The sequence below is a fragment of the Urocitellus parryii genome, chromosome 16 (genome assembly GCF_045843805.1).
Source record: "Urocitellus parryii isolate mUroPar1 chromosome 16, mUroPar1.hap1, whole genome shotgun sequence".
Taxonomy (NCBI): Eukaryota; Metazoa; Chordata; class Mammalia; order Rodentia; family Sciuridae; genus Urocitellus; species Urocitellus parryii.
Genome location: NC_135546.1, coordinates 6022990 through 6167168, shown reverse-complemented (window position 1 = coordinate 6167168; position 144179 = coordinate 6022990). Strand labels below are relative to the sequence as shown.

At 39.8% G+C, this 144179-nt stretch overlaps 1 protein-coding gene and 1 pseudogene across 3 annotated transcripts; one reads left to right on the top strand and one right to left on the bottom strand.

The window, feature by feature from the left end:
- The first annotated feature begins 35734 nt into the window (after window positions 1–35734).
- LOC113196918 (U2 spliceosomal RNA) lies at window positions 35735–35870 on the top strand (annotated as a pseudogene).
- Window positions 35871–61399: 25529 nt separating this feature from the next.
- Chl1 (cell adhesion molecule L1 like) lies at window positions 61400–136855 on the bottom strand. Of its 3 annotated transcripts, XM_026409022.2 has the most exons (26): window positions 136765–136855; window positions 131339–131444; window positions 129932–130119; window positions 117123–117245; window positions 115999–116169; window positions 114939–114986; window positions 113418–113538; window positions 108955–109139; window positions 101369–101500; window positions 97073–97213; window positions 96627–96738; window positions 95092–95258; window positions 91598–91763; window positions 86332–86456; window positions 82346–82447; window positions 82001–82198; window positions 80222–80292; window positions 73958–74180; window positions 72626–72741; window positions 72280–72484; window positions 71804–71926; window positions 69774–69953; window positions 65951–66112; window positions 65167–65298; window positions 63455–63527; window positions 61400–61616 (listed from the first exon to the last, which is right to left on the bottom strand). In XM_026409022.2, exons 1-26 carry the CDS (start codon window positions 136853–136855, stop codon window positions 61400–61402), a joined length of 3678 nt encoding a protein of 1225 aa, XP_026264807.2. The 3 variants fall into 3 exon arrangements, with proteins under 3 accessions (XP_026264807.2, XP_026264809.2, XP_026264808.2); XM_026409024.2 differs by lacking the exon at window positions 65951–66112; XM_026409023.2 differs by lacking the exon at window positions 114939–114986.
- Between the last annotated feature and the right edge of the window lie 7324 nt (window positions 136856–144179).

Sequence of the window (144179 nt, the reverse complement as noted above, 5' to 3'; positions counted from 1 at the left end):
TATTCTGGTTTGGCTGATGGGGGATGGCGGTTGGAGGAACAATGTCATGAGTGACAGCCGGTGTCCCCTCCCCCACCACCACCTCCTGCGATGCACAGAATTTGTTTGCCCACATCAAACTCGATTCCTCTCTCCCTGGTTCTTTCAAACCCTTTGATATTATCCAAAAGAGGCCCCAAACTCTAAGATCTAACAAAAAGTAAACTCTATCCCCATATTTAAGAAGCACGTCTCTGACAAACAATGACCCTGATATAAAACTCTTCTGTAATGAGGCTGGCGTGCAGCTCCACTCGAGATGTGAGCCTCCTCGAGCGTGTGTCAGGGCTTCCAGACCTTCCTTGTTTGATTGTACTCAGGTTTCTAAGAGGTGGGACCCGGGGACCTGGACCTGGGATTTCTATTTTGGATTGTTTGGAAGAATCTTATTAAATATTTCCTCCAAAGTAGTAATCCAGGCTTTTCAAAGTCAGCATGACACTGTTATGAATTATTCATGCAAAGACTTTGCAAGATGGGCAAGTTTCCTGCCAGGAGACGCACAGCAAGGGGTATAATAAAACTGAAATTGGTATGTGTACAGGGAGCAGCGGATGGAGAAGATTTCAAAGGAGGATCTCTTCATTGGGTGGGAGAATCCTCTGGACCTTGAAACCCCGGTGCTTTCGAAGTAGAGAGCTCCGTAAATGCTCTCATCCTCTCCTGCCATTCCTCCCCCAGCTCTGGAAGTCCAAGATGCTACCACACAGTCCTCTCCTAAGCTGGTTTTAATTAGAATAAGAAAAGGCATGATGCAAAAGGACCCCTCAGTCCTGAAAGGACTCTGTTGGCATTTCATGGTACGTCTGCCTACTTCTTCCCTGCAGATGAGAGAGGTCTGAATGGCACAGTTAATGTGGCGGCAGGCAAGTGTCTATCTTAAGCAAACAAGCGGATGGGCACGTGGCCACATGCCTTTTCTTCCAACGCCCAGACGTGAAACTGAACTTCAGTGCTGACATGCAGCAGCGGTACAGTGACAATTGCCAGTCCGAGGATTAAAGCCTTTTTGAGTCTCCTCTACCATTTGCAGGATTTAATACTTTGATGCCGCGCTCCGGATCTGTAAATGAATCAAGCTTATGTCACTGAAGGAGTGCGTCCCACAGAGCAGCAGTAAGTAAGCTCACAACGGAGATAAAAGGAGCCTTCCCCGAGTAAGCAGTTATAAGAATAAATACAAACCACAGATATTACTTATCTGGTCGGGCCCTACAATTTCTGGGCGAACAAATCATTCGGCGCTGAAGAGTCCTGATAATGACATTTGTGAATAACGGGGACCCTTCAGCCGTGCGGGGAGGCCATCGGGAATGCAGGGCCGCCCCACGCCTCTGAAAAATATTCTTTTTATTTTGATTTATGTCGTCGGGGATGTCAAATGCACACCGTTCACAATTAGGCTGGAGAGCTTAAACAGCCCGTTTATTCTAATTTGGTCTCAATTAGGGATTTGGTGGGGCTACCGAGTCTTCCCTTTCAAGAAAGCACAAAGGGAGAGTCTGCAGGTTGATTATCCCAATTCTGACAATCTTAAGAAACAGCAGCTGGAAAGTAATGAAGAATACATGTGAGCGCCAGGTCCCAGCACTTTCCCGAATGCTCTTAAAGACTGTGTACATAATCTTTAGAGGAACACTGAAATGTTCTCTCCAAATGAGCCACAGAATATGTAAATACCTCTCTGGACCCTATAAAGGCTCACATCCAAGTCCTGTAACGTTGGCAGGTTGAAGACTACCTACGAAGGGACAATGGAAGTGTAATGTCCTGGGAGATGGTTTTACTTTCCTGATGCAGAACAGGAAGTACTTCCTTGTGCCCAGGGAGCTGCTGATGGGACTTGTGTTGATGGTGTTGATACCACTCAGCTTCCCTCTGGAGGCTGTTTCTGGGTTCTGTGCCACTAGGAGCAAGTGGGACCCATTCATGGCTTCCAATGAAGAAGAATACTTCCAGTCCAGAGACCTACTGATGGGGATATTTGGAAAACAGGCAGCACCTACTTCCATGCTGATAATATGAGCGTTAACCTCAGATGCCTCCCTGGTAGTACAGTGACTGTGGTTATAAGGAATGGAGGAGCAGAATCCCCTTTATTTCAGACCTGATGTTCTGCCGCCCAGTGCTCTGTTGAGTAGCCATGGTCAAGAGTAGTTAGTTATAAAATGTGATGAGCAATAAAAATTGAATAATAGGGGCTTAGCCACCTCCTCATTTAAAAAGCACAAACTTTTAAAATAGAATGTAAAGCATCTCTCTGGAATCACAACAGTAAGAGGTTACATAGGAAAAATAAACAAATAAAAAGCATAGCTTAAGTTTACTTAGAAATGTAAGAGTGTCCAAGAGCAAGCTCCACATATCTTCAAATGAGTAGTAAATGTCATATATTTTAAAATATATCAGGTTAGAAAAGCCTTCTGATAGTCATTGGCAGAATATTAAGTAATATGAGAAATAACGAAAAACCACAATTAGACATCTACACGATGTGCTACAAACTACGTTTTTTCCTTATGCTATCAAAACCCTTTTTTTAAAAATTTCTGTGAATTTGGCACAGTCATTTATTAGACATTTGGTTCATAACATCTCAGGTGATTAATATCATAAATGTATAGTTCTCTATGATGGTCAACTCTCATATTAGATAAATTAAATATATAGGCTTGATACTCTGATATACACAGGATAGAAACGCTCATACTTGATCCAGAAGTATGGGTATTAAAGAGCATTAGAACAAAACAGAGTCCGCATATTTTTTTGCATTTTAATGATTTTTTTTTTTTTGCTTGGGATCTGACCATGAAAATATAACAAATTAGCTTGGAAATGAATATAAGGCTGTTCTCTCTAGCTTGTTAATGTCTAACATAATATTTTTTCATTGCACATGAAAACAGAACTTCCAATGAATATATCCTTTGTGTTTTTAATTTGTTTTAGACAGTATGATCTATGTCTAATAAAAGTTGGTAAAAAAAAGACTCCAGAAAAAAATATTTGTGCATTACATACTCTGAGATTTAATGCGTTATATTTTGCTTTGATAGCGTTCTCTCACAGGGATAAGAACAAATTTCTATAATTTTACATACACTGAACAGCTACGGGTTGAAATAAGCATATGTATTAAACCCACCCACATGCTATCTGTCATTATAACATTTAGCCAATATACTAAATTGCTGAACATATCCATTTGAAACATATTCAAACTCTTTACAACAAAACAGAATCAATAAACACCTAGAAGGATTTTGTCTTCTGCTTATTTCTGACAGTAATAAATAAGTAACAATATTAAAGAGTTGTTTTCACGCCTAATCCCCATAGTTTGCTCTTATTATTAATGGCACACTCGGTTCTCATATTGCCTAGGAGACTTTCATTGGCAACTTGGGGTTTTACATTCATTTTTTTCTAGGCAACCAGAATTCCATTTGTAAATAGAGCCACAAAGTGATAAATATCTGTGGGATGAGTCCTTCTCAAATCGTCTGTTTCAAAGGAGATAGCAGTCAGGTGATTAGGAACATGAAGCCCTCTATTGAAATGTTTACCTCTCCTGTACATATTTTTCTTTCATTCACTCAAAGTAAGCCATGTCATTTCCTTTATTAGCCAGGTCATTTCAATTATTAAAGCCAAGAATTTGAGGGTAACTCTAAAAGTGTTATAAGTTCAAATGAAAGTTTTTTTTATAATACAGTTTCAAACAAAATTTAGTTAAGAAGGGGGGATATACTCTAAGAGTAAAATAGCAATACATCATAAAAACAGCAAAGTTAAATATATATCATAGAGCCAATCCACACTCTTTACTTTCTTTAATTAAATCCTCACAATACTTTGATGAGATAGGCACCATCATTGCTAATTTACAAAGGACAAAACTGAGTCCAGAAATGTAGTTGAATTATACTAGACTTTATAGAAAGGTGTTCCTGACACTTTGAGAGTGTGTTAGTCACCTCTCTGTTACTATGATGAAATGCCTGAGAAAATCAACTTAAAAGGAAGAAAGATTTCTTCTTTGGCTCATGATTTCAGAGGTTTCACTCCATGGTCACCTGACTCTGTTGCTTCTGGGCCTTTGGTAGGATAAAACACCATAGTGGGAGTGAATGGCAGAGCAAAATTGCTCACCTCCTAGTGGTCAGAAAGCAAAGGGAGAGATGAGAGGAGGTAAGGTCCCAACAATCCTTTCAAGGGCACATCCCCAGGGACCTAACTTCTTTCCACTAGGTCCATTCTCCTAGGTTCTACCACTGCCCGACAGTGCCACGGGCTGAGGACCAATCCTTTAGCCTGTGTGCCTGTGGGGGAATCCATAGCAAAGGGTGAAATCTGGGAGTGACAGCCACAGCTGCCCCTGAGGAACCTTCCTTCAACCAGCACAAAGAGCACAGAGTTCTTGATGGGTTCTAAATCTGACTTTTGCTGGAACAATTTTAATTCTGTTCCTCCAAACAATGTCTATTTGGTTATCTGTGTGTTACTCCTTTCTGTATAATGCCTGTATTGTACTGTATTCGACTCGTGGGTTTTGATTAAGAGCTACATTAGAATTACCGGTACTTTCTGAGACAGTGGTCTTTGTCCTCTGGCCTTCAGTAGGATGATTTTGGAGTTGGATACCCTTGAGGGTCTAGTAATTTGCACAACGGGCTTGGAGATAGGCATTAGCATTTCAAGTATGTGTCTATCACTTCCTCCAAAGCATGATTTCAGGAAATGCCATCCAACTTTACTGCAGGATCACAGAGCATTGCCTAGGATATAAAAATAAGTTCCCAGGCAAAACAGGTATAATGGACTTTAACAGATCTGATTATTCTTTCTAGGTTCTGATTTATTTCATATATATATATATATATATATATATATATATATACACACACACACACACATATATATATACACATAAATATATGTAATATGAATATGTATACAAATATATATGAATGAAAATATAGACACATATATGTTGAATATATATTGAATTCAGATATATAAGAATGAAATCATATATCTGAATTCAACATATATATAAGTTTTATATATATATATATATATATATTATATGCTTGGTACTCTAATATAGACAGGATAGAAAATTTACAGACATGACAATTTCATAAGGAGAAATGTAAAGAATTGAGTCATAAATTTGAACTGAGTTTTTTGATGAATACACAATCATTTGAACTTTGCACTTGTGATTTCTATTACCATGAACAACTCTCTGAGGAATTACAGCCTCTTAATTCAGATTTCTGTAAGGTTAACAGCACAGGTGAATATATATATATATATATATATATATATATATATTGCTTAAATGTATGGTGACAGATTAAAGGTGTTGGAGAAAATATTTGTTTTTGCATCTAGGTAAAAATAAAAGTGGCCATTAGATGGATTTTATTCATTCTTAGATTTATTATTTGATTATTCACATAATGTAGCTGGATACCAGCTGAGATCAGAAAACTAGCATAACCCAGGCAAAATGCACTTGAGAAAAATTATGTATGTACACATATAAAAACACTTACTGTAAGAAGTAGCAATAGGTTAAAAAAAAAACAGCCTGATGCTCATAGGAATCACCCCACCACCACCACCACCACCACCCCACTTCATGGCTCTTGCTGCATCCACAATTATATGGCTCTCATTTCTGCCTCCTGCTAAACACAGGAAGATGTGTGCAGTTGCTCAGGATGTGGACTCTAAAGTCAGCTGCCCAAATCTCCATCTCGGCTGCATCCCTTGCTCAGTATCTTATCCTGGGAAGATAAATTTAATCATCGATGCCTCAGCTTCCTTATCCATTATTCCGGGTAATAACAGTCACCTACTACATATTGATGCTGAGATTATTAGTTGTGTAGACAACACTCATGTTCATTCTCTGGAGCTTTCCACAGAAGGTCCTTTCTGGAATATGAGATACTATGTAAAACGGACAGTACGTGAGGCTGTCATAGATAGTGGGCTAAGCCTAGTTAAGTAGGCACCTGGGCTGCAAAATTACTCAGGAGCTAATCTGGGACCATGATAAAGCTAATAAGCCCCTGGCCCTCGGAGTTTGTGTGTGCTTATAAAATATATATGTATATATTACATGATATAAAATACAAAGATAATAAATATGCATTATATATATATATAATCAAACAGTGCCTAAAACCTCAGTAGTCAAGATAAATATCTTTATCTAATGCTTAAAAATTGTATGAGTAAGCTCTGACCTATCTGCAGGCTATCTGCCTATTTTTATAAACTTGTATTGGAACAGAGGGACAGGATTACTGTGATGTGAGGGGTCCAGGACTGTACATATGAAACCCTGTCTACATTTAAAGTTCCTATTTATTATATTTATCATGGACTTTTCCCATTATATTGAATTTTTAGTTAATATTCCATAGAATCCTTTGTCTTGGTTACTGAATTCTTTGGAGACTGATGAAGTCTGGGGTCTGAGGTGAGGGTCTTACTTGCCTGGCCCCGGCTCAGTCCCTGAAATGTCCGTTATGGCTCAGAAAAGCTGCAGCACGTCGCTGAACAGATTGATGACCGAATTTCTTTCTTCCACCAGCATGCAGGACTCGGCTTTGCAGAAGACCCTCTGAATGCCCAAGCACTCCTCCCTCTGCCTGTTGACCCCAGGGCTCCTAGTTCCGCAAAGAAGGCAAAGAGAGGGTCACAAGATAACATGTGGCTGGTGTCGAACTGTAAACCCCCTGAGGTATGGACTTAAGTGGATCCATCATGAGTCTGGCAGCCACAGTTGGAGCGGCTCACATTTGGACGGCCCGCGTGTGGTGCAGATGGTCTCCTCAATCAGAACTCCTGTCCAACCTCCTTCTAAGCAGAGTTCAAGGCCGGGTGCTCATTTACCACGTAAGTGGAAAGGGCAAGGGCAATTCTAGCTGAATTAGGAGGAGAGGGCTCTACTGCCAACCTGCCTGGTCCTCGAGGACCTCAAAACACCAAGGCTAACAAATCCAGTGGAATCTGTGGAAACATCCAGGCAGAGTGGAGCAGAGGAGGGAATTTCAGGCACCTCTCTCCCCATCTCAGCTTCCAATAAGACATCTCTCTTTCTTCATCCGACCCACGTAGAAGCCACGTTCCTTTCTTGTAGGGTTTACCAGGGTTGGCTTTATCGGATGAGTTTGTCAGAAGAACCGAGTCTGATTGCTGACTACGCTTTTGGTAACTAAGAACCTTCCAGCAAGTTTTCAGCCTCGATTTCTCAAATATGAGAATATGATATAAGGGCACCCGGGTATTCAATGGTGCCCTACGGAATAATATAATTTCTAGTTTCAGAATTTAAAAAAGAAAGCAGATATCAAAGTGTGATACCATTCTTAAGCTATTCATGGTTGATAGACAATTCAAACGTCAACTTTTTGAAGGTTCCCGTAAGTCAGATGGCACATTTCTTAATACCAGTTATAATACGAGTTCTCATTGCTAACGGGTTTTTTGGAAACTTTTTTTTTTACTTGTTCTCTGCAGTTATATGTGACAGTGGAATGTAATTTTGACCTATCATCCATGCACGGAGTGTGACTTTCCATTTTTGAGGTTGTACAAGATCTGGAGTGACGTTTGTCATGTATGCATACAAGGGCTGGGGTTGTGGCTCAGTGCTAGAGCCTAGCATGAGTGAGGAACGGGGCTCGATCCTCAGCACAATCTAAAAATAAATAAGTGAAATAAAGGTTCTGTGTCCATCTAAACCTAAAAAAAGAAATATTAAAAAGAAGAAGAATACAGGAAATTAACGATAGCTAAGCTTTACTGGTATTTGAGAGGCTGGTACCACTCTGACGGTTACACAGCTGTGAACATGTGGAAAAGCCAGAATCAAGTCTTTGTTCCTACAAAAATCACAGGATGTTGTATGGTTTTTGTTTTAGTGACCCATAAGCCTCTTCCCTAAGCCAGTAGAGTGAAAACCTTACTTACATTTCCTTCCCACTGTTTCTCCCTCTGTTTCTAGAACAATCCCTGTCCCATGAAGACACTGAGATTCATTTTATTTTCCTGAGCCTCTTCACCATTGATTAGGTGACAGAAATAGCACCTGTCTTTGTCTCAAACCCATCATGCCTCCTACCTACCCAGGTCAGTCTTGAAATTGTGGAATTAACTTGTTCATCCTAAATTAAGCCAGGGTGTTCTTTAGAAAAATTAAAGTTTTTAAAAAGGAAAAAAAAAATTGGCCAATCCTGGCTACCAAGGAGGGCTGTCGTTAGACAGAAGAAGCAAGAATCCAAGATGTGAGGGTCCGTGTTCCGGGATGAAAGCACTACAGAAACCAAAGCAGGAGAGAGAAGAATTGGGGCATTAAAAAATAATACCACATCATGCTGGCCTCCGGCTAAAACAGGGAAAAAGAAAGAGGATGGGTTTAGAAAAAAAATCCCCTCTGAGAAGGTTTTTCCCAACGTTGCCTTACAGTTAGAACTACAGCAGCCATCCGTTAAAGCAATAGTTTCCAAATTAGATCATAAGCCTAAATTGTTAAGATTTTCTGATGGTCGACATATATAGTCCCACCCACCTGCTGATTCCTTGAATAAGGACAGGGATCATTGTTCTAAAGCTATATCTAAGAAGATCACGGTCATGTGTGTATGTGTACAGGTGTGACATGGGCCATGTTCAGGGACCAACAGCAAAACAAAATGATGATTAATACTGTTGGATAGATATGCAGACATGGTAGAGTGTGAACATGTCCACACTAGGATTCAAGTGTGGATCACTCAAGGCCACCCAAGAAGACAGAAATTACTTCTCTGGCTGGTCAGAGATTTCCAGGCTGCCATGCAGTTAGCCAAAGATATGTCAGGGCTGTACCTTTAGAGTAGACATCATGCAAAAATACAGCTAGCCAGGGGTAGCAGAAACTTGTGTCCCCTTAGGTAGCAAAGGAAGAGGGTGAGCAGACATCTCTTTTCTCCATGTCCCCTGCCCTACAGTATAAGAAGTCAATGAGCAAGCAAGCAGACACTTGCATAGCACAATATTTTGAAGCATTCTTTCCATGGAAGGGAATCTGTGCATATGGGTGTGTAATTGTCAATGTGCACCCACACATATACACAAATATATAGTGGGTGTAATCTGAATACACTCTGGAGGCAACTCTGCTTTTCGCTGCCCTGAGCATCACTGGGGAAAAGGATCTGTACGCCTGCAGTGCTTGAGAATCAGTCACCGGTGTAGACTGTTGGTCCAGACCTCCGAATCGTGTCTTGATTGGAAGGCTGCTACTTGGTGTTTTCTCTTGATGGGCTTTGTGTTTCAAAGCAACTTAAAGCATCTCCCTGCAAAATCTGAGTCTTCTTGCAATAAGACCTCTCGATTTATACTAAAGCAAAACTTTCAGAGTTCTTTCAGCCAAGGAGGCTCTATGGAGATGCCCTGTGAGCCACTCTGTCCCGGGGAAAAGCCAGGACACAAAGGAGAAGCTGCATTTCCAGTGCAGTTTTTTTGAGAGAGAACTCAGGAAACCAGCGAAGAGGTGACAAGAGCCCTAAATAGGGTGGAGATTGCGAAAGGCAACCAGGAGACAAGAACAAAGCCAAGGGTCATGTCAACCCCAGCAACCTGGCCAGGAAGAAATGCACATTGCCTCAAAAAGGTGGGAGGGAAAGTGCCAGGAGTCTCACTCACGGCCACAGACTGGCGGTCCCAATTGCAGGACAATTCCACACAGTCATTTTTTGGGGGGGTGGTGGGGTACCAGGGATTGAAGTCAGGGGCACTCCACCACTGAGCCCCATTCCCAGCCCTATTTTGTATTTTATTCAGAGACAGGGTCTCACTGAGTTGCTTACTGCCTTGCATTTGCTGAGGCTGGCTTTGAACTCATGATCCTCCCGTCTCAGCCTCCCTAGCTGCTGGGATTACATACGTGTACTACCAAACCCAGCCTTCTACATAATCTTCACAAGCTTTTAAATCCAGCTTGGGGACCTGACTGAGCTAAGATGGAGTGGACTGCTGCAAAGAAGGAACTCATATAGGACTCCCCCCACCTCCAGAATCCAAGTTGCAAGAGCAGCCACAGCTAGGAGCCATCTTGCCTTAGGGCCTGGCAGCCAGCCTCTTTATATTGCCTGGAGCCTTGGACTGATGCACTCCTCACAGAATAGAAAACCGCCCCTCAGTGTCTTCTAGCCTCAGGACCAGCAGCTGCCATAGCCACAGGCCTAAGTCCCAACTACGCTTGCCCAGCAGAGACTAGGGAAGGCCTCCTTCCCAGCTAACAGCATCGGGACAGTGTCCCAGATTCAACCCTGCCTACTTACTGGAAGTTGGAAAACTCACATCTTTAAGCTCCAGAAATGTGGCAGTCAGCAGCCTCAATTCCTGGCACTGCTTGCGCTCACCAGGTGGGAAGTACGAAAAGAATCCTTCCCAGCCTGCAGTACTGGGACTGTGGATGCTGGTGCCGAAAAACAGAAACCAGTTCTGTTCTACAAATGCCAGAACCATCTTCCCATGAGACCTAGGGAAGGTCCCTTTTGTGTCTCACAACTTGGAGTCCAACATTAATTGTGCCACAGATCCGGTATTACCTGGGCTCATCCTATAGGACCAGGGGAAAGTCCCAACACCCACTGAGTCTCCAGGACTATGGATATGTTTTCCATAGACCCAGGCATCTCCCACATTCATCCTGAGAGGGCTGAGGAAGGTCTCTTTGGTATTCTGTGGCTCAGGGATCATGAGTACTTGTACCACACACTTTGGTGTCACAGGTGCTGGCCCTGAGGAACATGGGGACAGTCTACTCAGCACTCTGCATCACTAAGATGGTAGCAGCTGCCAACATAAGCCTCCGTTCCATGAATTATCAACTCTTTGGATCCTCAGGACAGACATCTTTGGAAGCCTATATCTACCACAAAGCCATATAAACACCTTGATGAACTACTGCAGTATAGAAATCAAGTAACACATAGACACTGCTGATATAAATCAAAGCCAAAAAATTCGGAGAGACTACATTTGACTTCATCTGTAACCAAAATCAAAGCATGTACCCAACTGATACCTAGACCCCATCTAAACAACAACAACAACCAAAAATTCCTATAAAAACTACTACGTAAACACGGATGAGGCAACTGGTATACCAGGTGTACAGACATTAACACAGAGGCACAAGAAACATGGATAAAACAGCAGGCATTGAAAATGTACTTCATGTACTTATTGCTGAAAACTTTCCAAATCGTCAGAGCTATAGACATCTAGATACAAGAAGCTCAAAGGACTACAGCTAGATTTAACCAAGAAGTCCTTTAGCAATGCATATTATCCCAAAACATCAAAGGCAAACAACAAACTCCAAAAAGAGCAATGTCAAAAGTTTTCATGTCACAGTAAAAAGGAATTCCTAAAATATTTACAGCAGATTTCTCAGCAGAAATCTCACAGGCCAGAAGAGAATAAAATAATTTATTCAAAATACTAAAAAAAAATACCAAGCAAAAATACTATATCCAGCAAAACTATTGTTAAGAAGGGGGAAATAAAAGTTTTCTGAGAGAAGAAGAAAAGAGAATACATTTCCAGCAAACAGTACTACATTAGAAACAAAAAAATAATTAACCATCATGAAAGCACATCAATATATAAGCTCACCAGAAGAACAGAGAAATAAAAGATGAAGAGATTAGAAGCTATCATTACAGAAACTGCTCTTCTCTCTTTCTCTCTCTCTCTCTCTCTCACACACACACACACACACACACCAAAAATAAAACAAAACAATACACAAAAGAGTTGGAAAGGAATGAAAACTATAAAAAAAACTAGCAGAAATCAAAAAGCAAAAGGACAGGAGGAAATTCATACCTATCAATAACCTTGAAATGTAAATGGTTTAAACACACCAATCAAAAGACATAGACTATCTGAATAGATTAAAAAATAAAATCTAAATATATCTTGCCTGTAACAAACTGACTTCTATTACTTAATAAATAATGGAATTTAAAAATTTGTTAGCTATGCATGTTGCATGGGAGTGTTGCAGTGGTTATTACTTCTGATTATCTTCTCTGGACTTTACCAGTACATTGGTATACTTTATAATATTTTATTAATATCTCTTAGTTAATAATTGTTAATGTGATTTCCATAATCATGGATTAACAATTGTTAATAATTTTTAATTTGCTTTCCATTACAAGGATTAACAAGTATTTAGCATGGGCATAAATGTGGATGTCAACATGGTGAAATACTGGTAGACTGAAAGCAAAGTGTTGGCAAAGGCTATATCACACAAATGGAAAGGTAATAGTGCACAGAAGTAGCTATATTTACATCAGATAAAGCAGAGCTTACGTCAATAACTGTACAAGGAGGCAAGAAAGTCATGACATATGGATAAAAGAATCAACTCAACATGAAAATTTAACAATTTTCAATATATGTGCACTCAATGTGGGACCACTCAAATATATAAAGCAAATATTATTAGTTTTAAAATCCTGCACAACAATGGTTGAAGACTTCAAATCTTCACTTTCCTTAATGGAAAAAATCATCCAGACAGAATATGAAAAAAGAAACATGACATGAACCGCACTACAGAACAAATGGACCTAACAGACATATGTTTATAGAACACATCATTGCCACAGTCTGGCTGGGCACAATTCACGAGCCACTTATCAAGCAGAAACTAACTTTATTTTTAGAACACGCCACACTACAGGAGCTTTTCAGGAATTCCCTCAGAGCCCAACTGCCACCACTGGCTTCCCACAAGCCTCTCAACCCCCCACTCCTCCTTCTCTTGAGGCTGATTGGCTGAGTTGTGTGGGCGGAGCCAAAAGAGTCCCCCAATCAGCAGCTCTGTGGTCTGAAAGGGCGGGGAAACAGCCCAATGAGCATCACTGCAGAGGAGCCAATCAGCTGGCAGCTGGAAGTTTGCTGGGGCCATGGTGAGCCAATCAGCTGGAAGTTTGCTGGGGCCCCTTTGGCTGTGGCTCTCAACACATCATCAAACAGCAAAAGGATACCTGTTCTTATCAGCAAATGAAACATTTTCCAAGTTAGATCATGTGTTAGGCCACAAATCTAATCTCAATAAGTATTTAAAAAAATTAAAATGGTATCATGGATCTTCTGAGACAACAATGGAATAAAAACTAAAAATTAAAAACCAAAAGATGGAAGAAAACTAAACAAATACAGGGATATTAAATGGCATGCTCCTATGGGACAGATGGGTCATTTAAGACAATAAAAGGGAAATTTAAAACTTAGAAACAAATGAGAAAAAACTACATAACATATTGAAATCTTTGAGACTGGATAACAGCAGTTTTGAGAGGAAAGTTTGTTATAATTGTACACATCAAAAATTGTTCAAGGGCTAGTGATATAGCTCAGTTGGTAGAGTGCTTGTCTCAGGTGCACAAAGTCATGGGCTCAATCCTCAGCACCAAAGCAAAACAAACAAACAACAACAACAAAAAAAACACTTTTTTCAATTAAATAATCGAAAAATGCTCCACAAGGATTTGTAAAAGCAAAACCATAACAAACCCAAAATTAGTAGAAGAAATTAATTAATATTGCAGAATAAATAAACTCAGGATGAAAAATTACAAAAGATCAGTGAAATAAAGAGATAGTATTTTCAAAGGATAAGCAAAATTGATAACTCTTTAGCCAGACTAACAAAAAGAAACAGAGAAGACCTAAATGAATAAAATCAGAGATAAGAAAAGGAAACATTGCAGTTCACACCAAAGAAACATGAAGATCACAAGAACCACTATGAACAATTATTCATTAATAACTGGAAAATCAAGAACAAATGGATAAATTCCTAAACACATATAACCTACAAAAACTGAACCAAGAAGAAACATAAAATTTAAGCAAACCAATAATTAGCAATGAGGCTAAAGACAGTAATTAAGTCTCTCATCTAAAAACATCAAGGACCTAATGGCTTTATTGCTGTATCTTAGAAAACATTTAATAAAAAACAGCCCAGATATTCTTCTTAAATGATTTCAAAAATTGAAATGGAGAATTTCTGTCAAACTCTTTATATAAGGCCAACAGTAATACTAAAGCCAAATAAAGATACAACATATAAAAAAGAAAATTATAGACCTATCTCCCTGATGAACATAGTTGCAAAGCTTTTCAATAAAATGCTACCAGACTAAATTCAATATCACATCCCAGAGATTAAACACTATGATCCAATGAGATTCACCCCAAGAATGCAAGGATATTTCTACATATGCAAATCAATAAATGTGATATATTTCAACAACAAAATGTAAGACAAAAAATGTATGATCATCTCTGTATATGCAAAAAAATTTGATAATACTTAACATCCCTTCATGATAAAAACTATCAACACAGGAAACACATAAAAATATTGAAGACTATCTATAAAAATCCAAAGTCAATATCATACTGAATGAAAAGAAGCTCAAAAAGTTTTCTCTAAGGTCAGTAGTGAGACAAGGTCAGAAGTGAGACTTTAACCACTCTTATTTAATACAGTACTATCAGGCTTAGCAAAAATAATTAGGCCAGAGAAAGAAAGTTTATCCAAATTAGAAAGTAGTCAAATTATCCCTGTTTCCAAATAATACAATTTCATAGAGAAGCCTGAGTACTGCATGAAAGTGCTGTTAGAACTGATTCATAAACTCAGTAAAATTGTAGGAAAAAGGAAGCAATCACATGTTAGTACAGTAATAATGAAATTGCTGGAAAATGAAACTAAGAAAGCAACTCTTATTCAGAATAACTGCTAAATTAATAAATAAACAAATGATAATTTAATAATAAATCTAGCTTAGGAAGTGAAAAATCTCTACAGAGTGAATGTTATAAAATGATGATAGAAGAAATTAGAGAACACACACACACAAAGGGAAAGGTATACCATGTTCATGGATCAATAAAAAATTAATATTTCTAAACAAATTCTGGTGACCAAAGTGATCTATAGAGTCAATATAATTCCTATCAAAATACCAATGACTTTGTTCACAGAATAGAAAAATAGGTCCTAAGACCACAAAAGATCCAAATAGCCAAAGTAGTCCCAAGGGGTGATACGTGGTGAAACTAGAAGCATCACAACACCTGATTGCAAAATATAGCTATGAAGCTATATTAACCCAAATTGTATAATACTAGCACAAAAAAATGACACATACACCAATGCAAAACAACAGAGGACCCAGAAATCAATCTATGTTTATATACCCAACTTAGTTTTGACAAAGTTCCCAAAACATGCAGTGGAGAAAAAACCAGTTTCATCCATCGACCAACTATCAAGAGACAATTAGGAGCTGGGTTGTGGCTCAGTGGTAGAGCACCTTCCATCCTCAGCACCACATAAATACATATGTTTATAAACAAATAAATAAATAAATAAATAAATAAATGTATTTTATGTATGTGTGTGTGTATATATATATATATATATATGTGTGTGTGCATATATATATATATTATATATTATAGATATTTTGTTATTGTTTTAAAGACAACTAGAGGATTGGAGAAAATATTTGCAAAGTGTTTTTCATCTGGCCAGGGATAATTATCCAAAATATACAATGAACGTGAAAAGCTGAATACTAAAAACCAAATAATGCAACTTAAAAATGGACTGAAGTCCTACATAGACACTTTCCATAAGAATATATACTGATGCCCAACAAGGACATAAAATGTTGCATCTCATTAGTCACTGGGCAATGCAAATCAAAATTATGAGGTATCACCTTGGCCCAGCTAAAAATGGCTCTCATCAAAATTCCAAATATAGCTGGGCGCAGGGGTGCATGCCTGTAATCCCAGAACCTGGGGAGGCTGAGGCAGGAGGTCACCAGTTTAAAGACAGCCTCAGCAACTTAGCGAAGCAGTAAGCAACTCAGAGAGACCCACATCCCTAAATAAAATATCTATTTAAAAAAGGCTGGGGATGTGGGTCAGTGGTTAACATTTGGGTTCAATCCCTGGTGCCAAAATAAATAAAATAAAATTTTAAAACATCCAAAAAGAACACATGGTGGTAAGTATACAGAGAAAGGGGAACTCTTATGCATTATTGTTAGAAATGCAAGTTAGTAAAGACATTCAGAAAAATGCTAAGGAGATTTCTAAAAAAAAAAAAACTAAAAATAGAAATACTACATAAGACCCAGCAATTCCATTTCAGGGCACATTATACCAAAAGGATACTTATACTTCATATTTATTTTAACACTGTTCACAAAAGCTAAGACATGAAATTAATCTACATGCCCATTTCTGGATACATGTAGAAAGAATATGTGGTGATTATATACACCTTGGAATATAATTTGGCCATTAAAAAAAGAATGAAATCTTACAACTTGCAGCACTGTGGATAGAACTAGAAGTTAAGCAAACTAAGAAAGGCTCAGGAAGACAAATATCACACGATCCCACCCATTTGAAGAAACTAAAAAAGCTGATCTTGCAGAAGAATGAATTGTGTTAGTGGTCACTAGAGACCAGGAGCACAATGCAGGTGGGGAATGGGAATAAAGACCATAAGAAGCCTGAAAATACAACTTGAAAGGAGGAGTTAATTCTGTTTTTTCTCTAGCACGGCAAGGTCAATGTTGGTTAAGTATTCAATAAATATTTCAAAATGACTGGAAGGGTATGAAATTCCCAGTGCATAGAAATTATTAATGTTTGAAGTGGTGGACGTATTTATTACCTGTTTTGATTATAACATATTGTAGACATCTATTGAATTACCATATAGATGTACAAACATTATAGAAGTACATTTTTAGAAACACAAAACCTCTAAGTGAAGACTTTTTGCTTTTTTTTTTCATACAAAAATCTTCCAAAATAATTCTCTTAGGAATTGAAATTAAGAACAAAGTCTGGTTCAAGGTAAAGAAGCATTAGTGAATTCTTACTATGACCTTGGGGAGAAGGAATTGGCATATACAGTTCATAAGAGAGAGTCCAAACCAACATGTAATAGATGGACTTATAAACTGCTGAACACGTTTTCAAAGGAGAAAATTGCAAGTATTGTCAGTGAAATGTGTTTTGGGGGCCCTTGGCGACCTTTCCATAAAAATACCGTTAAGGAATTATGTTACTTGCAAATTATTCAAGAGAGGGAGTAGTATTCCTTGTAGCAATAACATTTTAAGTATCTCTTGTAAATAAAATAAGAGTGCAAATTTTAATGAGAAAAGGTTAATACAAAGGATGTTGCAAAGGGAGAAAAAAAAGCAATTTTTTTCAATTATTTTTCCAAGAAGAAAAGAGGTACAAACAATGTTGGAACTGAAGACTCTGTCAGAGTGAAGACATATGAAGACTTGACCTTCTCTGTGGCACTTGCTTCATAATATCTTCACTCTGACCTAAATTGTCTTGACCCACCGTATTAGCCTTTCTTGATTTCCTTAATGTCCACACTTGGAGTCCATTTTGCTGATTTCAGCTTCCAAATGAAGTTCTTCCTACCTTCATCTTATTTTTGTTTTTGTAACTTATACAGCTACCATAATTTTATGTTCTTTTCGAGTAGCTTCTTTTATCCATTTTTTTAAAAAAAAAATTGTATTTTTCTTTTCTTCCTTACAGTTCATTGTTTCAAAAAGAAAAGATCAAAGTACTCATCTCATCATTTTGGTTTCAAGGAACTTGCTCACAGAACCTAAGGGAAAATGAGAGGTTTTGGACACATATTGACCATATTCTGAACGATATACAAAAATACAGGTTACTGCCTATTCAAAGACATTATGGGTGGACGTGGACAAAAATATAATATTCCCTTGCCCAGTACATGAGGAAACTTCCAAATCTCTCCTGTTCTCTTCAGAACTCCCTTATGATACAAATAGTTGCTTGTTTCATGTCCATAAACCATTCTTTGATGCCCTCTCACATTCTCTCAAAGATGTTTAGTTGCCATTCATGTTTAAGGAGCATGCATGAGTTTTAACCGAGATTCATGCTGCTGCGTTCAGCAGGTTACAAGAAACTAGGAGAGCTATGTTTCCTTGCAGTAGAAGCCAAGGAGAAAAGAATGTGTTGGGTTTTAAATAAAACTTTACTTTTATAAAGAAGGAAGGAGGATGGGGAGGAGGTGAAGAGGAGGAGAAGATTGGGAGGGAAGAATGGATATCTCAGGGAAGAGAATAAATTCATCCATGCACAGGTAGGTGGGAAGAGTCTCCAAGGTGTGTGGGTGTGAGACGGTCTCATCTTCTAGAACAGAGTGCTGGTTCCCCACTCCCCTTCCCTCTGGGGGGCACTAGGGTGGAGGCAGCTATTAAAGAGAAATTGCCTTTGAAGAAGATGGAAGAAACCTTAGAAATCATCAAGCTCCATCTCATTCACATGTTAAGGCTGCAAACTGAAGACCAGGGAACAGAATGTGGCAGGTTCTCTCCCAAGAGGTGGTGAAGAGCAAATCTCTGATGACAGGAAAAATAATGGAAAAACACATTTTTTTTGATACAGATATCAAAAAAACTTTAAATTACCAGTACTGACAAATGTCAAAATTGGAGTTTCTCCTAGTGGATTACAGATCACCATGATCACATTTGGACTTGCTTTACATGTGTGAACCTTGGTGTGTCAATTAGATTCGAATGAACAAATTTGAAGACAAGTTTGGACAAAGGGTTCCATGGTCAGAAGCAGACATCGGACACAGTGGTGGGCAAATGTACCTCAGGCTGCATCCTTGGTCCATATTCAATTGTTAATTCAGAAGAGCATCACCACGTAGGCTGCCACCTAGGTCACCACAATGACACTGGATATGGAGCAGAAGTGACTGCCATAATTTTTTTTCTCTGATTGCATAAAGTAGCAGATACTTTCAGATTTCCTTTGATTAAGGAAATCTGAAGTCTACAGGACATATTTCTGGATCAGCAAAGCATGTCCAGTGGCCCCAGCAGAATACCCTTGGGACTGAATGGTGAACGCTGAGAAAATCAGGTAAAATCAAGTTGGAAACAAAAATGTTTATTTCAGAGCAAATTTTCACAGTGTATAATGTGAGGTTCCAGCTGAGCAGAATCTCTTGCAGTACCTGCTGCACAACCATCCAGTTTACAGAAGTCCCTAAGGGACACAGGTGACCAGATCCACAGGCAGCCAGTGAACGCGTCAGGCTCATTTTGAGACATTAATTTGATGACACAGTTGACATTAAATTGGCATGACAGGGATCTAGGCATGGGAAAGTCTATGAATGAACAAAGAAAGCTGTTTTCCTGTTGAGAGCCACAGCCAAGTTGGGATGGCGCCTGACATTTTTGCCAGAAGGAGTGGTTGGGAGGTGACGCCAGCGAGCCATTGGGATGATGGTGATTAAGTTAAGCTGTGTATAATTATTGGGATGGTGACTAATTGCTGTAACTGGATGATGCTGGATTGCTGCAAGCTGTGTATTCAGTTGTGTATGTGGACCTCTGCTGTCCGGCAGTGGGGCGGCTCCTGCTGCCTCGGGTGCCCGCTACTTTTGAGTTCTCGCGGAGTTACCCGTTGAGTGCCCATTGGTTCTAGCGGAGTTTCCGTGGGGTTCTGGAGAGTTCCCGTTGGGTTCGGGCAATAAAGCAGTTCCTGTTTGAACCTACAAGTGGCTAGTGACCTCCCGGTTATTTTGTGCCCAGCCAGACTGCGGCATTTTCCCCTCAAAGAGTTGCCCAGTGCACAGTTATCTATGACTGTATCTGCCCCAGAACTGAGTTATTGCCCCTTGTTAGCTCACATATCCACAATTTGTGCTGTACTTGATGGGAATGGATCATTACTGCTCGATTTGGGTGAGTTATTCACCTGCATTTACCGGGAAGGTTGGCTGGGCCTGAAACATTTCAAGGTGGGCCCCTCACACCTGGGTGCCACCGTAGATGTGGTTGGCATGGTTGGTGCTGGCTTGCTCACCATCTGTTCCCCCCCATGTTCGAGCACGCATGCACACAGACATTATAATATTCACTAAGTGTTTACATAGCAGCTGGATCTCAAGAGAATAAAAACCAAAGCTTCCTTGAAAAGCTAACTTGTCCTGGAAACCTGACAGCACAATCACAGCCACATTCTACTGGCCAAAGAAAAATCCCAAGGACCGCAGAGAACTAAGGGGAGGGAAAACAGACCCCATCACTTGTTGGAAGGAAGATCTGGACTTTCAAGGATGGGAAGAAATGCAGGCAGCTCTCTCTCTGCAAACAATCTGCCATCCTTGATGGAACTGTGCATCTAAAAATGCCTAGTACAAAATCCAAAACAAATAATAAGGAATCAGAAACAGCTAGTATTCACTGAAGCATCTATTTTGACCCAGACAAAAGATCTGTATCAATATGAATCTTGGTAGATTTGAGGAAGTTTTTTTTTTAATAAATGTCCAAGGATACAAATACAGTCTTTGGAGAGGAAGCTGTGTTGATTATGGGGAATGAAGAGACGAAAGATTAAGTAGGTAAGACAGAAGAGAAGTGGGCAGCATAAAAATAAAATGGCAAATTCCAGGAATTAAGGAGGAGGATGGAATGAGAAGATTGTGTGTGTTTAAGAGACATAGAGCAAAATGTGTCATGGAGTTAGTCCTGGGAGATGGAGCTGGAAAGGCAATCTGGAAGGAGGTGGTAAAACATATTAACTGTTGAGGATGTCACAGCTGCAGGGACAATGTGTTCTGTGATTTGGGCCAGACAGAAATATTCTTCAGATGTTTCTCATTTTCTGGAGGGTTAATATCAAGCTAGTATTTTTGTCATTGAATCATCAACATCTAGCTTTAATATAATTTATTAAATTAAGAAAAGAAGCATAATCTAAACTTAAATCCATGTTCTTAAGGGTATAACATCTCTAACAATTGGAGAAATGCGAATCAAAACTACTCTAATATTTCATCTCACTCCAGTCAGAATGTCAGTCATCAAGAATACAGTCAACAATAAATGTTGGCGAGGATGTGGGGGGAAAGGCACACTCACACATTGCTGGTGGGACTACAGATTGGTGCAACCATTATGGAAAGTGGTATGGAGATAACTCAGAAAACTTGGAATGGAACCTCCATTTAACCCAGCTATCCCACTCCTGGGTTTATACCCAAAGGACTTAAAATCAGTATCTTTTCCATTAGCAATGTTCTCCCACTGAGTCTATCTCCACTTCCAAGGGAGATTACCTGAGAAGTCTACAGCTGATTTGATCATTCCCAAAGAGGAAGTTGCAGGGGTTCTAGATGGCTGAGTTCACATTTGACAGGGCACAGGCCCCACTGACATTGCTGTCAGACAGTCACCCTTTAAATCCATGATAGAGGAACATCCCTGGGACACTCTGGGTGCCTGAGTGGATGGATGGGCGCCATCTTGGAAATCACTCATCCCTGTGCTGTGCATCTCTGGCAGGCCTCCACACAGTGTCCTCCCCATGTGAGAGTGTTGTCAGTCATCAGAATTACCTGTGTGTCAGTGGATTTTCAACATCACTCTTTTCTATCTTACAACAAGACACTCTCTAGGTTGCAATGAAATAAAGCAAGGACAATATACATGCTTGCTTGGACCCAGTGCAAGAGGCATCCTGATTTGGCAGGCACTGTCTATGATCACACTGAAAACAGAGATTTCATTGAAGACTAGGAAACAGTGCATCCTAGCAGATAGAGCCTTGCTTTATAGAGATTTCACACACACACACACACACACACACACACACACACACACACACACTTTCTCTACCATGATGTCTAACGCCAATGAGCAATTTGGAAAATGATACTTCAGTTCCTATTTTCTGATCTTCTTAAGACTTATTCCCAAAGATCAAACACAGAAAGTGAGGTTCTCTTGTAGTAGTAATTTTATTTTGTGGCTCAGAAGCCTCCAGAGGTAAAATCAATTCATTTTTAAAGGGACCAGCTATGTTTTTATAATGTAAATACATAACAATACTTGGGGAAATTGGAGACTATTATCTTGGTGTGAAACTAAGTGCTATTTTTCTTGCTTAGAATATATATATATATATATATATATATATATATATATATATATATATATATATATATATATATCTGTATAGGATTGGAGAAGAGAAGGGAACAGAAGATTTGAAAGGTGACGTTTATTAGTGGTTAGACTTCATCTCTTACCATGAATATTCATGTGTTCATTTCAAAAGTTTGTATTGAATTTCTAAGAAGCTTAAATTTAACCACTATATCGAAAATGATGCCGTTAGCTGCAGATACGAAAAAAAAAAAAAAACCACCAAACTCAAATGTCTCTCGTGTAGTCAGAAGTTCATTATCTCACATAACAGAAAGTCTTGAGTAAAGGATTAATTAATTCTGTGGCTTAATAACAACAGTTCTCCATGTCAACTTTTCTGTGATTCACTCATCTGTCTCCTCATACCCTCAAGATAGCTGCCACAGCTCCAAGTGTGACATTATCACACAACAATATCACAAGACAAGATATGGCATGGTCACCACCTTGTGACCTTTTGTACAAATGAGTACCACTTTCACAAAAGTACCTCCAAGAAGACTTTCCAGGTGATTCATTTGACAGCATTAAACCTGCTGCCTAGTCATTAGCAAAATAAATGACATCACTGTGGATTGGCTTACACAAATTAACAATTACCAAGATGGCCCTAGGGAGTGTGCCCCTAAGCTATAAGTATCTTGAAGACCATTACTATAACAATAAAAAGGAAGGACTAGCCATTATGCAGATAAATAGAGTGATCAATACAAATATTTTTCTTTCTGCATATAGGAGTTTAATTTTTGTGCATTAAAAAAAATCCACTGTTAGTGGCTTAAAAATAACATCATTTATTTTCTCCTAATCCTGTTGATGGAGCCATTTAGGAGATTAAGTAGATTTTCTGCTGGACTTGACTATTTTCACACAAGCATCTGCTGAAATTCCACCAGGCAAGCTGGGAGCTGTCTGGTCTAGGGGAGGTCCTGTTCTTGAACTCTTTGCCACACACAGTTTTGTTTTGTTCCATATGCTCTTTTCCCTCTAGCAGGTGAGCCTGAAGTGGTATATATGGTGGTCAACAGTTTCTAGTGCCATAAGAAGGCCACCCCGTAGTGTACAAATGCTTTCTATGACTATTTGCCTCATATTTATTAATATCTCATTGGCCAAAGAAAGTCACAGACAGATCGCTGATTCAAAGGTTTACAAACAGACTCTTACTTCTTAATAAAAAAAATCTGCACATCACAAGGGCAAAAGAGCATACGCCGTTTTTATAACCTGCTACTCAAATACTTTTATGCATTGTGATGCTGAGTTGCTTTCTAAATATCTTGCAGTGCATGCGCAATGGCAAAATCAGAAGGAAAATAATAGTTACATGATGGTTTTCCTGTGCCATCCATTTTCCCCAATGCCTCACACATTAATTATGAAGCTCTCACAAAACTTGAAGTCTATCATGGAAAGCCTCATGATACAGCAGAAAGAAAATGGGTTTCACAAAGTCACAATGATCTATGCTTGATTCTGGAACTTACTGCTTCTGAGCTATATGTATGTGAAAGTTCAAAGTGACTTAGCTCGGCTATGGACTATTATTCCAATCTTTTAAATGGGGATATGTCAGTTTGAATTCTCTAAGAATCAGATACCAAGATGGGGTTTAATATGCAAGGGATTTATAGGGTGGAAATTCGGGAGAGATAGAGGGAGATAGAGTGAAAGCAGGCAAAACATGAAACTGCAATTGAAGTCTGGCATTTGTAAAAGGTAGAAGGGAAGGAGGTGAAGAGTATGGAGTGAGTCAGCTACAACACGATACTGAAATAGTCTTATGGTGGAAGGGGCAATCTCTGAGCTGCACTAGTCCACTGGAAGAACCCTAGAGAAGTCAAGAATGAACCAGTGTTACTGTGTCTCCCAGGCTTCATCTTTGACTGGGAGCAAGCAACCTACAGAAACAGAGTCTAGTGTTTACATAGGGATGAATTCAAAGGGGTGGCAGCTAAAAGCAGCCAATCACCATGCTCCCATGGCTAGTTCTCTTGAAGGTCCTCTGAGCAGTACATACACACAACTGCCCCTAAGTATAAAATGCCACCTTTCAGCTTATCTTATTAAACAAGGTGCCATGCCATGAGTATGCCATATTGCCTAGCACATATGAGAAATTATGTGGTGCTTTCATTTCAACTGTTAGAAGTATACATGGCTCCAAGATTTAGCCTATCCACCCAAAGATCAAGCCCAATGCTCAATATAAAGTCGATGTTTAATAAAGCCTACTAAATATCTGTCATTGATTATGAAGGCCAACTTGTGTCTGTGAACTGTCTGCACTCTCCTCTGTGACCTGCACCCTTTAAACCATGTTAGTACGTGTGAAGTCGTCCTATCCATGTGACGAACATAGCCAATGCAGGACGTTGACTTGCAGTGGGCGGGTAGCTCAAAATGAGCTCATGGAATCTGTACTCTGGGACCCGAAAGATGAAAAGAACCCGGGCAATGGGTCTCCGGGTAAGTGGGCCAGTACCATGATGATTCAGGATGCTATCGAAGTGACCTTTCCAACACATGTCCCAGAAAACCAAAAAGGTCTGTGTGCCACTGGGAAGAACACTACGGTATTGTCAAGTAAGAGGGTAGATGGGAATGACCAAATGAGTGGCCTTGCAACTTTCATATCGTTCATTTCAGGACATTTGTGAATTCCTGGTGCGTTCTCATCTTTCATTTATGCGGCCTGCAAAACTACATGTTCCCCTTTTGTCTTAAATTGGTTCAGATGGGCTTTGTTATAAAAAGGCCCCAAATGATACACCATGGTGTGATCGGGATGCAATTAAGCAAGAAAACGCTTCCGTTCTTTCATATGTCATTGGAAAGTTACACCAAAAACAACTAAGCTGTAACAAAGCTAGAAAGAGGTCATCTCTGTAGCAGCATCACTTTGGAACAAAGAGAAAATTCCTAAAGACGAGTCCTTGGTGGCCTCAAATTTAGAACCAGGATATTAAACATACAAATTGAAAGCACAGTGAGAAAACATATTTAAACTATAAGAAGAAAACAAATAGCTGGAGAAAGCTTACCAGCATGTAATTATGAAAACTAACGTAGGGGTTTTAAACATTGAGGATTACTAAATAGAGAGAAACCATTTCCAGGGTTATTTGTTGGAGCTTAGAATCCTTCGATATTAAGAGACACACACACAGGGTGCTGGTAAAAATTATTTAATTGAAAGTATTTAAATAGGTAGTGGCTGATGGTTCTCCTGCAGTTCCACTAAATGGATCCCATTCTGTAGAAGAGACTGAACCAGGTTACAATTAAACCCATAAATTCTGATTCCAAAAATAACTTCGCAAAGAGCAGAGTGCATGGGGTGTGGAGATTTCAACCAACGTATGGAAAGATGTTCCACCTTATTAGAAAAAGAAAAATGCCTACCGATGCATTAAATAAGAAACATGAGGAAATTAAACAACCTTCTGATATTGAGTGTCGGCAAGAATAAGGAAACTGGGGGGTCTGTCATGCCCCACAGGTGGAAATACAAAGGAAATTGACAATGCATGTACACTCCAATTCAATGATTCGCATGGTGGGTTTATGAACTGGAATTATTTTCGTATGGGTGTACAATATGGCAAGTATGATTGCATTCATTGAAAATATATATATATATATATATATATATATATAATTTTTAGGTGCAGTTGGACACAATGCCTTTATTTTTATTTATTTATTTTTACGTGCTGCTGAGGATCGAACCCAGGGCCTTACACACGCTAGGCGAGCGCTCTACCATGGAGCTACAACCTCAGCCCCAGAAATATAGTCATAAAACTGAATCCCAGAGGTCAATTTAAAAGATGTACTATATGGACATAAAAAGAGCTAGATGGAAAAATAATTTGCTAAATCTTGAGAATTGTAGGATTCACACAGTATGAAAGCCTCTGTTACATTCGGTCCTGCGAGAAGGCATCACCAAGAGTGCATAAAATAGTCAAGGGTTTTTTTTTTTTTTTTTTTTTTTTAAATGTCTATAGGATAGGATGGGGTCTGGGAAAATCACAAGACTTTCCAGGTGTTCTGATGCTGGGTGGAGAGGAGTGTGAGAGGAGGTGACCTTGGTCTTTAAGGAAGAGTCAACAAAGCCCTTGGAAGACCCTGGGGCAGGGTTGGCAGGTGACTCCCAGGAACAGTCTGCCTTAGAATCGTCCTGGCGCAGCTTCACCAGCAGGAAGCACCTGCAGAAGCGGAGGTGAGGCCTTAGCACAGACTCCACAGTGGGCTTCCAAGACCCGCAGGTGGGAGGCCACGGTACTTGTGCTCCTTGCAGAAGGAGGTGGGTGGAGCACATCCCCCTGGCTGCGGCACCATCCCTTCTTATGTGTAATAGTTTTAGTGAGATATGTCTCTCCCAGAAAGAGTCCCAGCAGAGCATTAATAGTAACTCCTTCTAGCAATGGAGGAAAGTATGATTGGTAATGAGACCCGAAAGAGAATCCAAATATCTTTAGGATTTTGTTACTTTCATTTAAAAACAGGACAAAGAAATAAAATACAGTTGCCATAAGTCAGTTTGGGTATATATAATGGTATTTTATTATTTTCAGCACTTAACCACTGGGTCACATCCCCAGTCCTTTTTTTTCTTTTTTTTTTTCTTTTTTTTTTATTTGGAGACAGGATCTCACTAAGTTGCTCAAGGTCTCACTAAGTTACAGAGGCTGGCTATGAACTCGAGATCCTCCTGCCTCAGCCTCCTGAGTTGTTGGAATTACAAGTCTGTGCCACCTCATCCAGATGTTTGATTATTTTGTATTGGCTGAAAATTCTTTTATGATCATAAAGATTTTAATAGATTTCAATCAATATTTGTCAAAGGAGAATGAATACCTATTACAGAATTGGGCCAACTCCACAAACATCTACCATTTTATGATATCTCATTGTGTAGTCTAGTATGGGGATATTTAATGAGAACATGGAGTATGAAATATTGGCATTGTAAATACATAGGTTATTTTCCTGACATAATATAAAATAAATATACAAACCAGACAAGTTATGTCTCAAAAGACTTAGTGCCAGGCCATGATCTGCAGTATAATATATATATATATATAATCATTCTTTAGGAGAAGGTGGAAATCCCTCTCAAACTTGTTGAATATCCCCAGGCTCATTCACTTCTCCATCTTATTACAAGTCCCATCACTAAAATTTATGCCTGTTTTAGTTAACATCTATACATCATTTAAAAAAAAATTTTACTGGTTCTTTTCAGTTATACATAACAATAGGATTCATTCCAACATAATTATAATTCCATGGAATATACTTTGTTCTAATTCGGTTCCCCGTATTTCCTTCCCCTTTTCCTCTCCTATTCCCTCCCCCTGTTCCTTTATGTCATCTGTAATGATCTTTTTGTTATTTACTTATAAGGTTTTTTTTTCATTGGTTTCTTGTGGAAGGACATGATGGTGAGATTCACTGTGATCTATTCATGGAGGTACCTTAGGAAAGTTAGGTCTGAACCATTCCCCTGTCTTTGCCTATCCCATCCCTTCTCCCTTTTTTATTGGAAGTTAGATGACTAAAAGAGAGTCTTTCAAAAGCTTATCAATATTAATTTTTGAGATTAAGTTGAAAGAAAGCTGACTCTACAAACTCTAGCACAGGGCTCTTTGCTTGTTTGCTATTGCTAGTGCTGGGAGCTGAACCCAGGGCCTCATCCGGGCTAGGCAAGCCCTGCACCATCCATCTAAGAGCCTGAAGCTCTAAAGAAAGCTGTAGGAAGGAAGTTTGAATGGAGTCCTGGAGGTCATAAATAAGAGACTAAATTAGTACAACCAGTTTCTCCCATTTGGCAATAGCTTTAGAAGTTTCTGTGCAATTCTTATAAATTTTTATATGAATATAAATCCGTGCCATATATTGATGACTACAGTTATTAAAATTACTCAATTAAAAAGTAGCTGAAGGGCTGGCGCTGTAGCTCAGTGGCAGAGCACTTGCCTGGTACATGGGAGGCACTAAGTTCCATCCTTAGCACCACATAAAATAAAGACAGGCTGTCCTGTCTTTATTTAAAAAAAACCCTTTTTTTTAAATGTTAGGGGAAAAAAAGTAGCTGAAATTATTTGTTCATCTACAGGTACCAAAAATATTCCTACTCAGACAAACATTTTTAATAAGCGCATGAAAAGTCACATACCAGTAATCTAATTCTCATAATACCTACCTTTGTGCTCTTGGGCAGACTAACTATGAAACATCTTTTTCAACCTGTGAAATGAGTATTCCAACAGCATATTTCAAGTTCAGAATAAGTCTGTGAAATGATTACTAAAATCTATCCATAAAGACTTTGAGCTCTTTAAGTATTCTCTTTTTAAAATATGAAGCAGGTGACATAAGCATTTTCTTAGTTCTTCATTTGCTGGGGAGCTAGTGATCAAGGGAAAACTTCCACTGTCAGGGTAGCATGCATTAAAAAATGGCATACAGGAGAGGGATACCTAAGCTTGGCCAATATAAGCTGTTGTCTTCTCCCATAAAGAGTTTTTAGTCGCAATAGACAATGGAGACAAAATAATCCAAACCTGTGTTGGTATCTCTTGAGGAAAGTGGCCTTTCTACCAGCTATTTCTCTGGGAACTGTGGATTCATAAATCCAAATCACAATTCCAATTTCAGTTTGTTCATCAATCTCATAGAACACCATGTTCAATGTTTCCCCCAGGAAAACATTTTATTTCATTCCATCTTAATGCACAGTACAGTTCTGCTTTCAAGCAGAAATTATCATTGCTGGCTCTTTTGATGAAGAACATTTATTCTTTGGAGGTTCCACGAGACAGAAGATGCTAGATTTAAGTGGTTTATTCTCCTGTGCGACATTAATTGGCTGAACATCACGGAATAAAATCCATCAAATCAAATAGCCAGACAACAGAGGGACAAGACAGTTTAAAAAAATGTTTTCGATCTGTAATCATCTATTAAGGATTTTTTTCACAGGGTGCAAGGCTGCACACTAGAACAAGATTCCAATATATGATAGGTATAAACACTCATATTTCATCTTCATGTTCATTAGAAACATTCTCCCTCACCTCTTGGCAAATGACTAGTGTTAACAACACATGCAGAAATGTCATGATTGACATGAGCAGGGTTTTTCTAATTCCAATCTGTCACCTTACATATATTCCTCTCCCCAACCCCCAAAGAATCTGAGGGTCGTGACTTATCATATCTAAAATCAAGACAGATGCAATAGTTAATATTTATTTAAATTGGTGGTGGTGGGGGGGGCATGACCGCTTTATGTTGTGAAATATATTCCACTACTACTGGGTATTTGAAATATTGTTTGTAAAATCAGACATTTTAAATGTCCTCCCAAATCCTAAAATACCAAAGGAGAAGTAAAATTGTTCAAGAAAATATTTTTATTATGTTCAGATTGATCTTCTTTCTATTTTTGCAACATCACAAATATCAATGTGTTATCTCTACCTCATAACTCTCAGGCCATTGCACCTGTGTGGATTGGGAGATTCTGAGATAAAGTAGGATGGGCAGTGGTCTACCAAAATGAATGATATTGTTTTCTCTTGGTGCTGGGGATGGAGCATGGACGATATGCAATATGGGGTGATAGAATCCATGCGCTATGACGTCTTCCAACTCCTGAACACACTGAGGAAACTAACCAGGTAAATGCATAAATTACTTGTAGACATGATTTGAAGAACGTTCTATGTCCAGCTTTGCAGTGATCAACTGGCTGATCTGCCTGCCTATTTGCATTATTTTGCATATTTCTATTTCCTTATGAGCTCATTTCATAGATGTCGGTAAGAATATGCATCTTTACATAGATTTTTACATCAGTTCACACAAGAATTAGTGCATACCCTGCTGTCCATGCAGTGACCCCTGATTTTCCTCACACAATGAAGAGGCTCAAACTAACCTCAGCGTAAAGGGGGAAAATGTACCTAGAGATAAGTGGAATGTTCCTGTGTGCATAGAGGTATTTGACTTCTATACTCTCTTTGAAGAGGAAATCTCTGGTTTACATGAAAGTGTTCCGGTAGTTCACCATTACAATGTCTTCTATGCCAGTCAGATAAATTAGCTGTTATGGTCTGGATGTGAGGTGTCCCCCAAAAGCTCATGTGTGAGACAATGCAAGAAGGCTTCGAGGATTGGGTTATGAGGATCTTAGCCCAATCAGTGAATTAATCTCCTCATGGGATTCACTGAGTGGTCATGGATGGCAGGTGAGGTGTGGCTGGAGGAGGAGGAAATTGGGGGTGTGACTTTGGGGTATGTACTTGTATCTGGCCAGTGGAGAGTCTCTCTCTGCTTCCTGATCCTCATGTGAGCTGCTTCCCTCTGCCACACTCTTCAGCCAGGATGTTCTGCCTCCCCTCGGGCCCTAAGGAATGAGTCAGCGGCCTGTGGACTGAGACCTCTGAAACTGGGAGCCCCTAAATAAACATTTCCTTCTCTAAAATTGTCCTGGTCAGGTCTTTGAGTCACAGCAGCAAAATAAATAAATAAATAAATAGAACTCAATAAAATATTAGCCCTGTAATTGACAAGCCCTGTGTTCAAGATTGGGGTTAATGACTGTCCATCTTCTCTGGTCAACATGATAACCACAAGCTACATGTGGCTCCTCAATTTTAAATTCATTGGTTCAACATAATAAAATGAAACATGTAGTTTCTTGATTGGGCTAGCTACATCTCAAGTGCTCCAAAGTCACATGAATAGCTAATGACCACATATGGTCCGGTATACCCACAGAAGACATAAAGCAGTGATAGGGTTAGAGAGGGTGATAGAGTGAGAGAAAAACAACCCAAGAGCAAAAACAAAACAAAAAACAAAAAAAAAATAAACAAAAACCAGCCTGTAGCAAACATTCTGTCACTATAGAATGTTCCTGTATAGAACATTACAGAACAACCTTGACGTAGGAAAATCACACCCTGCGGTTTTTGATCAATCAGGCCATATCTTCGGCATCTTCCCTGGTGCTCAGTGATCTGATCTTTGACAAGAGTTCATTTTGTGTTTTGATCTCAACGATAGAAGTCACTTCATTAATTTCTGCAAGCCAATGAGACAAGGGGATTATGAGCAAAGGAATACCCTAGAAATATGGGGAATGTTGGTACCAACAAATGCAAATCCAGACCTGGAGCCGAGTGGAGAAATGAAGAGTCAGGTATTAGGTGGACCCCCAACTCCTGAAAGGAACGGTGCAGCTGTGTCACCCTCTGGGTCACCCCCTGACCTTCCGTGACTCCCCCAGCACTCTGTACTCCTGCTCCAAAACTGAGATATGCTCTCAGTAAGAGATGGATGTATTTGCTGTCAAATTCATTTATACCAGTTGAATGCCATGGTTTAAGTTTTATTTATTTATTTTAGAAATTGAAGTAAGAGGAACACTATATGAAACAAGTCTTGGAGGAGCAATTGGCTCAAAAACTATCCTAGATATAGGCATGTGAACAATTTAAGTAACTGGGAAAACAATCCGCAAAGTATAAAAGACCTCCCTTATATAGGGAAACGGCGGAAGTTGGAAATCTTAAATGATGCACCATGCATCTTTTGGGGGTTTGTGTGTGGGAAACCAACTCACATTTATTGTGATTTGAACATGGTATCGTTGTTTTAACATCTGCCTACCCCAGACCTGTGAGTATTTTTTTGATGAATAAATGACATTGGGGGATTTCTGTTAGTGGACCTATAGCCCCCCAAAGGAAAAAGTGTTGGCTTCTCATCAAATGATTGAGAAATAAAAGAACATTTGTCAAGGGAATTGAGAGGAAGGGAGGCAGGGAGGGTATGGGAAGTTACTGGGGGAATAGACTGAGAAAATCATGTTACGTGCATGAGAATATGGCACGATGAACCCCACTATTATATCTAATTACAATGCACCAATAAAAATAAATAAAAAGGAATATTTGCATTCTTATATTTAAAATGTCTGTGCATGTATTAATTGTGTGACACCACAGTTGACATGATATTTGCACATGAATGGTAAAATATCAGTGCCAACTTTTCAGACTTGGTTTCTAATGAACACTTTTCTTCACCAACTAAACTGCGAAGCCACTTATCATAATTAAATAATAAAGAATATATTGACTACGTTGTTGCCATAGACTCACTTAAAGATATTGTGTAGACTCTTTCCTTTCATGTCTCTGAACCTCCGTTTCCTCATTTGCAAAATACATACAATAGTTGCAGCAACCTCATGAATTTGTGCTGACAGTTAAATGAGATGGCACTATAAAACCAGTTATCACTCCACCTGGGATCTAAGAGCTCGGTGCCTTCTGTAAGATCGATTTGTAAAGCATTTTTCATAATTTCATCAACAAGCTTTTAAATTTATAGTCCCCTTCGTCACCACTGGGAACAGAAACAATCAGACCAGAAATTGGATGAAGAAAAAAAAAAATGTCAATGTCACTGGGCCCGTGGCCAGCCATCTGGTTGCAGAGCCTAGCCAGACCTTTCTCTGTGAGAACTGGCCCAACTCCCTGTCTCAGGTGTTTGACTGCCATCGACATAGAGTTCCATGCTCCTGGTCCACATCCACAGGGAAGCCTCAGCAGAGCACATCCACAAAGTGGTCATTGTCGAGCCGTGGGTCACATGTGGGCACCATTGCACTACTGCTGACCAGAGGGTCCAAGAGATGAGAGCGCAGAGAGACGGGGCTTCACGTGCCAAGCCTTTTAAGTCCATTTACAGTATCATAGAATGCAAAATGCACATCTCTGTATCGTATTTCCTCCTCTTCCATGTGGAATCTTTAACTCCGAAGCCAAATCCAAAATAGCGGCTCCATAAAGTTTTGTTGCACGGTACCTTCAATGGACTGTTATGTGTCCCCTCTAGATGGAAGAGTCCATGAAACCGTTGGGCAATTAAATGAATTCTATCCACAGGATCGCCTCTGGCAGCAGGAGCCACTCAAAATTATTTGTCCCCAAACAATGTAACGGGCAATGCTACAGCGTAAATAATAGGAAAAGACACCAGTGATAGCAAATGCATATCAAATACTAACTATGTGTCAGGAATCTTGCCTACATTCTCCAATTTGGTCCTCATAGTAACGTTGGGAGTTAAATATTATTTCCAGTTTTTTCAGGTGTTCATGACCAAATGAGAGGAAACTAGCCTAAGGATCTAGAACTTCTACTCAATCACATATCTGTCTGATTTCAAAGAAAAATTTTTTAAAATTTTTTCTTTTGGTACTGGGGATGAAACTCAGGAGCACTCAACCCCTGAGCCACATCCCCAGCCCTATTCTGTATTTTATTTAGAGACAGAGTCTCATTGAGCTGCTGAGTGCCTCGCTTTTGCCAAGGCTGGCTTTGAACTCGTGATCCTCCTGCCTCAGCCTCCCAAGCCACTGGGATTGCAGATGTGCACCACTGGCCCAGCTCAAAGAACGGGCTCTCTAACGTTTAAATTGAATTCCTGCTTTGAGATAATAAACATGGAGCAGGGTGTGCTGGCTGAAACGTAAAAGAACCTAGCTCCCTTCCAGCTGTTCTAAAACATGAACATACTTGGATAATCCTCTCATAAGAAATAGTGTCCCTGGGCCCTATCTATTATGGTTTGGATGTGAGGTGTCCCCCAAAAGCTCATGGGTGAGACAGTGCAAGAAGGTTTGGAGGAGAAATGATTGGGTCATAGCCTTAACCCAATCAGTGAATTAATCCCTGATGGAATTAACTGGGTGGGGACTGGAGGCAGGTGGGGTGTGGCTGGAGGAAGTGGTTCATTGGGGGCATGGTTTTGGACATATCTCTTGTATTTGCAGAGTGGAGTCTCTCTCTGTTTTCTGATCACCAAGTGAGCTGCTTCTCTCCACCACACTCTTCCTCCTTGATGCTCCACCTCACCTGGAGCCCTGGGAAATGGAGCTTGCTGTCTATGGACTGAGACTTCTGACATCCTGAGCTGCTGAATGAACCTTTCCTTCTCTACAGTTGTTCTGGTCAGGTCCTTCCGTCACAGGAGAGAAAAAGCTGACCCAGACACTCTCCTTCAACCTGGACACAATTCATGGGTTCTTAAACCTAAAGAGCAGTACAAGAGTGAGCTGTTGGTCTTCCCATATAAGGTCACTCAAGCCAACGCAGCTTCCACCTTGTTCCTGAACACCTTCTCTGAGGAGCAGGTCAGAAGCCACACTCCTGGAAGCCATCGCTTTGGAAAGGACCAGACTTATCTGCTACATGCCAATCTCACTCCATCAAGACTGACCTGTCCACCTGATGAACACCTTATTGTGTGTGTGTGTGTGTGTGTGTGACCACTACAACAGTGCACCAGGGCATACAGATGATGGATGGCCACCACTCCCAATCTCGTACCCCATTCTGCCAAGGTCAGACATCTCCTGGGTTCCTTCCATCCAGGGACTGAGCACTAATGGGCATCCATCTCTGTAGGACAGATGATTCTTCCTACAGGTCAGAGTGAGTCTGAGCAAACCTTCCTTAGCACAACACGACCGCCTATCTGTCTTCCCACCCCATTCTTGTTGCTTCCCCGTCTTTACCGCCATTGTCCTGATGTCCCAAGAAACGCGTAGTCTACAAAAGGTCAACCTGAACTAAGGTCATCAACTGATTAAGGTTTGGCCAAGACTGTACTGGATTTGGCCCTGAAATTCTAAGGTCTCAGGAACCCGCTCACTCCAGGGCAAGCTGTGGCAGTTGGCCATCCTACCTGTGACTCAATTTTGTGCACCAAAGGAACAGGTCTGAGACTTTCCTGTGGTTCTCTAGGGTGATCCAGGTGATGTTCCTCTTCTGCGAGGCTCAACATGGTAACCAGGAGCCACAGTAAGTAAGGTTACAAATTCTAGGTCATCCCCAGAAAATTAAAATCTGAAGACAATCTGCCCTTAGCATGGCTCCTTCTCTCTGTGAGTTCCCCCAATAAAAGTCTGAAGGTCTTAGACACATTCAGCTTTCCTTTTGAAGCTTAGAGAGGAATGGTATGGTACACCTCCGTCAGCACCTCACCTGGGGCTGACATTGCCCATACACCGTTACTACTCTGAACAGAAGTGCTGAGGTCTAAAAATTTGTGAATCTTTGTAGACTGTGCAACTGTGGGTTTGTGTTAGAGTCTGTAAACAAGTCAGGATGGCGCCTGGCAAAATGCCAGAGGGAGTGGTTTGTGAAGTAACCCAGCGAGCCATTAAGTGTGGAGATTCCTTATTGGTTGACTGCTGTATCTAGTTTATGTTAATTAGGATAAGCTGTGTGGAATGTATAAATACCCCTCCTGTCCTACAATAAACGGCTCCCACTCTTGCTGTATCAATGTACACAAGTTGCTCGTCACCCCCTGGTTAGTTTGCTGCAGCCGGACTGCGGCAATCAGGAAGGAATTTTCAGACCAGGATAAAGAGTATGGATATTAATATGGTACCGAGGCTTTGGAAGACTGAGCAGGCAAGTGATATTGTGCAGTTAGTGATTTAAATCCCTTCTCGGCCTTCTGGCTGAGATCCAGTGTAGTATCTGTTCTTATCGGTTTAAAAGGCTTACTCTGAGCCATTGTGCAAGATCACCCAAGAGGGTTGAGACGGTATAATCAGTGGATAAGAGAGAAACCATCACAGTGGTGTCCTGGGAGGAGGGAAGATGATTATTTTCACCATGGTGAATACTCCTGAGAGGTCCAACCAGGGACGGAGAACTGGTCACTGGATTTGGAGACAGGAATGGCATTAGTGTCCCTAGGAGCAATTTTAGAGCAGAATTGGGTATTGGAGGAAGACAGGAATGGGAATTATGATGAGGAGGATGAGAATGTACCCGAGGATGGCCGTCTTCAGGAGTTTTGTTGAATGAATGTAAGTGACCTTGGAGGTAAAGGACGGGGCCATGGTTTCGAGTAGTGGTATTGGTTCGACTTGATAAGGTTATGCTGAGATTAGAGACTCTGAGGTTCAGTAGTTTAGCACAACAGACATTTCTCTTCCATACTGTGCATCTCAAAAAGGATTGCCAGGGTTTGCTTCTCATTCTCACTCACAGAACAGGGCTGATCAAGGCTCCCTCTCCATAACTGTGACGGGGATGACCTAGCACAAGGCAGAAAAAGGTGACTTACAAAATTGCCAGATGACTAAAGTGGGTCCCACGTGTCCATGTCTGACATGTCCATGTCTGAAGTCAAAAAGCTCCGAGAGTGTGCTCCCACTTGAAGCACTCGGCCACAGAAGGAAGGTGTCAAACCATCGCTGAGAGCTTTTATCATGAATTATACATTTCAGAAACTCCATCACTCCTACCAACAGAGAGAAAGAGGATGATGGACAACATGGAACTGTGAACAGAGGATGGGCCTCCAAACGTCAAATCCAGATAATATCCTTAATTCCATCTGAGCATCTATTTTAAATCTATGGCAACTCTCCTATAAGGAGGAATGCAGAATGTTTGGACAGATTGGTGCACTTGCTAGAAATATTTAAATAAGACACAGCATTTCGCCATGCTGGCCTTTGGGATGATTGAAGTTTATCTATATATAGTGATGAACACAGACGTCTCAAAGACATTGTTCTACAGGGGGAAAAAAACCATCAGAAGAACATTTATTTAAAAATGCTGAGATTATGGAGGCTATTTGTGTAAACAGCCCCCAGCACATATACCCATACGGGCCCATCTACCCTCTTCCACTGAGCACAGAAGTGAATATAAAACAGCATTAAAAAAAAATTCTGGTGCTTACTCATTAAAATGATGACACGTATTGTGATTTTAGAGACAAGAATAGAACTGGGATTGGAGAGACATGAGAGAAACTCTGTCCTTAGTGTTATCTTTTGTAATAAGACAATATTCATGGGTTATTTGCATAATTTTTAAGAGGCTAATTAACTTTGTTTTATATAGTACTTCCTAAATGCAAATGTGTCCTTAATACACATAAACAGACAGACAGCCAGGTATGGTGGCACCCGCCTGTCATCCCAGCAGCTTGGGAGGCTGAGGCAGGAGGATTGTGAGTTCAAAGCCAGCCTCGGCAACTTAGAAAGGTCCTAAGCAACTTAGCAGGACCCTGTTTCCAAATAAAAATATAAAAAGGTGCTGGGGATGTGGCTCAGTGGTTGAGTGTTCCTGGGTTCAATCCCCTGTACCAGAAAAAAAAAAATCACACACACACACACACACACACACACACACACACACACACTTATTAAACTGCTATGGAATGAATTGAGAAAATGGTTTACTTGTCCAGGCTGTTACTGGGTCATCGACGGGAGAAGAAGGTGAATATTTATATATCACAGGTAATATCTGCAAGGTGTTATCTTGCCTCTGCCCTTCAAGAAAGCTGGAAAACCAGAAGTCGCTCATTTTCCTTCTTTGTAAATAAACCTCCCATCAGAGTTTTCTTAACCATTGTACGAAACTGTTTCCCAAGACCTAAGTAGACAATGATCAAAAAAATAATAATAATACTTAGGAAAATCTCCCTTACAGAGTGGAACAATCTACCATGCAAAAGAGAGAGGCGAGCATGTAAAAAGCTTGCAGCAGCCACTCCAAAAGGCCGCTCCCTGAATTGAAAATGAAAGTTAAAATACAAAGAATTATAAATATGGGGGAATTAAGCAGGGAGTGACTTTGTTCCTACAAAGGAAACTCAAAAAAAGGTTCATACAAAGGAAATTCCAGAGAGGGAGTGGGGTGGGGAGAGATAGAGATGGAGGAGGAATTCCCTCAGAAGAAAACTCAGAATCTGACAGGTAACGCAGGTCAGGTACCATATGGGGACCCAGTGATTTCAGCTTCCAGGGGCTTTATTTTCCTTCTCCAACCAGAGACACAAAAGCAGGCTTGAGATAGAGACTCGTCAGAGTGAAGGATCAGGGAGCTCCCAAGAAACGACTCACATTCCTCATGCTTTAGTATCTGACAAGCAAGACACTGTGATTCTGTCCCCAGCTGAGCTACAAGGAGGAATAAAATCTACTGTCCCCATCAAATGTCCCCACTGAGGACCTGGATGGCCGTTAAGGAACACAAGGGACCTTTCGAACATCAGAGATGTCTGCAGAAGAAGTCCCAGGGCTTTAAAGACCACCTCTAGTCTTCTGACTCCCATCACAAATAAGACTGAGTACTAAAAAATGACACGGAATCACACCTTTCCTACTACAAGAAAGAAAATTTAACACGTTCACTGGATAAGGTGGACTAAAAACTACCATGCAACATATGCTCTCGCTCTTTCTCTCTCTCTCTCTCTCTCTCTCTCTCTCTCTCTCTCTCTCTCTCTCTCTCATACACACACACACACTTGATCCTTTCTTATCATCTCCGAGTGTTTGCCTGCCTCCGAGTAGCAAACTAATCATGCATGTTTAATATAGAACACCCTCAGTATTTATAGACAAACATAGCTGTTTCGTTGTTTTTGTTTTTAATAAGCCTCTTGCATATTTACAATTTGCCCTGCAATCAATGGCTTTAATTACCACCAGCGTGTTGATGATGGTTTAACACTGTGAGCGTTTTCCTTTCACTGTAGACTAATTTTTATTTCCCCTCGGGAGTCATTGAGTATCTCAGAACTACAAGACGCTGACGCTGTATTCTGGAGGTTGATAATCATGGAGGTCAAGAAAACTTTTTTCCTTGAACAGCCTTAAGAGTAACCATCAGGGGCTTTGTAGGTCAGGTCCTTTGTCACGGCTACTCAGCTCGCAGTTGTAATGTGAAAACACTGAAACACATGTAAACAGGGACAGCTGTGTCCCAGTAAACCTTCCAGGAAACAGGAGGAGTCAGATTGGGCTGAGGGTTTGTAGGTGACAGACTCCTGATCAGGATCTAAGGCTCTGACAACACTAAAGTCCTTAAATATGCCTATGTGCCTCTCCTCTGGTCATAGCAGGTTAAACAGAATAATAAATTCACGGTAATATATGGGGCTGGGGCTATGGCTCAGTGGTAGAGCACTTGCCTGGCTCAGGTGAGGCACTGGGTTCGATCCTCATCACCACAAAAAAGAAAATAAGTAAAGTTATAAAAAAAAATTAATTCATAGTAACATATGATGAAAATAGCAGCATATGTCATATGTGCATGTGTTTTATAAATTACATGAATTTGCCATGTTTTAGCAAATTATTGATGACTGAAGGGAAATAAAAATTAATAGTTACTTTTTTTGAAGGGAAAATTAGGTACAATACACACAGAAATCATAGTGGAATTCCAGAATCGGACTGCAGTGCTATAACCATCACACATTTTAGTACTACTTCCCCTTCTCAATCTCTCTTTCCTACTGGAACCAGCTTCCACAGCTGTCTTGACATGGGCTACCCATGCAACACTGTCATAGAGATTAGATGGCCATTATCACCTCCATCTTCCATGGGAAAATATAATGTCCATAAAAGTAAAGTATATTGCCCAAGATTCACATACTGATGGAGGGGCCATGCTGAGACTGGAACCCCAAATCCAGTTGAACACTATTCATTGCTGTTTCTATCACCACTAAAACCTGTGGCCCTAGGTTATTCGCAGAAGTTCCACATAAGGCACCCAGATTGGGGGAATGGAGGGAGGTGAAACTGCAGACATTCAGGCAATGATGTCTAGGTACTTGGACAATGTTGAATGACGTGGCGATTCGGATCGGTGCCCTCAGTCATTAGCAGAAGCATTTCAGTCTTTGTTAACTGATAGGTGGAGGTTGATCTCTATAGTCAAATATTCCCATATTTCGGCATTAACACCTACTTAACACCTAAGCCAAGAATGCTCAGGATGGGTCACGATTCCTTAATGACAATTTTGACTATGTGGTGTATGTGCCTGGAATCTCCCTGTTCACATCCTTAGCAGACATCACTCATTGATCATGGTGCCCTCAACCTCAATGGTACATTTTCATCCTCAAGAGGACACTCCCAAGAGATCCCATCGGTTAATCTACAATTCCACAATAATTGAGATCTCTTTGCCATCTTAGTCCTAGATGACCCTATTATTATCTCTACTTCAGACGTCCATAATAGGGTCTAAGCTTTTCAATAAGCCCCAACTTTGGTCCAAGACTTGGTTGACGACTAGTATCTCAGGTCGTAAGTTAGGGCATTAAAGGATGCACAAATGTAATTGCATGTAGCCGTAGCTCCCTGGGTCTCAGAACATGGAAGGCATTTAGGAAGATATCAATCTAGAGCATCACATGGTGGCAGAGGAATGGGAAGAAAGAATAATATAAAGAAAACAGAGGGAAGAAGTAAATGCTACCATTATTCATGTTCCTACCTAGACCATGGTAGGAACAGAGGGAGATTTTTTTGGCATTCCTAATCAAGCTGCATGGACTCCCTGTGGGAATAAAGGGTATTCTTTGCATTGCTCTATCAGGTGTCTTGCTATCTGAATAACCACTGGTGGTCAATAAGTGTTGTGTAAATTTCTCTACACCTGACTCTCAAGCTTGTTCATGTATGTGTGACTTTTGTGTCTTACGAGACACCTTTCCTATAGCACAATTACAGAATTCATACTTACATTCTGTTGAGATGCAATTTACCTGCAATTGATACATAAATGTGATTTAGCCACTTTCGATCATAGAAACCATAAAAATTCCTACTTTGTGCAACATCCTTCCTTGGCCAAAAATTACATTCAAATATCACCTTGACTGCACAGATAGCTGAGATATATAAATTATGTCAAATGCCGTTATCCTCCTTAGTGGATAAATACAGAGCCTAGTGTATCAGGATATGTCTTGATTTATGTGAGTTCTGAATTCTGTAAGGCTCTAAAGAATGTACCTGTGGCATTAAGCAAAGTACCCTGAAAATCAGAATGGGTTGAATAGTTCCAACAGGTGGATCATGAAGACAACGAAATAGCTCAAGAGAGGTATTAACTATATAAAAACTTCTGATCTCAAAGGGTCTCAGATAACGATGCACACAAGCATCCAAGAGCGAGCTCAGCACACTGTCTGTAACCACCTGGAAAAACTAGAATATCACAGAAGGAAAAATGTAATACTCCACTGCTCACTGGACCAATAATCAAAGTTTCTGCCAGTTGTTCTAGAATTCTGTATTCACTAAAACACACTTGACCAGCAATTACTGGTTGTGAAGACTTAACAATTATGGAAAAAAAAATAATAATAATCTGTATTTTCCATTCCAGAGAAATCCATCAAATAATGTTACTGGTTGTTATCTTGATCATGAGAATAAATAACTGCAGCCTTGTCAGACTGTCAGGAATGTGACAATAGAGATCTGTGGGTGCAGAAAATATGTTACCATGAACACCAGCTCATCGTCTGAGCCAGGATGTTAAAGTTGGCTCCAGGGTACATTCGTGTTTATAGTAGCAGAATAAATCTCAGTTTTATCAACCCTTCACACTCAACCTAGCTGTTAGGAAGGGTTTTTTTGTTGTTGTTGTTGTTTGTTTGTTGAGTTGTTTCTTGTTGGTGTTATTTTTCTATCTTTTTTTTTTTAAGTTAATTCTCTTCTCTATCCTCGTGAGTTGGGATTCGCTCAGCCAACTATTTCTCTATCTCTTTCATTCAGCAGATATTTTCTCTTAAAGCAAATTGTATATGACAAATGATTGTCTAAATTCTTTTCTTCCTTCTCCTTCTTTCTTTTTTTTTGTTATATTTTTTAAATTATTTTGTTTTGTGAGCTGCCTTCCCAACTGTAATCTTGTAACTTAGGTTCTGGCGTGGAGACATAAGTCTAAATAATGCTTCTTAAATCACAAGGAGGAATAGAACACTGTACACTAGAAAGCCAAAAGCTATTATTTTGAAGGGTACTGCAATTTGATACTCCATAAATTTTGATCAAATGAGAATAAAAGCATTTTTTCCCTCCTAGGAAGATACACAAAGAAGAATTATTAGTAAAAATCACATGTAAATGAAATATACTAGACAGCATTTTGGACTTTTTTTTGAGTGTGGGTAAGCTAACTTGGAGACAAAATATCGTTTCAGAATATGTCCTCTTTAATACATTTATTCAAAAAAAGTCTCTAATTGTAATGATGAATTTTTAGACTGAAGCTGCTATAATTTAAAGTTGTTGATTATTCTAAGAAAAATACTGTACAACTCATGTGTTTGACCCTTTAGTATCCTAAAGAATGTACCTGTGGTATTAAGCCAAGTACCCTGAACTTGGACTTGTCGAATTCCAGAAGTGTGAGAAACAAATGTGTGCTGTTTAAGCCACAAAGTCTGAGGTATTCTGTGATAGAAGCCTTAACCACAGAGAAATTGGCACCGGCCCTCAATAATCATATTTTATAGTAGAGGAGTTCCAAGGGACACAGACCTCCTTCTTTGTGGATTATGGGGAATACTAAGGTGTAGCAGTTCAGGGCTGGATTTCAGACGCTGGCAACTCTGGGTCACAGGACTGACTGTGAGAACGTGGGCCTCTTTCAAGCATCATTTTCCGTAACTGAAAATCGTTCTGGTCATAGTAACTGCAACTGAGTGAGGCTGTGATGATTAAAGAAGATAAAATCTGTGAAGCTCTGAACTGAGCTTGGTATAAAGAAATCAGGGAACGGGATCTACTCTTAGTAAAGCATCGATCGATCACTGTTCAGAGGAGATGGGGGAAGGAGTTAACGTGGGTGAGGCCTTTGGTCCTGCTGAACTGTAGCATCAAATAAAATTAATGGCTTGATGGTTTCTGAAAATCAGCTGTAGGTCTTTTTCAAAAATAAAGTCATGTTTTATTTCCTAATGTGGATGGGCAGTTACCAATATAGATTTTCAAAGTGACCGTGCTGAGTTTTACCTGGACCCTAAAAAAGAGCCATTGAGAATCCCTCCCATTGTTTTATGTTCCAGAAAAAAATGGGCCGGCTCATGGCAAAGAAACCAACACTTCACCCCACAGAGAGGAGAGCAAACCCACAGCACCCCTTGTTTATCTATATCAGGGCCAGATGCAGATTCCCCAAGTCCTGTTCTTTGCCTCAGAAGGGACAAGCTATTTTGTCCCCATTGATGGCTGTGACAAAGCTTTAGTGGACCAGACCTTGGTGAATCTTCTCTCCTTACCCTGAGGCCCTGGGCTTGGATGCAGAATCCTCTGGAGGCTGCACCCAGCCCCTCCTTGACTGCCTTCTAGGGAAGAGATCAGCATCAGGGGAAAGACACTCTCTGACCTGCCTGCCGTCTGCAGCGACCACCTCATTCTCCACACTTCCCCACTCCTGGGCCACCTGGCTTCCTCCTTTGGACAGACAAAAACTCTCCCCTAACCCTTGGGACACTTTCTGTGTGAGTCAGCTTCCTGTCCTCACACCAAACACCTGAGACAAGCCACTTCATAAGAAAAAAAGGTTTATTTGGACTCACTGTTTGAGAGCTTTCTGTCCAGAGGAGCCCTGTTGCTTCAAGTCTGTGTGTGGGGAACACTTCATGGTCCAAGCCCAGGTGGCACAAAGCCACCGACCTCAGCCCAGAAAAGCTGAAATGTGAGAAAGAGGAAGGGGTGGGGCCCCAGACCCAAAGGCCTCTTACCAGGACCTACTTCTGGAGGTTCTCCAGCTCCAAACTGGAGACTAAACCTCCACCCATGGGCCTCGGGGGTCATGCAAGGACTCCACTGTAGCCCTGGCCAATCCTGTGGTCAAGTGGTCACTTCCCCCAACAGAACAACCTCTGTTCTCCACTCTTAGGATATCCTTTTTAAACAGCCTCTTCTTACCTATGTGCACATTCATTTTTTTTTTTTTGAATTCAACAGAGAAAAACCAAATAAAGTGAACACTTACCCAAAGGCTCTGGAAATCGGAGATCAATTGGTTCCTCCAACCGTTACCTCCTCTCTCCCAGTGACCACCACTCTGTTGTTGTTTTTTTTCTACAATAATTGAAAATTGATGGGTAAAATAAAATAATTCATCATCAAACCAGAACCATCTCACCTATTTTTTTTTTTTTTAGGAAGCTCTTCTCAAGGGTCTCTTCTGGCTAATCCAATTCTTAGTAATTCTCGCTAATTCTAATAGCATTTCCTGTCATTCAGTATCTTTGGCACAGCTGAAAAACTGAGCTATTTTACCAAATTAGTTTCTCGGTGATTGAATGTGAAACATGAGGAAAGTTAAATCATTTTTACTCTGGAGAGCAAAGGATATAACTACACATAATCTCATAATATTCTGATCAAAAAGTTTTCCATATTAAAATGATTGTGGTTCTTGCTAAAGCCATAATGTCCTATTGGATATTCAGTAAGTTGGGCTTGGGTTTGTGCTATTCTGCAGAGAACTGTCATTTACAATCACGTAGGACTGGACTCCAATTCTGGTTTGCTATTTTGTTGTTGTTGTTGTTGTTTGGTACCGGGGATTGAACTCAGGGACACTCCACCACTGAGCCACATCCCCAGACTTATTTTCTATTTTATTTAGAGACAGGATCTCACTGAGTTGCTTAGTGCCTGGCCATTGCTGAGATTAGTTTCGAACTCAGGATCTTCCTGTCTCAGCCGCTGGGTTTGCTATTTTATAACAGCTGAGTGACATAGAATCTCAATCATCTCACCTGAAGATCCAAATAATATCACCTTATCTCACACAGCTGTAGGAACAATTGAATTTAATTGTGGGCAAAGTTCTTAGCAAAGTGGCTAGAAAACGTTAAATGTACAGATGCCATTATTAATAATGTAATGCTATTCCTCTGTTCTGTGATCAATGATAAGAGCTCTCTCCCAGTCCCTGGACAAAAACTTGGGTGATTCAATGACTTTACTGAGCACTTTTTTAAGAATTTCAGAGTCCAGTGTCACTGGCTGGCTCTGTTACTCTGGCCACTGGTGAGGCAGAGCATTATGGCGGAAGAGTATGGGGAAGCTTGCTTCATGGTGGTTGGCTGCAGAGCAGAGAGAGAGAGAGTGAGAGAGAGAGGAGAGAGAGAGAGAGGAGAGAAACGCTGAAAAAGCTGAGATAAGATATGTTCCCCAAAGGCATGTCCCCAAGGACCCTCTCTCTTCAACTTGGTCCCACCTCCTACCATTTCCACCATCTCCCAATAGTCCATTCAGCTACGAATCCTTCAATGGGTTAATCCACCCATGACATCAGATCCCTCATGGTACAATCACTTCTCAAAAGTCCCATTGCTGCACTGGGGACCAAGCCATCAACCTATGAGCCTTTGAGGGACATCCCAGATCCTAAAGGAGTAAACTTTATGAAACTGGGTGCCGAGGTCTACAGAACCTTCTAGATCATCACAGAGTGGATGGAAGCTACTGCTCTACTCAATCTGTTTTTTAAATGTGTATACTGGAGGAGAAAGAGAGTCTTAATTACAGAGTCTTTCATCTAAAGAAGAAGAAAAGTCCAAACGGTTTTCTGGTGAGAAGAAGAAAAGTGTCCACGTCAGAAGTTCCATCAGCAGGGACGCTGCATAATGAGGCCACGCATCCAGCCTCACCACTTGAGGCGTGTACCCGGGGGCCGATGGCAAGACGTTGGCTTCTCTTTGAAAATTTGTAAGTGATAAATGCTTATTTTTGGCACCCAAAAATCACAGTCTTTTTTTTTTTTCTTCCCGGCAACAACTTCTCTGCTGAAATAACTCATCCTAATGATATGCACAGACTGTATACTACAGGCAACTTCCTTAAGCCATCTGCAAACGGAGCAGACGCAGCGGGAGGGCACGGTGGCTGCAAGATGCAGCCTCTTTTCATAAAAACCAGAGAAGAGCAGCTGTTCACGAGGGCAGTGCTCCTACCCTTTCTAATTTATTTTTTATTTTACATGCCAAAGACTTACAGGAGTCGTATTAATTTCACTTTGCAGGAACTGGAGATAAGCTCTGTTGCTAGGAGGAAATCACTCAGGCTACTTTGGAAAATGGTGTAATTCAGCTCTCTCAAAAGTCCCCTTGACTGGATCCCAACACAGACTTTACTCCCAGACCCTCCTTCCACGTGGCAGGGTACAACAAAATTTGTCACCCATCTAGGGCTTGTGTTGATAGCTCAGAGACTGAACCACCTTATGTCATGAGTCTTATAACTTTGTTCGGAAGTCTTTTGGCCACTCCTTATCTTCCTGGATGACATCACAATTTTGGCAAACATGGCCATCAGCAATGCTTCAAAGCTTCAAATCCATTCCTTTTTTTTTTTTTTTTTTTTTTTTGTACCAGGGATTGAGCTCAAGGGCATTCAACCACTGAGCCACATCCCCAGCTCTGTTTTGTATTTTATTTAGAGACAGGGTCTCCCTGAGGTGCTTAGTGCCTTGTGTTTGCTGAGGCTGGCTTTGAACTCAGGATCCTCCTGCCTCAGCCTCCGGAGCCACTCGGACAAATCCATTCAGAATCCTAGATGAAAACACTTCCAGGGATGTCTTTGCTGCACAAATTCTTCAACCCTGAGTCTAAGGGATTCCAAAAGGTGCCGCAAGAGAAGTTCTATTTAAGGAAGAACTAATGTGAAACCAAGATGGCAAGACATTGATAATCTCGGGTAAATAGTGAAGGTTCTGCTTTGAGCTTTCTGAAGTTTTTAAATGACATCTCTATTTTTGCATTTGTACAGATAATTACTGTTGCATTTAAAAATTGCCTTCCCTTGCAAAAACACAATTAAAAGTTATGACAAACTAGTGAAGGAGGTGAGGTAAAATATTTGGAGCCCAGCCATGGTTCTGGCCCAGCTAAAATAGCAGAACCCGGTATCCCTTGATGCTGTGATAGTTTGAAGACCAACACACCCTCCATGATGCCACAGGGAACTCCCACAAAGCTTATGCCTTTCATCATTTAGTTTTGAACCTGATCAAAAGGGGTGATTTGGAAGGGATTAGGAGAATGGATAAGGAGATGCCATGACTTCTGGGTAACTCTGTCAACCACTTGCCTCTTCAATGTGCGATGAGCCTGACGTTGCATCCTTTCTTTAGAGTATGGTGGACGGGCTCTGAGAGATTAGAAACTTGGTGCTATGCATTCAACGTGTCCCCTTCCAAAATTCATGTTGAATGCCAGCCCCACTCTGGTGGTATTAAGAAGTAAAGGGTTTAGGAGGCCATGAGCCACCCCAGGCTCCACACTCATGACGGATGGATGCCTGAGAGAGGTCGAGTTCACCCCTTCTATCTCTTCTGTCAGGAGAAGACACAGCTTCCTCCCCTCTGGAGGATGCAGTCTCAAGGTGCCATCTTGGAACCAGAGACCAGGCCCTCACCAGCCAATGCTGGCTTCTGGATCTTGGACTTCCCAGCTTGTAGAACTGTGAGAAGTAAATATCTGGGATTTGTTTGTTTGTTTTTGTTGTTGTTGCTCTTTTTTAGATACACATGACAGTAGAGTATATTTTGACATATTATATGTACATGGAGTATAACTTATTCCAATTAGGATCCCACTCTAGTGCTTATACATGATGTGGAGTTTCACTGGTCATGTATTCATATATCAGCGTAGGAAAGAGATGTCCAGTTCATTCTACTCTCTTTCCTACGCCCATCCTCCCTCCCTTCCCTTGGTTCCTCTTTGTATAATACAACAGATTTCTATTCTACCCACCTCTCCTTCTTGTGTGTTAGCATCCACGTATTAGAGAGAACATTTGGCCTTGGGTGTTTGGGGATTGGCTTATTTCACATAGCATGATAGTCCCTAGTTCCATCCATTTCTGGCAAATGCCATAATTTCAGTCTTTTTTGTAGCTGAGTAATATTCTGTTGTGTACCTATACCATGTTTTCTTTATCCGTTCACCTGTTGAGGGGCACCTAGGTTGGTGTCATAGCTTGGCTACTGTGAATTGAGCTGCTGTAAACACTGATGTGGCTGCATCACTACAGTAGGCTGTTTATAAATCCTTTAGGTATAAACCAAGGAGTGGGATACCTGGGTCAAATGGTGGTTCCATTCCAAGTTTTCTAAAGAATCTTCATACTTCTTTCCAGAGTGGCTGTACCAATTTGGAGTCCGACCAGCAATGTATGAGTGTACCTTTTTCCCCACGTCCTTGCCAACGTTTATTGTTCCTTGTATGTATTCTTTTTTTTAAAAATTTTTTTTAATTTTTATTTATTTATTTTTTATTGGTTGTTCACAACATTACAAAGCTCTTGACATATCAAAATTGGGAGTTCATAACCCACTTCAATCTAATGTATGTATTCTTAATAGCTGCCATTCTGACTGGAGTGAGATGGAATCTCCCTGTACTTTTAATTTGCATTTCTCTAATTCCTAGAGATGTTGAATATTTTTTTCATATACTTGTTGACCATTCATATTTCTTCTTCGGTGAATCTCAGCTTTTTAAATGCATGACTTAGTTTAAACATTTTGGTTTTTACCAGCACAAATAGACCGAGACACTCATTTCAGGTCAGTTAGCTCTTTACCCAGTCAGTGGTGAGGATAGGAGTTCAGTGCAGGAATTTCTGCCTCTTAAAACCTGGGATGCATAACCACAGACCTAGGGAAACCGCAGCACCCTGTCCGCAGGCTGCCTCTGCCAATTCCCATGTGCATGGCAGACCTCACTAGTGGATGCTGGCTCTCTCTGTTGGCCCTGCTTCAATGCACCTTCTTTGTCAAGTAGATTCTCTAGTCACTACCAAGTGATTGCGCTGGGCTCTGGAATTAGTTGCTATTCTTTCATCAGCAGGCCTGACTTTAAAATTCATCCTCTAAGTCACTAAGATACGCTCGGAAGAAAAAAAAAATTGCTAACACATTCTATCATTGATGATGATAACCCTGTCACTATTAATACCGCAGAGTGATGTTTATGTATGTATTTTAGTTTAGACAAGTAGGAAATGAAATGAATGGTTTTTAATTTGGCACCGCAGTGCAGGCAGCATGGGGAGGAGGAAGATCAAGGAGTTTGTTTGATATGGAATATACATTTTTAATGATTTAGGCGAGTGGAGTCATTGTGACTAGTTCCAAAGTATAAATAACATTTTAGATACCATGTGTCCAACCATCTGCAGAGTTCCAGCACAATGTGTGTTCCAATGAACTTAACTATACAATAGGGAGTTGTGCAAGCAATTAGTGGCTTTGTGTGTGTCCTCTGGTTCCACGGGGAGGCTGGCAGAGAAAGCCAGAATTTGTAAGGAGAAAAGAATAAAGACACATATACACTTTTAGTGGGTGAGACCACAAATACTACAACCATCAGCCCAGACTCCTGAAGTAAATACAAAGACCCTGAAATCAACCCTTCACGAAGGGTTTAGATCTCTTTTAATGCCTTCATTTCTTAAAAATCCCTGTTCAGACTCTGAAGATAGAGAATGACGTATTCAAGGGAAGTCCAAGAGTTCGGGCCACAGTTCCAAGTACATAGAATTCTCTTCCACTTTCAATGATAATGACTTGCAGACATTTTTCTGAGAAATGCTACGGCTATTTACTTATGACATGCTGACTTGAATGGGAGCATTTAGGAAGTACCAATGAATATTAAAGAACTTTCCCTTCTAGAAACAGAGCAGAAAGTTGGAAGCCCTCTGGGGGTGGGGGGGGGTGGCTAAAGCTCAACAGCTCCTGCACCAACTCTCTTAAGTGTGGCACAGAGAACAGTTCAGAGGTAAGGATATTGCACAACACTTCGTCATATAAATTATAAGGCATTTTATGACTTATTCTTGATGCTTTTATTTTAATTGGCCATAACAGTTTTGCTTGCTTTTGCACACGATCATCGTCATGGTTCATTTTATTTGTCAACTGGACTGGTTCACAGAGTGCCCAAATATTGGTTCGACATTATTTCTGGTGTGCTGGAAGGGTGTTTCTGGATGAGATTGACATTGGAATTGGCCCTGAGTAGAGCAGATGGCCCTGCATAGTGCGGGTGGCCTCACCCAAGCTGTTGTGGGCCTGCATAGAATAAATGCATGGAATACATGGCTAAGGAAGGAGGCCCTCTCCCAGTCTGTCCGCCCTCGAGGGGAGGTGACATCAATCTTTTCTTGCGATCAGACTCACACTTTGGCTCTCCTGGTTCTGAAGGCTTTCGACACAAACTGGAAGTCAACCTGTGGTTGTCCCAAATCACCAGTTCACCAGCTGCAGATTTTGGACTTCTAATCCCTCGTAATAGCAAGAGCCAACTCTTTACTGTAAACCTCTGCATAGATACAAAGATGTGCGTGTGTGTGCGTGTGTGTGTGTGTGTGTGTGTGTGTGTGTAGTCCTATTTTTTTTTTCCATTTCTCTGAAGAACTCAGACTCATGCATATCCTGTGTGTGAGCCTGTTTGCTTTACAATCTCCCACCGTGTTTTGGGAGGAGCCTATTTTATTCCTTGTTATTTTAATTAAATTTTTCTCACACATTCCTTCCCTCCAACCTGAAAGTTAGATATTGCTACAGAAGACAAAGCTGACATCCCGAGGGTTTGCTAGGACAGACAGGTGGTAAGAGCGGGGAGTCAGACTTTGAAATGGGACATATCAGTGGTGACACAACCACCTAAGAACTTGGTAGGACTTTTCTTTCAGCACTATGGATGATGAGACCTTAGGTGTGTCTCTTTCTCTGACTCATTCTATCAATAATGATGTTTAAGTGGATATCTTTTTTTTTTTAATCAAGGAATTGTGTTCCTGAACAACGATAAACACAATACAGAAACCATGAAAACACATTATGGAGATTATATATTTAAGAAATACTAGAGCCAGGCATGGTGGTGCATGCCTGTAATCCTAGTGGCTTGGGAGGCTGAGGCAGGAGAATAACAAGTTCAAAGCCAGCCTCAGCAAAAACGAGGCACTAAGCAACTCCGTGAGACCCTGTCTCTAAATAAAATATAGAATAGGGCTGGGTACATGGCTCAGTGGTTGAGTGCCCCTGACTTCAATACCTAACACCAAAAAAGAGAGAAAAAAAAATTACTAGAGAGGTACAGATATACATAGATAGAGGTGAATAGAGAACTGGATTTGAAATTAGAATTTGTAGAGCTGATGCTTGCTTATTTGGCATATGCTATAATGAGTACAGCATCTTTGGTAAACTTCTCTGAAGCTTCAGATTCTTTTTGCATTCAATGTTGAATTTACTGGACAAGGAGTTCCTCAGCATGCTGAGTGAGCTGGGTTTCCAAGACTTCCAAAACTCTCCTGTATTAAACATAGAATTGTTCAAAGGAGGCACTTTGAGAATCTGATAAACGCCCTTGTGGATGTTGTCTGGAAAATACACTTGTCCCTAAATGCAGAGTTCAGACATCATGTCACATGTTGACCCCTGAACGAGACCAGCCCTAGGGGTCTTTCTGTTCCGACATTCTATGACTCTGAAATGTGATCTTTATAACAAATGTCACCTAAAAATGTCTAGGTATGATGTTTTCATCTTATCAATTATTCTAAACATTTCATTAAATTATAGGAAAAAGGGAAAATACAGCATTTTTAAAGATGTTCCTAGCATACGATTTGGAGTTCTCATGTATTGTGCCCTATATTGCCTGATGGCCCTTATTAATTATCTGACCAATTTGTATCACCAGCAGGCGTTATAAACAATTGGGTAAGCAACTCCCTTGCCAACCCGAGGCATTAGCATCTTTTTTACTTTCAGTTTTGCCAATTCTGTAGGGACTGACCGTCTCTTTCTGTTTTGTTGTTTTGTTTTTTAAATATCGAGCTTTCCTGTTATATCATTGCTACTGCATTTTTACGCTTCAGATTTGAACTAGCCACAGCTGCCGGGTAGACTGTGAATATTTCTAGCATCACGCTAAAACCTGGGAATGAAGAAGGACACCTTCAGATAAGCACCCTCTTCAGACAGAAGTAGTAAGGTAGGTTCTTTCTGTCCATACAACAAGGTTCCCTGGTGCAGAGCTGCCTGGTGACCTGGGTGTTCCTCTTACCACGTGCTCTATGTGTCTCTATAACCTGAAAAGTGCCTTGAGATTTGTGAATCTGAGGAAAGCAGAGGACCCTGGGAAGGAAGATAATTTATACAGGGTTTACAGTCGTTTTTCTGTGGGCATGAACATTAAAAGCTGCAGGGCAGATAAAGAGATACTCAAGAGAAGTGGGCTGGGAATCATCTGGATGTCAAAAAAAATTTTAAGAAAGCTCTGTGTGGTTTATTCCTGGGCAGAGGGAATATCTTCTGCCCAGATCTGGAGACATCCGTGAGCAAATGTAAGATTGCCCTGCCTCAGAACCAAAAGAGGTGCTGAAGCAATTTTAAACCACTTTATAGCTTCTCAGAGCCCCTCAAGATGAGCTGTGGATCATGGGTTCAATTTAAAAAAGGAAAACATCACACAGAGTTGAGCAAATTGCCCTCAACTAGCATTTCTTGGAGTCAAAAATAAAGATTTTTTTTTCTGACAAACATTAAAATCCCCTTCAAAATTTATATCACTAGGTTGTGGATTTTTAGTTCATAAATCATGAGAAAGAAAAAAAAAGCATGCTGTAACTTTTACAGTCTGAAAATCAATGTGCTACTTTGTTAAAAAGCAATATTTAGAGACCTGAGGGAGGATCTTTATATTTGGGACTCACTTTCATTCTTTCTGAAATTTCCTCAGGTGTTAAATGGTTTTCAAAATGAAGCTCTGCAGGGAATCAGTGATTCCCAGGTGCCATTTCCAGCAAATCTGTGGGTCCAGGTTCCAATCTACAGAACGAGGTACTCTGAGGGTGGGTCCCATCAATCTATTTTAAAAAGCCCTCCAGGTGATGAATCTCAATTTCCTTAAAACTAGATAATAATGTAAATAATTCAGAGATCACTTCCATTTCCTTTGACCAACATTTTTAAAAGTGCAACTAAGAAACTATTTTTCTCCAGTCCTATGTAAGTATAAAAAGGTAATTCTAACACACTCCCTGTTAAGATTTGGAAAACACCAATCTCTTCTCAAGTAGAAAAGACCCATATAATTTGCATCGTTTGCATTAAAGAAAGTGAGTAATAATCATGAGAAGACTGTAGAAATGAAAGAGGAATGATCAATGAACCCTACTACATACAGACTTTTAAGAAGGGGCAAAAGAAAACACACTCAGAGTCTAGGACACCTTTATATGGCAGAGTTTATAATACTTTCAAACACTGCCATCTCGTGGTTGAATATTGTAACTGCATCTTTCATTAAAACTTAAAATTTTTCATTGAGACTTTGATACCTCCACTACTTAAATTCAGCAGAGACGTGTGAAACAAAGCTGATTCTGATATTTTGTCTCTCTTTTTCTTGATAATATAAACATATCCCCCATGGAATTACAACCATACATTATAAACCTTTTAGTCCATAATGGTCATTCAAATGTATAATGGGCTGTTATTTCCCCCAAACTTTATATACCAGTTTCTATCCTTGTAATTAGTGAGTTACATGGCACATAATTGTCTTAAAAACCATGAGCAACTTAAATAAGAGAGTCCATGGTATTGGTTTTTTATTAAATCTTTTTGCATTATAATCAGGTCTCCTGTGTGTAATTCTGTGATTTTGCATTATCTAAGCATTTTTTGGTTAAAGCCACTCTAATCCTAAATACATGAAAAAATTTAAAACCCAAGTCAGTAGTTTTTTGTAAGCAGATCAATTATATGTTTTTCTTACTACAAAATTATTGTATTTACTTACCCATTTATGATTTACTTCATTAAGTTTTTTAACATATTTGGCACCTACTGTATACTGGGTCTGGTTATTGGAATGGGAACAGTGATGAAGACTACATTGTTGTTCCTGTGGAACAGATTAGGGTGGGAACAGAGAAGAAAAATACGTAAGAACAAAAATTCATATGATAATGATGGCTACGAAGAAATAAAATGAGATCTTATAATTGGCCCTGGCTATTTTCCAACTGATAATCAAGAAAGTCTTTTCTGGTGACCTGAAGTGAAAACAGAGATACACATGAAAATAAGCCAGGTTGTACAGGATTTGGAAGAACATTCCAGACAATAAGAACAGCATTTGCCGATATGGAGATTCCTAGGACAGCTTGAAATGGAACCACCATTTGACCCAGCTATCCCACTCCTCAGTCAATGCCCAAAGGACTTAAAGTCAGCACACTACATCCATATTTATAGCAGCTCAATTCATAATAGGTAAACTGTGGAACCAACCTAGACGCCCTTCAATGGATGAATAGATAAAGAAACCGTGGTATATAAAAACAATAGAATATTACTCTCATTAAAAGAGAAAATTATGGCATTTGCGGATAAATAGATGGAGTTGGAGAGCATCATGCTAAGTGAAGTAAGCCAAATAAAACCAAAGGCCAAATGTTTTCTCTGATAAGTAAATGCTGATCCACCATGGAGCAGGAGCATGGGAAAAAAATGGAGAAACTTTGGACTGGACATAGAAGGGTACATGGAGAGGAGGGAGTATGGGGGGTAGGAGAGATGGTGGAATAAGACAGGCATCACTACCCTAGGTACCTGCATGATTGCACAAACGGTGTGACTCTACATCGTGTACAACGAGAAAAATGAAAAGTCATGCTCCATTTGTGTACAATGAATCAAAATGCATTCTACTCTCGTGTATAACTAATTAGAACAATTTTTTTTTAAAAAGCATAACCTTTGCAAAGTGAGTCCGAGGCAAGGAGGTTTTGGGGTTCTAGAAGCGGAGACCAGAGTAGCTCAAGCTTTGCTCTGGGGGAAAGCCATTGGTATGTAGGGACTAGCTCCTATGTGGTCATGTGGTTAGAAATTTGGGATGCTGGCTAAATTTATGAAGAAACCATTAATGCAATCTGGTTACATTTTATAGCATTTGTGGGATTATTCTATAGATTGAATATTCAAGTTAGAATGAGGCATGAAGACCTCATTCTTACAAGAGAAAAATGATTTGGGATTTTGTAGGGTGGTAGTAATAGCAATAGAGGAAAATAGTGAATTTAAAATATATTTTGGAGTTGGCACTGGATATGGGACGGTGAGGGAAAGAGTAGATTCAAGACGGATTCAAGCACTCTTGGCTTGAGTTCCTGGGCAAATGATGGGATCATTTATTAGGACACCCAACACCAGAGGAAGGAAGAGTGCAAATAGACAGAGCCTTTATGCATTTTTTCTGCAAACAACATGATTTCATTTTTTCTTTATGGCTGAATAAAACTTCATTGTGTGTATATATTGCATTTTCTGTACCTACCCATTCATCCATTGACAGACACCTAGTCTGGTTCCATCGTTTGGTTATTGTGAATTGTGCTGATATTAAAAACAGGTGTGCATATACTGCTATATTATGACTTTAATTCTTCAGGATAGATCCCAAGGAGTGGTGTAGTTGGGTCCTATCATGGCTCATGGCCGGCCTTCTGAGGAGCCTCCACACTGATTTCCATAGCAGTGGTACCCATTCACAGTCCCACTGACAGTGTCAAAGGGTTCCTTTCTCTCCACATCCTCTCCAGCATTTATTGTCCTTTTATTCTTGATGGCTGCCGTTTCTAACTGGACTGAGATGGAATCTCAGTGTGCTTTTGATCTGCCCTTCCCTGACTGTGAGAGAGGTTGAACATTTTTTCATATATTTCTTGGACATTTGTGTTTCTGCTTTTGAGGAGTTTCCGTTTAACTCACGCCTGTGCATTTGGCTTATGCATTGGACCACAATATTGTCATTTATGGAAGTGCACATTTTTGGGGAAAAAAAACAGGTTTAGAAAAGGAATAGTATGCACTCACTTTTAAAACACTGAGTTTGATGTATCTTTTAGACGTCAGAGAAAGTCAAGCAGAAATTCATGTAAAACACCTCGGCTCTCAGAAGGGTACTGTGCTGAAAATATCTTCAAGTCATCTGTCTGCACCTGTCAATCAAAATCTTAGTTGGACAAGATATGTTAAGGCGTCAACACAGTGGGACAGACACCTAAGATTGAGTCCGCAGATAGCTGCAGGATGCCCAAAGTGTGGATAACATATTCTATTGGCAATTTGTAATGCACCAGATGTATTAATTTGTTTTTAACCAGAATTTCCAAAGTACTTTGATGGAACATAAAGTGATGCAAGAAACCTTCTTTGGAAAATGATTACATTAGCAATTACTATGACAAATTCTAGATTTTCCTTTCTGTTATAAATAGACCAGCCAATAAACATTTTTCCTGACCTGCTCGCAGAATTTATATATTTGAGTTTTTGCACAATATATATAAAATTCAGGGAATATCTGACCATTTCCTTCTTTTACAATTTGCTTATGTATATATAGGATCAGATTGCTCACACAGTGGCTGCTATATTGATGATACAAACGCCATTGTATTAGCACAGATTAGTAACTTACTAAACTGCACATCCTTGGAAAGTGGCTTCACTCAATCTGTGTATTGTATTTTATGGACTATCAAGTGAAAATAGAAAAAGAAGAGACCGGGTTCTTTGAATATTTCGGTTCCTGGTAAGAACACAGAATAATCATCCTAAAAACATTCAGGACACTCATTGTGGAAAATAGTTCTGGAACCATCTCCCCTCGCCCCCGCCCCAGTTTCTCATAGAAGTGAAGGGAATATGATGTTTGTGATTCATTTAAAACAATTTTTTTCTGAATTGCTACTTGGTAGACTTCACATATGCAACTGTTTTATGTATATCATTTCCCCTATTTTATATCTTGACCACATATCTCAAAACCAGAAGTTTGTAAACATAATCAATGAATCAACATGAAACAAAACACACTATTCTTTAGCATTTTTTAAGAGGATATGAAGGAGTGAAGGAATTAAAAAAGTATGCATTATATAATGGTTATTGACCTGATTTTGGAGTCAACAGCCTTGGGTTTAATTTCTAGTTCTTGCTCACAGTAGTAACACCAAGTTATTCAGCCTCCTTGTGCCCTAGTTCTAAAGCCAAAGGTTAGTCTAAGGCTAAATGTGAGAATGTATGTAAGATTCTTAGTACAAATGAAAGGATTTCAAGGTTTTTTCAATTGATTGTCTACCAAGCCAGACTGGGTATCCCAACTTTAAAACACTGTGAAAAATATCTGGTAGCCATATTTGAAAGTATAATATACTGAAAATCCTCTTGAAAAAAGTTAACAGATGAATATACGTTGATCTTAAAGTTATATGTGTTTAAGTATAAATTTTATTGACATTACATTTTATAGATCTTGTACATTTTATAGATCTTCATGATGTCAAGTACTCTATTTGCAAAAAAAATGAATTCTAATTCAAATCAAAGGACTTTACTTATACCTCACTTATAGTTCATTGATTTATACTTCATTCATTAATAGACTCTGCAGCAAATGGAGTTAGGGCTGATATGTAAATTCTGATTCTTCTTAAAAAAAATGGATAGAAAACAATCCAGACATCTGTAGAGTACATGAAGTTGAACTTTTATTTTGAAAGCTGAATTTCATGTGTAGTGAAAATAGTTTTGAACCATACATAGTCAGAAGCATAATACAAACACCACCTACGATACAAACACATTTCAATAAAGTTCTACCGTGAGTATTAACCTAAGTAAAAAATAAAAATGGAAATTGGGGAGGAACCTGCTCTACGTATTCTCATCTCTTCTGATGATACAATCAAACAATGTAAGATACAAAACAACGTAAGCTTTGGCTCAGCCCTCCTTATTACGCTATAGGAACACTGGGATATGTACTACCACAGATTACAAACCCAATCCCATTATAACCAATTTAAAACTGTTACAAGAATTATATCTTAAAGGCATGTAAACATCTTTAGGGTTTCAATTGGCAATTACGTTTCAGATGCTTAGAAAAACACACCAACATTCTTATTATTGTCTTCTCTTTAGCTCATCTCTTCCATGAATATAAAATAGGAAAAATATTATTTGAGACTTCCAGCATAATTTCATTGTGCTCTACACGCTTATAAACACGGGTACATCTAAAATATCAGATGCCTTTATACCAACAGAATAAATTCACCAAATTCACATTTTCTTATAAATATGCATGCAAAATTAGTGGAAAAAAAACACTTTCATATAGCAAAGACCCTGCTTAATTTTCTTCTGATTAATAATTTTCAATGGCATGTGCAAATCGTACCGCTCAGCGAGCAGTAGATTTATTTTTTTATTGTTTTTCTGTAGAGTTGTTCTTCTATAAAAATATATTTATGTGCTCGCAGGATAAAAGTTGAGTTGGTGTGTGTGTGTGTAGGAGGGTGACTTTTAGATACATAATTCGATTACAGGTTTGTTTATGAAGTTAAAAGGCATCTTAGCTTTTTTATCATTTGCAAATTTATATTCATAAAAAAAGAACACCCTGTGACAAAGATCATTAGCACTTCATAAGTTGAGAGTTTGAAGCGAAGGAGTGTGAAGCCACTTGCCTAAGGTTGATGTGTAAAATCAGAGCTGGAACCCGGAAGAGGAGTAGGATCTACTCGGCCCTTGGACAGCTCGCTAGGAGGCTGTCCCCATCCATGATCCTTAAGATCATATGCACTCGACCACATTAAGGTCACATTGACGGTACACCAGAGACAGTAAAGCCAATTAAGGACAGAATTCTAGGTACTGGCTGCTCTTATTCAGTGGGCATTTTGCAAGTAATTATTGCCTATTAATAACCAACACTGCACATCACAGACTCTGTTACTCGTTTTCTGAAGGAAAAGGAGAAAATCCAGTTTAACCTACTTGATTTTGTTTTTCATTTAAAACTTATTCTGATTCTTACAACACATGAATAATTTCATAACTGAAACCAGGGAAAGTCATGGAATTCCATGCTGAATGTTTCTAGGAAAAGCCAAGTTGTATTGAGAAGAGGCATCAGGTAGGGCACAAGACAGACACGATCCAATCTCATTTTTCATGTCTGTCAGTTTTAACCCTCTGAAAATATGATTAGGCACCTTGTTTCTCAGCTGAAGGATGAGAAAGTCTCAGAGTCAATATTTCCATATTTGCATTGACTTCTGACTTAAGATTCTAATATTTCTAAAGGATCGAATTCTCACCTTTGAGACATGATTTCCAATCTGCAAGACCTTCTTAAAACCACTTTTTCAGGGATGACCGAGAAGAGGAATAGAATAATGGCAGAATCGAACTTGAGAGTCCCAGCCTTCACCTGGTCAGGAGCTGAGCATCACACATGCCTCTCAGAAAAATCTAGACATGAGGATATCTCTGATTTCTGTGCCTTAGAAATCAGCTCGTGCTAGAGGCTCAAGCTGCAGTGTTGGATGTGAGGACCCTTGCAATCACATGGGTGGGGGGCCGGGATATTCCCCTCGTGAATGTTTATTTCCAGGGGTATGGTCAATTCCAAGCCCATGAATATGGTTTTGAGTAAGACTTGCATCTTGGGCTTGCAGGACACATGAGGTTAAAAGGACAACTATTCCATGCACATGACCTCATCAGCCATTATTAATGTCTCAGGGTTGGGTCCCCAAGATACATCATGGATCACATAAATCATAGGTTCGGAATTAACAGTACACATTAAATAATCACAGTTCAAAAAAAAAATAAAGCAACATCTGTGAGTCAATTTCTTTTAAATACTTCATCGTTTCAGGGTGAGGTTAAACAGGTTTCTATTAAACGAGAAGTTGAACGCTCAATTTTACAGATAGGTATGAACAGTCCTTCATACCACTTTCTACAACATTTCCATATATTATTTTGAAAAGGACCTACTAGGAGCCCACAAGCCAGGAACTCAATTCCCTGAATTTGCACTGACTTTGACAAGAAGAAATTATAGGGGAAGAAAAAGAAAATCTCACTGTAAGTGCATTTAAAATGTGATCTACACAAATCTATGCATAGGAATGTGCACTGTCAATAGTTTTTCTTTGTTGGGGACTGGGACTGGGACTCAACAACAAAAACTTATTCTGAAAAACAGGAAAACGTTTCCCTCGATATTTATATGAGCTTTGATTTTGAGGCGGTTGGAAAAGCACGCTACGAGAACAAAATCCAAAGGCTTCATACAAAGTCTTCAGTTCAGGAAGATCAGGTCACTGGCTGCAGTTTGGAAGAAGGAAGACGGCAATCTAACTCTATACTCTACCTGTACAGACATGCCTGCCCGGGGTTCTTTTTTCCCACTCCAAAATAAAACACATCTATGGTTTTAAATTGTGGAAATACTAACGTAATCTGTACAATGCGTTCATGAAACATATGCCAATGTACCACCACATAAACAAACAAAAAAGGGTCACAGTGACCAACTGGAAGATGATGACATAGAAATGCCTATTAGAATCCAGAACCAGGTACTACACAGGACACCTGTTCTTTGTACAAGGACCTTCTGACCACTGCACCTTTGAAGCTAAAGTTAGTGCCACAAGAAAAAAAGAAAAAGCTAAAAATGAACAAGCAATGAAGATGCTTCTGAATGTTATAACCGATAAAATTTTTTTCTTAAAAAAATTGACATTGAAATTAAAACGTTATAACTCTGTTTTAAACATGACCATCTCTGGGGCAAAGAGTTAGGAGCTCAATAAATACTAGTTGCTTTTTTTCACCTAAGACTTTTTTTTTTCCTACTAACATTTAAATAATAAATTCAGACTGTATATATTCAAGGAAGTGTTTTAATAAGATATTCATATTTCTTTTTTTTTTTTACATTTTAAATAACCAGTTTGCTTAGGATCTTTTGAACCTGCAAGGAAGCAAAGTCATCCAGACAGTTCTCAGAGACTGAATACCAATGTGTACACAGAGATTAAACCCAAAGGTGGCAAATCAATGCACACAGTGAACAGGAAAAAAATATCAGGCGATGTGGAGTGCTCAAGGGGTGCTTTGGATTCAGAGGAGGTGGATCTAAACCCAGGAACTGTTGTTGTGTTCTGCATTGTGAGCACCTGCAAAGTAAAGCAAAAAAAAATAAGACGTGGCCTGAGGTGTCTGGTGTTCCATCTTTGAAGGCAGTGCTGTTATGATTCTCCACCCATCTGCAGCACATGGCACTCGGGATGCCAATCTGCAGGCGTGTTTCTATTCCTACATGAACGTTCTTGCTCCCTTGGACAGATGCACATGGAAGGTTGGGGTGACACGGGACCTCGTTTGCATGGGCGCTGTTTATGCTCGAAGTGGAAACGTGGCGGTGGAGCTTCCATTGCTCTCCACAGATCCCTTCTCCTTGGACCCCGTGTAAGCACCAATAAACGATCCATCTTCGTTGAAGAGACCGTGGTCTCCCTCTCCGTACTCCACTAAGCTGTCAGCACTTTCCGTGGCTTGCATATCCCGATGGAGGGACCGAAGGCTTCCTTTGAGGGGTTTCTCATCACTGTCACTGAGAAGTAAAAAAAGAAGAGTTCAACAGAATCCAGGACTCATCATAGGCATGGAAAGCAATTCCTTCTCCCTGGTGCCAACAGGCTTTAGGATTCTTCAGGGATTCTTATTAGCATGGGAGACAGGTAGGTACGTGAAGCTCAGAGGACATTTTCACAAATCAGTACTTAAAGAGTCACAAGTGAGCTGCACCTTTCTCAGTCATGGAGAAATGATTTTCTATCACTCTCAACATTTCTGTTTCTCTTAAATTCAGGAGCTTGGGGGGGTGGGTGGGTAGGGGGGCATGTAGAGATTCAACCTGTTGATTGGCAAAAAGGCACTATGGTCTCAAAGTCTGTGAAATAACCAACGGATAAAAGTTAACAAATTCAGATATGTTAAACTGAAAATAAGAAGAAAAGGTTGGTATTTTTAAAACATAAATGCTGTACGTCTATTAATAGGGTGGGTTTTGCTTTTCAAGAGAAGCAAATTGAATTTAGCAAACTATAGAGTGATACAATTTTCTAAATTTCTGATCAGGATTTTTTAAAAAGTACCAATTAGTTTTATAAAGACACACATCAAATAAAATTAATTTATAAAACCTGAAAAAGCATTGATTCAGAAAAAAAATCTAATTTAAACCTGTAGATTTATGATGTGTGTATACGCCAGTGCTATTCATCAAATATCTAACCTCAGCCTTCTGGGAACATGGTATGGTCGTACTTCCTGTCCACACAGAGTTCTTCATCTCCACATATAACTTGCTTTGGCCAAAGAAAACTAAGCAAAGTTGGCCTGTGTCACTTTCAAGAGGGAAATGTGGAGCCAGGTCTCCATTTCCCGGGTTCTGTTTACACTGCTGTGTGGACCCTGGATCCTCATCCAGCCCTGATGCTCCTAAGTGACCAGGAGTAAGCCGGGCTTACTTTAGGTTGCAGATGAGGGATCCCCGGAAACACTCTTGTGGCAATGCAGGAATATTCAGAGGTGACATGATTAGATTACGAGAGCTATAATCTCATCAGTGGATTAATCCATTCGATGGCTTAATAATTTAATGTACTAGCGGGTGGTAACTGTAGACAGTTGGGGAGTAGCTGGAGGAAGTAGGTCACTGGGGTGTGCTCTGTTTCCCCTCTCCCCGGCCAGTACTAGGCATTGGACCCAGGATTGCTTTACCACTGAATCACACCCCCACCATTTTTGGGTTTTTTATTTGGATACAAGATCTTACCAGTTTGGCTTTGAACTTGCAATCCTTCTTAGTCGCCCAGTTGATGGGATTACAGGCATGCATCACCACACCTGGCTGAAAAGGAATCTCAACACATCCTGGAGAGCCCCCTACTTTATACTTCATTTCTTGCTCTTTCTCCCATGTATGGCACCCTTATATATCATTGTATGTTTGGCTGTGCTCTGCCCAGCAGCTACAGCAACACAATCTTCTCATCCTTTATGGCCTACCTTATCTCTTTTGGATATTTCTTTCTGCAGAATCCACCCAGGCAGAAATCCCTTCCCTTTTGTGTAACTACTTAATTTCAGTTATTTGCATCTATAAGCATCTTCCCCTCACAGACTTGTGTCACCTAGAGGGCTGGGTTTGTAACCTATTTACCTTTGTAGGTACATGGAAGGTATACGCATGTGTCTGTGGATACAAGAGTGAATGTGACCGAGGTTCACTGTGGCCACGCTAAAGAGTGATTTTAAGATATTTGATCCACTCCAAGCAGACATTCCAGCTAAGTAACAACAGTGTCCTTGTATCACAAGCCCTTTTTTGCACCTTTAGTATACCTGATGAATATGTGCATTTTGAAAAGGAAGGTTACCATTTACCTGTATTCACCAAAAGTTTCATCTTTCACGGACTGGACTTCTGGATCCGGATGTAAGTCCTCTTTTTCTTTCACTGAAAAAAAAAAAAAAAAAGTAAGGATGTGGATAATGCAAAAATTTGCTCACGACACTTTGGCAGTGCAGTTGAAAGGCAGTGAATCAAAAACAACAGCATAATTTCAGATTTTCCTGAAACCAGTGATAAGAAAGAAAAGGAATTATCTGGGTTATATGTAGTTTTCATTATGCCGTCAGTATGCTGCCAGTCTTCATGAGACTACTTGATATTATATTGTCCTCACATCTTGAAAGAGTCACTTTATACTGGCCCCTTGATGAAGACCAAATTAGTTAATATTCATTTTACTATCCAAACATTTTCAAGATGCCCTATCAGATCTGTCATGAAACTAACATGTATAAAAGAAATCAATCATTTAATTACTCTGTATCACTGTCTTACTAAAATTGCCTCAATGACAAATTATCAAGGGCTACTGCAACATTTTGAAATTTAGATTTATTTCCAACAGTGGGATACAAGTCATGGTTTCCCTTTTCTTGGAAATAGGAAATAAACCGTCCTCCTTTTTGGCACTTAGTACCAGTACTGTCCAGACGATTCTCTTAGTTTTCATTCAATTTGAAAAGATGGATTGTCTTTTTTTTTTTTTAAGGGCATGATTTGAGGAAGTTCTTTAAAAATAGATGAGTCCGCACTTCACTAATAGTTTTTTGTTGAGGCTACCCAAAGAGGAATGCTAAATCTCTTTAAAAGTTTCCAATGAGAGATGTAGAATATTCATGAGCCATCACGAATATAATTCATAATTGAAAGAAAAACCTGAGATGCATAACTTCACAAATTATCCATGGAATTTTAAAAAAAATGGAGAAAATTGTGCCCTAGATGGTTCTATGTATATGATGGATTCCCAATAAACATTTGCTGGAGGAACCACTTGCTAATAACAAATAGTTGTGGGATCTAAACCTTCCCTCCTATAAAAAGCAGGATGAATTCTAAGTAAAATTATTTATGATAATACATATATCAGAAAAAAGACAAAATAAGTTTGAAAGGTGAATGCAATTAAAATAAAAGCAAACATTATAGAAAAAAAAGAATGCTTTTTATTTATATGGAATATACCATTAATTCAAGAGGTGGGGTACCCAACAGATGTCATGGTAAATAGCACCACAGTGTTATGCATGCATGGCCAAGGCAATGCAATAGTTAACTCGGGCAAGATGGAGTAGAGGAGCCAGTGCTCCGGAAGGCACTAGAACAAAAATGTCAGATTCATGTATGTATAATGAACCCCACTTTTATGTAATATTATGATGCACTAATAAAAATTAAATTAAAAAACAAAAAGCACCTGTGTCATTTATGAATACATTTCCTTAATATCTCAGATATTCTATGGATAGAAAATAAAAGCGTGGAACTATTATGTGCCTTGTTGGAGCCTGTTTTAAATACTAGAAACTAGAAAACAAGCAACTACTTAGAGATAATAGGATAGACCGCACATATTATCTTTAGTTGGTTCATTCAGCAATATTCTCCCTCTAGTATATTTACGGAATTTGCTTAAGTTTCACTTTGATGTGCAATATAAAATAATAAATTAATAATAATTCTGAAGAATGCATCCCAGAAAACACCGTTTGTTAAAAATCACTCAGGGAAGAAACAGTCTTACCTGAATACTTCCCACCTTTATTCCTCTTCACAAAGCAAACAGTTAACAGAATCAGTGTGAGAAGAGCGATTGCACACATCAATCCGATAAACCAGCCTTGGGTGGAGATGTCATCATACAACCCGGCATATTCTGTCGTACGAAAAGAAGTCACAACACTGAACGCTAGGAACAGTCATGTACACATCACATCACTTTGGGGGAAAGTCAGAAATTATTTTTTAAACAACCAAAATGAGATCGATATTATCTTTCCTTGGAATGATCCCAGAAGAAAAGTGATCTGAGGTCTTTCCTTGGTGGGGTGGTGGGAGGCACTAAGGAATCATTCCATATTTATTAAGAAAGGGCCTTTGATAATAAGTTGCTTTGATTAGGAGGAAAACCAGAGAGGACAGTAGAGGCAGGTGACCTTCAGTAGGCAAGAAGCAGAGGGGCAAAGAAAGCAGGAGCTGACTTGGTTATGAGCACAACGCCATGGAGCCTCTGGGAGTTGGGGCTGGGTTCTTGTTTTCCTTTTAGTTTTCGTTATTAACATGCGTTAATGAGCAGGAGGCATTTTTAAGCAACAACTCTGGTAGAAAACGTAGGGATCAACTGAACGAGTGCGGGGTGTTTTTCGTTTGGAAGATTTTAAGATGCGGTGGCAATAAAAATGGACATGATGCCCTTCGCAACGAAGGCACTCTCTGGTTTTGTCTTTCATGGGAAATGTAAAATGAATTCACAGGAAGGACACAGAGGGACGGCCTAAGACTACCCCAAACAGAAGCTCGTTTCTCACCTCTCCCTCTTGTCTCAATTACATCTTGAAAAATACTATCGTTATCACCCCAATTCTTAGTCATGAGGTGAACTATATGTTCCGCTCCCGGCTCAAATACCTCTACGGGGTGAATCTTTTGAGTAAGATTTACTCCTTCTGCCATCTTCCTGACACCTTCACCTGAGAAAGGTACACAGTGAAATCATATAAATTATGTCACCACTGAAAGGCAGGATATGACAGGTAAAAAAAAAAAAAAAAATTCTGTTATTTGAGATTGAAAAAAAAAATCAAGCCATTTTAGCATTTCGTTTTCTTAAATAGGTCTTGGATAATGGAATGAATGAGAATATCAACATTTCAAGACTTGTGTTTTTTTTTTTAATATGCTGAAATGAATAAATGAAATGAGTTTGATTCATGGGCTCTTGAGATGATAGGTTGTGGATGGAATGGTCTATAAATCTGCCCGGTCATGTGAGTGGTTCAAAACCAAACACAGACTTCAAAGAAGTTATATTCTGTGATGTGCAATTTTGGATTTCCATAGACCTAGTGGGGAAATGACAAAGGCCTGTTTGACTTATAATTGACAGCATATGGCATTATGATTTTACTTAAATATATTTAAAATAACTAAATATTAAATCACTACATTATGTACGTACATATAGATATATGCACATGCATATACACCTATAGATACATACATATTGTTTTTGACTGGATCTTGTCTATAAATACTGATGGAATAGCATCATAATATGGTTATATATTAAATATTTGAAATTAGTGGAAATTTAAGCTACATAAAGTGCAGGTTTATAGGAACATTTAAATGGAATGGTTTCACTGACATTTTTGAAAGTGGTATGAGAAATTAATAATTTTCCAAAAAGAATTATCGAGATGTCAATACATTGATGGTAGAACCTCAGAGTAACAGATGAAAATGAGTCAAGTTTTATTAAATTTCATAAATTTCATTTCAAGTTTCATTAAATTTCATTTAAAGTTTCATTAAATACATAAAATTTCTGATCTTGCAACCAAATATGCAAACTATTTTTGCATTTAATATATAGTTTTGCTAGGAATCAACTCAATTTTATAAATGCAAACCTGAAAACGATATAACAATTTATACATGAAATAAAGTGTTTCTTATTTAGAATATAAGGACTTATGAAAACTCTGTCTCAAATGGGTATATTTTACCTTCCATATTTGGTTAAAACTTCACTATAGAATACAAATTGCTTATATAGTTAATGAACAACTGAAAGCCTTTATTTAAAGTGGCACCCTGGACAACATAAGGTCAGTTATATAGCTGAGCAAAGCCTGTAGGATTAATCAACGTTGAAATAGAATGCAATCAATTTTGAGCCTGGGAAAAAAAAAGAAATATTAGTATAATGTTAAGTAGTTCAAACTTTTGAAAAATTAGAGAAAAGCATATGATTTATTGAAACAACTAATAATATTTCTAATTAACTTCATTTTTTCCCCCTCTCTCAGATTATGGAATGGGAGTCACCCGAAAATTGGAACGAATACCAGAGGACTTTTTTTTTAAATGCATGTCTATTGCATAACACAGTATAAATAAGCACCAAACCATCTTAAAATGGGCTATGCAGGCAGAGCAAGAAGAAGACAGACATGCAGTAGTAGATTCCAATTTGCACAAAAGGTATCATTTTTGCAGTATCTAATGATGCCAAGATGCATCTCCTCGGCAGAAATATACTTTTTTTTTTTTCAAAGATCATGTTGAAACCCAGTGTGTGTGGGGCGGGGAAGGATAAGACATATGGCAAGACATGTCTACAGAAGAGAAATCAGTGTCAACTGAGGAAGGGAACAGTAGCTGGTAATTGAAAATGAAGATTCCTGAAAAAGAGCACAAACATCCTAGTAAGGAACATTTTTATATTATCGACACAAAAGACAGTGAAGAAATCTGCTTTAAGATACTAGAGAACATTAGTGATATCTTTAGTTCGCAGAGAGATGATGTAGCACTGGTTAAAATCACACATGTGGCATTTCCACCCTCCACACCCCAATTTGTCAAGCATGAATGCAACCCAGCCCCAAATCTTCAACCTACATGCTAGAATGTGCAACACTGGTGAGGCAGTTGTGTGATTTTTTTTTTCCTTTTATGCTGCAAATTGGCAAGAATCAGACTAGCATTTCCCATGAATCTCATGTTCCTGTTTCTATCCAACAACCATTTCTGTGCCTTCAAACCTGTTGTTAAAAATAACGTAATTTATTTGGATATATTTAGATGATGTATTTAGGTGACGAATTCTCATCTCTGAATGGAACCCTGGATGCCAGTTTGAATCCCTAACAAATAAGATCCTTTAGTCACTAGAAAGTGTCCAGCCACCCTCTTGAAGCTAGTTTAAATTTTATGAGAAGATAAATCAGTTTATTGCACTCAGTGTTCAATTCTCCCTTGGAAATAGTTTTTGGATGCCTTTGTGGGTTATCTGAATGTATCTTCTTCCTATTTAAGGGAGTTTTAAGTGTTTAAGGATTTGGAAGAACATAAAAATTTTGTTAACAAGATAAAGTAGAAGCCGGGTGTGGTGGTGCACACCTTTAATCCCAGCAGCACGGGAGGCTGAGACAGGAGGATGGTGAGTTCAAAGCCAGCTTCAGCAACAGTGAGGTGCTAAGCAACTCAGTGAGACCCTGTCTCTGAATTAAATACAAAATAGAGCTGGGTATATGGCTCAGTGGTTGAGTGCCCCTGAGTTCAATCCCCATTACCAAAAAGAAAACAAAGAAGATCAAGTAGAAACAAGAAGAGGTAGAGACACACTGATTTATGGTGACTCACAAACTCATGTCTATTTAAAATCTCTCTTTAATAAATGATAGATAATTTAATGTTCTTCTTTACTGTTTTCTCCTCTTGGTATTTCTTCCCCCTGAATCTGTTGTTTTTCTAAATTACAATTTGGAAAAGCATTTACAACAGAACGATATTTGCCATTTGCTACGTGGTAAAAAATGCATCTATTTCCCTTCCCCAACACCCACTGCTTCTTTTTCCACCAAATCCCCCCCTTCCTGACCAGCCTGAACCCTTCAGAAGTCCTTCTTAACTTCTTAGTGAATTACACCAGTTCCTCTGATGCTTTTCCCTTCACTCTGCCAGCTTATTTCTCTGCTGGTGCCTCTGGATATTAAAAAAAAAAAAATTTAGGAAGAACACTGCTAACATCATAACTGGAGAAATAATTCAGGAAGGAAAATGTGGTTATAAGATAGGAATGAAAAGAAAAGTCTACTTGAATTAGGAGAATTGAACTGCAAGTGAAATCATAATTGGTGAGCCACTTTCCATTCAGGTAGTTGGTATCAACCACCAGATAGTACAACAAAAGAGACATCTAAATCTAGGCATGATATGAATCCAGGTCTGGAAATAAGATACATTATCGCTGTGTGGCAAAAATGCCTATTGAGGCAAAAGGCAAATATTATTCTTTATGGATTCATGACTCAAAGAAAAAATATCCCTCCACCAACTTTGTGAATGACATTATGACCTCGTGTCTCCTACTTTAATTAAGAAGAATTATGGTTCCTGGCCTTAGTGTAGCCTTGGCTGGGGTCTGATTGCTGCTGTTCATAACTCATCCGTGTGAACTTTGCCAACAGTGTTAGTAAATTCCGTATCTATGCTCACGGCAAACAGAAGGTCAGATGGATTTGGACTGCCATCTTTCCTCATCTCCCGTGAGTGCATGGTGCATTTCTTCCTTAGGACCACGGGTGTGTCGAGACACAAGGTGCAGAAGGCTGGGGTACTTACTCCCTTCTCCCAAGGTGGCGCTCTCCTCCGTGATGGGCTTCCCACAGCCTTTGGAGGTGCAAGCTCTCAAGTAGAACTTGTACTTGGTGGTTGCATTGAGGTTTGAGAGACGCCAGCTGGGTTTGGTTGGAGTTGAAATGTTGACAGCGTTTAATTCTCCAATCTCATAGGTGTCATTGACTAGAGGAATAAACGGACATAATGATGCCTCAGATTTCACATGACTCAAGTGACACCACCCCTTAGTTTTGCTTATACATAGGCCTGTGTTGCACAAGGAATTATTTTAATTATTCATAACTATCGACTCATCCAATCTTAGGGTATAGACGGGATTACTGATGACTCAGGCATCGGGGGATGACTGAGATTGATCAAGAATAAACACTTTGCCCAGATCTAGAGTCCGTAATTGGCAAACTGAGATTTGCATAAACCATCATCGTTTGACCCCCAGAGATTGCATTCCTAATCGCTATGCCATATTGGAGCCAGCCACCTTCATCGTACTCATTAAAAATGATGGACTTTCCCCCATTATTTTCATTGTATCCTTGACTTAAGTACTTTTAATCTTCTCCTGGAGGGACAATTTAGACAATGATGATATGGTCCCTAGTTTAATGTGTGTCAGTAAATAAGTACGTATGTTCCTTGAATTACAATGAAGTGACATATACCCCCAGGTAAGTGTTGTCGGTAAGCCTCAATTCCTGCTTCCGTGGAATACTGACAGTACTGATCTTAGTTGTTTTTTTTTTTTTTTCTTAATAAAATAATGCAGAGAGTGTATTTGGTAATGATCTTGCTACACAGCAAGCATTCAAAAATGCTAAAAAATGCTACTTCCATTTGAATCTGGCTTACAAGTAGCTAAATACATGCACCCAACTCTGCAGAAGTCATCGCTGCAAAAGCTGCAAGATCTTTAAGTGATGCATGAGTAGCACATCGGGCTGGCTTTCCTAAACCTGTTAGACTGGATTTCTTCTCGGTTTTTTTTTTTTTAACCATACAGGATTTCACACCCTCAAATTCTAAAATCCTCATTGTTAGGCTACTGCGTAAGTTTTCTGTGGTCTGAGCCCCAGATTTTCCATTTAACTTGATGCTTAGATGAGAAGATTGTTATAGCAAGGATGTCCTACCATTTCAAAATGATCTAATTTTGCTTAAACATTTTCAATCTCATGGCACAGGAGCATATGGGCAGATTATTTTCTGAGTTATGATCAAAGACAACACTTTGGTCCTCTCCGTGTTACCTGAACCAGAGTGATGGAGATACAGGCTTCTGCACACACAAGTATGTTTAGAGTTGAGACCAGAACCATGTATTCCAGGCAGATGAGACAGTGCAGTATGAGAGTCACGGTGCTTTTAATCTTCTTCTTTTTTAATTTTTTAAAAATTTTTTTAGTTGTCAAGATGGACCTTTATTTTATTTATTTATATGCAGTGCTGAGAATCGAACCCGGTGCCTCATGCATGCTAGGCAAGTGCTCTGCCACTGAACTACAACCACAGCCCCTCAAATCTTCTTTATGTTGCATACTAACTCTGTTCCTGATCAAGTTTCTTAATTCCCAAGGCCTCTTCTTTACAAGTTGTAATGAATAGTAAACATATGTTTTCTGGCACCCACTGACACATTATTATTCTTCTGGAACTGAGGTCTACAAACTTTTTATACCGAGAGATAGACCATAAATATTTTAGACTCTGGAGGACCAGGAATCCTCTGTGGCAACAACTCCCGTTGGCCAATCTAGTGAGAACACAGCTCCAGGCAATATATAAATAAGAGGACATGGTCATGGTTGTGTTCCAATAAAACTTTAATTATAAAAACAGGTCGGGGCTGAAATGTTCCTGCAAGTGACTTTACAGACCTGGGTGCTATAAAGGAAGTATTGCAGCCTCCAAAACATAGACTTAGGTAATCGTTAGATCTTTAATACAGCATGCCAACTCCTCCTGTTAAAAAGTGACCTACAAGCAAGTGAACCCTGAAGCAAATTGCTACTTACTTATCTGGTATTGTAACAGATAGCCAGTTAAGTTTCCATTTAGTTTCTTAGGTAGTCCCCAGGATAAAGTGGCAGTGTCTTTATCAACTTTGATGACTTTGAGAAAAGCTGGTTGTTCGGGCACTAGAAAACACAAGATCATAAACAAGTGGTAAGTTCCTAATAAGCCCTATTAGATTACAAAGTATTAGAGAAATTGAGGAGTTAACTCAAACAAGTGTGTATTAACTATTAATAGGGGAGGCCATGTTTAATAAGGCCACTGGGCAATTCCCATTGTTAAAGCTATTATTCTCCTTGGTTCTTTTCTTTTTAATTTTCTTTTAATTTTTTTAGTTGTAGGTGGACACAATACCTTTATTTTATTTATTTATATTTATGTGGTGCTGAGGATCAAACCCCATGCCTTACGCATGCCAGGCAAGTGCTCTACCACTGAGCCACAACCCCAACCCCTACCTTGGTTATTTTCTTACCTCCTTCTGGCGTTTGAAATATATAAGGCTCACTCTCGGGCCCAGCACCTTTGGAATTATAGGCTAAGACGGTCAAGTGAAATTCACTGAAGGGATCTAGGGAAGGGACCATTCCATAGTTTCTTTGTCCTGAAAATCTTAGAATGTTTACTTCCTTGGGATGCACTCTTCCATCCAACAGACTCTTTGTTTTCCACCAATTTATCTGCAATGAAAACATGAGCCTTTTCACCTATCCATCACACATCAACCACAATGGTAGATTCTCTCTTGGCTTCCTCCAAAATTAGCTCACATGGCTCAGGAGAGACCCAAACAGAACAATAAGAAATGGGGTGATAAAGACCTGGTATCCTTTCAGATGTCCGTGCACCCTGTCCTTGGGGATTGTTGACCAGCCAACTTTCACCAACGTGCTGTTTATAACGTCCACCCCATGGATCACTGGCGCGGTGTCAGGATCTGTTAAGCACAGAAGGTTGATGAGCTTCTTTAACCACCTCTAAACCCAAAGATGACAATCCTTCCCTAGAGGTGATTCTCATACTGCTTGATCTAGGGACAAGACTTTTGTGAAATTAAATCTGAATGGAAACCAGATTTCCTCGTTACAGAGGAGTTCCTCAGCCCAAATGGGTTCCTAGAAGAGAATGTCCCATACAAAACTAAGAAATGAGGCTCTCTGGAGGTTTATCACGGGGGCAAATGTAAAGGGAATTTAAAACAACATACCGTGAAGCATCCTGTGGCCATCTTGTCTTTTAAAGCAAATGAACTACACCAGCAATACAAAATACGACTTTGGGAATTCGTTTAATCAAATATTAAAAGCAAAAGCACTCATGGAACACATGCTATATGTCAGGCACGTTTCATAGGGTTATTCTAAAGATTAAATTAGCCAACCCATGTAATCCTTAGAGTAACCTTATGAGATTGCTCTCATTATCCTCTTCTACAGGAAAGATTAATAACAAGGAATAAACCCAAGACATGCATCCGGGGCTAACAGGTCCTAAGTGCTGTGTTCTACTCTATTTGAGTAGAAAAATCCAAACATCAAGTGATGCTGAAAGGAATAATCAAAATAACTCCCCATTTGGAATGATGTGGAACACAGAGACTTCTCTTTTTCTAGTCATGCTTGCAGCAGTTCAAATGCTATTAGCAATTAGAAATATGATCATATCACCAGCGCTTCCTAACTGCTGAGTGTGAGCATGAGTGTGTGTGTGTGTACAATTCTATATACAGATCTGGGTCTGTGCCTTATTTGTAATAAGAAGTCTCCGGACAGGCAGGTGAGGTTCATGGCTCTGCAGCAGATCTGTTGGGAAGTCCTTCAAAACGAAGGGCAAAGCTAACTGCAGACTTTTAAAAGTTCAGGACAGTTTTATTGCTCAACTGAGCTCAGTGATAATTTCAGGTCTTCGATTTTCAAAATAAAGAGAGGACGTTTTTCTAGAAAAACAAAGAGGAAACATCCCAAGTACTTCTTCAGCACCCTGTATTGATCAACCATCCTGCACGCAACCTGAAAGTTATTTCTTTTACCTTTTCCAGCTCGTATATTCTCTTTGCATGCAGTAGGTGCTCAAAAATGCTTGTGCACATAAATGCACTATGCTCAGGAAAAACTGTTCCTGAGTGCTAAGGGGTTTTCGGGTACAACACTTACAGTCTTCTCCAGAATACAGGGTCACTGACTGCGGCTCAGGTGCAGCACCAAGCTGATTGACGGCTTGAACTTGGACGTCATAAGGTGCATAGACGGTAGCTGTCATCACCCGCAACGTGTGGTTTGTGACCGTTTCCTCTTCCCACTCCTCTGAGGTTCCCTTGGGCTTCCAGGACACTCTGTACTCCAAGCCTGGCCCATTCTGCTCCATGGACTTCAAAGGCTAAAATAGAAGCCAAAACACATTCAATGAATAGGTCAAGAAAAGGTACCCATACAGGATGGAGTTCTACATGGCCCTGAAGAAGAATGGCATTCTGTCACTCAAAGGTGAAGAGGTGGAACTGGAGAACATCATGTTGAATGAAATGAGTCCCAAGCAGAGAGTCAAGGGTTAGAAGCTAGAGAGAAAAATGGAAAAGGGGAATTTCATGGCAGTAGTGTACCCCTGCCTGTAAATCCCAGCGGCTTGGGAGGCTGAGGCAGGAGGATCCCAAGTTCAAAGCCAGCCTCAGCTAAAGCAAGATACTAAGCCATTCAGTGAGACACTGTCTCTAAATAAAACATAAAATAAGGCTGGGAAGGGGGTTCAGTGGTTGAGTGTTTCTGAGTTGAATTCCCGGTAACAAGAAAAAAAAAAAAAATAGATGAGAGACCAGTAGGAATAGGGTAAAGAAAGAGGGTCAAGGCAGGGAGGAGGGCAAGGAGAAATATTGGGGAATAAAACTGACCAAAGTATGTTAGGTGCACGTACCAATATGCCACAGTGAACTCTCTATTACACATGATTGTCTTGTACCAATAAAAAGAAAAACCACATTGGATGTCATCATAGACATGTTGATCCAGAGACAGTGATGAGCCATCCATCCTAAGTGGTATAAGAAATGCTACAAGAGAGGATCACTTTTTTTTTTTTTTTTTTTTGGAGATCTTAAATACTCTTCTTTGGGTCAGAACAGTTGTAAAATATTGCTGTTATTTGCTTGCAAATCAGTTCTGTGCCTTCCTAAGTAATGGGAAGCCCACAGTTGAGATGCCTGAATTATGTTCCTTTGGTTAAATCTTAAGTTTTCATCTAGAAAACAGTTTACAAATACATTCCACAGAAAGTTTTAGCTGGTACAGGAACTTTCCATTATATATATTATATTATCGCTCCAATGTAATTTGCAGAAATGAAAAAGAGGTAGCCACGGATTCTTGAGTCATGAGTGGAATGTCCATAGCTTTCCAAGGGGAGCTCTCCTCCACAGGATTCCACTAATCTCATGCTCCATCTTTCTTCCATGACAGAAGAGAGACAATCTAACATTCATTCTAGAAAATAATCATATTTATACCCCAGAGCCCCGTAGCAGTAGTTCCTCTTTATACATTAATCATTCCACAGCTTCTTAACTATTCTGTTTTGGATTCTTTAAGAGCATGTGCCTCTCTCATCCACTTTATTTTACTGTATACAAGTGTTTGGTGGAGAAACTTCTAACACAAGAAATTGATTATTCCCACCCTAGCTTTTAATTAAGCAATACTTTAATTTAAAAACACATTAATGTGATGTAAGCCACTTATTTAATTTCACAGAATGGGAATTTTATTTAAGCGATTCAGTTGTACGAAATGCATTTAAAATACAATTTTAATCCTAGATATAAAGTTCACTTACATTAACAGTAATTTCATTTTATATGTGGGTGATTCAATAATACCATATATAATGTTCTCGCAGAATTTGTAATGGTTTTTTTTATTCCATCTAATTTACTAAAATACTTATTAGAAGCATTAGTTAGAATTAAGTTGAAAGTATCATGCTATTTCAGCAAATAATTTTAAGTTGTATGCCTATTCCAAGGTGAATACTTAAATTTTCTGTGAGCAAAAAAAAAAAAAAGAAATCAAAGCAAAACAAAAAAAACTTTCTGAGCAATTCCACAATCATTGTTAAGACTTGCATTTACTGAAAAGCTTTACTCCAAGACATTTTTAATACAAGCCGGATATAAATTCACCAGGGACTTTAGCGCCGTAGAAATGAATCAGCTATTAGCTCCACAGAGGAATCCAGAATTATAATTTCCTTCAGCCCCTCCTGACAATAAATGTGCACAGATAACATTATTCAATTTATATGCGCTTTGCTTCAAGGACAAGAAGTAAATTTAATAAATTTATCTAACAAATTTTAAAATAAACTGGATAAGTGTTCAGAAGAATCTTTTAGCTATGCTGACAGGTTCTTGGCTGACCAGACTTTCTGAAGAAGCAGCAGGGTGCTTCTTATTTGGCTTTAAAATAAGAATATTCTCAAATAAGCTCCCCAAAAGAGAACAGCAGAAGAACTGGAATAGAGATACAAGGCTTGCTGTTACGGGTTAGATGTGGTGTCCCCCCCGAAAGCTCACATGGGAGACAATGCAAGGTTTGGAGGAGAAATGATTGGGTGATAGCCTTAGCCTCATCAGTGAGTTAATCCCTGATGTAATTAACTGAAGTGATGGCTGCAGGAGGTGGGCATTGGGGTGTGGTTTGGGGGTATATATTTATGTCTGGTGAGTAGAGTCTCTCTCTGCTTCCTGATCACCGCCATGTCAGCTGCTTTCCTCTGCCACACTCTTCCTCCATGATGTTCCTGTCTCACCTCAAGCCCTGATGAATGGACCTGGCCTTCTATGGACCAAGACCCCTGAAACCTTGAGCCCTCAAATAAACTTTTCCTCCTCTAAAAAAAATTGTTCTGGTCAGATTGTTTAGTCACATCAGTGAAAAAGCTGAGAAAAACACTTCACTTCTCTGTACTGTGTTGCCCATGAGGAAGAAGTCTCCAGAAGTCAATGATAATTAGCAAGAGTCTTCATGGACAATTGGATAAAAAAAGGGAGTCTACACTGCTAACATGTTTTCAAAGAAACCATGAACCAATCAAGGTTTTAATGCTCTACCTAGAAACTAGACTGATGGCCACACTGCCTTAATTCTATTTAAAAAAAAAAAGTTTGAACATTTTCATTTATTTTTAATTGACAAAAAATTTATTTATTTTATACAAGATGTCGTTTTAAGAAAGGCACACATTGTAGAAAAGGTAAATTGGGCTAGTTAGTGTATCTCACAAATATACCTCAAATTATTATATAAAACATATCTCAATAATATCAGATTTTTGCAGTGGGAACACTTTTTACAATCTATTCTCATAGCAATTTTCAAGAATACATTTTTCTAACTGGAGTCACCAGATCATCTGACTGGAGTCTACTAATTGCATGTTAAAGCAGGTGGATCATTTTATTACACTTTCAGCAGAAATAGTTAACCTCAGGTCCTTCAGGAGCTACACAAGCTGACTATGCTCACAAAACCAGTAGATGAAGAAGCTATACTTTCCATTATTGGTAGAAAGTTTGGTAATTGGTTGGTTGGTTGGTTGGTTTGGGGGGTATTTTGAAATGAGATATTTGTTATTTATTGAAAGAAGTTGAAAAATTCATACGAATAAAATAATGCTCATGAATAGTTGGGAACTGCCAAGTAAAAATTATTCTGATCTATGTAACTAACTAAGCTATAGAGAAAAATGCCATTATATGTTAACACTTAAACAATACAGGTGAGTCATGGTCTACTTAATACATGAAAAGTAGACTTGGGAAGGTAATGCCAACTAAGAAAACTAATTCTAGCATTAAATTAAAATTTAATATTTACTCAAATTGAATTCTATTTAATCCCAAAACAAACTGAGATTAAGGGCACCTTTTTCACTGCTCATCTGTTAATCCTCTTATGAAAGATGAACTTTCCAAAAAAATTGTGTCTCCTTGATCATTTGCAGCTAGGAATAATTTTGTGAGTCAGTTGCTAGGGGTGGGGTCAGGTAACTCCATACAGTATCTGCCTGTCCACCCAGGCATCTACCTTCTTTCTAACAACTTCACAGATGATTCATGCAAAACAAAACAAAACAAAAAACCAAATCTCAATGAATGAATGTTCTTCCACATGGCTGGCTGTGTCAGTAGTGATCAGAACTGTGATACTTCACAATAACATGAAACACAGTTACACACACATAAGTGTAACTGTCAGTCTAGTTCCAAATCCCTGTGTCTACTTTCTAGCTCCAGTCACTTAATTCACATGGGATTTGCTCTTCAAAGACAAACTATAAAACTTTCTTGGGATAGTCTCATCCCACTCAGAGAACATGAATTAGGTCTTGTGCAACTTTTAGGAGCAAAGAGTCACTTATAAAGAAGAGGAGCTGTAAGGTAGCTGGAGACTCCTTCCCTGCTCTTGTTACTGAGTCAGTGGGCGGCACCCAGGTGGGGGCACTAAACTCTGAAAGCCTCAGCTTCTCTGTACAAAAGATGCACCTGACTCCACCGTGCTCCATGGCGCTCCCAGTGGAGGGACTCAGAAGTTCACTTTGGTAGAACATGGCTTTCTCTGGGGGACTGACCCGCAAATTACACAGTAGTATTGTCATCTCACCAGTTCCACATCTATACCTTCTGGAAATTTCTGTGGAACTTGGAAATTTCCATGGAACTTGGGAGGAGAAAACCAAAATACTCTAAAAGAATAAAGATTAGGGCTGGGATTGTAGCTCAGTAGTAGAGCTGTTGCCTCACATGCATGAAGCATTGGTTTCAATCCTCAGCACCACATAAAAATAAATAAATAAAAATAAGAATATAGTGTCCTTGTACAGCTAAAAATATATTTTAAAAATAGAATAAATGGTTAACAATTTCAGACTCAGAAATTATCAAGATAATGTAGCAACAACTATTTATGACTGCAATTAAAAAAAAAATTAGCTACAGATGGACACATGCCTTTATTTTGTTTATTTATTTTCATGTGATGCTGAGGATCAAACCCAGTGCCTCACACATGCTAGGCAAGTGCTCTACCACTGAGCCACAAACCCAGCCCCTATGACTGCAAATTTAAAGACAAAATAATATTATAGAATATATCTAGTTTCTTAGAAGTACCATTTTTTAAAAAGAAATTTCCATGTCTTAAATTTGCGAAATTTAACATCACAAAAATAGAAGTAAAATGTTAGTGTTTATATAAAAATATTGCTGAAATAATTGGTAAGGTCCGATCATGGGTGTACATAATGAATACAAAGACTATGAAGGAAAAAAAATAAAATGAACTTCATACATTTTAAAGTTCTATCACAGATCGTACCTACAATAAAGTGGAAAAATAAATCAGTATATTCCAGCCTATGTTCTAAAATGTCCTATATTTATGCAAAATTCAATGAAATCAATATTGGAGGCCTATGATTAATCAGGTGGTTGAATGGTAATCTTTTTTTCATGCAGGACAATTTATTTCCTCATGAAATATATCTAAGTTCTAGATGAAAACTGACATGCTTCACTGCTACAGAAGAAACTTGGAAAAATGATACTAGAATAACTGAAGTTATCCCAGAAGATAGAATTTTTTTCCCAAATGTAAAGTTTATTTAATAGCAATTATTAGGGATACGTGAAGAGAGGAGGTAGAACTGAATGTCTAAACATATCCATGTTTGAATCCTAGCCTTTTTTTTTTTTTTTTTTTTTTAGTACTGGGGATTGAACCAAGGGGTGCTATACCACTGAGCCACATCCCCAATTCTTTTTATATTGTATTTAGAGACAGGATCTCACTGAGCTGCTTAAGGCCTCACTAAGTTGTTGAGGTTGGCTTTGAACTAGCGATTCCTCAGTTTTCCAAGTCACTTGCATTACACCACAGGCTCTAGCACACCAAGCTTAATCCTGGCTTTGTTCACTTCTGCCTGAGCAGGAAGGGGGAGACCCTCACCATCTCACATCATCTCAGACCCCAGTTTCTCCAGCTAGAACACAGTGTTACTGATGCTCTAGGAATTAGAAATGAATGTGCAAAATGGCCACAGGGGTTGGTGATTGTTACTTTCGGGAGGTGGGGTGGAGGGGGGCTGTTCACCCATTGGCATTGCCCTTACTAAGCCACATAGTGAAAGGCTTTCTGTGTCTTTTGAATGTGAGAGCACCTAAACATGGATGGTCAAAAGATGGGGAATCTGAAACTTTCAGTAAGACACCAACCGCATCCGCCTGTAGAGTCCTGCTTGAATGATTCGCCAAGGCTCACCTCTGTGTCACAACTTCATGGAATCACAGTGGTCTTCACATTGCAAACATACATTGCTCTGTCCTTAACCAAAGGCACCAAGAAACCCACAAGACACCGTGGAATACGCACCTCCCATTTGATGATCATCTCCTTGGGCTGAGACGCTTCCACCCTTATGTTTTCTGGGTTCTTGTCTGGAGCTGAAAAATGACAAGCAACAGAACTATTGTTTCTCCTTACTTTGTAACCAGTAGATAAATCACCATATTATTCCCCTCCAGAACTACCCAATGGGTAGTACTGGGTTTGGGACACATCTTAGGTTTAGACCTCCTTGTTTAAATTCTAAACCTGTCTTTTGAAAACGTCTTTTTCATTCGAAACCTGCTGTGTTTTTCTGTTAGAATTGTTGGTCGATACAAATGTTGTGAATGTTTGCTTCTGAGAGAAGAAAATTAAAGCTCACGAATTAACACCATCAGCCAAGTTTTAAGGACACGATGTAGCAAACAGCATGTCATGTCACCATGAAATATATTCAGATGGATCCTCTGTATTAGAAAAAGCTAAGCAGGAGGTGAGTGCTGAGTTCAAGGCACACTGAAATCATACAAGTATCAAATTCAGTTATCTCAACTTGCTTTTTCTCAGTCCAAAAAAGGAATTATATCCTTGCACATTTATTTCACTCAGGAAAAAAATAACTATCATGCTGGACAGAGGGGTGCACACCTGAGGTCCTAATGACTCGAGAAGGTAAGGCAGGAGGATTACAAGTTTGAGGCCCACCTCCACAATTTAGGGAGACCCTGTCCTAAAATAAGAAGTAAAAAGAGGTGCGTATGTGGTTCAGTGTTAAAGTGCCCCTCCTGGGTTCAAAGCCTAGGAGATGTGTGTGTGTGTGTGTGTGTGTGTGTGTATGTGTTTTACATATATGTAATATATATTATATACATGTAAAAAAGTAATATGTATACACACCAAAAAAAATCTCCTGGGCATTGAACCAAGAAGTGTCACTTTACCACTGAACCACACACACAGCCCTTCTCTCCAACTCCCTCTCTGTCTCTCTCTCTCTGTCTCTCTCTCTGTCTGTCTCTCTGTCTCTCTCTCTCTCTCTCTCTCTCTATATATATATATATATATATATATTTTTTTTTTAATTTATTTATACACACATACATACACACATACACATATATGTACACACATATACATGTATATTGTGTGTGTATGTATATATATACATCCACCTGTAGAATCCTGCTTGAATGATTTATAAAGGCTCACCTCTGTGTCACAACTTCATTGAATCACAGTGATATATATATCATATATGTTATGACCACACTGATTTTCAATTCCAATTCACCAACACAAATTATTTGAGATCTATATTCGTGAGACTTAAAAAATAAAGAGTATTCTGCCAACTTACACAAGAAGATACAAGAAATACTTGTAGGCATAAGATGAATAAAATTTAACCGAGTGTCATAGTCAAAAGCTGACATCAGGATACTGGATCCCTGGCATCTCCACCCGTGGGTCTTCAGTGGAGAGCTCCTCTCTGGTCCGGTTTAAACATGATGTTTAAGCGACAAGGAAACTCATCGCTGCGCTGTGTTCTCCCAGACCACCCTCCTGTCTATCCAACAACTAGGTAAATATTTCTGAGACCAGGGTACTTTGAACACCTTATGCTTCCTTACTTTACAGAGCTATTCAAGGTATCTGGACAAATCTGAAATCCTATACAACTTTTTAAAAATTTTTAATTGAATTAATTTTAATTAAATTAATTAATTAATTAAATTTTTAATTAAATTTTAATATTTTTTTTGATGTTCAAAGAAGGATCCAAAAGAACATTCTGGTAGACACCTGAGGAGACACCCTGCTCACCTGCCGGAGGTGTGTCATGATGCTCCGAAGGCGGGCTAGGCTGACTTCTCCCGACCTCGTTCACGGCGACCACCCTGAACTGGTACCTCACATACGGGGCCAAGGGCAACAGGGCTGTTGTCTCCTTTCCTGGGACCCTGGTCAGCTCCTCCCACCTGCCAGGTTCCTCCCGGTTTCCTTCAAATTCGATGATATACTCTGTCCGGAGGAACCAGGGGAGCACATTAGAACAGGTTGGTTAGGCTGAAGGTCTGCCAAGATTGACACCAAACAGGAAGTGTTCAAAGGGGCCCTTCCAAGGTGACTCTGTGGGCTACAGAAAATGATCATTCCAAGTCTTCCTACCGCTGATATTGCTGTTGTGGTCCTCGCCAGCTTCCCAGGTCAGCCGGACACTCCTGTTCTCTCTTTCAGACAAGTGAAGGTTTTCTGGGGGATCCGGAGCATCTAAGGAATCACGTAAGGCAAAGGTCAGGAAAATGGAGGTCCATGCCCTCTGCTTCCCTGATTCCCTGACTCCCTGGCTCAGACCCAGTGCCCGCCTGCTGTCCTCTCTGGGCCCAGGTCTTTCCACCCTGCTCCACTCAACTCTCCCCAGCCTGGAGCTTCTGCTTCAAACAGAGGGATCTCCCAGCAGTTTTGCAGTTGGACATATCACTTCACTTCTGTCCACCTGTGGTGCACAAAGGGCCATCCTTGACTGATGGTGGGCCTCAGAATTCTTTTAGAAAAAGTTTTTTGTTTGTTTGTTTGTTTGTTTGGTACCAGGGATTGAACACAGGGGCACTTGACCACTGAGCCACATCCCCAGCGCTTTTTTTTTTTTTTTTTTGTATTTTATTGAGAGACAGGGTCTCGCTGAGTTGCTGAGGCTGGGTTTGAACTCACTCACGATCCTCCTGTCTCAGCCTCCGGAGCCTCTGGGATTACAGGCGTGCTCACTTAGGAGTAGTTTTGAATGAAGGATTCTTTTGTGTCCTATCTCTGTGTTACCAAAGGAGCTGGCTCTGGAAACCTCATTTGTGAATACATTCCCTGGGGAATGATTATGTTCAATCAAGTTTGGGGAATATAATGGGTCCCAAATGGGTCCATCTACTTTCCTCTAGCTCATGCTTTTAGAGGCCTCATGGGTCACCTGTGTGTGACTAAAAAAAAAAAAAAAAAAACCTTCCAGATTAGGGACCCTGTTATGTTCATTTCTGCATTGCCCACGATGCCTTCTACATAATTGTGACTAAATGCTAAGTGAAAAACATATTGGCACTTCAATCATGCGTATAAACATCATGTGAAAGCAAGAAAAATTAGGTCCTCTGGTTATAGAAAAAGAAGATTGGGAAACATGAGCTTGACCTTTCTTTTCTGCAATTATTTTGGATTTCCATTGTAATTGATGACAACGTATATTCTTGGTGTACAATAGCCACTTTTATCGCCTTGCCTTACAAGACGGAGATCTGGCACTGGTGTGAAGGCACGTGGAAGGCTGATTAGGGGGTGATGAATGTCTAGGTTTAAAGGACACAGAAATTTCTAGGATATTCAAAATGAAATCAATATTTAAAAAAAAAATCTTATCTCGAATAGTCCTTGCTTTGGTAATGTGCTCTTAATTTTCTCAAGTCCTCTAGAATATTGTCTTTGCCCAGAGGAGACAATGAGGGTATTATCCAACATCGCTTTCCAAGAGGGCTCTTTTCTCTCTGAGTGGAAAGTAGCAGCTAAGTGCTGCTGAATTGTTGAAAATGGACGTTGACCCAAAAGCCTTGTTTCTAGTTAAGAATGCAACGTTCTGATTTTTCAAGGGTCATCCCTGACTGTGTCCAAATATTAGGGCCTAAAACAAGAGGGTATCTTTCCACGACCAGGTTTCTGAATCTCTGAGCACAGAGAACTCTGGTTTTTTACTTAGCATTTAGTAAGAGTCCACTAAATCCTTAAGTTTCTGGGGACAACGAATGCAGAGTGTGGTATCTGAGATTAAAATCTCACCTGAGAATCATAAGGAGCTAGATTTGATGAGCTTGCAACTGAGACTTTAGAAAATGATACTCCAAAAGCATCTTTAGGCTAAGGCTTTGGGAAATGACTTCCGACTAAATGGGTTAACCTGTGCTTTTAAAAATTATTTTTGCTAGGCATGGTGCCACACACCTGTAATCCCAGCAGCTAGGGAGGCTCTGACAAGAGGTTTCCAAGTTCAAAGCCAGCCTCAGCAACTTAGTGAGACCCTAAACAACTTAGTGAGACCAGGTCTCAAAATTAAAAAAAAAAAAAAATTAAAAGTGGATCAGTGATTAAGCAACCCTGGATTCAATCCCCGGTACAAAATAAAATAAAATAAAATCATTTTCTAGGATATAAGTCTTAGAAACTACATGTGGGTTAATCAACATTTATCGCCATGAGTTATTGAAATGTGCTTTTTTAAACTTGAGATTGGAGTGCAAAAAAGTGGAATTCAAACTCAAGGGAGTGGTTTTTAAAATGTATCCTATCTCATAGAATATTCTTCAAAAATTATTTTTAAGTTTATTCTAAAAAGCTTAGAGCATTACTTTATACATAAATTGTACCAAAACCACTACTGATCTGAAATTACCAAAATGCAATGGTTCCAGAGAGTGGTAGACTCATCAGACTCATCGTATAGACACAACTTTAAATTTTGCAAGGAAATTGAGATACTAAAGGCCACGTCATAGCCTATGCCGGTATCATGGCTTTTATTCAGAACATTCAGAGGCAAAGTTCATGGATCCTGATACATACTCCTATCCTCATGGTGCATGCGATAAACTCCAATTTACTTGATACTCATGCATTTTATCTGGTGAATCATTACTATATGGATAGGAGAGTCACTAGAAGATTACATCTTTCTGCATACAGAACCCTGCAGAAACTCACATACCTACCCCACCAAACATCTTGCCCAAAGCTACAGTCCCACTGTGCCAAGCCCATACCCTTACAATGGGGATGAACTTTGTATCTTCTTCCCACTCCCCCATAGAACCTAATTTGGTGGCTGTTGGCTTCACTTCATGAATCCCAACCTGTAAACCCAGTTTTTACTTGCTGACCTCGGAGGAGACTGTTTCCTTCCCAATCTACAGCACCCTTAGTAACCTACCTGTGACTCCAATGACCAGGATGCTAAGGACACAAAGTCCTGTTCATAACCATGATCAATCTAGACACATGATGAAGGAGTTTCAGCAAAATCAAATGCTTTTAAGAAACATCAACCAGCTAACATCAAGACTAAGCAATTGGGCACAGTGGCTCATGCCTGTAACCTCAGAGCCTTGAGAGGCTGAGGCAGGAGGATCACAGTTCAAAGCCAGCCTCAGCAACTTAGAGAAGTCCAAAGCAAATGAGTGAGACCCTGTCTCAAAATTTAAAAAAAAAAAATAAGAAGGGCTGGGGAGGTGGCTCAGTGGTTAAGCACCCCTGGGTTCAATCCTTGGTATAAGAATATGTAAATAGATAGAAAGAAAAAAAATTTAAAAAGACTAAGTGGTGCCCAGTGAAACTGAATAAATGGAAATTGCATCATTGTCTGTGTGTCTGCCACACACACACACACACACACACACACACACGCTGCTACTCCCAGGGCTCCCTGTGGGCTTGTGCCCAAAGATAGCTAAATGGCAAATGACTTGCTGATATTGTCCCTACAGGGCAGGTTTCCAGGAGCTGCTTCGGGGGAGCAGATCCACAGAGGAAATTGGAAAACATCCTGTCAACGGGCCCAGGGCCATAAATGCTGGTGATTTCAGGGGCGATCGCGTTGATTACACTCAGTGAAGTGTGCACAGTGTTCCCTAGTTAGGATTATCACTTTAAAATTCAAAGGCATGCAGAACACTTGATATCCCTCCCCACCCTCCCTAGACCTTGGGGGGCTCCATGGTGTGTGGTTCTGGTGCACAGCATGGCCACCGTGCATCCAGCACTGGACCCCAATCCAGACCATTCCAGTCGCTAATCCAGCTCCATTCCCCAGCCTCATTTCTATGCACCCCAGGAAAGGGTAGGGAGCTCTGGTGGGAGCTACTAGGGGCATGAGCACACCTTGCTTTCTCTTTCTGTTGATAGCATCGCTAACCTCACACTGACACAGGCAAACCTACCCAGGAAGGGAAAAGAAATTTAGTATAAATTGACATCTTCTATAGGAGGAGAACGCATTCCAAGAGGTTCGTTTTGAAACAAAAAGCCCCAGCTACTTATAGATGCGCAGGGGCTCAGAGAATCATCCCTAGGCTTTGTCACCTTGGAACAACGGAGCACAATCATCAAAGTCATGGCAAACTTACCGAGGACAGTGACTTGCGTCATCTCGGTCACGCTATCCAGAGCAGTTTGAGCCCAACAGGAGTAAATGCCTTGGTCCTCCAAAGTGACATTAGAAATGGTCAGATTGGCTCCGTCAATAATTATCCTACCAGGGAGGAGAAGAGAGTATCCGATGAGCATGAAAATAACAGAAACGATAGAAACAGAAGCCGTTGAAGGGCACATACTACCCATGGATGATGATTCTAAAGATGGAGGAAAAACAGTTCCACAAACTGCAAACATTAGGATTCTGAGAAGGGCCACAGATGAAATACTAGAGGTCAAGTATTATTGCAGCATACAGAGATGTCCACATGGCCATCAAAGGGATCACGTTTCTTTTTACGTCTGTATGTGTATGTGTATGTGAGCGTCTTATTTTACTTTTTTATTTTTTATTTTTTAAAATTGGTGCATTATTATTATTTATAACTGTGGGACTTGGGGGGGGGTCACATATTTGCACATGCGCACAATTGAACAGTATATTTTGGCTGATTTCTTTTCTCAGTACCACTGCTCTTCTTCCCCCTCCTTCTGGGCAGCCCCCCTTGGTCTCCTCTACTGATGTCCCTTATGTCCCTTTGATTTCCATGAGATTCCCACCCACTTTTTTTTTGGGGGGGGAAACATTTTTCTCTCTAGTTTCCACATGAGAGAAAACACATAACCCTTGGCATTCTGAGTGGCTTATTTCGATTCACATAAGTAAAAATTTAGGATTACCCTACCATCTGGGACGAAGGGGTCAGGACAGGACCAAGATGTATTGGATGATTCTCGCTACATGAGCTGGGAACCCTACACAGCATCAACCTCTGGATGTGGCTTCCAGAGGCAGATTCCTGAATCCCACCTGGTTAGGAACCAGGACATCTGACACAGAGTCTAAAAATAAACCTCTGGTTTTGACAAGCTTCCATTTCCTCTCCCGCTCTGTCTCCAGGTGGAATCCTACTGAAATCTGATAACGATTAAACGATGGAACTTGTGTGGACAGTAGGTGGCAGTCTAGGACTTCTTTCTAAAACTCATTTCAACCAGCGTTTTCTTCTTCCATCTTTTGCCAAATTTGTAGCAGAGTTTTTACTACTTATAATTTTTTAGCTTGTCTTTATAATTTACAAAGAGAATTAATTCTTTATAATACCTTTTACCCTATACCTATATATTTTCAGCATAATTTTTATATATTTTTTTTTAAATGCCATTAAATTCAGAATATACTCGTGGCAGTGGGTATTTAGTTGAAATAATGTTGTGTCATTCTTAGGCAAAGGGTGACTCTTCCTGAAAATTCTAATGTAACACTCATAAACTGTTGGACGTTTGAATTGTAGGAAACTATTTCAAAGTGTAGTCAAAAGTTCTGCCTTTTTTTAAACTTTATTTATTGATTTTTATTTTTTAGTTGTCAATGGACCTTTATTTTATTTATTCATATGCAGCGCTGAGAATTGAACCCAGTTCTCACACATGCTAGGCAAGTGCTCTACCACTGAGCCACAGTCCCAGCCCCAAAAGTTCTGCCTTTTGATTATAGACAATAAGCCTCACAACTACACCAATAATTTCACAATTTGCCCATCAATACTTCCTGATCTGGTTGATTAAAAGTCAGCTAGAGATATAGCTCAGAGGTAGAGCTCTTGGCTGCAGTGCATGAAGCCCTGGGGTCAATACCCGCACTGCAAACAGTAACAACAAAATTCTGACTACAATTCTAGACAAAATAAAACTTTGACATAAATTAATTTTTTCATTCATGTCAGTTATATATCTATATCAGTGTCATAATACTGTGTGTACCTACAATGCCAGACAAGGTCACCCACTTAGATGAGGAAAGCACTCTGATATTAAACTTCTTCAAATGAGGCTTTAATACACTTATGAAGCTATTTATCCACAAGGGCCAGTGGGAGCTGAATTTTTTTTTTTTTGGCCAGTATTGTGCCCCAGCATAGATTTACTTCACATCAGAAAGGGTCATTTTTTTTTTTTTTTTTTTGGTAATTCGTTGCTAGGTTATGCAGTTTTTTTCATATCATGAGTATTCTGTAGTCTCCTCAACTTAATCAAGATACAGTGATCTTAAAACTAGGTGGTGGGTGTGAACCTAAGAAGATTGTTGTAAATTTCATGCCCTAGCCTCAGTCTACATTTCAAATCAGAATATTTGAAGGTGGGACAAGGGTCATTTGATCACGAAGTGCGAGTAATTCTGACCTGACGTACATCAAAATCTGAGAAGAACGTGCTTTAGCAAGGATATGCTATATTTTGCTGCAGTGACAAACAGTTCCAAATTCTCAGTGCCTGAGACTACAACATATTTTCTTTGCAGTTTTTGTTCCTATCATAGGTCAGCTGAATTTTGCTGCTCAAAGAACTTCTGTCTCTGTGCTTCTGGATTCCTTCCTCTGTTTGTCTTACCTGCCTGACTTACCTGCCTGACCCACACCTGGGTAGCCTGCTCACTGGAAAACCTCCCACCCCTTCATGTGCATTGCCCAGTTGTATCATCCCCAGTCCACGTCAGCCTTCCCTCTGTGCACTTGCCACATTTCACTGAGGACAGAATGACAAAGTGATGACTTGGAGAGATGCAGTGGAGGCCCATCAATTCTTACTTATATATTTTTAAACAAAAAAGTGAGCCCAGTTCAGCTGATCTGAAAAATGGGGATACCCATATTTTCTTTCTTTTTAGAAGTACAAATCGTATGAACTGATTTCGTGCACACAGCCTGAAAGAAAAAGTGCTCAAAGGGAATAACTAAGAACACTTTAAACTTAGCTTATCTTTGTGGTTATCATCCTGCATGGTGAGGCACCCCTGTAATCCCAGCGGCTCAGGAGGCTGAGACAGGAGGATCGTGAGTTCAAAGCCAGCCATGGCAAAATTGAGGTGCTAAGCAATTCAGTGAGACCCTGTCTCTAAATAAAATACAGAATAGGGCTGGGGATGTGGCTCAGTGGTTGAGTGCCCCTGAGTTCGATCCCTGGTACCATAAAACTCCAACTCCTCCCTGGGCAGCACTTACCCCCTCTGCCCGGCACACACCTGAGGTCCCTCTTGAGCTCAGGCTACTGTCCCCACTGCCTGTTAAGAGAACGCTGGGCTATCTGCAACACTTGCTCAGTCCACTGGATAGCCAGTGGTCCCTCTGAGTGACAATCTCAGCATCTTGAAGAAACAGTACAACCCAGTCACCCTGAAAGCCTGGCTTAGAGATGCAGGGGTCACACCGTCAGTGGGTGCGTGTCACATCCCTGATGAAGCGTGGTCTCCAATTCTCTTCCTGGCAGCAGCCCAGAGATCCCATGGAAGAACCAAGGTAACTGGGTAATTTTGACAAGAGAGAGAATTCGGGCTGATTTCCAAAGTTGACAGGTTGACTGAGACCTAATGTGAGGGTCAAGCTGTCTGTGGCAGCAGGTGGCTCTGTAGAGTTTGTCAGTTCTTGCTTCAGTGGCTATGAATTGCAATGTTTACACTATCTTCCTACAAGTCTGCACATATAGGACGGAGACGGGGAAGCAGATGAGGTGCTAGGGCGGAGGCCAGCGCCTTCACAGAAAGGTGACGCCTGAACACACGTGCATGCACACAAATGCACACATATCACACATGCACTCACATGTACATGCTTGTGTGCATACACACACACACCACACACACACACACACCACACACACACACACACACACACACACACACACACCAATACTGATAGAGGCCAAGCAAGTTACAGAAACAAACAAAAAAGGAGCCTGGGGAAAAGAACAGTACCAATAATAACTATCAAAGGGGTCCACAGTGCTATTTTCTAAGTGCTTGGTAAGTTCACTCACAATCACCCTACGATGAAGGTTGACCCCTAGTGTTTTCCATCAAGCCACGTTCTAGAATGTGGAGTGCAGGCAACACAGATGGAAAGCCATCGGTGACACAGCACCAGCTGGGATTCAAAGCCAAGTCACCCACTGGAGTCCATGCTTTTTATTGTGATTCTGCTATGGTCTCAGGGGACCATAGCAGAATCCCATTGAAAGACCTTTCAGAGTCTTAAATAACAAAATCTGACTTAGGATAGATTTGGCTCCAAGATGGTAGCTTTTTAACCCTTGCTTAAGTGACAGTGCAAAAGGACTCAAAGTCACCTTCCACATGTTCTCAAGGGACAGGGCAGGCATCCTGATGCTTTCGATTCTGATGGATTCTTTTCCTCTTCAGTGTTATTAACATTCTCTGGTGCTACCTGGCATCTCTGTATACTCCCTTGCCTTCTACAGTTCCCCTGTGCAGAATACTCTAAAATACAACACCAGGACTCCACTCCCATAGGATTCTTCATTCATTGATTCAAACAATTGTGGATTGAAAACATTTTTACGAAAAGTTCATCTGTACTGAATATATAAGGTTCTTGTTTGTTATTCCCCCGAACAGCACTGTATAATGGCTATTTACTTGATGTTTACATTGTATCAAATGTTACAAATAATCTAAAGATGATTTACAGTGTAAGTTGTGAAGTTCAAAGTTTAAGGACCCTGGCTTGAAAGGGAGGTTAGAGGCAATACTGCACCATTTTATATAGAAGGCATGAGCATAAACAGATTTTGGTATCTGGAGGGGGTCTTAGAACCAATCTCCCCCATGGATACCATGGAAGGACTATAGTTGCTAAGTACTTTCTAGCAACAAGAATTCCAGTACTGAAATTTTGTCAGCAAAATGTTCTCCTAGGAGTCTGGGAGGCCGAAGGAAAATGGGCACCATCTTTCTCTGAAGCAAGGTGAGCAGACAGTGGCTCTGGCAAACATGGTAGTGGGCAGCGGCTGGACTCTGCAGGGGCCCCCAAGGGGGTGAGGTGGCTATGGAGACAGCAGCAGTTTGCAGGTATCTACATCACAATTGCAGTGCCCACTCGGCCCAGCTCCTGCCTCGTCCCCAGTGGTCTCAAAAGCACCTACTTCAGGGCAACCCATCGGGGGGGGGCTACCTGGAGTGAATTCTGGTTCAGGCACTACAAGGATGGTACATGTCATGTGACAAGTCATTCCTAAAAACAAGAATGTAAACATGATGGAAAAGACAAACGAGGGTCGTCTGACCTTTGAACTAAAGACTTGAACCCTGAACTGTGTTAATTCATTGTGAATTAAACTCTTTTTCTCCTAATACAAAGAATTCAGCCCACACGTAGACAATGGCCCTATGGAGACTTGACCCACCTGCCATCTTCTGTGCCGTTAAATTCGAAGGCTTCCCCATCTTTGCTCCAGGACAGCCTCAAGCTGTGCTTCAAGTGTGAGTCACATATGCTCTCGCAGTGTAACTCGAGCACTTGCGATCTGGGCACACGGGGATTCTTAGGAGAAACTCGGAGTTTTGTAGCATCTGTTTTCACCAAACAAAGACACGAGTTAGATCCGGAAAGCTCAGCTTACCTTGGGATCCATAACCTGCATTTTAATCAGCCCCAAATTGTCAACATCACTGTCAAACCCTCATGCGATGCTTGTGTCATATCATCTGACATCATACACGTCATTAGTGTTTTCTTTCTGTGCAGGCCTGGGCCTCTGAAAAAAAATGTCAATAGCTTGACAGTTTTCCTTACCATTTCTTGGGCAAAGGGGGTAAGAAAAGTGTAAGCCAACAAAGGCTTCTAGAAGTTGCAAATAACACAATTTTTTTTCTAGGGCCTTTGGATGCATCATGCAGTAAGGGAAAGTTATTTGATATTCTATTGGCATGCTTATTATTCATTCAGAAACCTGAGGCTAAGTTCAAAAGACCATGCACACGTGACTACCAACATGGACTCGGGGAATTGGAAAGTGAGCCCTACAAAGGTCAAGTCTGAGGCTGTTTTATTACACAGTGGACCAAGGGAGGTCACCAGGGAGTCTATGCAAATTAGGTATTTGATACATACTGGAATGTCTTGTTGAATGCATAACAGTGAATAGTAGTTTAAAACAAAAATAAATTAATAGTATCAACAATAGAAAGCTTAAACATTGATATTATGGCTGTCTTGAAAAATAGCTGCTTCTTCAGTATGGAGATTCTTTGGAAATCTAGGAATGGAACCACCATTTGACCCAGCTATCCCTCTCCTTGGTCTATATACAAAGGACTTAAAATCAGCACACTACAGGGACACAGCCACATCAATGTTTATAGCAGGACAATTCACAATAGCTAAACTGTGGAACCAACCAAGATGCCCTTCAGTGGATGAATGGATAAAAAAAATAATGTGGCATGTATACACAATGAAATTTTACTCATCAATAAAAGAGAATAAAATCGTGGCATTTGCAGGTAAATGAATGGCATTGGAGAAGATAATGCTAAGTGAAGTTAGCTAATCCCCAAAAAACAAATGCCGAATGTTTTCTCTGATATAAGGAGGCTGATTCATAGTGGGGTAGGGAGGGGGAGCATGGGAGGAATTGATGAACTCTAGATAGGGCAGAGGGGTGGGAGGGGAAGGGAGGGGGCAGGAGGTTAGCAAGGATGGTGGAATGTGATGGACATTATTATCCAAAGTATGAAGACATGAATTGGTGTCAACCTACTTTATATACAACCAAAGATATAAACAATTGTTCTCTATATGTATAATAAGAATAGTAATGCATTCTACTATCATTTATTTTTTAAAAAATCAAGAAAAAATAAATATTAAAAAATAGTTGCTTCTCTATGATTGCTTTAAAACACAGTCTTGGGGCTGGGGATATAGCTCCGTTGGTAGAGTGCTTGCCTCACATGCACAAGGCCCTGGGTTCAATCCCCAGCACCACAAAAAATAAAGAAAAAAAACAAAACAAAACAGTCTTTACTCTTTAATGAAAAATTGAAAGAGATACACTTTTAATATGGCACTTGATACCTGGGAACCCTATTGGAGACAAAAAACAAATCTCATGAACTGACCTCCAACTCTACAACTGTGTCTAACACTCGCTATCTACAAGTTTCTCAAGGAAATGATTTTTTCAAAAAGGTAAAAGTGTTAATAAAATTGATTATTCCATGTCCCGAGCACAAAACTTGAAGTGACAATTAAGATGATTAAATATCAAGTATGATTAAATATCTTATCCTAATTCTAAATTCAAAGTAAAAAAAAAATCATTTCATAAAAATAGACACCATCGAATGAGTGATCATTGTATTTCCGGGACTCGGTACATTCACTGCGGCATTTTATAATTACAATAACTATAAATATTAATATTTCCACCTTGCACAAACAATTTCAGGGTGAAATTGAGTGTGAGACCAACGCTTCCTAATTGCTAAGAGAATTGAAGAAGACTTTGAACCCAGCCCAGCAGAGACCAAAACGTACCCCTTCAGCTCCTCCTCTAGTTAGCATCTTGCTGAACATTCTTTTAAATATACAGAACCATACCCCTGGCCCTGCATTCCTGTGATTTTTACAAAGTCCTTACACATAAAACAGACACAGCACACTGAAAGTTCCTGAGCTTGTCTGGTTACTGGAAGTGCCGAGGCCCACACATTGGGCAGCAATAATGTTCCTCTGGATTCTAGATCTCCTCTCCTTGCCTCTGAACCCTGGCTGATGGCTGACCCTTGACAGAGATTTGCTTTCTGAGGAAGAGAATCAATCATCTTCATTAACTCCTTAAGAGCATCTTAACATTGTACATACTTGGACGCAGGGAGACATCAGAGATGAGCGCACAGTGGGGGAGAATGTTTGCATCATCTAAAAATATAGCCCACGGGCTTGGCAAGTTGGCTAGCTTAGGGCAACGGAAAGAGATGCATACTGGAAAATCAAAAGAAGGAATAAGAAAGAAGATAAAGGAGAGAGGGAAGGAGGCCAAGTCGGAGCAGAGGGAGAAGCTAATGCGGTGACATATGATTGGACAAATGATTCCTCTCCTCCAGGCAGAAGGAGGTGAGAGGCCATGACATCAGTGTGACACAAGAGCAGATCCCGCTCTCTGTCCCTGTAGGTCCTTTCTAATCTCTGTGTTTTCTCTGAGTAATATTGAAGTCAAAACCCCAGGGATGCCCAAGAGACTATTCACAAGTTCTCAGGACTTCCATCATGAAGACAGACAGAAGAAAATACTATTTGTGGTTCAAAAAGAAAAAAAAAATCCACATTCTGACATTCTTCAATTTTTATGAAAGCACAGCTTTTATGAGTTAGTGAAATGTTTATCTGAAAGAACTGATTATCAGTAATACCACCTTGAGTTGACTACTAAAATAAAATATCATTACAGAAATAAATAAAAAGTAACATGACATTTCAAAACTTTTAAATATCCAACACCAAGGATACCTAGCTCCCTCTTAAAATTGTATAAATCCATGTATGTGTTATATTCTGTCATGCTTGTAAAAGTCTTTTCTTTGGGAGGCAGAGTAACAGGGATTGGACTCAGGGGCACTCTGCCACTGAACCACATCCCCAGCTTTATTTTACACCTTATTTAGAGACAGGGTCTTATTGAGTTGCTTAGAGCCTCAATTTTGCTGGGGCTGGCTTTGAAGTGGGAATCCTTCTGCCTCAGCCTTCTGAGCTGCTGATGAAATTGCAAACCACCACTTTTGAAAAAAGGGTCTAAAGGACTTTAACAGGTGTGCAAACTTAAATCACGTGGTTTCACTTGAAGACACAATGAAACCCTGTGAGAATTCATGCAAAGGAAAAATGAAATCAAAATACTTCGAATATCCAAGTTGGCTGTGACTGCGGTTTTTCCTAAAGAGTTTTCTACCCAACAAGAGTAGGACCCGGCATCTTCTTCGGTGGTTCTGTTGATCTGCAACGTGCCGTTTCTGTGGACATGGTACCGCCTGCCCTGGAGAGGCTGCGCTTCATCTGCCATCTCCCTGTGGAGATACAAAGTTTACATCAACCTGGGGTGTGACGGAATTGTATACTCTCCTGAGTTTCATCCCTGATATTATTTGGGCTCATCTCTGCTTCAAGAGCTCAGCAGACCTTTGGAATATCCTACTGGGGTTGACATTTTTTTTTTCCTTGGAATTGGCCACAGATACCTATCTTATCTGCCCAGATAGACTGTGGCTAAAGGAAATCCGATCTCTGTCCTACGCCTCTGCCTTTCTCAAAGCTATCAGTACTGCTTTCCCTCTGTCCTCAGAGCTTAATAAATATTTTCTGGCTAATTGATGGAGAACCCTTTAGTTCACGATTGCTCCAGGGTACTGAATGGGAAAGCCAGTCATTGGAAGAGATAATGAATCTTCTAAGCTTCCTGCTGTCCTGGGAGAACATGGGTCATTCCAGAATACGATAAGCCAGGGAATCCTACCTGTTTGGTGGACATAGATCACATCCACCCTACCCACCCCAGAGTCATTTTCTCCCACCTTCATCCACTTTCCAAATATTTCCTGCAGCTTGATTCACCCTGTTCATTTCACAATAAGCAACTGCTCTACTAAAAATTGCAGAAGTCAAGTCGGGGTTGCAGCTCACAGAGGATTTGGATGAGGCTGGGGTAAGTGAGGGGTTTGCTCTGGTTGGCAAATTTAAGAGGGTGCCAAACATTTCAATGAGCGAGATACATAATATTTTAACGAAGCGTTCATTAAATGAACAGTTGCAAAAACCCCACGGTGAACAAAAAAATAAGAATTTTAAGTACAGGCAAAATGTGCCCCACCTTTGTAGGACCCTACCCCACCTCTGAAGGGCAACGGAAACATTTATTAACCGAAGTTCAATGAAGCTCTTTCACTAAAGAAGCCAAAATGGTAGATCTATAGGACAATGAGTTTGAACTTAGAACGCCAATGAAAGTACTGGAAATAAAAAAATCACAAGGATGGTTGGTAAAGTTATAAACATGCATGTTTGGAATGAGATGCAGATTTAGATCATTATTTAGAGAATTCTGGAATAACAGCACAGGGGTAATAGATGGCTTTAGATGTCCCCCATCATGGAAAAGCAAATCTATCTTTAAAATTGTCTTTAGGAATCACTTCGATTCTTTGGTTTTTCTTTATGAACAAAAATGGCCTTTGGCATGTCCCCCCTCGTGAGACCGTGCTAGCAATCCGGGCAATGTCTTCCTGGAGCGGCAGATAATTAAGTTGCTTTCCTTATTTCTCAGAGGCATCGGCTCCATGTTAACAACACGGACGCCATGCAGTCCACCAAATGATGGATGAAGAAACAGGCACAAACGACCCACAGTCATTCTCTGAGGAAATGGCGGGCTGGCTTACCAGGTCACGATTGCCTCCGGTGAAGCGAAGAACTCGCAGTGTAAGAAAGCACTGTAGCCAACCACCGTCGCGTAGTTTTCTTCATCTTTGGTTTGGATCAATGGAACAACATCTATTTGCAAGTGACACAAATACCGTTTTAGAGCTTCCCGAGAGAAGTACATGCGGATGACATTTTCCTACATCTCAGCCGAATTCGTAAGAGTGGAAGAGATTTGACGATTACAGGACATGTTCTTGAATGACAAATGTAGCCACATTCAACACGTTTTGCAAGTAGAGTTTCAGTGTGGCATCAAATGCCCACAGCGAAGAAGGAGAATGAGGCTCTGATCTCTTCCCCCATGTTTTCTGTGTGCAGAATTCAGCCGGGACTTGTAGCCAAGACCCTCGACCATTTTTCTTCTGCAGACAGCAGATCCCCGCCTGCTCTCAGGTGCACTCACCTAGAACATCGATGTTGGCATTGGCCAGGATGGTGCCATGGACGTTGGAGGCTTCGCACTGGTACACGGCAGTGTGGTTGGGCTGCAGGTTGGTGAAACTGATTTCCCTGGGAAAGACCACATCACCAGCGAATGGATGGTCTGAAAGGAATTAAAGAATGTCAGCACGATAAAGGATAGGGCATAAAACATTTATACGCCGTTTATTAGAGGTGTCACACAGTATTTATATTTTAAGGCCATTTTAGGGTGAATTACAGTTCATGAAGAAAGCCAATTCTTTAAAGCCTTCTCCGCGTGCATCACGGATGTTTCTTTTCCGGACCTTTCGCATTTTCTTCATCCAAGTTAAGGTTTATTATCAATATCTGCTGGTCTGTGGCTCCTTGCCCCTGCATAGCCCAATTCATAATACGATTCTAGATTCTCTGTTTGGTGCTCAGGTTCTGACACAGACAGATCCTTGCTTACTCTTCTGAACCTAGGTCAGGATTCCACCCAGCACAAATCATCCTCATCTTTCCAATCTACCGACACTGGTTGCTGTTTTTCCTTCCTTGATACCTTTATTTCTGTTCCACTGCTCCGTCCTTCTGGAATTTTCCGACGTACACTGCTCATTCCTCATGTCTTTACTATTTAACTACTTCAATTACAATAGCTCACATATTTCATTTTCCCAGGATGAAACCCCTTCATGAGACCAGGGCTAGATCTTCAACATTTGGGCAGTAACACCTATCCCACTTCCGATCTTGGAACTATCTTTTGGAAATGAACATGACTGATATTTTTCATGCATTTATTAAGGAACTAAGAGCTCTGCTGGATGGTCCCCATGCACAACCTCATTGACTCTGCTTAGAATTCCCTGAAACAACTTGTACAAGGTCATTAACATTTTTTATTTTTTCATTTTTTGGGGGGTGGGGACAGGGACCGGGGATTGAACTCAGGGGCACTTGACCACTGAGCCACATCCCCAGCCCTATTTTGTATTTTATCTAGAGACAGGGTCTCACACTGAGTTGCTTAGGATCTCACTAAATTGCTGAGGCTGGCTTTGAACTTGCAATCCTCCTGCCTCAGCCTCCAGAGTCGCTGGGATTACAGGTGTGTGCCATGGCACCTGGCCTAGGAGTCCATTTCAGAAGTTAGATTCAGAACACATGAATGATACTTTCCACAGCATTTGGTAACATTTCTGCCTCCAAATCCCAAGTCCTTGCTAAGGAGAGGAATGTTGGGCAGGTGTGTGTGTGTGTGTGTGTGTGTGTGTGTGTGTGTGCACGTGCGAAAAAATCTACTTTAAAAGTCACTACAAGATTACAATCTATCCCGTTTCTTCTCTCTTATTGGTTCCATGATGCTAAATAATGACGTAGTAAGTTTTAGGTTATAGGAAACACTGAATAGTACATATTCAAATGGAAATCTTTCCTTATCCTTTCCTCCCTGGGAGTCCTAAGTGAATACATTTTCCACTTGACCATGAGCTGTGGGACCAGTGTCTGGTCTGTGTGTTTGAGCTGTCGGAGCCCCTGCTCCTGAAGATATGCTCTACCCAGAGAACAGAAAAAAACTGAAAAGATTACGTTGGGTAACCATTTTATTCACCAAAGATTACTATGAAGTTGGTAGAAAAAGAGTCCCTGAGTGATGGCGGGGATCCTTTCCCAGGATCTGTGGCTACATTACCTAACCTGGAATAACAACATTGTCGACGTGATTAAAGTGAAAGATTTTGAGTCACAGAATTTATCCTGAATCATCCAGATAGGCCCCTGCAGCTGCACAGTTTCTTAAAATCAGAAACGCTTTCCGGGCTTTGGCCAGAGGCACTTGAGATGATAGAAAAGTGGCCAGTCAGATGCAAGACTGCTGGTGTTGAGGCTGGAGGAAAACATCTTGGGGCTGCCCACAGGAGCTGGAGAAGGCCGCAAAAGGGATTCCCTGCCAGACCCTGCTGACAGTGAGACTCATGCAACAGTGGACATGATCTGTAGGGGCAACCTGTCGCTTGAGAAGGGGCAAGATGAACAGCTCTTCCAAGTTCTGAACTGTCAAAGGGCTTTGCCAGGGACCGTTTCTGATCTGACCCTTCACCCCTCCACCCCAACTCGGAGTTCTAAGTTTGCGGGGTTGATCCTGTTGCCCGTTGAGTCCTTACCCCATGGGCCCCCTGGGCAGCTGGGAATCAACACAGTATTGCAAAAGGAAGAAACGAGGCGATGGCCTCCTGTTTAAGTTGAACCACAATGAAACTAAATGTTGCTCCAGTGTGCCTTCCGGGAAAGGACATTGCACAACAATGTCACATGCTGGCCGAGGTGGGGAGTCAAAACAAGCAAACACATGAGTCCTATCCTAATTCAGGGTGTCTCTTGTCAATTCTGTCTCTGGTCACTTCTGTGGGAAAGAATGCAGTGCACAGGGAGAAAGGTCATCCATTAACTTGTCCCTGGGCCCCAGCTCTGGCCCTGAATTGATGGGCCTGTGTTTTTAAGTCAGTGACCTGACTTCTGTGAGCCTTGGTCACTATGTCTGCAAACTGGTGGGTCATGAAAATCTATCTTTCAAAGCTGTTCTAGGCCCAGCATGTGAAAAGATAAGGTCTGTATTCAATAATAGAATCCACTTGGGCTTAATTTTGAAATGAAAGGGAGAAAGAAGAGGAATTCCTAAAAGTGTGAGTGGAGAGAGGATTTGGATCCTGTTGTCGGGTTACTGGCCTCACACCCCCCAACTATGGACGGTTGGGACCTGTTTGCTGGGGAACAAGGAGAACTGTGGTCCAGGAGCCGTGGAAAAAAGCCTGGGCCTGGGTTCTGCAGGGGAGGCTTGCGTTCCAAGCCTGCCAGGACTTCGCTGTGCTACTCTGTTTATTCTCAGTCGTGATCTATCCATCATGAATGAACCAGTTGGCTCTACCTTGAGAATAAATCCAGAACCTAACCATGATGTCCAGTCTGGCCCGAGTCCCCAGCATCTTTCACACGGTCCCCTTCTGGAGTTACATAATCAGAGTCCCCATTCAGAGACTGGAAATCTCCTTCGATAAAATGAAAATAATAGCATGCTACTCTTCTGCTCAGAATCCTGCATGAGCTACACATCCATGGCCAAGGAAATCCCAGGTCCCTACTTGGGCTTTCGCTGAACCTCTGCACTGGCCCTCCGCTGCTGGCTGACCTCATGGCCCAGGACTGCCCATTGGTCAGTCACAGGGGGCTCCTTTCTTTCCTTCACAGGCCAAACACCCCTCTTCGAATTCACGGACCTCGCCAGCCTGAAAGCACGTTCACAGGTTTTACAGGGCTGAGTTCCTTATCGCCTTCAGGGTACTGCTCAAAGGCCTAGGAACACAGGAATCTTATGATCTGACCTGATGCAGCAACCGTCCCTGGGACCTGAGGTCCTATGTGCTCCACTGATATCCAGCCATTTGCTACCTTAGTGCAGCATACCCATGTGCTTCTCCGGCTGCTGACCACTGCTCCCCACCAGAACATCAGAACCAGGAGAGAAGCATTGGGTTTTATTCAGTGGTAGATCCCGAGCAATAAGCCATAAGATCCCGTGCACGGGAGGGACTCCGTAAATATTACCGAAGACAAGAATCTGTTAAATATGAAAAGTAGTACGACCTCTCTAGGGTTCTTCTGATAACCTGTGAGTGCCTTTTGCAAAGAGAGCAGCATTCAAAAGTAAAATTTTATGATTTTATGTTTTAATCTGCATTTCTTATTTGGCAGTCTTTATCCATTAAAAACTGTTCTTATTTCCTTTTGAAATGACAAGTTCAAACCTTGTTTCACTTCTTCTTCTGTTCTCTAAAGAGATAAGGGGGGGCGGGGAATCTCACATTTGAAGATATTAAGGATGGAGGGCTAAAGTTTCCTGAGTGTCCTATGAAATGATAATAATCAGGCACACTTGGGGCTGTTGGTTAGGTGGCTGCTTCTGTGCAGAGCGCCCTGTGACTTGTTTTATTTCATCCTCACAGTAGCCCCATGACTCACTGCTATTTTTTCTCTCCTTTTTCCTGGTGGGAAAAAAAAAAAAAAAAAAAGAACAGTTTCTAAGAGGCTTCCTCATATGCCCAGTTGCATAACTAGTCACAGAGCTGGTGTGCCAACACAGGCCATCAGGCATCAGGTCTCAGAAATCAGACTGCTCCAATCAGGCCATTCCTGATTTCCTGGTCCATCTGTCCTGCTCCTCAGCCACTTCCCAAGTCCCTTTGACACAGAGCCAGGGTTTCTGCAATGGGGCCCCACGGGCTGTTCAACTCACTGTCCACCGGGGAGCCGTTGACTCTCCACTTGATGGTGGGCTGCGGCTCCCCCGCAGCCTCACACAGCAAGATGCCGCTGTCCCCCGTGCTGTACACGCGACTCTCGGGCTTCTTGGTCCAGTGTGGAGGTTCTGGAAACAAAGAGAAGAGGTTTCCAGAGATCTGTAGCCAAAAGGTCCCCAAATTCTTGGGCCTGTAGTACCTGGAAGCACCAGCAGAGGGCAGACACCACCAAGTCGATCACAGTTCTTTTTTTTTTTTTTTTTTTTTTTTGGCACATTTTGTTCTGTGAAGCCAGTCGGGCGTTGTTATTTGTGCAATCTGTTGTGTGCGTGTGTTTGTGTGTATGTGTGTACTTAATCTGGATGCTAAGCATGTATAATAAATCAACATGCTAAAAATAGTTAAATGCAACCACTTCATTTAGCTACACAAGCATCTATCTCACTAGCAGAAAATAAAGGAAGAATAAACGTGGGACATTCCTTAAGCGCTGACTCCAGCTTATTCGCAAGCTGCAGCAGAGCCACTGAAAAAGGCTGATATTTTAGGAATATGCTTTTTGAATATTTCAAAATCCTAGTATTTGAATTTTCAACATTCAAATTATTAATTAATGATTTCATAGCATGTATGTATCTCTGCCTATTCCTATTTATCTAATTGATCTGGAAACTATTATTTTCCTAGAGATTTTGTTTTTTTGAAAAGGGTCAGGGAGTGAAGACGACAAGCAATCCTGGAAGAAATAAAATATGGAAATCACTGGCATCTTCCTGCGCCCTCATGCTTCACAGTAGAATTCAAAGTGGTGTTTTGGAACTAAACATTTTTCTTTAGCTCAAGTATCACTGTCATGTTTTGTCACCCTAAGAATGTGACTATGTCTTCAGCAAATACAATATTTAATGTGTGGATGGTTTGAATGAATTTATTTTGGAGAAAACTGTGCAAGACTTGCAGGTAATAATTCCATCAGCTGTTGCTTAGATAATTCCCCCAAGACATTTTGGATTTCTGCTTTTATTTAAATGTAAAATTTTTAAAGATATAAGTATGCAGAAAATGAAAAATAGCTTTAAATTTTTTTGAAGTTGTAGATGAATAGAATACCTTTATTTTAGTTATTTATTATGTGGTGCTAAGGATCGAACCCAGTGTCTCATGTATGCTAGGGAAGCCCCAGGCCCGAAAAATAGCTTTTAAGTATGTATTAAGGAAGGGAGGAAGAAGGGGATTACGAAAAAATATCTATAAATTCCCCAGGAGAAACAAATAAGATATAGACACACACACGCACACACACACACACGTGTATATATACACAAATAAGTACGAAGTTCAAGTCTGAACAAAAGAAATGCCTTTGGAATTATTCCATAGGGTGTGGATTTAATTGTTAAATTCCAAGCTGAACACTTGTATTCACGAATAAATCTGGAAATATTTAGTCACATAGTTTAATACACAAATTGTCTGGATTATAAACTGTGGATCACTTTCTAAGGTAAAGGGCGTGTTTGTTTTGCATTTTTCAATGTGATTATTCTTTTATTTTATTTTCTTTTTTTTGGGGGGGGGTTCTTTTATTCAACCCCAATAAAATAAAAAATTTGGAAGTTAAAAAAAATTCTCCAAGAACCGTATGTTTATGTTTATTGTACTGTGTCTACTGGTTCCAGACCATGTAAAAATAAAGGTCATTCAAATAATGGCATTTCTCTAAATCTTCATGTGTAATAAAATCCAGGTTTCTATTTCTGTTCTTATTCTACAAACTTCATTAATCATCTCCTGGAGTCTGAATTAAGGTCTATTACTCTTAGGGCAAAAAAGGGGGGGGGGGTCTTAAGGTTTCACCTTATCCAGCTATTTCAACTTATGCACAGAAGCTGAGCTTTGGAGAATTTGTCTAAATTTCCCAGAGTCACTGGTAAAAGGATCCTCATCTCCTGGTCCTGCCAAGGATCTGTAGACTTAGCCTATGCATAAGCAGTGCTGAGAGTCTGAAGCCATGGGAATAGCTTCTGGTTCACTGCTATCTTACCAACGTGGACCAAAACCAGGTCCCAGGTCAACTCAATTGACCAACTCTTGCTTCGTGCTTCTGAATAAATCCAAGCTCCCCAAAAATCTATCCACTGACTCAGGAAGTTCCACGGTGTCCAGCACAGTGGCACATGCCCATAATCCCAGAGTTTGGGAGGCTGAGGCAGGAGGATTGTGAGTTCAAAGCCAGCCTCAGCAAAAGCCAGGCCCTAAGGCACTCAGTGAGACCCTGTCTCTAAATAAAATTACAAAAATAGGGCTGGGGAGGTGGCTCAGTGGTCAAATGCCCCTGAGTTCCATCCCTGCTACCAAAAACAATATGAAAAAGAAGCTCCAAATAAACTTGACCCTTCTTCCTAAACCTTGTGAATGCTTGGATGTTGCGATGTGGTCTTCACCTGCCTCCTTCCCCTGTAGAAGTAAGCAGCTCCTGAGCAGAGGAGGACTTTGTCACACACACTGAGGGAGACTTAGCTAGGGAGACACTGCGCTCCCTTGCAGAGGGGCTGAGACACTCAGAACTGAAGTCCCTAAGGAGATGTAAGAGACTGGTGATCTCCTGAGACCTGGGAGGAAAGTCACTCTTCCTTGGATCTCCTCTGCTAGTCGTGAGGTCTGCACAGAACAGATATATGTGGAGTGCTTTCAAGTGAAAACGCAAGGATCAGTCCCCAAAGAGACTTCAATGGAAAAAGACAGAAGCCACCTGGGCGAGTCGGCAGGCACTGCACCCTGGTGGTCCATGCTCGCCACTGCAGGCAGTTACAGAACACACTGGCTTGTTGCTAATTAGTTCACTGCAGAGGATACAATGGGGCAGGGGGTGTTAGCTAAGGGATGGGAAATTGGGGCAGTTGAGGTGCAGGCCAGAGGCAAGCGGGAACAGAGAACAAATAGATGCTCTCCAAAGCTCAGAACATGCAACTGTATTCCTGAAGGATAAGGCCAAGTTTATTTAGAGGATGAGATTAAACTAAAAAACAAACAAAACACTGAATCCAGAAAAGGATAACATGACATGGAGATGCATGAAGATGAGATAGGAGGGTCTCAAGTTCAAGTTCAGCCTGGACAAATAATGAGATTCTATCTCAAAATACACAGTAAAAAGGGCTGTGGACATAGCTCAGTGTTAAAGCCCCCAGTACCGAGAGAGAGAGAGAGAGAGAGAGAGAGAGAGAGAGAGAGAGGGAGAGGGAGAGAGCAAAAAATACCCAACACTGAAAATTGGGGGGGAGGAATTATTGAATGTCATTCTTTAATCCATTAACCTGAAATATATGACAAACAGATGAAACTTTATGTTGTAACTTTACCCAATTTAGCATAATTGTAACCAAAAAAAAAAGATGATACATTTATTTTATGCTACTGAAAATAGGGGTACAAATATCTGATGCCAAGAATGTAAGGAAGATAGTAAGAGGTGTTTATCACAAGGAGGAGAATAAAACAGGAAGTTGACACCTGTCAATCATATGACAGCTGGTATTACTGAAATTTTATCATAGGTTCTCACTAAATATTTATATCCCAATAAGTCAATTGTTAGAGTCATCAAATTTGGGTTTAACTGCAACTCTTTAGAAAAAAAAATATGTATATATAATATGCATACACACACACACACACACACTGGGAATTATACCCAGAGGTGCTTAAACACTGAGCCACATTCCCAGCTATATGTGTGTTTGAGTGTGTGAATTATTTAGAGTCAGGGTCTCCCTAAGTTGCTGAGGCTGGCTTTGAACTTGTGATCCTCCTGCCTCAGCCTTCGGAGCCACTGGGATTATAGCCATGTGCCACTGTACCCAGCTGGAAATAGATTTTTTATTTGAAATTCAGATTTTCTTAGGAATACCAATGACTTAACCAGACATGGTGGCACATACCTGAAATCCCAGCAACTCGGAAGGTCGAGGCAGGAGGATCACAAGTTCAAAGCCAGCCTCAGCAATTTCGCAAGGCCTTAAACAATTTAGCAAGACCATGTCTCAAAATTTAAAAAAAAGTAATAATAATAATAATAAGATAAAATAAAAGGGGCTGGGGACATGGCTTAGTGGTTAAGTGCCCCTGGGTAAAATCCCCAGTACAGAATAAAAGAAAGAAGGATTACTTTGGTAACCAATTACATTGGTTATGATTGAAATGCATTAGATTTCACAGTGTCCTTTTAAGACTCAAGCCCATCTTGGATTATATTATAAATGCATAATTATTAATAAAATCTTTTGAATAAAATCTCTAGAATTCAAAAGGCTTCACTGATTCAGAGGCTGACAACACAAATATTATTAGTGGGGGTTCATTTTTAAGTAATCATTTGAAGTTATTGGGGTCATAGTTTATTTCTAGAACACTCTATATTCCCTTCCAGTATCTCTTCTTAGAGAGTGTGTAAATGCCAGTATCCTGGACACCTAGAAAGTATGGTGAAGACATCCTATTTTACTCTCATATATTATAGAATCTGAACTGCGTAAAAGTTTTGGATTTGAGATGTTGTCGGTGAAATGATGAGTCCATGGATTTGGATTGTGTTTTGTAATAGAGAAGAAATATCACAAGTAGAGAGAATACAGTACAAGCTAGACTTCTACAAACACTAGGGTGTGTTCAGAATGGGCTAGATTTTTAGAGTTCCCAGTATAATTACCCTTTCCTGTAATGGCAAGCCCTTGATATTCAATTTGGGTTTCTAAACAAGAGAAGGAGGAGGAGGAGGAGGAGGAGGAGGAGGAGGAGGAGGAGGAGGAGGAGGAGGAACAGGGTGGGGGGGATGATAATGATGACTAAAAGTGAACTCCTCCTTCCACAAGATTAATGAAAGTTATATTTACTGCTTTCACCCTTTTAGGGACAAAAGGGGGTTGATGAGAACCATTCTCCCTTTGCATGCATGCTTAAAGAGAAATTCTAAAAAGATACTTTCCAGAGCACCTTAAGTAGTTTCTCACTAAAGAGAAAAATGATCAACTCTTCCTCATAAACACATTATTTACATCTTGACAATGCTACTAGCTGTTTTAGGAGTGGCAAGAACAATTTTTTTTTTTTCAGGAAACCTATATTCCTTTGGAGTCCGACAGTTGACATTTTTAATTGCATAATTAATTTTTACATCTTTGGCTTATTTATTTATTTATTTTGCAAGCCTTGCTTTTCTTTTTGAAAGCTTCTTTGGTCTTAACATTCAAGAAATCCGTGGCCAGATTGTTAAAATATTCAGCTACCGTAGTGATGTTCCAGCCATCTGGAAGGATTTTCTGAAACACTCAGCAACTCAGAGTTGCTACAGCTAACAATTACACATGTCTGATTGGTGGAGTTAGTGTGTGCTGGGGAGGAGAGGGGGTTGTAGAAAAATATCCTTGTAGCAGTACGGAGCCCTATCATATAGTCGTTTCAGAGGATGATTAAACTTAGAGGCAAAATAAATCTTTCAAACACTTCCTCTGTGAATATCACTGTGAAGGATTTATTGTCAAAGGCATATATCTCTGATGCCACGGGGTGAACATAGTGCATAGTATTAGACTCCCTCCTATAGTATTAGACTTTCTCCTCTTGCTAAACCCAAGAAAATGGAATTCTCATCTTTGGTTTTCGTCCTTTCTATCACCATTCACCATATCCACTGTGGAGAGGGTTTAGAGACACAGTATGGCTCGGAACAAGGTCATTACAAAATCAATTATCTTAACATTTGCTCGTGAGTGGGATTTGTGTCTGAGTCTCTCTTTCTCCACATTAATTAAAACAACAGACCATTACCTAGGTGTTCCTTGGGCAAACTGAAGCTCTCAGAGGTGAACTTTATTGGAATATTAATGGCAGCCCTGGAGAGAAGATCTAAATGGTAGCCTGGGAGAGCAATCCCCTTTCAATGGCTTAGCCTACGTGGCACTAAATAAGTACAAATGCAGTAATCATTCCATTAATCTGATCAATGCAGTCAACTAAACCATAGATGGAAGGCCTCAGTGTGGTCAGACCCACAGAAAATAGTCTGCATTGGTCAAATTCACAGCAAGATCAGATGATTTGCACTTCTGTCAGCGGGGACAGCCCCAATCGCCACATTGTGTGGCTTCGCTCTTTATTAAGTGGGGTCATCATTGCCTACTTATCTCTGCAAATACAACAAAAGATGATAAAACTGACCCAGCTATCCCACTCCTCGGTCTATACCCAAAGGACTTAAAAACAGCACATTACAGGGAAACAGCCACATCAGTGTTTATAGCAGCACAATTCACAATCGCAAAACTATGGAAGCAACCTAGATGCCCTTCAGGAGATGAACGGATAAAGAAACTGTGGTATATATACACAATGGAATATTATTCAGCATTAAAAGAGAATAAAATCATGGCATTTGCAGGTAAATGGGTGGAGTTGGAGAATATAATGCTAAGTGAAGTCAGCCAATCCTAAAAAAACAAATGCCGAATGTTTTATCTGATATGAAGATGCTGATTCATAATGGGGTTGGGGAGGGGTGGGAGAATGGAAGGATTAGAGGAACTCTAGATAGGACAAAGGGGAGGGAGGGGAAATTGGAGTAGGAAAGATGGTGGAATGAGATGGTCATCATTACCCTAAGTACATGTATGAAGACATGACTGGTGTGACTTTGTGCACAACCAGAGATATGAAAAATTGTGCTCTCTCTATATAATATGGATTGTGATGCATTCTGCTGTCAAATCAACACATTAGAATGTTAAAAAGATGGTAGAACCTCCAATGATCCACACAGCTTGGATTTACAGAGATGACTCCTGTACACTGTGTGTTTTGTGCTTTTGATTAAGAATGAACCTGCGTGCCATACATATTATACTATCTATTCTTACATCCCCGGTAGCAGCATGCTGAAAACCATCAGAACTCAAGATCCATACAACATATGGAATGTCATCCATGCAACATATTGAGAACCATCTCAACTCATGATATGGGTGAAAAAAATGTAGAATTTAGGGTAACGCCATGACAATTTGCCTGGCACTTTCCTTTGGTGAAGAAACTAACGTGCGGAGAAGTGAAATAAAGACACAGAAAATTACAGACGCCACGAGAAGCCAAGTCCAAGTGTTGTTCCAGGCACCATGGAGGATGGTGTGTATCCTAATCTGTCATCTTGGACCTTCCTTCTCATACGGTTTAAGGTTGGGCCTGATCACACCGAGGTTACTATAGAAGTCACTTGTCACATAGACAATGTAGGAGAAGAAGTTTAATGAATACATGAACAAATCACCCACTGAGCTCATCCCTGTCTGTCCTTCACGTGAGACCTTTTCTTGTCCTTTGTCCCTCCCATGTGTCCCTCGCACTCTGGTTTGACAGGTTCATGACAAAATAGAGTGACTGACGTGTATTATAATTCTGTGCCCAGGCTCAAGTAAAAAGCTGGGAATCTTCACCTGTTTTAACACTCCCAGGATATAGTCCAAGCCCCACTCATGGCAGGAATTCTTTCTCTGTTTCAAGTAGAAACTAAAAACCATCCGGGGAAATGTACCTTCGACGATGACACGAAAATCGTGGCTGGCTGTTCCCAGGTCATTGCTGGCCGTGCAGCGGTAACTCCCTTTGTCCTGGTCGGAGACGTTCTCGATCTTCAGGGTCTTGCCATAATTTTCTTTTGTTTCTCTTCCCTTTGGTAAATCGCCAGCCAATTTCGTCCATTCCACCTGTGGAGTCGGTCTGTAATCAATAAATAAAATACATTACAAGATATTTTCCAAATGGGAAAAGATTCCTGTAGGTAGGTTGAGGGAGCCAGAGATTATAGCCGTCTTTCCTGCGGTTAATTTGAAAAACCTGATAAAGTAGGACCCAGGAGAGGGAAGCTGTGACTGTCCCTGTGGTCCCCAAGATGGTGGCATTGGGGAAGATGGGTCAGATGCAGAGCCAAATGCATAGCCCACTCATGCCAGGGCAAATTAAGACTTCTCAGCATGTAAAATGCTAATCCTGTGGCTTTTCCACTCTTTTTTTTTGGGGGGGAGGGGGATAGCAGGAATTGAACTCAGGGGCACTCAACCACTGAGCCACATCCCCAGCCCTATTGTGTATTTTATTTACAGACAGGGTCTCACTGAGTTGCTTTGTGCCTCATTGTTGCTGAGCTGGCTTTGAACCTGTGATCCTCTTTTCTTAGCCTCCCAAGCTGCTGGAATTACTGATGTAAGCTTTTCCACTCTGAGGGCATGTGGGAAAGGAGGCAAGCATCAAATCTCCCTTGCCCATCACCCCATTAAAACATACGTACAAGCCGGGAGCAATAGCACATGCACACCTATAATCCCAGCAGCTCAGGAGGCTGAGGCAGGAGGATTCCAAGTTCAAAGGCAGCCTCAGTAACTTAGCAAGGCTCTAAGCAACTAAGGAAGACCCTGTCTCAAAATAAAACATAATAAGGGCTGGGGATGTGAGCCCCTTCTGGGTTCAATTCATAGTATAAAAAGAAAAAACCATACAAACAAGACAAGTGGTAACCTGTCACAGACTTTATGTGCCAGGGAGTGGAGACACACTGGTTTAAAGTGGTACAGCACTTGCCTGGCATGTGTGAGGCACTGGGTTCGATTCTCAGCACCACATGGAAATACATAAAATAAAGGTCCACAGGCAACTAAAAAAAATATTAAAAAGAAAAAGAAAAAACCCCTTATTGTGAAAATTGATGGGATTTTTAAACATGGCTAATTTTAAGTGGTAGAGGACAATTTTATGTTATTTTTCCCTCCCCAGTTGGAATACAAAGGGTGAGTGGCAGAAGGTTGATTTGTTATTTCTATTAACATTGCATGGTCTTCCTTACCATCGTCCTTTTAACCACTAAAACCTGAAGGGTTACTGAGTCTGCACTAAACTTGGGTATGGTTATCATCATTTTATCAGTAATGAATCTAAAATTCCACAAAGCTGATTAATTTGCTTAAGGTCACAGGAATAAAAAAAAATGACATATTAGCAGTGCAGTCCATCTGACTCTAATCCTGTCCTTTTTATTACCGTGTGCTTTGCACACGACTCCCTGTCCTTCTTAACTCTATATTCTTAAAATATTTGCTTGCCACCCAATTATTAATTATTATCCATTGGATTACTAATTTAATTATTGCTAGTTAATAATTAAGCCATTACCTCAAATTGCTTCTATCAATTAGCTCAAATTGTTTGTATGCATAGGCAATGGGTAAAATAATTATCATGCAAAAAACCACTGCAGGTTAGATGAAGGCCCTTGATGCACATCTGTTCTCTCCGCCTTCTGTCAAAGCCCAAAGGCTGACATGGATTATGGATTGGAATCAACTACCTTATATTGGACCACGTTGGCGGCACCTGGCACCCATCCTCAGGAAATTGTAATAATAATGGTCAGAGAGGAACATGAGAGAGCATTAGGCTTTAAGTTCCTGCCCACACACGGAACAGGAGGAGTAGCCCAGGTCTCCTGCCTACTTGTCTTTCTCTCCATCTGTTACGGGGGCAATCTGCCAAGCCCCAGGATGCTCTGGACCTTGGTGCCTTCCAAACAGGAGTTTTTCCTGAGTCTGCTTTAATTGTGCCAGCATCTCACTCTCCACAAGATCTGTTTTACCCCCAGTCGTTGAAGACGACCAGTTTTCTAATACCTTTCCCTCCAAAGAATCTACTAAGCTGATTTTGAGACTCACATGGACGAACATGCAATGTTCTCGAAGGGTGGATTCCAGTCACTTCGAGAATTTCTAGATAGAGTCATACAATTTTTTTTTTCTTTTTGAACTTCGGGGAACATTTCCTAATAGCACTTGGGCAATGATGTTTCCAGCCATTCGCTTGATTCTCACATTATCCTGAACTGAGTTAGACTTAGATGTACTTTGCAGCTGGGGACAGGCAGGATGCAATCCCAGTCCCCTTTCCCTGAGCTTAGAGAAGTGACTTCACTTCACCCAGAGGGCCCTTGGGTTTCATGTACCTAATGTGCTAATGGGAATAATTACAGTCTCAAAAAGTACTGACAAGAGTAAAATGAGTTAATGTGTGTGAAGTCCAAAACCAAATGCTTGACACAAAATAAGGGCACGATGTCTTGGCTATGGTTATAATTTTGTTACTATGAAAGGTTGGTGGTTTAAACTCCCCAGAAAAAAAAAAAATAGAGTAAATTTCAAAACTTTTCTTTTTTAAACAATGTGTCACTTTGATCTAGAAAGAAAGAGAACTAGACAGACAGGATGCCCAATGCAAACCTTGCATGAAGAAGAACTACTTTAAGCAAAACCTCTTGGGACAAGGTTTCAGAATCCCCACATCCTGAACATGGAGCATTCTCTTTACATATCGCTTCATGACACTTTAGTTTCTATAAAGCACATGAGAGCATTTCTATTATTCTGAGGACAGTCTGTTCAGTCAACTCAAAAAGTAAATGATGGCATTTGTGAGAGATCAGTGAAAAGAATTATTGGGAGGTTTGCCCCGACCAATCCACAAAAGCTTGAAAAAAAATATAATTGTGACCACTGTAAACACCTACCAATACAACCAAAAAAAAAAAAAAAATGGTGGTGGTTACCATCAAACTGAGAGTTAGGGCTGTGACCTCCTAACACAATGCAGAGACCAAATGTCCTAAACTGGGATCATGTCACAGCATATAGTGCATGTCAGAGTATACGGGCGATTTGATTCACACAACCAACCTAGATACATGTTCTGTGTGGAAAGAACAATCTACCAAGTGTAGGATTTCTTGAAGCACTAATTTCCATGCCTTTTCTTTATGATCTAATTTAAAATTAGTCATTTGGAATATACACTGAATAATGAATGAGCGACTTTAAAAATTTCAAATCCTTGTTCAATTCAAAAGACTCCCCAAATCCCATGGTTACAAAACTGATTAAGGTGTAAATGAATAAACCAGGGTGCTGGGGAAGGAAGAAGATCTTTTTCCATGGAATTCCTGGTAGTAGGGAGGGATGGTTCCATGCAGATGGATAGTGGTAGATACAGGTGACCTGGTGTTACCAAATATTAAATAAGAGGGCACCAGTTTACATAGACTTGAGAAGCTAAGTGGTAGGCATTTTCTCAGAGCACAGAAAAAGATAACAGGACACCATCAGTATCAATGAGACCTTCCACAACTCAGTTGTAACATCCTTGCTACTCTGTATATAGAAATAGAATGCCTCACCAGAGATACATCCTGTGGGAAACAAAGAACTCGTAGGTAAAGGACCCTAACAAGAGTATGTAAGGCTATGCCTCCCCACACTTAATGCTAACTAAATGTTCTGGATAAGAATCCACTGAGCCTATGTCGGCACAAATACCCACTGCTTCCTGCTGAATGCCCTGTTGTCCTGTGGTTTTGTGGGAGAACCCTGCAACAGTTACTCAGTAAATATAACAACTCCAAGAGATGACCAAGCAAGGCCCCTTAGGGTTTTGGTGGAGGAATTGGAAAAGTGTATTGCTTTTTGAGCTCATGGGGTTTTGACATGAAACTTTCTTGAATTCCATGGTCTGAACCTGCTTGTGTCCAAAGGGCAGTGGGATAGAATACCAATAAATAGGGGTCCTTGGAAACAAGAAGGGGCAGAGCTGGCACTGTAACAAACAGAAGTGGGACCAGCCAAGTGAGCAAAAAGGGCAAACCAGGCCCAGGAGGACCAGGGCTCATGGCTAGCAACCTCACGCTGCAAGGTGCGAAGCCGTCTTAGACCACCGGCTTAGGTAAGGGGAAGGCCACCTTTGTCCTCTCCATTCACAATATATCACCAATTAACACAGAGGTGTGATGACAAGCCAATTTTGGTCATGGCCTCAAGTCTGCAGGGTGACGTCCAAGCCACTTCTTTGAGACATTTGGTAACCAGGGTTATTTTAAAGAAAAGAAGCGAAGCATTTAAAATCGTGCATGCAAGCACATTTCTTCAGGGAGTGGACCAAGTCCCAAGCAGGAGCCAGGGTACTCACAGGCCCTCGGCGAAACACTCCAGCAGCAGGGTGTCCCCTTTGAGGACAGGCACTGAAGACTCGCCACCACTCTCCGGGGGAGGCAGTAGCAGCCTGGGCTTCCTCTGCTTGATGGAATTGGCTACAAAAGAGAAAAGAAAAGTCAGACATTTTCAAAGGCAGATAGTTAACACTCTGTGGCAATCTAGGTAGGTGTGTGTGCCTATGCATGTGTACACACACATCTATGTACAGACACACATTTCTATGTCCTTGTGGAAACAGACTGCCCTCCCTCTTTGCAGAAAGCGTGGGTTGTCCCTGAGATGTGCTAAGTGCAACGAAAAGTTGTATAAATGTTATGACTTACACCACGTCATCTAATTCAGAAAATCAGCACTATTCCAATAATTTCTCGACGAAGCCCTTAAGTTAATTGATAGACTCTGATTTTATATTCTGCACTTTAACCAGGCTGTGCCATGCTTGATGGCTATATGTTCTTATTTAAAAAAAAAAATTAATGTGCCAAAGTATTTGATAAGGTTTCTATTGAAATACACCCTTCCTGAGCGCTGAATTCAGAATTCTGATGGAAGGAGACTAGGGCCTTGCTAAGTTGCTGAGGCTGGCCTCAAACTTGTGATTCTTCTGCTTCAGCCTCCTGACCTGCTAAGACTACAGGTGTGTGCCACCACACCTGGCTGAAAAGATTTCAATTCAGTGTTAGAAGATATAGAAAAATATACGTTGAAGTTATTGATCGCCAAGAAAACAACTGCCGACGAATCAGCCCACCTTAACACTGAGGGTATGCCAAGGGGGGCCCTCAGCCACCTCTGCTGATATCACCAGTGTATTAGAAATTTGAATTCAGTCTCTAGTCCACGTGATACGAGGACTACACATTGCATTTCTATAAATGATTCTTCTCACCTTAGAAAACTAGTCCACTCTCTAATTAAGCCTGAGACATCCTACACTGAACACAACTTCTGATGAATGATCTATGGAAACAAATAAAATTAAAGATTCCGTAGATAAATGAGTGGGGAAATTATTTCCAACTATATTCTTTCTCAGAGAAGCACCATGCATAATGGCCTATTAAGTATTTTATGAAGTCTTACAGGAAAAACAAAACGTGCATGTAACACAGTGTTTCTCTATTTCTCTTGACGCTTAGCTTTATATAAAGGAAGGGAAGAACTGAATGGCTATCAACCTCATAGACCATGAGACATTTTGAGAGGTCCCAAATAATTATTCCATCAAATATATACATTATACTATAGCTATCTATCTGTATGTTACTTCTATTAGTTGTAATTTTTGCAGATTTATAGAGACAATTCCTTTTGCATGTAAGAAGAGAAGGCAGATAACTATACCCTCTATGCTAGTCCCTTAATAAGAATATTACCATTTTAATAAACTCTTGAAGGTAGTAAAGAAAAAAAATTCAAATTCTGAGATGAAAATGAGCTACTTTAGGTAAAAAAAAAAAATGAGAACAGTCTATACATGCCAAGTTCGACTTACCCTTGGAACTAATTTCTGTGGATGAACTTGAATCATTAGCATGCTTTACTGAAATATAAAAAAAAAATATGGAAGAAAAGAAAACACATACATAATGGAAGATGCTGATATCAAGAAAGAATGAAAAATCAGATACTTTTATGTCAGGAAAATTACAACATGAGGTCCAACCAGGCTTCACTAGAACATTGGACTAGAGGTTTACATGGAAAAAAAGGATTTAAGACGTGCTTCCTCTTGAATCACCAAACGTTAATCCAGTTGGGGAGGATACAAGTCACAGCTGCATTAAAGAGAAATTAGGATCCTCAAAAAAAAAAAAATGTTGTAGTGAAGCCTGGCACCGTGTGCATTCATACATAATCACGAAAAACTCATGTACCAAATTAAACAATGGGATGGTGATGCCAACTTTCCATATACCAGGGCCAATTATGCAGTCAGGGAACTGTTGGGGATTATCTCTTCCCTTTGAATCTTACGGTTCTTCCTCCCACTAATTACTTTTTTCCCATTTGGGAACCCAGACTGGCATCTGCAGAATCAAGTAGGAAAGAAGGGGCCGATTGGAATAACTTTTGCCAATTTGGTCCGAGGACAAAGAAAAAGCTTGATGTGATGGAAATGTTAATACCAGACTCTTTGTATTTCTTGACTCTGTGTTACGTTCTCTCCCATTTTCAGCCTGCTAGTTTATCCAAGGTCACGGTCAATCAATGCCTGAGACAGGCTTAGGGGAGGAAAAAAAAAAAAGAAAGAAAACCCTGGGATTTCACTGTGCATTTCAGCCACTGAAAATGCCTGGATCCTGCAGACGTCAAATGAAACACATTTGTACTGTGAATTGAGATTTGATTTTTTTTTTTTCTGGCTGCCAGAGACAGAGCTACTGTGGACCTGCAGCTGCAGATGTCTCTTTCATCTGCATGCAGTCTCTAGAGTTGCACTCAACAATGATGGAAAAGATCAGCCTGTCTTTAACTGTCTTCACTCAGGATGAAATTATACACCGTATTTGCATTCAGCGCACGCGATGCCATGATAGATTATTTGGACTTACAACTGTTCACTGTGAGCTTCATTGGCATCTTTTGTACGATCGTCCTTAGTCTTGGGAACGCGGCAAAGCAACAATAATCGTTGCGACTGTCTTTTTCTTCCACGTTTGCAAAGTACAGATCTCCCTTTTGGCTCATGTATACTCTCTCATCTTGTTCGATGTGTTCTAATTCTGAAAAGAAATACCTTATCATCAAAGAGGGGGATGGTGCTACTTCATCATTTTTATTTCTTGACTTGATTTTTCTTATCTTTTTTTTATTGGTTTGATTTTTCTTATGGACAAGAAATCTGTGCATTCAAATTCTTCTTACCCTCTAGGTCTCTCTACCTGTGCTGTGCTGGTTGACAATGGCTTATCCAAAACCCGATCAATTGAGATCAAGGTCTACTTCTTACTTTCATTTGCTTCAGATGGTATTTCTTTAAAACAGAGCTCCCCCCAAAACTGATGTCTATAATATTAACCTCCCTGTCCTGGAGGTAGCCTGGGAGGTTCCAGTGTGACTGGAATGTGGAAATTTTGACGGCAGCCAGGAGTAGCTTCATTTGCTACCTCCTGAGTGCTGATCAGATATTTTTCTCTGTGGGCCACAGTGAAAAGCACATCCAGGAAGACGGCTAAGGCTCACTAGACGTGGCCTCTACAAGAGCCTGAGATTTCAGATCGAGAGTCAACAAGCCTTTTAGAAAATTGAGCACCAAGGTGGATACTAAATATGCTGTGCGTCACTGCGTTTAGCGGGTAGAACATTGCTCACAGAGACAAAGGAAACCAGCAACATAATCAAGTCCTCCTCCACTCTAGCATGGCCTATCTACCAAGGGTAGACCAGTTGTTTTGAAATATGGAAACTATCCTTTTACAGACATACTCAGGCATCTGGATAACCTCTCCTCTTTGAAATATGATAAAATTGAGAGATACCTTTAGTACTTTTCTAGTGTTTTCCAGTGCACTCTGTTCAGTATGTATTTAGAATGAGGGACAAGGTTTCATTGGACCTCATTTTACAAACCTACTTGAGTCGACATGGATACTGTTATAAGAATATTTTATTTTTTTGGATTTTTTATGTGATTTCCATGATGCATGATGCCCCCCGGGGACAGAGCATTACTTACCTATATTCATCCAATAAATGTGTAGGGGCGGGAGACCTTTAGGAGGAGTACACTGGAGGACGATAGGATCTCCTTCCTCCACCTCCAGAGGCTCAATTTTTTCTTTGGGAAATTTGGGAACACCTGGTATGAAGATCATTTTAAGACATTACTTCAAAATGAGCTTTTCGTGTCAGCTAATATCTTAATAAATTGTCCATTTTTAAAAAATATATAAACATTTTTAGGACACTCAACCCTTGTTCTGACATTTGCCCTATAGAGGTAAGCACTAGAAAGATTCTGATACACATTCTCATGCAACTTTGCAAATCACTTCTGCACTGTGAAGTCCTAGAGAAAGATATTTTTTGCTATGTGACATCAATAAGGCAAAAATACACCTGTACATATCTTTCAGAGCAGGGGTACAAATTACAGGGTTTGTTCTTTTTAGTTTTGATAGACATGGACTCTTTTCTTTCCAAACACTGCGATTTCTTTTTTGGCCATGGTGTATTCTCTAGCTCTTGCTTTAGTGCAAAGGCCTTGAATGTGATTGGTAACTATTCCATTCAGAGTAAAAACCACATCAAAAAAAAAAAAAAATTTTTTTTTCAAAGCCCATGTGGGAAAAATCACAAAAACATAATGAAAAAGTCAAACAGGACTACTTTAAGTTGCAAAGAGAGCCAAAACCACCTTGGAATCACTCCAGTAAATGAAACCTTAAATGAAATGGAATTGATATATATAGAAAGGAAACTTTCTAATATTTCCACCTATGGTCTCCTTCTCATATTGAAGTCAATTACCTGCAAGAACAATCCAGTTACAATGGGACTATAAGTCAGAACTGCAGAATGTGAAGCACAACATCGATGTTTAATATTGTTCTGAGTATTTACAGGGATATTCAAAATGCATACTGCCTGGATATTGTATGGGTGCCTTTCAACTTTCTTGAAATTTGCATTCTAGAGTTAGGCAAACTCTGGTGGAGAAAATTACCCCATGAAGGAATTAGTAACAGTCCTGCCCTGATGGAATTTATTACCAGGTTTTCCCATTGTTATCTTTTTTGATTAAGTTGTGATTCACAATCAATCCTTCTTTTTCTTGGAAATCCAAAGCCCTTCTTATTATTGCGGTCTCTTTTGAGAAGCTTTGTGCATTTCCTGTACATTGTCATGCATCCCTTCAAACTCAACCCCAACTCTTGAGTCGTTGAGGGTATTTGCTGACATTTCTCTTATGGGTGCACCGGCTGTTTACAATAAATTGCTTTCTGTCTAAATTCAGGGGCCTTTCAAAGCTTAGCATTGCAGGAGGTTACTGTGGGGTTACTGCAATGTCTCTGCAATTTGGGAAAAGCATACTTTAGTTCTCTTTCTAATTCAGCCGTGCCACAGTGCTTCAGTAGATGGATTCCCTCTTGATCAAATCATCCGATCAGATGTCTCTTGGAAACATATTCGAAATGACGAGCAGCTGTGAATCATGCTTCTGGGACAAGTAGCACAATATTCCCACTCCAACTACATTCAGTAAACTCACTCTGTTAAGATCCTAGGTAGAAAATATCATTGGCAGCTACTGGGTCAAGCATTGGCTTCCATGGAAGGCTAATGTTATTCAAGTCATTCTGAAGGAAGAACATCTTAGGCCAATAAGATGTAGCAACTAATACAAAACTGTCAGGTGCCCAGGGCTTCAAATGCAAATCACCTGTTTAGTCTTACTTGCTATAATGGAAGTTCAAAACATGCACACTGCTCCATTAGGCAACTGTTTAATCTGTTTAAACTCAGTTACAAAGAGCAAAAGAGGCGAGGCAAAGTAGATCAGAAAATGGAAGGACAGTAATAATCCTCCATAATAAGCCGACTTTACAAGGCTTAATGTAAATACACAGGTCGCTGGATGATATCTACAGGAAAGTAGATAATTAATAAACTGCATCAATACCTAATTGGAGAACTGATTTCTCAGAGCATTCAGGGAAATTTAATGATTCAGAGAGTGCAACTAGGGAAGCTCAAACACACCCTCATTAATTAAATGTAGATTATAAAATTCTAGTTATAAAACTGTAAATATGTAACCCAACTAGCTTCTAAAGCATCAATAATGAAAAAGGAAAGGAGAGAAAATTTATACATCTACCAAACCCTTTTACACAGGCCATAAATCTTTGAGACAGCTTTTAACTAAAGACGAAATTAGTATCAGGAAAAAAGGAAAGAATATTTATATATTTATTAATTAAAGTTTCAGAAGGAACACGGTAAAGGAAATTAATTTGTCAGGATGTTTTAGGTCTTACTTGACTTTGAAACTACTGAGTCTGCTGCTACCCTCAAAAGTGCAAAAGTTTAATATTCATGGATAAATGTTAGACTCAATTAACATAATGCAAGAGTGAGCACAGAGTCGATCTCAATTCAAAGGAAGACATGACTCTATATAATAACAAGTCAAATAGCCGGGCGCACACCTGTAAATCCAGCAGCTCAGGAAGCTGAGGCAGGAGGATTGCAAGTTCAAAGCCAGGCTCAGCAACTTAGGGAGGCCCTAAGCACCGTAGCGAGAACCCGTCTCTAAATAAAATATAATTTAAAAAAAAGGACTGGGGATGTGGCTCAGTGGTTAACTACTCCTGGGTTCAATCCTGGTACAAGAAAAAAAAAAGTCAAGCCACTAACTAATTGTGCTTTTCTTGTGACATGCATTAATTAGCATTATTGAGTGTGGACAGATGAGACTTTAAAAAGTAAATTGTAAAACAACAATTTTTGTGTGTGTGATGCAACTACAGTGCTCTGGCTTGCCAATATATTTCCAAGGGGAACTCCACCAACATAAAAAATCATGTTTTGGAGGGTTTTTTTTTAAATTTATGTACAACAGCGGAATGCATTACAATTCTTATTACACATCCAGAGCAGAATTTTTTTTATATCTCTGGTTGTATACAAAGTATATTCACACCAATTTGTGTGTTTCTACATGTACTTTGGATAATCATGATCATCACATTCCACCATCATTTGTAACCCCATGGCCCCTCCCTTCCCCTTCAACCCCTCTGCCCACTGGACGTAACCATGAACGCCTTACTCTACATCAGTATCTACCAAAGCAGGACTTACAGAATGTCCACAAATCCCATCAACCACGTCCAGATGTTTCCTTTCCAAATAACATCAAATCAGCTCATCAAGCACATGGCAACTTCTGTCTCCGGAATGTTCTCAAAGGGGCTGAGAATGAAGTCTAGTGAAGAAATTTCTAGGAACCACCCCAAGAATGTAAGTGACACTTCAATATGTTCCTGTCGGGCTTCTTCATAACTTCCCCCTTGGTCTCCTTCAAGCCCAGCACACCTGTAAATACGAATTCTGTGGGAGTTGAGTTCTAAAACTTCAGGTGCTGCCAGTGAGCTCTGAAAACTCATCGTCTTGATTCTCTCAATCCAACATACAGAAAAAAAAAATGACCTCTTTGTATGGAAATAGAGAAGGCTTTGACAAAAATGTTATATCTAGAAGATATGCCACAGGATAACGTGGTTTCTAGCCTGAGCAGTGCTCCCTGTACCATCTCACTAATAACTTTAACTTTCAGGGAGTTTCAGTAGAATTCACACCTGTGTCACTTGGAGGTAAAAGGAATTGGTGGCTTCACCACTACCAAGTTATGGAACACTGCAGATTTTCTTGGGCTTTAAAGAAATAAAGTCAAAGGTTTCCCTGCTATTTGATTCTGTTATTCTACTACCAAGCTACTTTTTCAATCACTGAGCCACATTTCAAAAATATATATATATATATATATATATATATATATATATATATATATATGTAATTATATATATGTATATATATACATATATATATATATATATATACATGTATATATATGTATGTATATTGTTGTTGTTGTTTTGAGACAGGGCCTTGCTAAGTTGCTTAGGGCCTCCCTGAATTGCTGAGGCTGGCTTTGAACTTGTGATCCTCCTGCCTCAGCTTCCTGAGCCACTGGGATTAAAGGTGTGGGCCACCATACCTGCCCCTAGCTATTTTCAAGGAAGCACATCTTTCTGCATAATTAGAGCATATGTAACCTGCACCATCAGAGTAGACGGTGTATAACACCCTAAAGCATCAAGTCACACCTATGAACTCTGAAGTCAGTATCTTTGGGTTAAGCGCCACCTTGGTCCTTGAATTTTCTTAGGTAATATGCTTCAGTTTCCTCATTTGTAAAATGCAAAACACAGTGACACCTAACTCACTTGATTTGTGTCAAAGTTTAAATATCATATGTCATGTGAACCAACTGAAATGATCCCTGGCATTTCAAAAGCGCTCAATGTACATGGTAACTATTCAGATACTGCACCTTTGCAGGGTACACACAGCCATATGCCTAGAGATGAGACCAGCAAAGGACTGGAGGGCTCTCCTTGGCTGCTGCCCTGGATGCTCCTTGTAAGCCTGTATTTTAACAACTTTGGTGATTTTGTACAGATAGTTGAAAGAGGAAGTGGAGAGGGGAGGGGGGGGGTGGAGATTGCATATTCCCTGCACAGCCTATGATTTATTTATTGAATTATTTCCCCCTACCCATCCCTGGGCTAATCTTTCTCTGCCAAAGAGCTCTAGCTATTTTGACTTGCGTCTCTGTTTACAGAACTGGCCTGGTGAGCTTTTGAGTGCCATAGATTTTGCTTCAATGTGCTTGGCACACGGCTTCTAGCCCGCCGTCATTATCATGAATGCAGGCTACTGAGCTTGCGGGCTGAATTTCCCCCCCCACCCCCAGCTGTAAGGAGATTTAATTGATTCCCATTTCCTGTAGAGTACCCCATTAATCCACTTAGGACTGCAGTCTTCCTTTCAGCCCATGAGCTTCTAATGAATCCCCGCCGAGGAAGGACTCCAAGGCAGCCCGCTTCACGCCCGTCATGAATGAGTGCAAAACCCTCAGCCACAGTTAAACCCTCAAAATTCAAAGTTGTCCTCTCAACTGAGCAAACCGATGGTCTTTGGTGGGTTTGCACATGTTAACAGACTTGTGTTTTTTTTTTTTTTCTTCTCCTACCCCTCCCAGGCCAGAATGGTAAGAAGCCCAGGTTTGGTCTTAAGGTACATTGTCCTGAGGAATTTGAGGAAGATATGCAAATGTAGGGAGCGGGCACATTAGTCACTCTAATTGGGTTTTATTAACACATTATATAGATGATTTCATCTCTGAGTCCACCATTTCTTAGATTATTTCCATCGCATGTGGACACTGAGTGATGACTTTTATTCTTTCTTTTCTTCGTCAGCCTCTCCAGGATAAATCAATCACTAACAATATGCATTCATGCAGCATTTCCAAAGCAATGAAAGGAGGGAGGATATGATAGCCCACCATCTTTCTTACTTTTAAGGATTCTAATTAGTTTGTACGACAGTCTCCAACAAGGACACCACTAAATGCTTTAAAGACACCAGAGACTTTACAACAGCACCATTTATAATAGCCAAAGAAGTGGAAATAAGCTAAGTAGTCACCAACATATGAATAGAAGAAAAAAAAAAACAATGAGGTTCATCCATATGATGGATTATTACTCAGGAACAGAAAGGAGCAAGTACTGAGATATGCCACAGCATGCATGAACTGCAGAAAAAAAGGAAAACAAAACACTATGAGAAAGAAACCATGTGGGGAAAAAAAAAACTGTCTATGATTCCTTTTGCATAAAATGTCCAGCAAATTAAACTTAGAGGGCTGGGGATGTGGCTCAAGCGGTAGCGCGCTCGCCTGGCGTGCGTGCAGCCCAGGTTCGATCCTCAGCACCACATAACAACAGAGATGTTGTGTCTGCCAAAAACTAAAAAATAAATATTGAAAAATTCTCTCTCTCTTTCTCTCTCTCTCCTCTCTCACTCTATCTTTAGAAAAAAAAATAAACTTAGAGAAGGAAAACATTTGATGGGTCAGTAGCAATGGCTGACAGGTGGGAAAAGAGATTAAGTGCAAATGAGCAGAAAGAAGTTCGAAGGAATGTTGGAATTGTTTAAATGCAAAATCGCAATGATGTTGCATTAAATATTTTTTTTTTTACTAAAAAAGTCCCTCACTGTGCGTTTAATACAGTTAAAACCATGACGTGGCCAAGATAGCTTGAAACATGCAGTGCAGAAAAGATGGCCCTTTTAATAAACGGTGCTGGGAAAACTGGAAATCCATACACAGAAGAATGAAATGTAACCCCATCTCTCACCCTGCACAAAGGCCAAAGCGGACCAAAGATCTAGGAATTAGATGAGAAATCCCACAACTGCAAGAAGAAAATGTAGGCTCAACACTCCAACATGTCAGCACTTCCTGAACTAGACTCCTAAAGCACAAGAAATAAAATCAAATATCAAGAAGCTGTGATGGTGCGTGGGGCGGTGGCACATGCCTGTATTTCAGTGGCTCAGGAGGCTGAGACAGGAGAATCGTGAGTTCAAAGCCAGCCTCAGCAAAAGTGAGGTGCTAAACAACTCAATGAGACCCTGACTCTAAATTTTGTATATATATATATATATATATATGGGCTGGGGATGTGACTCAGTGATTGGGAGCCCCTGAGTTCAATCCCCCGGTAACCCCTCCACCAAAAAAAATGTCAGATGCATCAAACTACAAAGCTTCTGCATAGCAAAGGAAACAGAGTTTGAAAAAAGACCCTACAGAATGGACGATCTTTGCCACCGGCTTCTCAGATAGGAATTAATATCCAGAATATACAAAGAACTCAAAAAAAAAAAAAAAGAAGAAGAACAGACATTTCTGAAAATAAGAAATTGCCCAAAAGAAATTTCTCAAAAGAAGAAATAGCAATGGGCAATCGATATATGGAAAAATGTCCAACATCTCTAGCAATTAGAGAAATGCAAATCAAAACTGCATTGAAATTTCATCTCACTCCAGCCAGAAGGGCAAGTATGAAAAATTCAAGTAATAATAAATGTTGGCAAGAATATGGGGGAAAAGGCACACTCGTATGTTGTGGGTGGGACTGCAAATTAGTGCAACTGCCATGGAACGTAGTATGGAGATTCCTCAAAAAAACAGGAATGGAACCACCACATGACCCAGCAATCCCACTTCTCAGCATGTATCCAAAAGATTTAAAATCAGCACAGGTCAGTGACATAGCCACATCAATGTTCATAGCAGCACAATTCACAATGGCCACGCTATGGAACCAGCCCAGATGCCCTTCCACAGATGAATGCATAAAGAAATGGAGTATTACTCAGTCATAAAGAAGAATGGCATTATGGCATTTGCCAGTAAATGAATGGAAGTGGATAATATTATATTAAGTGAAATGAACCAGTCCCAAAAAGTCAATGGTACAATATTTGCTCTGATACAAAGAAACTAATCCAAAATAGAAGGAGAGGTAAGAATTATAGAAAAGAAAAAAAAATAGGAGAGAGAAAGAAAAACAAAGTGAGATGGAATTTCATCAAAATAGAGGAAAGATCAGTGGAATGAAACTTGGTGAGCTTTTATATATGTGTGCATGGATGTGGACGATGGGTACCAGTATTGGGTGTATCCACAGGATACTAATTAACAAAGAAAAAGTGAATTGTAAGTGGATTGAAGAGGGATCAGGGGAGTAGAGGGAGGGTAGTGGGGACTGAATTGGAGTGGGCTGTGGTCCATGATTTTCTGATTACGTCAGGGTGTATCCTGGTGTTGTATATAACTAAAAAGGATTTTAAAAATCAGAGAACAGAAAAATTAGTAGAAGTTGAGATAGATTAGAATGTTACATGGAGAGACCTTATCTGACTCCTAAAGGGTACTATAGTAAGTACAATTATTTATATAATTATATTAAACTCTATGGATAGTTTATAATGAAGGCAAAAAAAAAGTTTCTATTTCCCACATACACACACACTACTACACCCACATTAAGTCTTATATTATTACCTACCACTATGGCTGGGGTACCAAAGGCCAATGTGTTAGCAGCTTGGTCCACAAGATGGCGCTGTTGGGAGGTGGCAAGACTTTGAGGGGCGGAGTCTAGTGAGAGGTCTTTAGGTTATTGGGGGGCATGTCCTTTTAAGAGATAACAGGACCTTGGCCCCTTGCTCTTTCTCTTTGCCCCAGTTCATCATGTAAGCAGGTTTTGGACTTTCTCACACTCCCTCCATGATGTCTGCCTCAATACATGCCCAAAGCTATGACATCAGCCCACCATAGAAATGGAATCTCCAAAACCATGGGCCCAAATAATTTTTTTCACCTCATAAGTTATTATTTTTTTATAAGGATAGAAAGCTGACTGTATTCCACCTAGGAAAATGGATGGCATATGAGAAGAGCTTAATGAAGGCTTGTCGACTAGTTCACTGACTAAATCCCTATGCTACATCTTAGAAAACCAATTTAGTTCAATGATTTTTCAAGTATGTATAAATGGTACATTCTGCTTGTTGGGCTTTTTTTTTTTTCTTCACTCTTTCTGCAGGAAACTAAACGGAAATATTGTTGAAAATAGAAAGAACGAAACAATGCGTACAAAAGTCTGCATTTATGGCAAACAACAACTGAAATGGCAAAGCTCCTATTAATATAAAAGAAGAATCGATTCCCTAAAGCTGAAGAGGAAAATCCATTGTTAGAGGTTGTGTTGGAAGTTTTAAATGGTCTCAGATTGATATACTCCTAAGGACTGGAGTGATGGTCCTATTCAACATATAGATGATTATGGAAAGCTGTCCAATGATAAAATAATTTCAGGAAAGGCTGGAAATGATGCATAAGAAACCCAATTTATTTTGATCTTTCCTAGAGCAGCAGAAAGAGAGAGAGAGCAATTACCCACAGTGTAGTTTAGATTCAACTCTCAATCTCTTAACCATAATACTGTCATATTCTGGCCCAGAACTACCGTGGATCCTTTGTTCGTCTGTGCACTTAGTCTACTTGGCTAATGAGAGAAAACATTTTTAAAAATCTTTTAATTGTAGAATCTCACAATCATGCCATTTCTTTCTCTGCAATAGGTCTGGTGACTGCCTTTTCTTTTCTGTCTCCATAGCAACCATTTGAATTCAGGTTAGGTATCAGCCTGATGTCTTCTTGACTTCTAAAACAGATGCTTAATCTCTTTCTCTCTTCTTCTGTCCCTCAAATTTCTAATCTTAATTTATTTCAGGTAGCTACATATACAGAGTTTCCCTCAGGTATAAATGTGGGATTTATTTTGGATAGCAAAAGCTTCGATGCTCAAATCCCTTATACGTAATGACATGATATTTGTACATAATCTGCATGCATCACCCCACATACTTTAAATCATATCTAGATTATATATATAATGTCGAACATAATGTAAATGTTATAGAAATAGTTGTTATGCTGTAGGTTCAGGGAATAGTAACAGGGAAAAAGTCTATAGAAGTTCAGTACAGGTATAGCTGACTCTCTATATAATAGAGTCTCAGGATTCTCAGCCACAAATTTTAAGGCAATACTTCCTGATCCAGAGTTCATGGGCATTTCCTATTAAATGTCATTGCAAATTTAAACTTCTAAAGCCAATTTCCAAAGCCCATGTGCATGCTGTGTCAATTACTATGGTTATAATATCTCAATAATCCAGAACATCTATTCCAGATGGATCACTATGCTATATACATAGTAATTTTGAGTTCATAAAAAGGTGATCCATAAAACAAAGGTAAAGAATGCGAAGAAGGAAAGAAATACAACTAGAATCCTTCCAGGCACCAAAGTAAATGAAGGTGTATACTTTTCATCATAATGGTTGTACACATTGCTTAGCTGAATTTATTTTCTGGATCCACAGTATGTCTCCCTTCACTTTCATCTATTGTCTTAAGTCAGCTCAGTCAATTTCACCCCAAAATTATGTTACCGAAGAAGCTTACATCATTGAATTTTATCCCCTCTCCTTTTCCTACATTTTAAAGATGATAAATATTCCTGTAAATAATGCTATTAACTGCATTGAGAATGTTTTGTTGCGTAGAATTTTCATTATCCTCACTTGACAGTATCTTCTCTTTCCTCCATATTGCTGTGGTTTTAGATATGAGGTGTGGCCCGAAAGCATATACATGAGACAGTGCAAGGGAGTTTAGAGGTGAGACGATTGGTTTATGAGAGCCTGAGCCTAATCCATGCATTAGTCCACTGACGTGGATTAACCAGGTGGGTGGATTAACTAGGTGGTGACTGTGGTCTGGTAGGGTGTGGATGGAGGAGGTGGGTCATTGAGGGCAGGCCTGTGGGGTTTATATTTTGTCTCTGGTGAGTGCAGCTCTCTCTGCCAGGAGAGAGACTCCACTTTCGATTTAATAATTTTGTATGCTTATGGTTTAGAATGGCTATACGACACTTTACAGATTGTCCTTAAGTTGGAGTATTTATTCTATCTACTTATATCTTCCACCATGATGTTCTGCCTCACCTCTGGGCCAGAGCGATGGATTCAGCCATCCATGGGAATGACACCTCTGAAACTGTGAGACCCAAATACACTTTTCCTTCTCTAAGTTGTTCTTCTCAGGTCTTTTGATCACAGCCGGAAAAAAAAAAATCTGACTTATCGAACACTTATCGAACCCATGATTAGTTAGAAAAATGTTAATGAGTTTTCAAATATGTAAGTTGTCTTTAGATTCCATTTATAGTGATTCTAACTTAATTATATTTTGATTGCATTTCTTTCATAGTTCAGTGTTATCAAATATAATTTTTCTTCCCTTACCCATGGAAAAAAAATGTATTTCACAGTTTTAGATACAATATTCTATACATGTTAATAGCTCGAGCTTATAACTAGGTTGTTTAAATTTTTATGGGATTACTAATGTTTTTCTCTGGTTGAGTTACAAAATAAAGAAAGAGATATATTTAATATCTCTCACTACTATGACAGATTTGCCTATTTCTCCTTTCAGGACTACTTTTGATGCATACATTTCAGTATCATATATCCTAGTGAATTAACTTCCAGAAAAGATCTTTCTAAAATAAATAAATTTATTTGGACTGATATGATGAATACCTGCTTTCATTTGGAAAACATTTATTCAGAATAGCTTTTCCATCTCTTGCGATTTAATAATTTTGTATGCTTGTGGTTTAGAATTGCCATACTACACTTTGTAGATTCTCCTTCACTTGGAGCATTTATTCTATCTACTTATATTTTCAATTTGTGATATATTTAGATTTGCTTCCTATATTTTTTTTCCATTCTGCCTATAAATAATACCCTCAATGGCAAAGTGATTCACAGTTTGCCATGATTGTTACAGATGGCTCGGTCTCCTCTGTTAATGGGTACCCACATTATTTAAGGGGGACCATGGGTTTAAGTCAGCTTTTTCATTACTGTGACTAAAGGACCTGAGCAGAACAATTTTAGGGGAGGAAAAGTTTATGTAAGGGCTCACAGTTTCAGAGGTCTTAGTCCATAGAAGGCCAGCCCCATTCCTTGGGGCTCAAGGTGGGGGTGAAAATTATGGGAGGTGAGGGTGGTGGAGGGAAGCAGCTCACATCACGGTGACCAGGAGGCAGAGAGACTCCATGCGCCAGATACAAATATATACCCAAAGCCATACCCCAATTCTACATCCAGCCACACCCTTCCACTTCAGTTACCACTCAGTGAATCTCTACCAGGGGATTAATTCACTGATTGGGTTAAGACTCTTAATAACCCAGTGATGTTTCCTCTGAACCTTCTTACATTGTCTCAACGTGAGCTCTTGGGGGACACCTCACATCCAAACCATAGCATAACATGTAACATGCAACTAACTCATTATTTATTTTTTACTTTTTATTGCTTCTTCTTAGTTATATATTATACATAACAGCAAAATCTATTTTGGTAAAATTATACAAGCAAGGAATATATCTTATTCTAATTAGGACCCCATTCTTGTGGGTGGGCACGATGGTGGGGTCAACTTAGGTGTTTTCATATGTATATGCAGGAAAATCATTAATATGATTTATTTTACTGTCTTTCCTATTCCAATCCCTTCCTTTCATTCCCCTTTGTCTAATCTACTGAACTCCTCTACTTCCCCTCTCCACCCCTTTATTCTGGTTTAGCTTCTACACATCAGCGAAAACATTTGACAACTGATTGAGGTCACCTAGCATGACAGTCTCTAGCTCCATCCATTTATGGGACCATGTAAATTGTTTTGCTTCACCAAAAAAAAATGAGACAGGTGTCTGGTAACTTCTTGTTGAAGCATTTAAGATCCTGTATACGCTGTTTATGTTCACTCCCCCAGACTCATGCACTAAGGTGGAAAGTTTCCTAAGATGCAACCCAAGGATGATGGTATCTCCATCCACCCATGTGGATCACCCAGAGAGCTGGCCCCTAAGCATTGCCCAACCCATAGCTACTGACTTATCAAGAAATAAATGCATGTTGACACTGAAGCTGTGGAATTTTCTATCACTGCAGATTAGTTTAGCTGATCTAATAATATGTTGAACTTAATCCTGTTCCTAGGAAGCACAGTGAGTATTATTTTCTCTCTTGTCAGATCTAAGGTTATAGAAACAGCAAATTATGTTGCTTTCCAAAGTCATCCAATCTTAAGTTATCAAGACCTGGAAGAGAATTTCCCCTTCCCATGAATGATAAGGCATATATAAATGGCCTAAATCAATATTGCTTTATTCAACAACAGATGGATGCAACACTTTTTCTAATACTTCTCTAAAATGGTTGTCAATGAATGTTCCATTGGAACACTTACCCGGAACTATAAATTCTATTTCTTCCGACATCGCCACTCCTAGTTTATTAGAAGCAAAACATCGGTATTTCCCTTGAAAGTGAGATATGTGTCCCTCATTTGGGATCTTGAATGTTCCCGAATTGTTAGACACAATTATCCGAGGGTCCGAAAGATTGAAAGGCTTGTCATCCTTAGTCCATGAAAACCTGCAAGAGAAAAATCAACTTCATGTTCCTAAAGATCCTAACGGTTCTTAATTTTTAAAGATATTTACACACAAGTACACAAAGTGACAAAACCACAACATTTTATGATAAAAACATAATATAGTAGAATACAATATAATATAAACAAGGGTCTCAGAAGAATCTGAGAGATCTTACAAACTGTACAAATGGAGTCTCAATGAAGAGAATAAAAACAAAGACTGGTTTTGTTCTGTTCCTCTTATTTAAATTTCTTTTTTACAATTAGAAATGTAATGCAGTATCAGAGACTACAATAAATATAAATGTACATGTAATTGTGTGTGTGTGCACATGTGCAAGTGTTTGTGTAAAGAACTCATTCAAAATAAAAAACACACATGCCAGTTCTATTAGTTAGTCATAGTTCTATTAGTTAGTCACGTATTTGAGACCATGCCAAATACATAACTTTGCCAATTGAATTGTGTTTGTTTTATAAAGGTACTAAACACATATTTTATTACTCCACTATCTTCTGTCATATGGTAATTATTTTACTTATTTCACCATTTCCATGTTTAATACAATGAAAAATAACCCTACATACATATTTTTTGATACTGGCCCAGATATTTTCTTTAACCTAATTCTTTTAAGATAAAACCAACAGACAAACAGGAAAATAAATTTTTTATGTTTTTAACAAATGTGGCAGCATTGTGTTCCCCCAATACACACACACACACACACACACACACACACACACATAGTTAAATTCCTTCTCCATTATAAGAGAGCCACAGTTCTGTGGACAGTGATGTAAGATTTTTTTTTTTCCTGGTACTGGGGTTTGAACCCAGGGGTGCTTAACCACTGAGCCCCATCCCCAGCCCTTTTTATTTTTTTTTTAATTTGAGACAGGGTCTCACTCAGTTGCTTAGCACCTCACTGTTGCTGAGGCTGGCTTTGAACTCACGGTCCTCCTGCCTCAGCCTCCTGAGCTACTGGGATGACAGGCGTGCACCACCCTGCCTGGCTGTGATGTAACTTTTCTATATCACTTAGGTAATGTGTAAAATAAGGAGACTTTATTTTCATAGACTTTGGTATCATACACTTGGAAACCCTGAGCTTCCGTTCTACATTCATAATGCAACAAGTTCACAGTGGTCAGATTAAAAATTAGCATGAAGGACGGTGTGCGCTTCATGATTATGTGGCTTGAAGGGATACTCACTCGGGTGGCGGATTTCCTTTGGCTTCACACTCAATTTGAAAATATTCATCGAAAGGAAAGGCGACTTGCACTTGGGACTGCTTAGTGATGGTTGGAACCTGTTGAACTAAATTAGAGAACACGTCTTCAGAAGGTGGGCAACAATTACTGAGCTGTAGCAGAAACCCTTCCTCTGTGCTTTCTCTGTGGGCTGACATGGAAAGTGCAATTCATAGACCAAGAGGGACTTCCTCTGGACAACTGTATTCTCTGCTCAGGAATGTCCTTCCCGGTTGTCATTTTGAGTTGCCACACATGTTCATTTTACTGAACCCCAGAAAAACATCATGATTTTTAAAGCAAAAGAAAAACTATCTTATCACCGTCTTAAAAACATCTGTTGCAAAAATGATTGGCATCCAGTCTTTGTTGACAGGAGTACATATTTTACTTCATTTGGTCCTTTGGGAAGTTCTTCTTAGAGCTCTCCATGCTTCTATCTAGATATTAAAATGAATTCACTGCTTTTCTGTTGGTACTTGCCATTGATAGGCTGAGTTACTTGACAATTCTATTATTGAACATAAGAGTTTTTTTTTTTTTTTTTTCTATTTCTTTTCTTTCCGGGTAACATGTATTTGAATAGCTATCCAAGAGCATGTACCATTTTCCTATTGAATTACTGCCTGGTGATAAATTTCTAGGAATGTACATTAAATGACAACGATGCTACGTAGATGCTAACATTCTACCCAGGGACAGTCCCCACAAGCAACTCATGATTACCGGTGGATTCCACATTGTTACCACCGTTAAACTCTCACGTGCAAAAAAAGATTCCAAAAAATCCTTTACTGTTTATTACAAAGGAAAATCTCCCCTGCTCATTCTCTTTATCTTATGATTTCTGCAAATTGGTTTTGTTCAAAATAAGTTTTCCCATGGATTGATGTAGCGTTCGTCATTTTCCATGTTAAAATTTTTTTCTTTTGTCTTTTCAGTTACTTCTGTTTCCCCTTGTAAAATTGAACCAACAAATATTCACTGATACAAAAAAATAACAGCTAGTTCATAATCTGTCGGGGGGACTGAAGTTGACACCTACTTGGTACTCAGTGTGTCCCCTCAACCTCTCACACTGTTAGTGACTGGCAAGTTAAATCAGCCTCAAAGCAAATTAAAAAAAAAATTTAAAAGCAGGAGGTGACTTTGCCTTTCCCTTTGTTAAGCAACTCGACTGTCCTGACTATGAAACAATGAACTAAAATAACAAGGGAGTCGGTGAATAAATAAAATGCATTACAGATACAGATTTGGATCAAATTTTGGAATATGAAACAGATAAAAAATGCAAGCACAGATTTACTGCATTTTTTTTTCCAATTGAGATGCTCCTTTTTTAGTAAAGTCCTTAAAACTTGCAATAAAGCCACCAGGTTGAATTCATAAGGAAATGCAAAGGGTTTCGAACCAGGAACCATCTTTGGCAAATATATTTTGAGAAATGCCATCTGCCCTCGGGCAGTGAGCCCAAATAGATGACTAATATTCCCCACTACAGGGACAAATCAAATAGGACCCTGAAACCTGGGATGTTGACCAGGCCCTAAATCACTCACTCTCTGTTCTCACAATCATATATTTAGGATGCATCCTAAATGAGTAGTTTTCAAGAATTTTAGTCTCAGGACTCATTTAATCTCTTAAAAATTATAAGACGGGCCCGAAACACTTCTTTTCATGCAGGTTATAGCTCATAATATACAATGTGAGAAATTAAAACAGAAAATCATTTAAAATGTTAATTCATGTCACATAATTGGATCCATTTTAAAATAAGTAACGTTTTGTGAATAACACTATCATGTGGAGAGTAGCCTTTTTTTTTTTTACATTAATGCAAATCTCTGCAATTTCTCAAGAGAAGGCAGCTACATCCTGTATCTGCTTCTGCATTCTTCCTGGTGCAAGAGGTTGATTTATTTAAAGATATGAGGAAAAATCAGCCTTATGCAGATATATAGCTTAGAAGCGTGGAACATTTTAGAGTCTTTCTGACTGATGCAGGATCATCTCCCTGACTAGGACAGCAGAATTCAAAAGCGGTAGTTTCTAAAATGCTTATTGCAATGCAGAATCTGCAACCTATCAATAAACTTTTTTTGTGTTCTGCTGCCTTAACACAAATTTACCTGTTATTTTTAGCTTATGCATGATTTTGGAATAGCCCACGGTGGTCCTTTCAAAAAAAGTATTATTTCTATAGCTCTTCTCAGCGGAGACACATTTCATCCTAGCAGATCAAAAATTCACTCTTGTTCATCTCACCACTGATCCAATCAGAAAACTCATAAATGTGGGGGAAACTCAAGGTCATCGTGGAGGACATAAGTTTTCCAGGATTCTAATTTTTGCTTGAACACTTCAATTTTATCATTGACAGTCGACTGTGGGTTGTTTATCTTGAAGTGACAGGCTTCCTGGGTTCATTTGGAAGAAAATATGTGAGCCACCATAATTCACCTGTCAGTCATGCTTTCACGAGTAAAGGGCTCAAGGTCTCAGGCAATTGCCAGAGTCAAGAAAGAGACAGTCCTCACACTAGGGTTCAGCAGATCTATCTCACACCGGCTGCATGGCCAGTGCATCCCAAAGTTATGACAATGTAGTCAAGGGTGGAGAGTTAGGGAAGTTTAAAGAATGCTTCGCAATTTCAGCAATTGCAGTGTCCAGCAGAGCTGCTCTGTTCTGTATTTTGGAGGGGTTTGCTTTACTATGAGAATTCAGCCAGGAAGAAAACCCTTGAGCACTATTTAGTGTGGTTTGGCGGCTGAGGTCCGACTTGTTCCTCAGCAGCAGTTTTCTACCTTTGCTTTTGCACCATGAATGCAAATGACAGGAAGGGAAATTGGACATTTCAAAACGACTTGACCTCATCCACCATCTGAAGGCATCTCTGGGACTGCCAAGGTCCACAAACCAAACCACACTTTAAGCCCCAACAGTCAGCCTAGAATAAAAACTGAATTCCCTTCCCAATCCCCAAATTACATTTTCTTTATTTTTATCTAATAAATCTGATAAGAGAGTGTTATTACTTTATGAATAATAACTAGGTTCAGTTATCAGTTGGATATTCAGAAACATTTTAGCCATGCTCAAAAAAAAAAAAAAAAAGAATCCATCTATTCATTGACATTTACCTTGTTTCTGATTGACAGTTATTTCTAAGTCTTGAGCTCACTGCAGATTTGTATTATTTAAATCTTATTAGTGGCATAAATGGGCAGAGAAGAAGCACAATGGTGAGAGTCCCTAAGACATCAGCTAATAATTTGAGAACAACTTGTTTATTATAACATTATTCTTTCTTAAATTTGCTAAGGTTGTAAAAGCTCAGCCATAACTAATTATTCAGGGAATGGAGCTAATAACCTTTGGGTATTTATATGAATATATATTCTCCATTATAAATCCTTTCCTCTATAATTAGGCCAATTACAGAGACACCAGACGCGTTGACATTCAAATTGGATACCTGCCTTCGATGCATTTACCCGCGAGTGCTCTGGAGGACTGAAATAAACAGATACTATTCAGTTGCTCTGAAAACAAGCCATTAATATTTTATAACAATCGTCGTCGTCAAAGGACACCACAGCATGAAAATGAATACGTCACCGAGACAACCAGATAAAAATGTGTGCGTGGATTAATACCAAATTTCACATCTTTCAACCCTGATCAGCAAGGGAGAAAAGAAGGAAGGAAAAGGTAGGTGTTAGAGAAAGGGATCCGGATCACGAATGTCGGTGGCACCTCCGCTGCTGGTACCTTGGCATCATCACGTGCTTCTAGAAAAGAATCTATGGAAGGGTGCTTCAGACTCTCAGCCAGAAGGTCTGCAAGTGGGCGAGTCCAGAGTGAAATTCCATGGATCATACAAAGGCTGGAAGGTTTGCACTCAAAGTACACAGCACTTTAAATCTGCTTATCTATATGGCAGGGAGTAAAATTCCTTAAGAAATGGGAATTGTGAAACAGAGGTTTAACCATCTGTTATACTTTTATTTATTTGTTTGTTTGTTTGGGGGGGGGGGGGTACCAGGGATAGAACTCAGGGGCACTCAACCACTGAGCCCCATCCCCAGCCCTGTTTTGTATTTTATTTAGAGACAGGGTCTCACTGAGTTGCTTAGGGCCTTGCTTAGTTGCTGAGGCTGTCTTTGAACTCATGATCCTCCTGTCTCAGCCTCCCGAGCCACTGGGATTATAGGTGTGTGCCACAGGGCCCAGTTAACCAACCATTATAAATAGTAGAGAAGGAATTCCCGGCTGGGGAGGGCTGGGGTTGAAATGGAAAGGTACTGGGTGAGGTGAAACTTGCTCCATCAGATAATTTAAAACTACCCTCAGAAATGGTTTAAAAACACATTATAGTATATAGTCAGAGAGTTGTTTTCTTTTCTATCCATATAAAGTCTGAGTACCTCAAAAGGAAAAGTTTCAGTTCAATGTTAGCACTTTTCTACATTTAGTGAATTTTATGAGGTTAGGACTATTTCTCTAGAATTCAGATTATTCACAATGATCATGTCTAATGCCAAGATCCTAATAAACAGCCTCTTATAACTCTCAGATTATATAGGGAAGAAACAGAAGGAATTATAGTTGAACTATACCTTAAAAATTCCTCAACAACCTCTCAAGGATCTTTAATAGCCTGTATTTTTACAACATAAGAAATATTCTCTAAGTACCTACATTCCGTACTTGATGTACAATTTTTGAACTGTGAAAGACTTATCATTTGTTAAACCTGACTTATGATGGGTAAAATTTGCATCCAGTATTACCAATATATGTTAAGAAATCAATATTTGCAGTATCACTAACTCTTAATGTGTAATACACATTACATAATATGCTAGTCTTGGAGATTGTATCAGCTTATTATTTCAGTTATAAAATGACGTTTTGTTATTTCCCCAAATGTTTTCATTTAAAATACATAATTATTTTGAGAAAGGATACAAAATTTACTCAATTCCTTTTTGCTACAATTTGTTGAATGCCAGTAATTTCTAAATAAAAATTATCCTTAAAATAAAATGACTTAAACATATAAAAAAATAAGAGCTGTAATATTGTAGAATATCTTAGACAAATGGCAAAAATCACCTGATTTACCAGTCATGTTTCTTGCTATAGGCCACGTTTGCATAAAAAACAAAATCCTGAGCTGTAAAAAAATTATAGTAGCCTAGTGTCATCCATCAAAGAAAGAAAGAAAGAAAGACATGCATGAATCCTTATGACAGATGGTTAGAAAATATGTAGAAATATGATGAAAAAGTTACTTTCTCAATCCACAAGTATTCTACTTAAAAACTGAAAATGCAAATACAAAATCCCATAACAGGTATAGTCAAAAGCTGTCGCCGTACCTGAGAGTGGTATTTCAGTTGCTGCTGACGACTGTAACAGGAGGAGAATCAGAAATGTGACGAATCCTCTTCCACTTAAAAGTGTCCCCATTGCTCTTCAGGAAGGAGGAGAAAGCCCAGAAAGACTGAAAATGGTAATGTCTCTCTTACTTCTCCTGGATAGCTGGGCAGATGTGGACAACTTGGAAACTCTAAAAATAAAGAGAATGATATTTCAGTTCATGGACTCCAATGTCAACATCCCAGAAATAAAATAAATATTTCTGTTTGAAACCATTTTAATGAACCTGTTCTCTAACAATTCCACACCCAAAATGTGATGTGTTTCTTCTTCATATTTAAAATACATGACAGTTGATATACAGTATAATATAAATCATAAACTTTTTTCTTTTTTTTTTTTTTGGATACCAAGGGTTGAACCCAGGGGTGCTTTACCACTGAGCCACATCCTCAGCCCTTTTTATTTTATTTTTTATTTTGAGCACCTCATTTTTGCTAAGTTGGTAGGGCCTCACTAAGTGGTTGAGACTGGTTTTGAACTTGGCGATCCTTCTGACCCAGACTCCCTCCGAGATGCTGAGATTACAGGTATGCCGCCAATCGAGACTGGTCCCGTTAAATTTTCCAATGAGTCATGTTTGCAACTCAAAGGAAATTTTTATTAGAGAGCACCCTAATACAGTGTACTGAGCGTCAATGGCTATGAGGATAATTTCACTTAGTTTGATTCAAAAGGCAGCTTTTTTACAATCTTTTTTTTTTTTTTTTCTATCAAGCACCAAACCCTATCAGAGCCATCACTAAAGATCACACAGACAAATCTTGGATCCTTCTGTGAAATATCTTGCTGTGTTCAATGTTGTCACAATAGAAGGTGAATATTTTTAGCAAGGAATGGGGAAGGGGGGGGAGAACCAATTAATGAGGATAAGCCTTTTCACTAAACTACAGAAGTAGGTTTGATTCAAGCAGAAGATAACACCTTCCGACTTAAGCAGAATGTCTAATTCACTTCAAAGTTACCACCAATGGCGACTGGTCCCATTAAATTTTCCAATGAAACAGAATAAGGGTAAAATTTCAATTTTCCTTTACTTTGATAGTAGGATATATCATTTTTCCCCAAACATTGCAATAATAGATATATAAACATTGTTTACTATGTAGTCTTGAAAATAACAACACAATGATAATATGCTTCAAATCATATTGCTTTTTCAAATGTGTAATTTTCTCCCCTCCTACCCCCAAAAGTCAATTACTCTTTTTATTCCCTTAGAAATGCTTCTTTTTTAAGAAAGAAAGAAAGGATTAAGACACACAGAGAAGTCACTAAATTTATATTGAATTCCAGGTATTTTGACTTTTTAATTCACAAATTGCAATTTAGAAGATCAATGACTTATGTCTTTCCTATACAGGAGAAGTAGATCAAATTTAAAGTACCACCCGATGTGACTGTTTTATAATTTTGGAAATTTTAAGGGAGAGAAATCCAGTTTATATTTTTTACTTTAAGAAAAGTTAGATTGAAGGGAAAAAATAAGTCAGATTAATACCCTTCCATTTACACTCTCCTCCAAACTATGATCTAGAATAACAGCATTATTCCAATTTTTTTTTCTGATCCCAATGATCCCCATCAGTAAAATGAGAATTAGAGAAAAAAAAATCAACTTGGCTTGTTTCAGAACATTTCCTAAAATGAGAACTTTTGTCAGTAATCTAAAGTACTTCCACGTGCGACAGTATGTTAATTGACACCCCCTTTTAAAAGAAGTGTTATTCTAATCAAACAAATAAAACACAGAAAATGTTGATTTTTATTATAAAAGGAAGACACTGATCAAACTAAATAAACTGAGCTTTACACATGGGTACAGATTTGGGAGTTACCAGGTCATGCATCTATTTCGAAGACAAAAAAAGTCGAAAGAGAACTAATGCCTTCTCCTTTAAATTTTTCTCTTTGTTCTCTCTTCTGCAACAGTGTCATAATAATGATATAAATTCATTATTTACAGTTGCACATCACTCCTTACCTGCAATGTATTATTTAATATTCTGTTCCATTAATACTCGACAGTGATTGCTTTAATGGCATCTCTATGTGTTTAATGAGCTGCCCTCCATTTACAAGAGGCAAGGCTTTTGAAACCACGGTGCTATTAGGAGACCATATTTCCAGATTAATGTCTCATCTATCATCCCACTCTGATAGAAGGACCACCAAATACGTGAGAACAGACAGGGTCAATTTCAGTTACACCCCTAATTTGAGTTGGTGAGTTGGAGGGTCCGTAATTGGCACAGGACACACTGGCTCTTGGCTACTAGTTGTTCAATAGTGGTGATCTGACTTTGGAATTCAAATGATATTCAGTTCATGGTCCTGACCCACGAAATTCTGCCCCATGAAAAAATGCCACATTGAACCCCTGCCTTTAAAAAAAAAAAATAAGACAAAGACTACCTATTCAGAGACCTCAAGAATATTGATGACTTCATCAGGTCCCAGAATACGGGTCATGGTTAATTCTACCTCTGACCTTATCTCCTGCAGGGAATAGCTTCAATCTACCTGAGGTGAATGTAGGCTCATAGGCTATATCATTAAAATTACTGAAAGTTAATGTGTGACCCCCTGCAAGCAAGATTCCATTAAGTGGTGACAGAAGCCTCCAAATAGCTTTTAGATGGGAAAGAAAAGTCAGCCTTAATTTCATTGTCCCGTGCATAAAGGGCACATTGTTCGGTAATCCTGTTTTACAACAATAAGACAGCAATAAAATTATATCCCCATTCATCTCTCTTGAAAGAATATGAGGTTAAGTTCTCCTGCCAGACCGCAGAGCGAAAATCCATTATGGGAACTCAGGATGGAGCTGATACTCCAAACAAGAGTGAAATATGCTAAACTATTTTGGAGACCCAGACTCACAAAGCTGATATCTGAGAGCTTATGTTAATTTTTAACTCAGATCCAAAACCAAATCAATTAATGTTCCTGCATCTGGATGAACTGGATCTAGTCTTTCTACTAATTTAACTCCTCCTTGGAAACAAAAACCATCATCTCTGACATCTACCTGCAGAGAGACTCTAGTGTCATATCATACAATTGATGCACCCTGACCACCTGTGCTTTTTCAGGTGCCTGGTACATTAAGAATTAAGAGTATTACACAAGCACAGACATACCTCATAGAGCTACTTCTGACACAACAAACGATAAAAAAATGCTCTGTACTTTTTCTAAACAAAAAACCTGTAACCTATTATATGATCAATATTAAAAAGTGACCACATAGATCCCTCCAATTTTATTTCTCTCTCTTCTCTCTTCTCTCTCTCTCTCTCTCTCTCTCTCTCTCTCTCTCTCCCTCCCTCCCTCCCTCCCTCACTCCCTCCCTCCCTCTCTTTCAACTCTGGGCTTCATGCATGCTGGGCAATCATTCTATCAACGAAGCTCTAATTTTTGTAAGTGAATTCCATATGGTGGCAAATCTGCATACAAATTCACCTGCTTGACTTAAATTCATCTTCTGCCTTTGAAACGGAAAGAGAGTTTACTAAGCTCTTGTTGATTCCAAGCTATGGAGACCAGTGGACCCTCCAATAAAAGAGAATGATGTGCACAGAATAAGATTTTGAAAATTCAGTCAGAACAAGACACCACATATTATGCAGCCCAGGGCAGGTAATCTGCCCTCTCTCATCCATCCCTGCTAGTGCCTGGGGTAGTGACTGCAGCATAACCTAGTTATTAGGGTTAAGTTGGGTAGCATATAATGAGCACAGAACTCTTAACAGAGCAGTGATGGTGATGATCACCTCATTCTTAACGGTGATAGGACTGGTCTCTACTAACAGTATTCTAATCCAAAAAGGATGGTGAATTTGTGCGGCTTCTATTAGAATTACAATTATCAAAAGATCCTCCCAAGAAGCAATTTCTGATGTCTAGAATCTGTCAGGCTTTGGTCTAATGAGGTCTGAGTCTGTATCCCAACAAGCCATGCAAGTTTTTACTCTTTCTGTCTCTGGGAACATGGTTTGGCTACCATAAGAATGAGCCTGGGCCACTCTGCGGTCAGATGACAGTCACGCCTCATGTCACCACTATAGTGCTGACCAACACCCAGTCATCCTAGACTAGCCAGCCCCCAGTGACCCACAGCTGAACAACAAATGCAAACACCAGCTTCTCAAAATCAGACAAGAATGGCTGAGATTGGTAAATCCAACCCAAAGAAACAAAGAGACTCAGGAGCAACAGTAGCTTTTTTATTTTTGTAAAATGAGGAGGTTATGGGATAGTTTGCAATGCAGAAATAGTTATGGGATATAGAAAGAACAGGATAACAGAATTGATGTGATGTTGGTAATAGTGGAAACTGTGCAATATACATGGAGGTTCTTTTTCTATTTCAGGGGGTATTTTAATATTTCCATAGTTCTGCATTGTTTCCACTGAAGACTCTTTTAAATTCTACTAATGAAACAGAGCAAAAAAGAATAAAAACGAACAAAGAATAAATTCTTACTAGGACCATTATCTACATATATTCCACCCCAATAAACCGAACATGAAAAGCATATTTTAAAATCAGTTCAAAGGCCAAAAGCTTTTCCGACTGTGTTCTGAATAATGATCACCTCCTCATAATCACACATCCCATTCACATCACAGTAATGATGTGGTGTTTACTGAGAACCTTTGACACCCCGATTCTCTCGTGGTCAAAATGAATTGCAAATATTTTTATTTTCCCATTAGCAAATCAGATTATTCTAATTTGTCAGCTGGAATTTAAAAATGAGGAGGCTTCGACTTCATCCTAGGACAGAATCACATCAGATGAGTGTGGTGAATGGAGAAAAAGCAACTTTAGGAAAGGTACCTTGCCATTTTTTTCTTGATGATTATTCACAAACATGTTCCAGTCACATTTCTAAGGAGAAAATTCAACAAAGCAAATCCAAAGAGGACCAGAAAAAAAAAAAAAGGAGATTCTTAAAATTACTGTTTTAAAAACCCACTTTTTCCACTGGATAATGTGGGTTTTTAAAACAGTGATTTTAAGAATTTGGATTGTAATGCATTCCACTGTCATATATAAATTAAAAAAAAATTAATAAAAACCCATATTTCTACAGCATTTCCTACATAAAGCAGAAATGTCAGTGATAGCCCATATACTATTTTTGCAGAAGACATGAAATGCATGCAGTCGACCCATTAAGTTACCTGTGAGGGACATCCCTCTTTGCTGAGGAATAGCATCAAGTTGTTTTAGCTGCTATGAATTCCGGGGACTGGAGTTCACTTTTGCATTCTAAATCATTCAACATGTTTTTTTTTTTTTTTTTTTTCTGCTCGGAAGCTTGCAATAGATCCACAGGCAGCAGGAAGGGATCTATTTTGACACGGGTGCCCAAACAACAGTTTGAAAAATCACTTGCTGGATTTGTGTGATAGGCTGAGCTGGTGTTGCAACTCGGAAGAGTTTTAAAATTTCCTTTTCCTCTCCACTAGAAGGGCTTAAGTGTCCCTGAGTCACATCAGGCAAGTCTGATGTCAAGCCACTTGACACTTTCATGATGGAATGGATGTCACCCTTCCGTCCCTCTGACCCCAGCTGACCCTCTATGGAACAGCTCTCTCTGTGTGATGGCCCAGGCGAGGGTACACTGTTGCCCTGATTCGGAATCAGGTTGCTGGAGGGAGGGAGTCCTACACATTTCCATGAGCCTCAAGTTTGTGACCTGGAATCACTCAACATCTCAAAGCTGAGGAACAACGATAAACAAAAAGAAAATTTAAAAGGCTTTTGTTCAATCACGTGCTTGGCTTATACCGTCAATCAATTTACAAGTGTCATAAACACGGTAATTCTGAAATAACCATTAATGGCTTCTCCCTCTGAAAACAACAACAAAAATACTGTGCATCCCAGCCGCATCCATTCAGACTCTGTTTCATGTCACTTTAGTGACAAGACAAAGAGAGTGCTCCAAGTGTTAATTCATCCTTCCTGCAGAGCTGGCATATTTTTATACAGTGGTTCAAAGAAATGTAGATTCTATTATGAGCACATTGATTTTATAGGAAAAACATCCGCTTTAGTTAATGTGGGATAAACTAATATCATTCATAATGCCATTTGTTTAATTAATTAGGTCAATACTGTAGTTGAGCTATGATGCAAATATAACTGGATTTCTCTCTCTCTCTCTCCCTATACATCTGGCAAATAGTACATTGCAAGGACATCTAATTCAATTTTTTTTTTCAGAGTGAAAAATGATACAGAAAACTACCAACAATCAAGGTCGTTTTTGACTGCAGGGATGGAGAACATGATCTCAGATCTCAACATGGAAGTTATCTTCTGAGTTGTTTTTCACAAATACCTTATATACCAGGGATGATCACCTAGGGAATATTTCTTGAAATAAGAAAAACCCACCGATGTTCTAAAATGTGCAGACCCCAAGTGCACAGCTCAGCAAATTCTTCCTTGCATATAAACCCGGCTCGACACTGCTCACCTCTCTTAAGGAGTTGCAGTCGGCAAAAAGCATTGTATTAGCTTCATTTGAGAGGATTCTAGGTGGCCAGTTCTCAAGATGGTAAACTCCTCTATCTTACTGGATTCCAAACAGGGTAGTAGCTCTCCAAGACTGATGTGTGGATTACGTGGGCCAGGTGAGTGGGCAGGAGACAAGGAGCTTAAATGACTTGTCATGGCTCAGCCCAGTTCCTCCCAAAGAAAAATGGCCTCATCTGAAATTGCCAATCCCCTTTGGAAGGGACGCTGGTGTTTTACTACGGTTGGTGAAAAGAAAGCTGTGTGGTCAATACATGACGTGTCTGCTACATACACTACTAAGGAACAGTCACTTTGGAAAGGAGGTAAATGATTCTTTGAAAACTCTGAATACTCTTAACCATGCAAACAGCAACTGCCCTCGTTAGGTTGACCCAAAGGAATGGAAAACTTCCACACAAAACTAATAGATAAACTGTGGTACATCCGAACAACGGTATTTCAATGCTAAGAACAAATGAGCTACCAAGCCATGAAAAGACATGGCAGAAATGTACATGTGTATTGGTTAGTGAAAGAAATCCATACGAAAAGGCCACTCCCTGGGGAGATTTCAATTATATTACATTCTGGGAAAGGTGAAACCAGGGAGCCAGTAAAAAGGTCAATAATTGTCAGGGATTCGGGAACAGGGAGCAAATACAAGGTACATGCCATAATACATTTGTCCAAACCCTTACAAAGTACAGCACCAGGAGTCAGTCCCAATGTCGAATATGGATTTGGGCTTTTTTGCTTTTTTGGGTGGTGCTGGGGCTTGAACCCAGGGCCTTGTAAAGGCTAGGTGAGCACTCTACC

Bases quoted from the DNA above. Each gene is read 5' to 3' on its own strand.
- Chl1 (XM_026409022.2), bottom strand. From the start codon at position 136,855: ATGGGGACACTTTTAAGTGGAAGAGGATTCGTCACATTTCTGATTCTC. The intron at 82,199-82,345 runs GTAGGAAGACTT...TCCTCCGGACAG, and splicing joins CCACAACAGCAATATCAGCG to AGTATATCATCGAATTTGAA. The intron at 74,181-80,221 runs GTGCGTATTCCA...CTTCTATTTTAG, and splicing joins AGATGATCATCAAATGGGAG to CCTTTGAAGTCCATGGAGCA.